At 39.1% G+C, this 144,179-nt stretch overlaps 1 protein-coding gene and 1 long non-coding RNA gene across 6 annotated transcripts; one reads left to right on the top strand and one right to left on the bottom strand.

Annotated features, from left to right (window-relative positions):
- The first annotated feature begins 98,000 nt into the window (after positions 1 to 98,000).
- Positions 98,001 to 143,888, top strand: RANBP3L (RAN binding protein 3 like). Of its 5 annotated transcripts, XM_047730660.1 has the most exons (15): positions 98,001 to 98,588; positions 120,879 to 120,937; positions 122,072 to 122,105; positions 122,612 to 122,689; positions 123,703 to 123,777; positions 126,360 to 126,431; positions 126,771 to 126,910; positions 129,623 to 129,726; positions 131,247 to 131,331; positions 133,739 to 133,841; positions 134,420 to 134,550; positions 135,932 to 136,052; positions 137,467 to 137,609; positions 141,208 to 141,397; positions 143,009 to 143,888. In XM_047730660.1, exons 1-15 carry the CDS (start codon positions 98,498 to 98,500, stop codon positions 143,050 to 143,052), a joined length of 1,470 nt encoding a protein of 489 aa, XP_047586616.1. In that variant the 5' UTR covers positions 98,001 to 98,497; the 3' UTR covers positions 143,053 to 143,888. The 5 variants fall into 5 exon arrangements, with proteins under 5 accessions (XP_047586616.1, XP_047586618.1, XP_047586617.1 ...); XM_047730662.1 differs by lacking the exon at positions 123,703 to 123,777; XM_047730661.1 differs by lacking the exon at positions 126,360 to 126,431.
- On the bottom strand, positions 127,381 to 132,920 carry LOC125100480 (uncharacterized). The gene is made up of 3 exons (XR_007127566.1): positions 132,463 to 132,920; positions 130,473 to 130,518; positions 127,381 to 127,674 (listed from the first exon to the last, which is right to left on the bottom strand). It is a non-coding gene; the product is annotated as an uncharacterized LOC125100480 (long non-coding RNA).
- Positions 143,889 to 144,179: the final 291 nt, after the last annotated feature.

Raw genomic sequence — 144,179 nt, 5'->3', positions numbered from 1 at the left:
TAGCAATGAAATGCTTTGAATGCTCACATGGAAAGAATACATGGGAGCATATAGCTGAAAATTACGCAGTCAATGGATAGATTGGGAATTAGCTAGGCATTGGGAAGAGGAAGAGTGCTTCAGCAGGAGGGACAGCCTGGGCAAAGAACCAAAGGTGATACAGGAGCAGAGAGTAGTACATACCAAGACCAGAGGCAGAGGCAGAGTCTGACCAAGATGGTTTCTGGAAGTCCTCTTGAGGAATGTGGATTTGATTAAAAAAAAAAAAATGGGCAGAAGACATGAACAGACACTTCTCCCATGAAGACATACAAATGGCTATCAGACACATGAAAAAATGTTCATCATCACTAACCATCAGGGAGATTCAAATTAAAACCACATTGAGATACCACCTTAAACCACTTAGAATGGCCAAAATTAGCAAGACAGGAAACAACATGTGTTGGAGAGGATGTGGAGAAAGGGGAACCCTCTTACACTGTTGGTGGGAATGCAAGTTGGTGCAGCCACTTTGGAAAACAGTGTGGAGATTCCTCAAGAAATTAAAAATAGAGCTTCCCTATGACCCTGCAATTGCACTTCTGGCTATTTACCCCAAAGATACAGATGTAGTGAAAAGAAGGGCCATCTGTACCCCAATGTTTATAGCAGCAATGGCCACTGTCGCCAAACTGTGGAAAGAGCCAAGATGCCCTTCAACGGACAAATGGATAAGGAAGATGTGGTCCATATACACTATGAAGTATTATGCCTCCATCAGAAAGGATGAATACCCAACTTTTGTAGCAACATGGACGGGACTGGAAGAGATTATGCTGAGTGAAATAAGTCAAGCAGAGAGAGTCAATTATCATATGGTTTCACTTATTTATATGGAGCATAAGAAATAACATAAAGGACATAGGGAGATGGAGAGGAGAAGGGAGTTGAGGGAAATTGGAAGGGGAGATGAACTGTGAGAGACTATGGACTGAAAAAAAATCTGAGGGTTTTGAAGGGACGGGAGTGGACGGGTGGGGGAGCAAGGTGGTGTGTATTACGGAGGGCGCGTATTGCATGGAGCACTGGGTGTGGTGCATAAACAATGAATTCTGTTACACTGAAAAGAAATTAAATAAAAACAATTTAATACAAAAAAAAGTGCATGGGAAACCACTGAAGAATTTAAAGTTGAGGAGCAAGAAGTACATATTAGAAAAAAGTGCCTTGTACCCTCTACTGCAATATAGAGATCAGACAAAGGCTTGTTGCAAACATTAAGCAATAGGAACCCTCCACAGTGACCCCTGATTTAGCTACATATTCAAATAGTCACCCGTTAGCATTATTTTTCATTTTGGGTAAGGACGAAATATGAGAAAGAAAGCCAAAAATTGTGCCAGCACATCAGATTCTCTAGGATTCAGAGGTTTTCATGAACGAGGATGATTCAGGATACGACTCATATTTCCAAAAAATGGAGGAAACGGTTTTCTTGGTGTCTGGATCAGAAAAGGTAAAAGGGAAAGAGGCAAAATGTTGACTGTGGTTATCTCTTTTATGGGTGATTTTATTTTATGACTTATATTTTCCAGCAGTCTCCAAATTTCTGTATATATTTTAAAATCTGAGGAAATATTCTTTTTAATTTAGAATATAATAATAAACTTTACAGAATTTTCTCTTCTATTCTTTAATCATTCTTGATCTTTGCATATCCTAAAGGTCATGGAGAGCATGTTTTGATTCATTATTCATTAGTCAGGATCCTGGGGCCCTGGAGAAGTCTTGGGAGGTCAGCCTTGCACAGAGGTGATAAATTCCATTTCACCATTGATTTTTACAGCTTCTTTGTTTCCTTTGGCCTCTTCTTGCCCCAAGCAGCATTAATAATGGATTTCACGTCTTCTTCCAAATTTAATGTTCAGCTCTAGTCTGCCTAGGCTGAGCTGATGCAGGCTCATGCAAGGAACACTGCTTTTCTTCTGAAATCCTGAATGTCCTTAAATAGCTCAGAAAATACATTAAGAGGTGGAGAGGTGGCTGGCTGTCATCAGATCGGCAGCCTGATGGATGGACTTGGATGATTTGGTAAAGGTAAAGGCCTTACCTGAGATTAGTGATGGGCTCTCTCATTTTAACAGAGAGGAAACTGAGGTCCAGAGAGGTTAACCAACTTGACCAAAGCCATGTAGCTAGGTTAGTGGCAGAACTGGGACAAGATTTACATTTTCCTGTTTTTAGAATGTTGTTCTCACTCATTGCCTCAATCACTGCCTGCCCTGCAATGGTGTTGGCTTGGGAGAAGACATTAGAGCAGGACAGATGAGTGCATAATGAGCTGTCCTAGCAGAGGCAAGAAGGATTGGGGAAGGGCAAGGATGGAAATCAACAGGATGGAAAAGCAGGGGGTATGCCAACCTCAGGGCAAGGCTCAAACAATCCAGTCCAATCCAAATCAGGCTGGCAAGCTGTCTTTGATTGGTCCATCCGGCTGAGTCCTCCAAGCTGTACTCCCTGAACTGTGCCCAGCTGGCAGGATGAAAATCATTTGAAAAATACCCGGAAATTGCTACTCACCAGGGAGCATCTGTGAAAAATACTGACCACAAATGAGCTGGCAGAGGCTCAGTGACTGCCCTGTCACCCTGCCACAGCAAGTTTGTCTGAAGGGGTTCCGGAGTTATTTCCCAGATGGGCCGCTCAGCTGCCGTAAGCACCTGGGCCTTGTGGACTTTTTTGGGTAGTGTTTCTCTTAATGCAGGAGATGTGTTCTTGGAGAACTGTGAGTAGATCAGAGTTTTGTACCTGGAATTATGTTTTTCAAATGCGTTCGTGAAAAATCCCGTGGTGACTCTCTGAAGGGAAATACTTTTTTCATAAATAATTTTTCATTTTGTAAACCTGGATTTCTTAGTAATGAATTTAGCCAGGGTCATCAGAATGAAGAAACTCTAGGGTACTGGGACATAATCTGTATTTTTGCACATTGTTGCTGTGAATGGTAAGCAAGAAGCCGAGTTAGACCCTCTTCCTAGTAGTCTGGGGACCTGGGAACTGGCCCACTCTGGTGGAAATTCGCCCAGACTCTGATACCAAAGCCTCCATAAGAAATCAAAGCTGGAAAAACCTAGCCCAGCATCTTAGCTCATCCTTTCTTATCCCAAGTTGTTTTCAACATAGTTCAGTGATTTTTCTTGTCTCTTACACCCTGAAGTCCTTCTCCAGAATGCTAATGTTCTCAGCAGGATATTAGGTAAATATTTTAGTTTGAGCTCAGAGTCCAGGCTCTTTGATCTCATTTGGGAATGAGACCACTTGCTGACACCTACTGATTGTTTGCTACTTCCTGTGGTCTTTTCACCTGCTGGGTAGGATCAGCAGTTCACCAAAAAAGGGTGCTCTGAGTTTCAATGAGGCAGTTGAAAGTAAGAAAATAAAATGTTTGCTTATCATGTGTATTAGTCTGTGTTCTCCTGAGAAAAAGAGCTAATAGGGTATATATATATATATGAGGAAATTTATTACAGGAATTGGTTCACACAATTGTGGAGGCTGAGAAGTCTCACAATCTGCCATCTGCAAACTCGAGAACCAGGAAAGACAGTGGTGTAATTCAGTCTGAGTCCAAAGACTAGAGAACCAGGTGTGCTTATGGTATAAGTCTGCGTCAGCGTCCAAAGAGCCAAGAAGCAGAAGTACTGATGTTCAAGGGCAGGAGAAAATGGATCTCCCAGACCAAGCAAAGATAGTGATTTTCTTTTCCTCTGCCTTTTTGTTCTATTCAGACCCTCAGTAAATCGAGAGATACTTACCTTCATTGTTGAGGACAATCTTCTTTACTTAGTGTATGGATTCAAATACTAATCTCTCTTAGAGACACCCTCACAGACATACCTGGAAATAATGTCTTACCAGCAATCAGGGCATCTCTTAACCCAGCCAAGATGACATATAAAATTAACCTTTACATACTACAAATTAAATACACAAACTGTTCTGTTTATGAACTTCTACCCTCTTGACCTGTGATGTGGCTTCTATGTATTGTAAACACATACAAAACCCTATATACTGAAAAGGAAGAAAACAGTGGTGGAAATGACCTCACTAAGAGTTTTTTAGAGAAGCTTTTAGAGAAGCTGAAAATATCTCAGACAGGTCACACAACAGCTCTCAGAGCTGAAATCCCAAGAATTCAGTATATGAGTTCTTCAAAGGCTTTTGTCTTTTGGGTTCCTTTCCCCGGCACTTGACCTTGCAGTCCCGGAAATACAGAGGCTCTCTGGAGAGAGGACTGAGAATAAGGGCGAGGAAAAAACAGACTTTGGACAGCTAAGAAGCATGAGGGAGAAAGAACAATGAGAAAAGGGATTTTAAATAGAATCCTATCTTCCATCTGGTCAACCTGCTAGTACAGATGCCCACCTATGTTGCCTAGGCCAGCCCTTTTAGCTATAGGATCCCACCTTTTTAATCATGATTTTATAAGTGATTGCTACTAAATCCCCTTGACAGATACCTTTTCTTTTTTCACATTCTATAAATATTGATAATCCCACTTAAAAATATTCCTTATCTTTCAACAAATGGTGTTGGGAAAATTGGACAGCCACATGCAGAAGAATGAAAATGGACCATTTTCTTACACTATACACAAAAATAGACTCAAAATGGATGAAAGACCTAAATGTGAAACAGGAATCCATCAAAATCCTAGAGGAGAACACAGGTAGCAACCTCTGTGACCTTGGCCACAGCAACTTCTTACTAGACACATCTCCAAAGGCAAAGGGAACAAAGGCAAAAATGAACTAATGGGATTTCATCAAGATAAAAAGCTTTGCACAGCAAAGGAAACAGTCAACAAAACCAAAAGACAACTGACAGAATGGGGGAAGATATTTGCAAATGGCCTATCAGATAAGGGCTAGTATCCAAAATCTATAAAGACTTATCAAACTCAACACCCAAAGAACAAATAATCCAGTCAAGAAATGGTCAGAAGACATGAACAGAACTTTGTGCAAAGAAGACAGCCAAATGACCAATAAGCACATGAAAAAATGCTCAACATCACTCAGCATCCGGGAAATACAAATCAAAACCACAGTGAGATACCACCTTACACCAGTCAGAATGGCTAAAATTAGCAAGTCCGGAAACAACAGATATTGGTAAAGATGCAGAGAAAGGAGAACCATCTTAAACTGTTGGTGGGAATGCTGGTGTAAATACTCTGGAACACAGTATGGAGTTTCAACTTTAGAAAGTTGAAAATAGAGCTACCCTATGACCCAGCAATTGCACTACTGGGTACTTACCCTAAAGATAGAAATGTGTGATCCAAAGGGGCACGTGCACCCGAATGTTTATAGCAGCAGTGTCCACAATAGCCAAACTATGGAAAGAGCCCAAATGTCCATCGACAGATGAATGGAAAAAGAAGATGTGGTATTTATGTACAATGGAATACTACTTAGCCATCAGAAAAATGAAATCTTGCCATTTGCAAAGACATGGATGGAACTAGAGTGTATTATGCTAAGCAAAATGAGTCAATCAGAGAAAGACAATCATCATACAATCTCACTCATATGTGGAATTTAAGAAACAAAACAGAAGATCATAGGGAAAGAGAGGAAAAAATAAAACAAGACAAAACAGAGAGGGAGACAAACTGTAAAAGACTCTTAATCATAGGAAACAATCTGAGGGTTGCTGGAAGGGAGAGGAGAGGGGGATGCAGTATCTGGGTTATGGACATTAAGAAGGGCCTGTGATATCATGAGAACTGGGTATTACACAAGACTGGTGAATCACTGACCTCTATCTCAGAAACTAATAATACATTTTATGTTAATTAACTGAATTTAATTGAAAAAAATTAAAAATAATTCCTTATTTATGTGGCTGCCATCTACTAACATGGACTGCAGTAAAAGGCAACTTGCATGTCATTTAGACATGGTGTTACTTTAGTCTGAGTCTTCAGGCTTGGGTATGTATCAGAATTATTGAGTGAGGGAAGACTCATTAAGCAATAAGGATTCTAGATCTTACCTTAGGAATTCTGCCCTGGAGTAGGCTGAGGAATCTGTATTTTTTTTTTTTTTTAAATAGGCTGATATCATTTTTTTAAAATTCTATTTTTTATAAACATATATTTTTATCCCCAGGGGTACAGGTCTGTGAATCGCCCGGTTTACATACTTCATAGCACTCACCATAGCACGTACTCTCCCCAATGTACATAACCCCACCCCCCCAACCCCCCTCCCCCCCCCATCAACCCTCAGTTTGTTTTGTGAGATTAAGAGTCACTTATGGTTTGTCTCCCTCCCAATCCCATCTTGTTTCATTTACTCTTCTCCTACCCCCTTAACCCCCCATGTTGCATCTCCTCTCCCTCATATCAGGGAGATCATATGATAGTTGTCTTTCTCCGATTGACTTATTTCGCTAAGCATGATACCCTCTAGTTCCATCCACGTCATCGCAAATGGCAAGATTTCATTTCTTTTGATGGCTGCATAGTATTCCATTGTGTATATATACCACATCTTCTTTATCCATTCGTCTGTAGATGGACATCTAGGTTCTTTCCATAGTTTGGCTATTGTAGACATTGCTGCTATAAACATTCAGGTGCACGTGCCCCTTCGGATCACTACGTTTGTATCTTTAGGGTAAATACCCAGCAGTGCAATTGCTGGGTCATAGGGTAGTTCTACTTTCAACATTTTGAGGAACCTCCATGCTGTTTTCCAGAGTGGTTGCACCAGCTTGCATTCCCACCAACAGTGTAGGAGGGTTCCCCTTTCTCCGCATCCTCGCCAGCATCTGTCCTTTCCTGACTTGTTCATTTTAGCCATTCTGACTGGTGTGAGGTGATATCTCATTGTGGTTTTGATTTGTATTTCCCTGATGCCAAGTGATATGGAGCACTTTTCCATATGTCTGTTGGCCATCTGGATGTCTTCTTTGCAGAAATGTCTGTTCATGTCCTCTGCCCATTTCTTGATTGGATTATTTGGGTGTTGAGTTTGCTAAGTTCTTTATAGATTTTGGACACTAGCCCTTTATCTGATATGTCATTTGCAAATATCTTCTCCCATTCTGTCAGTTGTCTTTTGGTTTTATTAACTGTTTCCTTTGCTGTGCAAAAGCTTTTGATCTTGATAAAATCCCAATAGTTCATTTTTGCCCTTGCTTCCCTTGCCTTTGGCGATGTTCCTAGGAAGATGTTGTTGTGGCTGAGGTCGAAGAGGTTGCTGCCTGTGTTCTCCTCAAGGATTTTGATGGATTCCTTTCTCACTTGAGGTCCTTCATCCATTTTGAGTCTATTTTCGTGTGTGGTGTAAGGAAATGATCCAATTTCATTTTTCTGCATGTGGCTGTCCAATTTTCCCAACACCATTTATTGAAGAGGCTGTCTTTTTTCCATTGGACATTCTTTCCTGCTTTGTCGAAGATTAGTTGACCATAGAGTTGAGGGTCTATTTCTGGGCTCTCTAGTCTGTTCCATTGATCTATGTGTCTGTTTTTGTGCCAGTACCATGCTGTCTTGATGATGACAGCTTTGTAATAGAGCTTGAAGTCCGGAATTGTGATGCCACCAACTTTGGCTTTCTTTTTCAATATTCCTTTGGCTATTTGAGGTCTTTTCTGGTTCCATATAAATTTTAGGATTATTTGTTCCATTTCTTTGAAAAAAAAATGGATCGTGCTTTGATAGGAATTGCATTAAATGTGTAGATTGCTTTAGGTACCATAGACATTTTCACAATATTTATTCTTCCAATCCAGGAGCATGAAACATTTTTCCATTTCTTTGTGTCTTCCTCAATTTCTTTCATGAGTACTTTATAGTTTTCTGTGTACAGATTCTTAGTCTCTTTGGTTAGGTTTATTCCTAGGTATCTTATAGTTTTGGGTGCAATTGTAAATGGGATGGACTCCTTAATTTCCCTTTCTTCTGTCTTGTTGTTTGTGTAGAGAAATGCAACTGATTTCTGTGCATTGATTTTATATCCTGACACTTTACTGAATTCCTGTACAAGTTCTAGCAGTTTTGGAGTGGAGTCTTTTGGGTTTTCCACATATAGTATCATATCATCTGCGAAGAGTGATAGTTTGACTTCTTCTTTGCTGATTTGGATGCCTTTAATTTCCTTTTGTTGTCTGATTGCTGAGGCTAGGACTTCTAGTACTATGTTGAATAGCAGTGGTGATAACAGACATCCCTGCCGTGTTCCTGACCTTAGCGGAAAAGCTTTCAGTTTTTCTCCATTGAGAATATTTGCGGTGGGTTTGTCATAGATGGCTTTGATAATATTGAGGTATGTGCCCTCTATCCCTACACTTTGAAGAGTTTTGATCAGGAAGGGATGCTGTATTTTGTCAAATGCTTTTTCAGCATCTATGGAGAGTATCATATGGTTCTTGTTCTTTCTTTTATTAATGTGTTGTATCACATTGATTGATTTGCGGATGTTGAACCAACCTTGCAGCCCTGGAATAAATCCCACTTGGTCGTGGTGAATAATCTTTTTAATGTACTGTTGAATCCTATTGGCTAGTATTTTGGTGAGAATTTTTGCATCTGTGTTCATCAAGGATATTGGTCTGTAGTTCTCTTTTTTGATGGGATCCTTGTCTGGTTTTGGGATCAAGGTGATGCTGGCCTCATAAAATGAGTTTGGAAGTTTTCCTTCCATTTCTATTTTTTGGAACAGTTTCAGGAGAATAGGAATTAGTTCTTCTTTAAATGTTTGGTAGAATTCCCCCGGGAAGCCGTCTGGCCCTGGGCTTTTGTTTGTTTGGAGATTTTTGATGACAGTTTCAATCTCCTTACTGGTTATGGGTCTGTTGAGGCTTTCTATTTCTTCCTGGTTCAGTTGTGGTAGTTTATATGTCTCTAGGAATGCATCCATTTCTTCCAGATTGTCAAATTTGTTGGCATAGAATTGCTCATAGTATGTTCTTATAATTGTCTGTATTTCTTTGGTGTTAGTTGTGATCTCTCCTCTTTCATTCATGATTTTATTTATTTGGGTCCTTTCTCTTTTCTTTTTGATAAGTCTGGCCAGGGGTTTATCAATCTTATTAATTCTTTCAAAGAACCAGCTCCTAGTTTCATTGATTTGTTCTATTGTTCTTTTGGTTTCTATTTCATTGATTTCTGCTCTGATCTTTATGATTTCTCTTCTCCTGCTGGGTTTAGGGTTTCTTTCTTGTTCTTTCTCCAGCTCCTTTAGGTGTAGGGTTAGGTTGTGTACCTGAGACCTTTCTTGTTTCTTGAGAAAGGCTTGTACGCTATATATTTTCCTCTCAGGACTGCCTTTGTTGTGTCCCACAGATTTTGAACCATTGTGTTTTCATTATCATTTGTTTCCATGAATTTTTTCAATTCTTCTTTAATTTCCTGGTTGACCCATTCATTCTTTAGAAGGATGCTGTTTAGTCTCCATGTATTTGGGTTCTTTCCAAATTTCCTCTTGTGATTGAGTTCTAGCTTCAGAGCATTGTGGTCTGAAAATATGCAGGGAATGATCCCAATCTTTTGATACCAGTTGAGACCTGATTTAGGATCTTTTGCTTGGATGATCTGTCCATTTCAGTGAGGGGAGTATTAAAGTCCCCTACTATTATTGTATTATTGTTGATGTGTTTCTTTGATTTTGTTATTAATTGGTTTATATAGTTGGCTGCTCCCACGTTAGGGGCAGAGATATTTAAAATTGTTAGATCTTCTTGTTGGACAGATCCTTTGAGTATGATATAGTGTCCTTCCTCATCTCTTATTATAGTCTTTGGCTTAAAATCTAATTGATCTGATATAAGGATTGCCACTCCTGCTTTCTTCTGATGTCCATTAGCATGGTAAATTCTTTTCCACCCCCTCACTTTAAATCTGGAGGTGTCTTTGGGTTTAAAATGAGTTTCTTGTAGGCAACATATAGATGGGTTTTGTTTTTTTATCCATTCTGATACCCTGTGTCTTTTGATTAGGGCATTCAGCCCATTAACATTCAGGGTAACTATTGAGAGATATGAATTTAGTGCCATTGTATTGCCTGTAAGGTGACTGTTATTGTATATTGTTTCTGTTCCTTTCTGATCTACTACTTTTAGGGTCTCTCTTTGCTTAGAGGACCCCTTTCAATATTTCCTGTAGAGCTGGTTTGGTGTTTGCAAATTCTTTCAGTTTTTGTTTGTCCTGGAAGCTTTTAATCTCTCCTTCTATTTTCAATGATAGCCTAGCTGGATATAGTATTCTTGGCTGCATGTTTTTCTCGTTTAGTGCTCTGAATATATCATGCCAGCTCTTTATGGCCTGCCAGGTCTCTGTGAATAAGTCTGCTGCCAATCTAATATTTTTACCATTGTATGTTACAGATTTCTTTTCCCGGGCTGCTTTCAGATTTTCTCTTTGTCACTAAGACTTGTAAATTTGACTATTAGGTGATGGGGTGTGGACCTATTCTTATTGATTTTGAGGGGGGTTCTCTGAACCTCCTGGATTTTGATGCTTGTTCCCTTTGCCATATTGGGGAAATTCTCTCCAATAATTCTCTCCAATATACCTTCTGCTCCCCTCTCTCTTTCTTCTTCTTCTGGAATCCCAATTATTCTAATGTTGTTTTGTCTTATGGTGTCACTTATCTCTCGAATTCTCCCCTCGTGGTCCAGTAGCTGTTTGTCCCTCTTTTGCTCAGCTTCTTCATTCTCTGTCATTTGGTCTTCTATATCACTAATTCTTTCTTCTGCCTCATTTATCCTAGCAGTGAGAGCCTCCATTTTTGATTGCACCTCATTAATAGCTTTTTTGATTTCAACTTGGTTAGATTTTAGTTCTTTTATTTCTCCAGAAAGGGCTTTTATATCTCCTGAGAGGGTTTCTCTAATATCTTCCATGCCTTTTTCGAGCCCGGCTAGAACCTTGAGAATCATCATTCTGAACTCTAGATCTGACATATTACCAATGTCTGTATTGATTAGGTCCCTAGCCTTTGGTACTGCCTCTTGTTCTTTTTTTTTTGTGGTGAATTTTTCCGCCTTGTCATTTTGTCCAGAGTAAGAGTATATGAAGGAGCAAGTAAAATACTAAAAGGGTGGCAACAACCCCAGGAAAATATGCTTTAGCCAAATCAGAAGACATCCCAAATCGTGAGGGGGGGGAGAAAGGTTCAGAAAGACGTTCAGAAAGAAAAAACAAAAAACAAAAACAATTAAAAAAAAGAAAATGAATAAAGAAAAAATATAAAAAAGAAAAAAAATATATATATTAGATAAACTAGTTAAAAAACGTTAAAAAAGAAAAGGGTAAAAGTTAAAAAAAATTGGCAGAAGAAGAGAAAAAAAATTGAAAAAGAAAAAAAATTAATTAAATTAACTGCAAGGCTAAAGAATCATGGGGAGAAAGCCATGAGTTCCGTGCTTTGCTTTCTCCTCCTCTGGAATTCCGCTGCTCTCCTTGGTATTGAAACTGCACTCCTTGGTAGGTGAACTTGGTCCTGGCTGGGTTTCTTGTTGCTCTTCTGGGGGAGGGGCCTGTTGTAGTGATTCCCAAGCGTCTTTGCCCCAGGCGGAGTTGCACCGCCCTTACCCTGGGTCGGTCTGAGTAATCCGCTCGGGTTTGCTTTCGGGAGCTTTTGTTCCCTGAGCGCTTTCCATAGAGTTCCGGAGGACGGGAATGAAGATGGCGGCCTCCCGGTCTCCGGCCCGGAGGAGCCGAGAGCCCGGGGCCCCACTCCTCAGTGCGCCCCCAGAGAACAGCGCCCAATGACTCCCGCCACCCTGGCCTCCGGCCGCGCTCCGAGCTGACCGAACCTGCGACCTGTTCAAGGTAACCCCGAGCTGAGAGTCACTCCTCGGCTCTGTCTCTGTAGCCAGCTTCCCCGTTCTAATACCTGTAAGCTCTGCGACACTCAGATACCCCCGATCCTTCTGTGACCCTGCGGGACCTGAGGCCACGCTGACCCCGCCTGGGCTTCACCCCGGTTAAGCCTCTGGAGCGATGTCCCTCAGCGGAACAGACTTTTAAAAGTCCCGATTTTGTGCTCCGTTGCTCCGCCGCTTGCCGGGAGCCGGCCCCTCCCCCCGCGGTCTATCTTCCCGTCGCTTTGGATTCACTTCTCCACCAGTCCTACCTTTCAGAAAGTGGTTGATTTTCTGTTTCTAGAATTGCTGTTCTTCTTCTCTTCAATCTCCCGTTGGATTTGTAGGTGTTTGCAATCTTTAGATAATCTATCTAGCTGATCTCCGCTACCTGAAGTAGTTTCAGCCTGCTACTTCTCCACCATCTTGACTCCTCTCCCAGGAATCTGTATTTTAACACAAACTTCCAATTTTTCTGATATAGGTGTTTCCTCTCTGCACTTTGAGAGAAGCTGATAAAAGTAATTTTTTTAAAAAAGATTTTATTAATTTATTTGACACAGAGAGAGAGAGAGAGAGAGTGCACAAGCAGGGGGAGCAGCAGAGGGGGAGGGAGAAGCTGGCAAGGAGCTGAGCAAGGAGCCCAGTGTGGGGCTCGATCTTGGGACCCTGGGGTCCTGACCTGAGCCAAAGGCAGACACTTAACCAACTGAGCCACCCAGGCACCATAAAGGTGCTTCTATACAGCCCATTCAGAGGCATCTAGTGGTCCCCAGCCTCCCCTAGGCCTGCACCCTGTGGTCACTGGCATAAATGAGCAGGAGTCAGGGAATTTCATGTTTTCATGCTCAAAAGAGTGCCAGAGTCTAGTTATCAGAAGCCCAAGAGCCTTTTGGCTAGATAAGGCTTATACACTTCCCAGCAAAGGACCCATGACTGAAAGATTAAAACTGGGCTTGCTTTCTGCTTCTTGCAGCATTTGATCTTGCACCATTAAAACACCTCATTGATGGGGGAGACACGGAGATTTTCTTTATAAACGATGGGCGGAGTTGGTGGAAAGAAATTACAATTTTCCCATGTGGCTCCAGAAAAGAACCAGGAGTATTAAGTGGAAGTGTGGGGAGGTAGAGTTTAGTTCAATAAAAGGAAGTTGATAATTAGGGATCTGGATGTTAAAGGGCTCTGTTGTGTGGTAGTGAGTGCTCTGTTATTTGAGAGTCATGATGAAGAGGCTAGGTTAATTCATCAACAAATATATGTGTTCTACATTTTTTAACATAACATAAAATAGCAGGAAGAGTCCTAGACTTGAATCAAGCCTTGATTCAAACCCTGAATTGTTCACTTGCTGTGTGAGCTTGGGAATATAATGTAACTTTCATAAGATTAATGTGATATACAAGTAAGATATGGCAAGTTCCTGGCACAGAGTAGGTGCTCCTATGGATTTGCTTCCTGACCCCTTCTTCTCTGTCTGCCATGGTTCTAGATATCAGGGAAACAGATGAGTAAGACCCCATGTCATCCCCTCAGGAGCCCCCTGATAGTGGGAGACATCTAGAAACATAAACATGCTGCCTGCTGTAATAGAGAGTGACATGTGAAGGCTAATGAAGGCCCAGATAGGGGTTGGACTTCCTGTTAACTCAAGCTCTTGATGCTTTCATTTGAATTCTACTGCACACAGAGAGTGGTCTTCCATCTTCGAATAAATACTCATCATTGGGAAATGCTAAGGGGCAATGAGAAATTATGCTATAAACCAAAGGTCAAATTACCCTTAGTATTTTGATTTTTTTCTTTAATCCATTAATCCAGAAAACAATTTTTTGAGCTCCTACCAATTCTAGGTAGGAGACGATCAGCTGGGGGATATAGAGCTAAAAGGCACAGTCCTTGCCCCCACAAGGTTCACGTCTATCTGTGGAGCTAGGCAGAGATAGATAAATACACCCCATAACACCCCAATATTCTTTTCAATCAACAATGTCTTTTCTTCATTTTTCTTTATTATAGGTATGTTTATTCTTGGCCCGTAAAACTCATTTTGGCCAACATGACACTCCCTTCTGTAGTAACTCTGAACTCACAACAGAATTTTTTTCAAATTGAATTCAAAAGCTTCATTTTTAGAACTTTAAAAGAGTGATATTCAAACTCTTTGATCACATTCTTTTATTAGTAAATAATTTTTGAGCTTACATGTATATAAATTATATATAGTTATCACTATTATTAACTAATTTCTCAAGGCACAATCTACCTTATAGGCAAGGTTATCTATCATTATTAACAATGTTTTCAACTCCACATATTAAGTCATCTTGGTAATTTCAGTTTTGGGGGGGATCCATTTCATTATCAGATATGATGAGAGAGTCATTTTTTCCCCTTATATTGTTCCTGAAGGGGTCATATTAGAAGTAACTAGACCTCTGCCATTGCATTTGGAGAGGTTTTTATGTTTGCATTATTGTAAATATTATCTTTAACACACAGCTCATGTGGAAGTCCATTTTGGAGGGCAAGGTTAGTTAAAATTACATAATGTCATTCATGAAGCCATCTAACTGGGCACGCAAAAACTGCAAATGCCTCTGCCAAAAACAGAGAAAGATCAGTCCCACTGCTTTGTGGAACTTCCTCACCCCTCTGAGGCCATCTCTTGTCCCTTCTGTGAACCCAACGACCTCTGACTCACAGACAGATGGTGAAGCCTGGGAAATATTGGTGAAGCTCATCTCTTCTCAACTTTCTGCTTTCCACTGGATCATCTTGGGTTCCCTTGAAGAGTATATCGCGCACATGGAGGCCACTCAGCCTTGACAGCCAATTCTCCAGTCCATTCTTTTTCAGTGAACAGACCCACACAGCTGGCTGTCCTGGACAGTAGCTCCTTTCCTTGATTAAGGAGTGTTCCTAAGGTTCCTGATGTAAAAGCATTTCAATGAACAATTGAAAATTTGCTACAGTCTGTTCTTCGTACCTTCTTTTTAGTTGCAATTTAGCATTAAGAAAACATCACCTGATATAAAAATAAAAAACAAATTTTATAGTTTTAGAAGATATTTTTAGAGAACTCTGTGTGTGTGTGTGTGTGTGTGTGTGTGTGTGTGTGTGTGTGGTTTGAGAGAGGACAGTAGAAGGAGAGAAAGGATATTTTTCATCTCAGTTTTGGGGTCCAGTCTCATGAGAGGAAAAAGACAAATTTTGTACACTGATGACTAATATATTGTGAAAACATTCTTTCATAAAAAAAGAAACTCTTGCTGTTTAATTTTATACATAAGACATTAAACATCATTATTTTAGTGAAAGATAGGAGTAGTTCTAAATTTTTATCCTTCTCTATCCTCTCTAGAATGCATCTAGAATGTTCTTTCTTTTTTAATTGAAGTATAATTGACATAAGTATTATATTAGGTTCAAGTACACAACATAGTGATTTAATGATTCTGTATATTACCAATGCTCACCACAGTAAGTATAGTCACCATTTGTCACCATACAGCATCACAATACAGTCAATATTATTGACTATATTCCCTGTGCTATACTTTTCCTAGTCATGACCTATTTATTTTATAACTGGAAGTTTGTTCCTCTTTATCTTTTTCTCCTAACACCCACTATCCCTGGAAACCACTAGTTCATTCTCTGTATTTATGAATCTGTTTCTTGTTTGTTTTGTTTTTAAGATGCCACATATAAGTGAAATCATATGACATTTCTCTTTCTCTGTCTGACTTATGTCACTTAACATAGTTTCTAGATCCATCCATGTTGTCACAAATGGCAAGATTTCATTCTTTTTTATGGCTAGTATGTCATGTATATACACCACATCTTTATTGATTAAGTTATTGTTGGACTCTTAGATTTCTTCCATATCTTGCCTGTTGTAAATAGTGCTGCAATAAACATAGGGGTGCATGTATCTTTTTTAATTAGGGTTTTTGTTTTGTTTGAGTAAATACCCGGCAATGGAATAACTGGATCATATGATATTTCTATTTTTTAATTTTTTGAGGAATTCATGCTATTTTCATAATGGCTGCATCAGTATACATTCCCACCAAAACGAGGGTCACTTTTCTCCATACCCTTGCCAAGACTTGTTATTAGAACAGCATTCTTAATATCTTTTATATCATAAACCATTAGCTGTTTGGTAAAAACTATAAACATCTTCTCAAAATAGCCTGTAAAGGTATAAAATAAAATACATGGAATTTTGTAGGAAACCAATTATATCGGAATATTCGAAAATGAAAATTTAAAAAGCAAGTGCACGAGATATTAACATATGTATTTATTTACTAACACACTGATAACAAGATCTTGTATCAGGTCTACTGTGATTTCAAAGTACTGATGAGTGTAAACAATACTTTGAGACATCTGCAATAAACAGAATATGATTAGAAAACTTCTCTAATTTCTCCTGTTGACTACTCACTATTAACACCAAAAGAATTAATTGCAGATATTCATATTGGAAGAGAGTTGCAAAATTTAAAATAGCAGTTAATGGAAATAGAGATGTCAGGTTTTCCCCATAAAGTTTCATGCAGCTCTGGGTCAAACACTCATCTTGAATGAGGTTCCTGGGACCCATCTTGTTGCCTCTGACAAGGGAAATCCTTGGGAGTGCAATGATTGCATGCTTTCCAGAAGGTGTCAGACTTGCATTTCTGAAGACTGAAATACAGCTTCTGCTATAATTTCCCCAAACAGGAAAGTCTCCTGATTCAGATTTTAAGGCAGATAATCCACTAAGCCAAGTCATTGAAAATTGGCAAAAAATGCTGACTTCAAAAGAAACAAAGAGCTTCAAGGAAACGAATTCTACAAGGACCAACAAAGTGCTGCCCGAATTAAGAAATTTTATGGCAAAAAAGAAAAATCTGAAGAAAGAATTGCTTTCCTGTCTTTTCAATATGAAGACAGGGTTTATGTTGGCAGCAAGGATCAGACGCTAAAATTTTTTGAAAATACATCACAGTCGACTTTTGGTTGAAGCTGGATAATTTATATCCTCACAGAGGAGTTCATAAAGAGGGGGATTATAGAACAGAAGACATACTGAAAATCCAGCCTCTAAACAGAGGCTTCTGGGTACAAAGCAGGGATTAGGTTATAGTTCTTCCTTTCATCTGAGTTGTACCCTTAGAATTCTTCAAACTCTCCAAGAAAACAAAGAATTTACCAGAAATTGAGGGCACTGAGTAAAAGATGTTTCCTAGAGAAGTCATTGTTCACATAGGGACCACAAGAGCTTCTAACGCATATAACATATATATGTTTAATTATTTAGTAGATTTTCTTACATGAATGATTAATGGCTAGATTCTGACTATGTTCACTGAATTTGAGGGAATTCTCTTACCCTCTGATATCTGAGAAGGATATAATTTCTCATTGACCATCATTAGCAAATAGCTCTTGTAATAGTCCACATTATTTCCCCTAATTAATTTGCCTTCCCTAGAAAGGACTAATGTTAAGTTTGGCCAATGACTTCTTTTTGTTAATGAAATATAGGCAGATATGATACATGTCAGGTCCAGGTAGAAGATTTAATAGCCACTAGGTGGTTCCACCATCTTTTTTTCTCTTTCTTCTGACTCAAGAATGGCTTGTCCTAGATGAGAACTGCTCCAAAGCTGGTATTGCAGAGGAAAAAGACATGTGGAAAGGAGTGTCAGACTACTCTGGCTGAAGTAATGTCAGTAAGGGAAAAGCTTTTATTACTTCCAGCCATTGATACTTGGAGGTTGTTTATTATATAGCAAAGCTCAATGAAAGCTGATTAACCCAAACTCTACTTCTTAAATTTTCTATCCCCCCCGACCTCCGCCCCACTGGTTCAAATAGTTAATTGATCTATAAGCAAACTAAAATAAGTTTTACTGTGGATGTTTCTATTTAATGACCACTCTTGAAATAATTGAGAAAGAAGACAAAACCTTATCTTTTTCTATCTTAATTCTCCTTCTCCTCTCCTTCTTCCTCCTCTTCTTCCTCCTGCTTCTGCTTCTTGTCATCAACTAAATTTCATTTGTCAGTACCTGCTGGCTATGGGAACTTTCTAGATTCTTGCCAACATAACTCGTATAATTGGGGTGAGTTGCTAGTTCCCAGAAAAAGCTTCTGGGTCTCTTGGACTGGTCAGTCATGGCTTTGTTCTTTCTTCTGACAGGAGAAGTATGGAATCTAAAGATAAACTTTGTCCATAAAGAGACAAAGTTAAATTGACCATGTGTCATGGGTTTCAAGGCAGCTCCTACTTCAAGTATCTCATCTCACTAACGCAGTGGGGTACATAAAGACCCACATTTTGCCTCTAAAAATAGTTATGTTAAGAGAAAGCATGATCTTACTTATAGGAAGTTCAAAATGAGCAAAACCAAACTACATCATTAGGTTAAGACAGTGTTTATCTTTTGGGGGAGAAATGGAATGGCAGTTAGGAATGGCAATTGGGAAGGTGCTTTGAGATCAACATGTTCTGTCTCTTGTTCTTGATGCACAAATCAGTGTTTGCTTTATGATCATTTACTTATGTTTTGTGTGTTTTTCTCTTTATATATGGCACTTCACAACAAAAAAGTTAAAAAATACAATTGCCGTAGCCAAAGCCTACTCAAAATACATAAGAAATTAAAAGGTTGAGAAGTAACAAACTCTGACTTAGAAGACCCACTTTGTTGTGTAACTCCGAAAAGCATGGTCTCCATTCATCATGCCTTTCCTGGGCTAGGAACCAAGGGCCATTCAACTTAGCCCTTTTTTTCCCCTCTATATAGAGTGTTCTTGTTTTTTTTTCTTTCAGGTTTTCGTTTTTTGTTTTGTTTTGTTGTTTTTGTTGTAGCTTCTCAGGAGGAAAAGACATTAATTAGATAATTCTACAAATAGGTAATTATATACTACAACAGGTAATTATATATTGTACAATTGAGTCATTGTATAAGTAATAAACTACACTGCATTAAGAACTGTGAAGACGTACAGAATGCTGGGAATGTGAAGCTTTATCTCTGCCATGCTGTTACCAGCCAACCGAGGAAACACCATACCAGATACAACTTTCTAATCCAGAAGAGAAAAGCAAGTAATACTAAATGAGCTCAGTAGGTAACAATTCCAGACAGGAAGCCAATGATTCCACAATAAGAAAATGCAGAAGTACAGATGCTTCACTTGCCTCTCGCTGCTCCTGCCTATTGCTATCAGAAGTCATCCAGTTGGGGCAGAATTGCTGACTCCACAGGGCTCACTTTGATCTCTGATCTTCTCACATCTCTCTTTTCACACAAGCCTCTTTAAACACAGCTTCAGACATATTCCCAGGGCCTTCAGCAGTGACATACTCCTCTCTACGACTAAGAACCTGAGAGTTGGTCCTCAGATTTGTTCCTTGGTATGAACTCAACCACCCGTGAGCTTTATGGCCAGATCTACAAGGCTTCCGGAATTCAATGAGCCAGAGACCTCGGCCTTGGGGGCCCTGAGGTCGGAGGAAAGGATGCAAATAGAGTATAGAGGGAGCTGGATTCTGCTTCTGACCTCCCCAAGACAGCTAAGGCCACATTTCAAACTCTTCTCCCCACCAATCAAAAGTTAAAAAAAAAAAAAAAAAGGAAAAGAATAGTCAGACCTTTATTTTAAATGAATTCCCCTGGGCCCATGACAGCCTGTAGGGGAAACTGTATTTGCCAGTCTCCCTTGCAGTTAGATAGATAGCCTTGGGACTAAATTCTGGCCAATTGGATGAGTGGTTACAGAGGCAACTTGTATTCCCTATCCTCTTCCTTCCGTCCTGCTGACTGGAATGTGGGTGCAGTGACAGTCCAATTGGGTTCAGACAGAGGAAACATCCTACAGACAGCTGGACAGCAAGACCGAAGGAGCCAGGTGTTTGATGACTTGGCAGAGCAGAGCTGCCTTACCAGCTCTGACTTTCCTCTGAGAAAAACACATTCTTGTCTTGGATCAACTCTTATTCTTTTCAGTTTCTGAAAGGACAAGCCAAGCCTCTATGGCAACTGTGGCAGAGACCTTCTAGCCCAGTGGTTCTCCAAAGAAGAGGTGTAACTTTGTTTCCCTTGGGAAACCCTTGGCAATGTTGGGAGACATTTTTGGCTGTGACATTTGTGGGTGTGGGGAGGAGGTTGCTGCTGACATGTAGTGACTAGAGGCCCAGGATATGGCTAACCAATAGTGCACAAGAAAGTATCGTGCAGCCAAAATATCAATGTGCTGAGGCTGATAGTCCACGAAGCACTTCAATTAGTAATGAAGGGACTCTGATAAGACACAGGTCGAATGACAAGCCTTGGTGCCACACGAGTTTATTATTGGGCTAGGGCAGCTGCCTAGTTCTCTTAATGCTCAACTCACTGCTTTTTTATTTTTAATCGTAAGTATACCATTTTCCCACCCAAAACCCAGATCCATTTTATTCTCTCTTCCCTATTTATTTAATGGGAGCGTAAAAAAGGAGACAGAGTGTAAAGCACCTGCAACGAAGTCACACCCTTTTCTACCTAGAGTCAACAATGTCTTATCACAAGCTTTTATTGAACAACTCTTTGGTGTAGATCCCTAGGCTGGATGCCAGGTTTAAACCTAGGTGGCAAATTAAGGTATATGTAAAATGAGAGGCCAGGCAATGCAATGGAGCACATGGCCATGAGCAAAGAGAGGCCTCTGCAATGTGTGGGTGGAGGTGGAGAGAGGGCACCATGGTGGGCTCTGGTGGGCGGTGTTGGTGACAGATCCAGGTCTCCCAGCCCTATAGACTTCGAACTGAGTGTGATAGGTTTGGGACATCAGAATCCTCACCATGTTGTGAAATTATCTCTGCCCAGCCCCTGGGCACAGACTCCTTCCCTAGGAGCTGATAAAAGACATCTGTTATGGTAGACGGCTCAGCACCCCTCTGCTCCCTTCTTATGGTGTAGCATTGTGCCTTTGCTTTGCAAAACTGCTCTGCCCCCATTCTATATGATTCTGGCAGGGATTCCAATTCTAGCACTCTATTGGGTATCTTCTAGTTGTCTGTCCAGATCCTCTCTCCACCCTTCTCTCTGTCCCAGAAGCCTACCAACTGTAGCTTAGGCTGAGATAATGATTCTAATGCCCCTATGACAAAAAAGTGTCCCTGCCCTGCTTATCCACAATCCCCCTCAGACACAAGAGCTGACCTGATAGATTTCCTCACTGAAGTGATGAGAACTGCCCTGGGAACAGAAAACAAACAAACAAAATAAAAAACAGAACACTAACACCCAGCTTGAAAACCTACAATCAAATTATACATTTTGTTTGTTTGTTTGTTTGTTTTTGTTTTTTTTTTTAACTGAGTCACTTAACCTCTCTGAGTTTCATTCCCCTCCCCCTCTGGAAAACTGAGATAATGTTAGCCCCAGGAAATGGGTCTAGAATGGGAGAGACTTTAGGACCTGGGTGCTGGTATTTTCTCCTCTGGTGGTGAAGGGAGATCTGAAATAGTCTTGGAAAGGTTGATATGCAGGTACCCTGACAATTCCAGACCACAGGCATTTCCTCTCGTCCAGCAGAGGCACCTGATGTGATTCTGAGGAGAACATGGAGCCTAGCAGTGACAGAATCTGGAGCACACACCTGGGGCTTTTCTTCAGAGGCAACCTTGTCCTGCCATATGCCTCTCACCCTGGATGTGCTCACATTCTGAATGTGCTTCTGGAGAGGCCTCCTTGTTGTGACCTTGCAAAGTTGGCCCTGGGAAAGCCCCCTTGCCATCCACCAGGAAGTCTCCCCACCTCCCCTTCAACTATAGGGAGTTGTGTTATAAGGGCACTGGTGCTTTGAGTGTGGAAGGAGCCCAGTGACGGCCTGACTTAATGATGTGTGGTGTTGTAAATGACCCCAGTGACCCAGTGCCTTCCTTTTAGGAAGTCATTGGTTGGTTTTCAAACTTGTTGTTTCGAGTCACTAAAGGCATATCTTTCTGTGAACAGCACTAATTCCTTGAACTGGTGCTAGACTGCCTTGTGGCCCTTCAAAATTCATATGTTGAGTGCCTAACCCCAATGTGATGGTATTTGGAGGTGGGGTCTTTGGAAGAAAACTAGGTCTAGGTGAGGTCATAAAGGTAGGGCCTTCATGGTGAGTTTGGTACCCTTATGAGAAGAGATACCAGAGAACTTGGGTGTTCCCTCTTCCCTCTCTCTCTCTCTCCCTCTTCCTCCTACCCTTCCTCCCTCCTTCCCTCTCCCTCTCTCTCTCTCTACACACACACACACACACACACACACAGGAAAAGCCATATGAGCACATAGCGAAATGGCAGACATCTGCAAGCCAACAGGAGGGCTCCCACCAGAACCCAATCATGCTGGCACCATAATTTCAGGCATCTAGCCTCTAGAACTATGAAAAAATAAATTTCTGTTGAGTGAAAGGGCCCAGAAGATGTTTCATGTAATACTTGCCCAGAGAGAAAAGGAGAAACTCTGTAAATACTATAAGAAATTCCTCCAAAGATCAAGATAGGGACAGCAGCAGGGCAAGCAGGCATCTTCCTGCCTCTTTGTCACTCTTTCTCCCTTTGGCCAAATTTCTCCACAGTTCTACTTCAGATTGATCCCGGGTTAGCCCCGACAGACCAGCCTCTCTGAGCTTCAGGATATTGTCATTTGTCCACTGTCAGCCAGTCCTCTACACCTGTGATTTAGCTGTAAATCCTCCCCTGGCTCCTAGAAGAAATGGAGACACTCAAGGAGACATATCAATTCTCTTCATCCACACTTACTGTGATATTTAAGTTCTGCAATGTTTGTTTTAGTGGTGCTGCTTCACAAATAGAATTTGAGTGTACCATATTGGTATTCCTATTTCCCAAACATGACTCCCCAAGGAAAGGGGTCATGTTATTTCTTAATTGCAGGCCATGATCACAGTGGGTAAACACTCTATTTCTATCCTTTATGAGGTTGACCATACATTGTTAGTCCCAAAGACGGACTTTGTAATTAGCTTTGAGACTTTGGGAACATTGCTTCTTTTCTCTGTGCCTCAATGTCATCATCTGCAATAAAGAAAAGGGGGGGCAGGGTTGACTCAAATGCTGGTTTTTTAAGTCCCTTTCTGCTCTCAGAGATTGAGCCTCTATCATTCTTCATAAAAATCTCAATTGTCCTGGATTCATATTTTCTTTGTTTCCACAAGTCAGTAAGTATTTTATGGTATTTTTCTAAATAACTATCTCATTAACAAGTACCACTAATAATGTCTTTGCAATGAGAATATTAATAGATCAGATGGGGGAGTAATGCCATGTACCACAGGATATTGGTTATACAATAAAACCAGAAGAGGGCCCTCTGGTGACTCCAGAATGTGCAAGGACAAAGAAAGCTGGAAGGAAAACAGAACAGGACACAGCACTGCAAAGGATTTATGAAGAAAAAGGCTTGCAAGTTGCGCGCACATGGGTGCGCGCCCATACACGTGGAAACAGCTATTCTCCGTGTAGAACCCTTTCCACAGCCAACAAAACAAGCAGTGGAAATTTCCAGCATGAAAGACAAGCAGGTCCCAGTCATTAACTCTTTGCTTCCTGAACTTTTGCAAGGCTTCATGGTATTTGTAGGCTACCTCTGAACTTTGCTTTAGAAATTGTAAATTTTCCATGTCCTTTTGTCAACTGAGTACTCTTTCTCTTTGTTAAATGATGGAAATCTTCCTAATGTTTAAGTTCAATTGTTCATTTCTTATTGAGACTATACTGAGCTAACAGGACAGATTTTTTTCAAAAATAACATTTTAAGAACACTAAAGCATAGTACCAGATAGCAAATAAAAGCATGTGCCCTGTGGCTTTCAGTATTGGTGTTGGTTCAGAAATGGGAATGTTTATTTTTGAACCAATGAATAGACTTGGATGAAACATGCACCGTTATTATTCAGCTGCTTCCCCAGTGGGAAATGAAGGCTCACTGAGATCTCACTGATGGCTTTTTTATTTCCTTCTTTCCAAGCAAATAGCTGCTTGGGAGTGGAAGTGGTCTGAGCGTTGGTTCAAAGAGCTTTTGACTTTAGCTGCTACTGTCAAAGCCTTATGACAAAAAATGGATGATACTGATGTTGCCCTGATACAAACTACCAAAAATTATAATGACTGAATACTTACTCTCTGCCAGATGCTGTGCTAAGTCCTTTATAAAGTAGGATATATTATTCTCATCCTTGTTTTACATTTGAGGAAACCAGTTTAGAGAAGTCAGGCAGCTACCTGAGGTCTTATAGCCAGTAAGTGCAGAATCTGGATTGATTTCAGGTCATGCTAAATCTGGATACTGAATTCTTTTTTTTTTTTTTTTAGATTTTTATTTATTTATTTGACAGAGAGAGATCACAAGTAGGCAGAGAGGCAGGCAGAGAGGGGGTGGGGGAGCAGGCTCCCTGCGGAGCAGAGAGCTTGATGCGGGACTCTGATCCCAGGACCCTGAGATCATGACCCGAGCCCGAGGCAGATGCTTAACACACTGAGCCACCCAGGCACCCTGGAGACTGAATTCTTAACATCCTGCTATACTAACTACTTGGAAAGCTCTTTTTTTTTTTTTTCTTGACCTATCAGGTATGAGAATTTCAGCACTACCCCTGTCCTCCCACACCCATAATACCATTCAGTTGGGCTATGAATGAGGGTTAAACCAAAAACAAAAAATGCAATCCTGTTTAAAAATATGTATTGAGATCCTACAGTATTTAAGGCACCATGCTAAGCTATGCCATGGGGACTACAGAGATAAATAACCAAAGTCACAATGATGGTGGGGGGAAAACATATTTATAATTATAGTTGGAATGACAGCTATAAGACAGTGTGATTGTGTGATAGGAATAGCAGTAAGGGGTCGAGGAGAGCAAGAAATACATTTAAATGGGAAGTCTGGGTTGCTTTTAGGGTATTCTTACACTGGGTTTTAAAAGATGGGTGGGACTTCAAACACAAGGATTGCGTAGAGAGAGTATTCCAAAGAGAAGAAATAGCGGTAGCAAATGCAGTGGGACACAGCTAGGTCCCCGAGCCTACAATTGGGTTATTCTTAGTAGGTCAGTGAGGCAGTAACCTACAAAACTATATGGTAGGCTGGCAGAACCCATCCATGAGAGAAAATGCAGTGATTACGCAGGAGAATGCCAGGCTGCTGTAGTCAGAAGGATGTATGAAACTCTCAAGTAAGGATACCCTCAGAAGTGTGGGGCTCGGGGCAGTGTTCCTTCTTCCCATCCAGAGCCACAGAAGTCCATGAATACCACCCCTGTGTGTGGTGGGTGAAACCCCAGAGCCAACCTAGGTGGTAAATCACCTTGGTCCCTGGCATTGCACAGACCAACCCAGGGGCAAACAGGCTGCTAGTGGGCAGGACACACCTATCCAGTCTATACTAGGTACACCCTGTTTGCTGTTCTGCTGGTAGCTTCTTTAATTGGCCCAGTCCTAGAGATATTGAGTTTTAAATACTTTTAAAAAGGAGAGGTCCCTTATAAGGGGATCACAATATCCTGAAACAAAGGAACATTATATAGTTAAATTTGTTTATTATCTGTAGTTTGTTGTATATATTTATTCTCAATTTACCATTAATGCATAGTTAGCTTTTGAAATAATTCTTCTCGTTGTCTTTATAGAGTCCCAAGTTAAAGAATCCCTTGAGTGGGAGAAATGGAATTGTATTTACTAGCATGTTCTTTTAAAATGTCTAGGATAATTCATAAGAATGTAACAAAAGCAGTTAGCTGATGGGGCTTGGGGAAGGGGTGGTACAGAGAGGGAAAACCATAGAGATGACAGACAACAAGGTTGGGTATGTGACTTTTTACTGATTATCTTTTATATTTTTATTGTTTGACTCATGTGAATGTGATATCTCTGACAAAAATAACCAAACAAACCAATAAAAGAACTTCAAACAACCCTATAGTTTTGTAGATGCATAGAATATCTCTAGAAGGAGGACACTAAAGAAACTGATCACAAAAGTCATCTCCAGGGAGGACAGAGTAGCCAGGAGCAGAAAAAGGAAAAGTATTCACCTGTGAATACTTTGAATTCTGTGCTGAATATACAGATGAGCTGCTCGTGAATAAATAGCCCTAAACTAGAATGACCCTTCTGATGACCTACGTGAAGGATTTAGAGCAAAAGGCCAAGCAAGGAGTGACCTGGACCTTCACAGAGCCTTGTCCTCATACTGGAAAGGCTTCTTGACTTAAAGAAATATTGTACACTCAGAATGGCTAATGTCTAAGCTCTCATTATTTGAGTTTCACTTATTTTAGAAATGTTTCCTTCCAGTTTTTCTAGGAAGAATCACAGTTTTGTGACCATTTCCAGCCTAGCAAACATGTCCATGTCATCGTGGAAAAATTCCAAGAAAAACAAAAATAACAACAAGAAATCCTTCCACCCTCCCCCTTAAAATAATTTTTTTTAGGGAGAAGAAAAAAAGAAAAAGTCTTAAAAAGGGGTTGTGTTGTATTCTTTTGTCTTTCAGTTTTCAAAGCTTCTCTTGACCCCCATATGAACATCTCCAAGCATTCATGTGAAATAGTTTATTAGATCCTTTTCAGGATTGAGTTTAAAGCGGTATGGAAGGAACAGAGTTCCCCAGACTCCAGGGAGGGAAAGGGGCCCTATTGAGACACAATGTGTGAAAAGGGGAGGGATTTACCTTGGATCAAATCAACTGCACTGTTCTGAGAACAGTGTTTAACAGAGAAGAAGTTCACTCTCTTCTTTGGGCAATAATGCAAGAGAAGACTGTATGTGTTTCAGGGTGGGGGCAGTTGGGTGAAGGGGGAGCTGTTCTTATAGGCAGGTGGAGAATGCTGTTGTAAACGAGACCCTGGCCCAGGAGGAATTGGCTCTCAGAGAGTTGGTAATGATCAAAGTTGCCCAGGAACATCCTTGTGCCTAAGAGGAAGTTCACATTATCTTGAATATCTAAGAATACACATTTTTCTCAAATACTGGATGGTCTTATTCTTTTGTCCAAGAACTAGAGAATGTAGCTAGGAAGAGTGAATTCCTCTAGAGGCTCAGACTTCCTATCTGGCAGAGGAATGAATGCCTTCAACAAAATATGCTGGGTTTCTCCTTAAGTGACTTAATTTTACACAAGGGAATGATAAGGGGAAATGTAAAAAACAAGTCTAGGTTGAGTGATCTGACTTTTTTTTGGATTGCAAAGTTTAATAGCTCAAAAAACAGTTTCTAACCTCAGTTTTGTGTGTATGCATGGTTTTGTGATTTCTCTCTCTATGGCTGAAGCAATCAGCAATATGAAAATGCAGCTTTCAGGGTGCCTGGGTGGCTCAGTGGGTTGAGCCGCTGCCTTCGGCTCAGGTAATGATCTCAGGGTTCTGGGATCGAGCCCCGCATGGGGCTCTCTGCTCGGCGGGGAGCCTGCTTCCCTCTCTCTCTCTCTGCCTGCCTTTCCATCTACTTGTGATCTCTCTCTGTCAAATAAATGAATAAAATCTTAAAAAAAAAAAGGAAAGAAAATGCAGCTTTCATCTGGTCACTCATCCTGATGAGGGAGCTCTAAAAGTTCTCTATCTCCTACTAATATGGCTTACTGCTTTTCCTTGCTTGCAGTGTTTTCTGCAATATGGTCCTGAATTTACTCAGCCTCACTGCCATGACATCACAGCAAGCCACCCATGCTCTATTTAGTCTTGGTCTCCTCACAGTCTCCAGAAAACATATTTTTTCCTACCTCCCACTCACATCCTTCTCTTGCCTGCTGACCTGTTCACTTCCTTCCTTCAAGAACCAAGCCAAATTCAAATTTTCATGAAGATGGTCTTAAGTGACACAGCCTTTGTTGTTCTTAAAGCACATAGCTTATGCAGCCATGGGTCTGAGCTGTGTCTACTCCTAGGCTTCGTCCCATGGCTAAGTCTAAGCCATGTGTACTTATGGGACTAAGCCATGTCGACTTCTAGGATTCTGACATGTCTTTTTAGACAGATGAATAGGTCTATTTGTATGAAATGAAAAGATGCTGCCCAAAACAACAGGGCTGGAACCTCCTGGTAAAGACACATCCAACTTAGGGTCAAGGTGGGCACACAAGGTTGGCCGAAACTTTGGCTTCAGAGAGAAGAAGTAATTCTGGATATATCATAGTATTTGCCATTCACTTTCTTCTGCTCCTGTGCCACCTTCATTGGAATTCCATTAATAGAGTGTAAAATGAATGATGAAGAAAGGCATTCAGGTTAAGTTTCTCATTTAACATCCCAGTGCTATGGCATTTTGAAGACTCAAGGCCATCCAATTGATTCCTGGGAGATGGTGGTACCTGGTGAAAGTTGTGTCTGTACCCATAAGGATTGCCAGATGAAATACTGTGTGTCCTATTAAATGTGAATTTCATGGTGAATTTCAGGTGACTGGGAGGTTCATTTGGTAAAGGGTCCAACTCTTGATTTCTGCTCAGGTCACAATCTCAGGGTCATGGGGTGGAGCCCCACATCGGGCTCCACACTCAGCAGGGAATCTGCTTGAGATTCTCTCTCTCTTCCTCTCCCCCTGACCCTCCTCCTCACTCATGCTCTCTCCCTAAATAAATAAATAAAATCTCTAAAAAATGTGACTGTCAGATAAACAAGAAGTAACTTTTTAGTATATCTCATGTAACATTTGGGGCATATTTATACTAAAAATTATTTGTTGTTTATTAATTTCAATTTTAACTGGGGTCCTGTATTTTCATTTGGCAATGTAGCAACCCTACTAAGAGGGACAATGGTGCCTGAAAGAGGATTAAATGTCCACTGGGTTTCAATAGAGCCTAGTGGAAGGAATCCAGATATGATAACTAGGCAATTGGTAGGCTTCTCTTTCTGAATAAAAAGACAAAATATTGAGAAGAAAAAGCCTTTTGACCCTTCCACTTGCTTCATGTTTTTGAATTGCTCATGATGCCTGGAGTGATGACAGCCATCTCAAGGTCATGGGCTATAAGTAGGAGGATGAAAAGCCAAGATACCATGGAGAGTGAAGCAAAAGTTTGCTAAGAGTATGGGTCTTTAAGACGTTGTTGAGCTTTATCCAAGGAGGTTCAATCTTCCCTGAGACAACTCTGGGTTGGATCAATACTTGAATAACATTCAAATTCTATTAGGAAGGAAGAAGGAGGAAATGGATGCATTGGTAGGTTGTCAACAATGTCACTAATAATGTAACTAGCACCCACTGGATAGTCCATCTGTAGACTTGTTTCTTTAGGCCTCAATTGCTGACCACAGAGGATTTTAAATATAGATAAAGAAATTAGAAGTCTGGGGAGAAAATAAGATAGAAAGTATAATGCAGTAAATGTGCTGGTATTCCCCTTTCCCCTTTTTTTGGTGTGTGTGTGTGTGTGTGTGTGTGTGTGTGTGTGTGTTCAATAGACTACCAGTGTGGTTGAATGTCAAGCATAGCTGACATGGTTAAAAAAAATTAAATGGTTAACTTATTCCCTATAAGACCCCTGCTCATATATTCTCCCTTCAGCCACATAGGGCCACTTGATCCCCCACTCGCATCTCCTCTTGTATGGGAAATATCTTTTTGGTAGTCAGGGAGAATTTAAGGACCCATTGCAGACTCAATAGCCCAAGTGTAGTCAACTCTGCCATTTATCAGTCATTCTTTGAACTCATACTAAGCTTCATGTCTGACCACCTACCTCTAGATTTCTCAGAGTTGTGAAATATTCTGTTTTTGTTGCTTAAGACACTGTCAGACGTTCTATTACGTGCAGACGGAAACACCTGCAGCTGATAGAGAAGATGCCATGTTCTTGTTCATGTGCATGAGTGAGACACCCTTTACCAACTTTCAGAAATATTTAGGGGGAGCTCTCCAGGAAAGTAGAGTCCTAAATGATCAGGTAATGAAGAGAGCCAACCAAATGTGGGTTATATTTGGCATCTCTATTGAATAGTTGATACTGGATATGAGTGAACATCATGCCTCCATGAGGAGTTCAGCTCCTGAGAACCCAGAGACTTTCCCTTTTATTCCCATCCCTCAACTGCATGACTCAATACACATTTATTAATTGATTAGTTAAAGAATTTAATTGACTTATGGAGAATTTCCAACTTAATCTAAACCTGGAAGGGGGATTTGGAAGCTGGTATGGAGAAAGAATGCTGTGGGTTAGGAGGTGTAAGAACAGAGATCCTGGAACTGATCATTAGCACAGCCTGTTTGGTGCCTAAGGATTAGATCCCCTAAAAAGGGTTAGTAGGAGTTTTATGACTAGGAGGACCAAATGCTACTGTTGCTAGGTATTTGGGGGCTGGTGCAGTAGATCACTAGGAACCTAGGAATAACTAGAACTAGTGGAGGAACACAAGGACAGAAATATCTTAGGGAAGTTCATTAGTCAGCAGCCCATAGAACCTATTAAAAGAAAGACATTGGTGATGTAGAAAGGCAGTTAGGGAGCTCTTAAAGTGATTAAGGGATGGATTATAGTGGTGATAAGGAAACAGGTGGGAAAAAAGTGAATCCTAGGAATAGTTGGGTGGAAGAACTGATTGAAGGCAAGAGAAAAAAAATGTTAACATTTGCTTCATGCCTACTGCATGCCAAGTACTTCATATACAATGCCCCACTTAACATGTAACAATTTTACAGAGGAACAATAGTTATAAAAGAAGTACATATAAGAAAGCTATTGCGGTATCTGGGAAAGAGGCATGGACCCAAGGAATGTCTTGAAAGATGTATGAAAATTTAACAGAAAAGTCAGAGGAGAACATTCCAGACAGATGGATGGTATGTGGATAGGCATATCTTTGGCAAAATCTTTGCATGTGGTGTCTTCTGGAGAATTTGTTAGTTCCAAGGAGTTTTTCTGAGATATTTGAGAGAGATGTTTGCCCGCCAAGGGAAGGGGGCATTTTGGGACCTTTAAATAATACCATGTAGTTAACTGCCAATTTGGCATCTTAGAAAAACTATAGCTATAGCCAGTGGTGGAAACATCTCCAGATATTTCTGCTGGAAGTAATGCTCCATGATGTGAAGCAAGAAGGTGGGAAAGTATTGAAGTTCTTCTATGTCCTTCATCTCTCCACTCTTCCCAGGATTCTCCAGGACCAGCTGCCTCTCCCTGTGACCCACACCCCTACCTGTTTTCCTGTCCATGCTAGGGGATACACATACTTTGATGCAGAGAGCTAGGCAACATCCTCTAGCTCCCTCATCTATTTGTTCTTACGGATGACTTGGCAGCCTCCTCCTCTTCCCCCTTCCTGAATTTTGCAGACCACATTTCTCATGATGTCCTGTGGCTGTGGCTTTCTGACATTTGGTCTAGAGTCCCTGGGCCATGATGGCAGTGTCCTCCTGCTCAAACCCTCCAGTGTTCAGGACATTGTTTGCTTTTTTTTTTTTTCCTTCTCTCTCTACTGTCCTTGGAGATAGGCAGGAGACCTCAGATAATCCTGGTATCAGGAGGGATAATCTCTGTCTCAGCAAACAAGTGCTTTAGTTCTGGGAGCGGTAGGTGGGCTGGCTAGAGAGGCACTCCCTGTCACGTCCTCTTACCTCACCAGTTGGAACCTTGCTCTGTGGCATTTGGGGGAAGATAAGGAGTCTTACACAATTTGTTCAAGAAGTTGGCAAAGGCTTCCATGTTTCTACTCTAATTCTGCTGCCACTTCAAACCTATTTTTTAAAACATCACGGATACTAATATTCTCTTCATGTTACTCTTCCTTTAAATAATTTCGAAACAATGTGCCCAAATGGCACAGAAGTAGAAGTCAGGAGAGTCAAGAGTCTGCAGGCCTCACTTTTGGGTTGAATTCAGCCTCTATTCTTCCATTCTATACACTTGAACAAGATATCGCTTTTTCAGACCTTATTTTCCCCAGTTGAAGAGATGCAACAGAGTTTGCTCCCACTCCTTAGCATTTCTATAAGGACTAGATCTGGTTACATACATTATAGTGATATAGGAAGCATAAAATATGATAGATGGGCATAACCACCAGGCAGCAGGACAAAATAACTCTGAAGGCAGACTTTCCTTAAAGCCAGGATTTTCCTCTGGAAAATGAAGATAATGATGCTATCTGAAAGCTCTGAAATCCTCAAAACTTGGGAACTAAAAGTTTTTTTATGAATGGGACACCCGCACTTATTTGATGGCAAGATTGATAGGAGGGTTTTTATGGTCTTTGTGTAGCCCATTTGCTGCAGAAATTTCAATGTGCTTGCTTACTGGGTGCTCTCTAGATCCCTTGGGAATTATTACTAGTATGCAATGCATGCACTGTACTATTTTTCCTAAAATATGAACAATTCTGGGTTGGAAACACATTTGCCTCAAGGAATTTGGATATGGGATTGTGGGCTTTGGTACCAAACTCACAGGGCTATTGTGATGGTTAAGTAAATAGATTCAGCATAGTGTCTGCCCCATGGTGGGTGCTTAGCAAATGTTAGCTGCCATTCCTATTCCCTCCATTATTGCAGCCCTCAACCTCTTTGAGCAATTTCTACCATTGCTCTAGACCTATTTCCCTACTTGTGCCTGTAATAACTTTTTTAAAGATTTTATTTATTTATTTGAGAGAGAGAGAGAAAGAGAGAGAGAATGAGTGAGGAGCAGTGGCAGAGGCAGAGGGAGAAGCAGACTCCACACTGAGCAAGGAGCCCTATGCGGGGCTCGATCCCAGGACCCTGGGATTGCAACTTGAGCCAAAGGCAGACGCTTAACCACTGGTTAAGTGGTTAACCTAGGTGGTCCTGTGCCGGTACTAGTAATGTCTAAAATTCTTTCCATTCAACCACTCAGCACTTGCCTTTCCTGAAACGCCTGTCTTCCCAGTTCTGCCAAAATGCTGTCCTTGTTTCGAACAGAAAGTTCTCCCTGTAGCTGCCTGAGGTCCCCTCTCTCTGCCTTCTCAGTAGTTAGTTGGATGATTTGCTTGTGGGTAAAGGAGGCTGGGAGATAGTTCTGGGAAGTTTCCCACTGGCTGGTCTCAGACTCCTAGCTCAACCTGCCATACTTCCCATGGGCTGTGTGGATGGGATCCTATAGATGTGGTGCAGCTCCTCCCCCTTTAGAAAAATTACTTCCACCTTTCTGGACCCCAGTTTCACATGGACAAAGCACAAAGGTCAGCCTAGATGATAGTTCATGCCTCTTAGCTTCCTTAAATCCTACCTCCTATGATGCTGCCCTAGAACTCTTACTTTTGTATGCTAGGGAAGCACATCCTCCATATCTTCAGTAGTCAGCTGATGTCAAAGAGAGAATGAAAGCTGCTTCCCTTCAGCTCTGTGTATATCCAACCTCAAGAGGGGCCAAATGCAAGGAATTTGCAAACCTTGTTATCAAGGAAACTAGATCCCCTTTCCCCAGCTTTGGGCACTGAAACTAACCTGACTGCAAGAACAGGCTCTGGGTCATCTCCTGGACAGGGTTAGAGATGAATTGGACAGTGTCAGGTTTAAGGAGATCCAACTTGGTAGCTAGGGGTCTGCAGGCAAGGTTGCCATCCACTGATTAAAGACAGAGGCCAAGCAGGACAGTGACCAGCATTGGAAATCTGGTCAACAGAGAGAAGGACCCTGCTAGTGGTGAGAGAAGCTGATGGAGAAGCAGGAGAGGGATGGAGAGGGATGCTCGAAGTGGTGAGGCTGACTCTAGTTCAGGAGGGAGACTGAAGTATGAGGGAGGGTGGTTGATAAGAGGGGAAACAGTGGAAGCCTGGTGCTGTGGACTGGGTCACCCAATGGTGGGAAAGAAACACGTAACCCTCAACTGCATGGGCCCCCAGGGCTCTTCCCTGGAGCACCAAATCCTGCCATGTTGCCCAAGACACTAGTAAATGCCAAACTAGTCTCCTCTTTATCATTACAAAGAGGACCCCAATTTTGTTTCAGAAACAATGCAATCAACTGGAAAGCCTAATATGTCCAGAGTCCCAGTTGTGTTTGGTAAGATATAAGCAGGGATCCCTTGGAGGAGCTGTGGGAAAACCTTTGGGAGGGGTGGATTCAGCTGAGACATGCTTTTGCCCTTCACCGTGGCCCCTTTTTTTTCTGCCAGAGATTCAGACAGGACACTGAAAGAGAAACAGCCATCTGGTGAGTAGGCTGTCCAAAGCCACAGGCTAATCTGGGTGGGGCTGGAAGCTGAAGGAAGCCAGAGATTTTGATGGTACTGGAAGCCCCAGGACTGCCCTGAAAATGGTACTGTAGCTTCTCATCATGTGAGAAAAATGAACCTTTGTTTGGCTAATCTACTGTGAGTGGGCTCTGTTTTATGCAGATGGACTCAGTCCTAACAGACACACATAACTGGCTTACTGGGTTGTTGGAAGGATTAGGTGAGATGTCTCAGCAGACTCTCAGGCTTGAGGTGAACCCAGCAGAAATTGCTGAGCACTCAGAATCCAGCACTGGGACCTTGCCCTATTCTTAAGCCCCTATAGGTGGTGGACACCTAAGCCACTGATACACTTCCTGTCCGCACCTTGATTAACTAGCTCTAGACTTAGAGGGGTGTGGTAAGACTGTGACCACAAGGGGGATGTGTCAATAAATCTAGCTGCAGGGAAACACTTTGGAAAAACCAGAGGAGGCAAGGCAGAGGATGATGTGCATGGTGGCTTCCATCTGCACTTCTAGAAAACAATTCTCTGCTTATGTGCTAGCCATGGTGGTTCAGTAGCCCCTTCTTCACTTCAGAGTAGCATTCATTCATTCATTCATTCACCAAATACTTCCTGGGTGCCTACATAATGTCAGCCACTGTATTCAGTGCTGGAGATACAGAAGTGAATAAGATACAATCCTTGGCCTCAAGTATCTTCTCTGGGTACCAATTTGTTGTTGTTGTTTTAGAAAATGGGGCCAAAGGGTAAAGGGTACATTTGGGTTAAATATGAGGGAAGAAAAAGAAAAAGCTCTGGCTGCTGACATTTTTGTCATTTTGTATCTTCTAACTAATGCTGTAAGAATAATGTACACTGGGTTTTGGGAGGTGGGGGATATTTCCAATCTAGGCTGAAGTGGAAAGTTACTGGTATGCTCCGAAGTAAGCTTTCATAATTATGGGCTGAGGTCAGACAAACTATAGAGAGTTCTCAATTTCTAGCATTTCCTTGGGCTGTGAGTAAACTACCACTTGACCCAGGTAAAACATGCTGTCTCCTTAAATGGAAAATACCCAGATGGTGGAAATTTTATGTTATTTACAAATGGGAAACTATTGGGTCTTCAGTGATCCCCACTGTGCCACATTCTGAACAGCTGACTAAAACGGTTATATCAGCCCACCATGTTTTATTTTTAGTTGCTCCTCACTGGAGAGATATTTGAGTATGTAGTATAAACCATATATCAGAATGCAGACTCTTGGGTAAGAACCTTTGAATCCTAGCTCTGCTCCTTACCAGCTGGTGAGCAGCCCGGTAGGTAATTGACATCACCAAGTCAATCATTCCTACCACTTGGGGTTGTCATGAAGATCAAAAGTAATGTACTATACAAAGGATGGACAGTACTTGGCAGAGTTAGGACTCAAAACATGTTGACTACGGGGGCAATGAGATGGGGATGGGGAGAGAGAGAATGGGAAATCTTTCCTCAGAGGGATGATCTTGCTAGAGCCAGGCTACCAACAGACCTTGTGCCATCTCTGTCCAGACACAGCCCATCCTCAGCACACCCCAGAGCCAGTTCAGCCTCTGCTGCTGAATTCTGCCTCAGTCACCTTCAAGCTGCTGAGGAATGTACATACTCTCCAATTATTTGAATGAAAACTGAATTTCAGTGGGCGGTTTTGGAGGGTCTATGAAATGAGCAGGTCTGATGACCCATTGGATGGATCCATTTCAAGAGACTAGTTGAGGGTTTTCATGAAAGGCTTCCTTATGTAAAGACATTAATTTCCCTATCTTTGCAATGGAGGTGATTGTCCTGACCTCCTCGATAGTGGGGGGTGGGGGGCAGTTGGGAATTAAACCAAATGATAAGCACCTAGCGTGGATGATGGGGAGGAAGTAGGAGCTTCAGAAAGACGCTCCATCCTTCCCCATCCTTCCCTGTCCTATTGTCATACTGCCCTAAACTGAGAGTGTAACTGAAAACATGTGGCAGGAGGAATATAGGAATCCACTCTGAGCATCTTACACTTTAGTTGCAACTCATTTATCAGGCCAGCCGGGGCACTCCCTGGCTCAGTTCCATTCAGCCCCAGTGCACACTAGAATTGCTGGGCGGCATTTAAAAAGATAATGATATTGAGCAAGAATTCCCTTCCCCAAGCGAATCTGTCTTAATGAATAGCTCCTTGAGAGAATGAGCACCTCTCTGGTTTCAGTTTGTTCCTCTTCAAATTGAGAGCAGAGAAGTAGAATAACTCACTGGGTGCTGCACAGCTAGAGAAGGTCCCAGGTCTGCTGAAGCTCAGCTAAGGGCGTTCATCCCAACAGATACTGTTCTTAGTTAAAATTATTACATAATCAGTCCATCATGGATTTCTTTGCATTAATTTTTAGTTTGAAAATAGTGTATTAAAGTATTGTATATCTTGTTCCAAGGTTTTTTGGCATCCCCTTAAATTTCGTATTCAAGGTCATAACCAATTATTGGGGAGTGCTCAAGAGAAAACCTCACATCATTTCCCCAGGTCCAGAAATTGCGTCTGGAAAGGGACGTGAACTGAGCATCCTGTCCTTTTTCTCGGAAGGTCATGCTCAGCTTCACTAGGGTTTGTGCTGTGTGTTCAGGAGTGGTGATAGCCAGTCATGAGGATAAGGATGAGCTGCTGGTCTGTGGCAGAGCTAGACATAGGTCCAGTGAATTTCTGAGGCTTTTCTATAAGAAATCAGTTGAAAGTCATTTTAAGACTGGTTAGATTTTGGCCATGTCTCTCTTGCAGCCTAAGAATCAGATGAAATTCCTCCAGAAGGTGCTCATTATTTAACTGCCACTAGTTTACAGTTAAGTTTTTGTTTGACATTGTCAGCCCATACTAATCTGAATTAGGTAATAAATGAGTGCCAAGACCTGAACCATGCCATCAGATGCCATTAGTCCAAAAGATCGTTGATTTGCCTGGAGGGAGCTCTGTGCTTCTCAGGTCAGGTACCATGTGAATGGTATGCAAAGGAAGCATTTGGACAAGGCAGAACCAGAGATCCAGGTGAAGTCTTTTCCTGAGCCAGTAGACAGATACCTGCATGGGGTTCACTGGTAGGGTCCTACCTGTCAAGCTGCATCTGCCTTGGGGGTGTCTCCAGTCATCTCAAAGGACATCGCTGAAATCTCAATAATTTCTCCAAACTCAACTTTACTTTTACTTCAATTTCCACTAGGACATAAGATCCAAAAGGACAAGACTTCTTGCTGGTTTTGTTCCAGGCTATATCTTCAGCAATTAGAATGGTGCTTGACCTAAAATAAGCACTGATGATCGTGTCACCCTCCTAATTACAGCTCTTCAGTATCTCTCTGTTTCCATTAGAATAAATGCTGAAACCCTTATGTGACCTACGTGATCTGCCCCCTGATGACGTCTTTAATTTCAGGTAAAGACACCTTTTCTTCATTCGCCATATTCCAAGCTCTGCCCTACCAGGCCTTTGCAAATGTCCTTCAGCATAGTGAACACATGCACACACGTGCGCATAGCACACACACTTCACAGAACCAGCTCCTTCTCAACTTTCCTATAGCTCAGTATAGAGGTCCTTTCTTCAACTAGTTTAAAGATTCTTCTCTGAGTATTCTTTTCCATGGAGGACTTCTTCTCCTGTATGTTCATCTCCATGTCATGTTTCCCTCATAGCATTTTTCTCAACTTGTAACTGAATGTTTTTTAAAAAATGTATTCTACTGCTTATTGTCTGTTTCTGTTGGACTTCATAATCCATGAGGAAATGGATATGAGTCTCTCTGTTCTAATATATCCACATTCTTCTGAAAGACCCTGACATAGATTAGGTACTTCCTTACAAATTACCTGTTAAATGAATGAATGAATGAAGAATGAATGAACGAACATCTTTAGTATATATGACCCCATCCTAGAATAAAATATAAAGATGGTGTTCTCAATCTCTCTTTTGTCCACCCTCTTCCCTTTAGGGCTCTCTTTTCTTGTCGCAGTGGCTAAATACTGCCTGTTAGCTATCCAGGCCACTTTATATACCCCAAGCCCAGGTCTGATAGTCTAGACAATGTCCCAGTAAAATGCTAACGACTGGAATGTCATGATGTGATGTGCACAGTATTTAGCTTTTAACAGACATGCATCCTTCTAAATACTGTGGGAATGTAGGACAGTATAGACAGCTTGTGGGGAAGAAATTTATGTGAGGACAGGAGGACCATTCACTCCACAGAGGCAGCCAGCTGGCCTGTTGTCTATGCAGAAGAGAGATCCTGGCATAGCTATCATAATCAGTTAAAACCAGGTTCATCTGGGATTTTCATACTATTCTCTTCACCTTTCGAACTGTGTATTGACTACCCTGCACTATTTTCCCTTCTTACATATAACTGAAGAGAAATAATAGAAATAATACCATAGGCCACAACGTTAACAATACTTACACTGAGATATTAAGTTATGAGAGTTTTTAGGGTTTCCCCCACATTTGTCCATTTAAAACTTTATTTATTGAGATTTTGTTGTTTTTTATCATTTTAGAATATGTATTTCACATACTGTCCTCTGTGTTTGTATGTAGTATCTCAGTCGTATAGAGCTATGCTGTCCAATATGGTAGCCATTATGTCGTGTGAATATCCAAATTTAATCAAAATTAAATTCAGTTTAAAAACTCAGTTCCTCACTAGCCATATTTCAACAGCTTAGTAGTTACATGTAGCTAGTAGCTATTTTGAAGAGCACAGACATAGAACGTTTCCATTACCACAGAACGTTTCATTGGAAAATACTGGTGTAGAGTGTGTAGATTTTAAATATTTGAATATAAAAAAAAAGTCTTACAGGCGTTGAAGAGTATTGTTGATGCAAACAAAAGTTGGGAAAGATCAACTGTCTGGGTTCCTTGTGATTCAAATGCAGTGATATTGGTTCCTCTCTGAGAAAAGGCCCTGGTTTGCTCATCAGGGTCCTTGAAATTTTATAGCTGTGGAAACTAACTGAGTTTGGCCATCTGAGAATTTTTACAGACTAGTTCGTGAAGGCTGGACAAGATTCCCACCATGATGTGTCAGTCTGAGGCCAGTCCTGAAACCCACTATTCTATGGGAAATTTTCATAAGTATACTTGAAATTAGATTCCTTATTTCCTTAATTCCTATTCCCATTAAAAGACCTTTAGGATCTGTTCTTGACTAACTCCTCTTTAACTTACCTTTAATGCTAAGTTAAATTTATTATGCAACCAGCCCAGGGGTTGTGCTTAGCAAGGGGTCAGGCTCTTCCTCGAAAGGGCAGGGACTAAGTGACCTTTGACAAAACAGCACAAGATCTGAGCAGCTAATCTTTCTCTGTAATTATCAAAATTTGTCTTGTGTCAAGATGCATTCCAAAACCCACACTCCTGGTGACCTGAGGAATGGGCCATGTCTGCCATGTCAGTCATCATAAGCAAGAGGAACCTAGTTTATTAACTGAGAGGTGTGAAGATATACTCATTCATAGATTTTTTTTTTTTAAACAAATCTTCAGGGAGCATCTACCATGTGCTACCTACTGGGGATAGAATAGTAATTAAGGCAGCCTTATAGAGTACCATCTCAAATTATTGTAACACCAAATGTGTCAAAGTCAAGGATAATCTTAAATGACAGAAATGAGCTGACACCCACACGTCAGGAGTGTCTCTAATGTGCAGTAAATGTAAAGCTCTAGCTACATGTCTAAATCAGAAAAGATACTGAACATATGAGTGTGTTTTATATCAGTTAGCATCTCGGGAGATCCCATAAATATCATTTAGGTCTGTGCAAGAGGAAAGAGACAAAATGTTTCTGTAATCGGGTCCTCTAGGAGACATTAATAACCATATGAAACAGTGCTAGGTAGAAACTGCCAAGACCTGTGATATACTTCACTGTCCTTTCTCTAAGCACCCAGGGTTAGCATGGAACAAGGAAGATCTACCAAAATGTTGATTAAAGTCCATGATGAAAGGTCATTTCATTAAATAAGTAGGATGTGGGGAATGTGTAACAATGTGAAAATAGAAGTACAGAATAAAAAGGGAAAATGTCTTCTTAAAGCATCTTTTTACAAGGAAAAAAAAAGGAAAGAAAGAAAAATTTGGATATAGTCTTAAGAAGAAGGCACTCAGATGATACCCCTTACAGAGCACATCTAATTTCCCAGAAAGTAGATTAGGAAATCTTATCTCTCTTCTAGAGATTTACATCTAGATCTCACACTAAGATGTTGTAAAGATGTCTGGTTGAAGTTCAGGGGCAGGAAAAGGAGGGAGGGGCATGGAAAGATCTCAATGCTTCTGAAATAAAATTATCCTAGGAAAGAAAGCATATAAAGTGATGGTCAGAAATCAACATAAGGAATTATGGTGGAGATGTTGCCTTTTCAGAGCAGTCCACATTGGTACTGTGTTTGTGCTTTGGAAAATATTTGTTGAGTACAAGAGTATGTAACATTTGAGCCCAAAGAGATTTTGGAATCAACAATAGTTGCTAATTGTTTAAGAGCATGAAAAAATTCCCTGGTCAATGTAATGTGAGAAGAATAGGGGCCAAACAGGAACATCTGAGTATCCCCAAAGTTTAAAGTCAGGACAGAAGATAAGGAATCTATTAAAAAGATAGAAAATGAATGGCCAAAGGGAAACAGCAGTGTGTTGCAAAAGAAGTCAAAGGAGTAAAGAATTTAGAGAAGAGATGCATGTTTAAACACAGCTGGGAAGTACAGCCAGCCAAGGATTGTAACCTGTACATTGATTTAGCAACATTTGCCAGAGAAATGTGAGGGGAATAGGGTGGGCATAACACGGCTTGAAAGAGACTAAGAAGTGACAGGGAGGAGAGGAAATGTGGATGGGACTGGCCATTACTTGGAAGGATTCTAAAATGAAGACCCATGTAGACATTGTTAATCAGTTTTTATTCCTAAAGAATCTGGCTTGCTAAATTGTGTAGGTTTATCTCTGGAACTGACCTGCCTGGCTAGAAGGATGGACAACAATCATACCTAACTTCTGATCTGAGGAAGTATCTAAATAACAGAGCATACTTAACCTGATTCTTATCTGATTTTTATAAACATTGTTTGGTCCTTAGAGAAATAATGCTTTTGAACATTTTCTCCATAGCAGTTTTTCTTGCTCTTATCTATAGTATAGAAATTGCCTATAAGAATTAAGTGTATAGATTTCAAGAAAAATGAATTGACATCTCCTCCTTTGAAAAGTGAGCTTTGGGGGTTAGCACAGTAAGCCCTGCAAAGCACCCATCATAGAGGCAAGGAAAGAGTCTCTTGATGTGTTATATATGGACACTAGTTCCTATGTAGCCTTTAGGTAAACAGAGAAGATGTTCAATGTGCCTCAGATCTGCCATGTGGTCAGAAGGCTTTGCACAGAGAAACACCCTGGAAGTGTTGGAAGGCAGACCCTGCCTTTTATTAACAATCACAGACCCTAAGTTGTTCATATAGATCAGCCATAATATGCCAAGAAAAATATTTCAATGATTATTTATTCCACTTCACAAAGCCAGGAGTCCTAGGTTATCACAATGTACTAGTGTTTCCAAGCTTTATCTTAGCATCAAATCCTTTTCATGGTAGACTACTATGGTTGAAGCTGAGTGAGATAGGTCAAAGTTATCTCCTTAGAATCTGACACAGTTTAAAAACATTAGCCCTGGAAAAGTGTCTCATGACACTGGCTGCATATGAGAATCACCTATGAACAAATCCTAATACATTTAGAAATTCTGATTTAATTAGCCTAGGGAGATGATCTCTGGCATGATATATTTTTTAAAACTCCCCAGATTCCATTATGCAGTAAGGGCTATGAACTGCTGCCCTTGTGGAAGACAATTTGTGGGGGCACCATCTACTAAAGAAGATGATATTTATAGTAAAACTGCTATCAAGCCAATAGTTAGGTAATACTCTGCTGTTGGTTAGCCAAATAACCAAATATATATAACCAAATATCCAGCCATTTGAACAAAGTGCTAGATATATCAACAAAGACATCTTGAAACACATTTGCCATATGGAGAAGCCATGTGGAGAACTAAGGCACCATGGCCAAAAGCTCCAGTTGTGGTTTCCAGATAGTCTCACTGTACAAGTGAGACTAGTGAAATAATCATTCCATTAACCCATAGAATCATGAGAAATGATGTAAAGTTCTTGTTTTAAGCCACTAAAATTTAGGATTGTTTGTTGCACAGCAATATATAACTGATACCAAAATTGGTGGCTGGAAATAAGGTGTAGCTATAGAAAACCTAAACCATGTGGCATTGGTTTTGGATCAGGTAGTAGGTAGAAGCTAGAAGGGTGGTAAGGAGACTAGTAGTGGAGGTCTGAAAAGTAGTGAAATACTTGCTATTGGAAACTGGAGAAAACAGCACTCATATTATATAAAGCTGAACTGTTTGTCAACACTGTTGCCTTTGATAACTGAGAAGTTAGAAAAATTTATCAATTAATTTATGGATCTTGCTGAGGAGATTTCCAGGCAAAATGTTGAAAGTGAAAGTTGACTTCTTTTAGCCACTTGTGATATAGTATGGAAAGACAGGAAATGAGCCAAAGAAGAAACTATTCCTTTTTACTACAGAATTTAGGGAGAAAGTTTTCAGCTCTGGACTTGCAAGTTTGGAAAATTTCTACCCTTTCCGTGTGTCACACTATTTTCAAAGTTAGAGATGGACTCAGGGTAAAGGTCAAATCCAGAATGCTGACAGTAAAACCTGGACCCATGTAAAGATCAAATCAAGGTTGTATGACCTTGATTTGTGCTTGTGTGACCCTTTGTTAAACCTCAGAAAGATATAAAAATCTTAAGAGCATTGCTCCACAGCATCCTGACTTTAAGTCAAAGGGGAAAAGGGGCCTATCCTGAAGACTTTTTATGGGTGTGAATTTTATTTAATGAGGTGAATTTGTAATATGATGCATAGAAAACATACAAAATTTAGAGGGAATTGTATTGGCAAAAGTATCACCAGATTAGACTAAAAGGGAGAGGGCAATACAAACTAAAATGAGATTCTAGATTCCAAAATTTATATAGACAGAACTAGGCAAAGAAAGCAACTCAGTTGTAAATTTGACCCTTATCTTATAGAAAAGAAAGTTCTCAGGTGAGAGAGCCAGATGCAGAGGATAGAAACAAGAAGCCATTAAGTACAGTGGGCTGGAAAAAGACTCTGAAAGAGCAGAGCTGGATCCTAATCAAGGAACAGTCCCTGAACTGTAGTAGGAGACCCTGACAACTTGTGCCCAGGTGGATTTCAAAATTACTAAGAAACAGGGAAGCTATGTGCTCCCCTTCCCTCCCTTTTTGAATGGGAATGTCCATTGTTGCTATTCTCTTTTGTATGTTGATTGTTTGGGGAGGTGGATAACTTGTCTTTTTAATTCAGAGAGCTCCCATAGATGGGAGCTACACTGATCATCTACATTGTGGGCATTGCATCTTAGTTGGCTCATTCATATCTGGACCTGATTTAGATGACAAAATCCTGGGTCTCAAGTCTGAGCCTAATGCCATAATGGAATGACAATATTATAGGTCTTGGAAGGGGCGAGTGTATTTTGTTTATGGGAAGAATATAAATAATATAGAGGCTGTTAAAGATAGCCACAAATTCTCTGCTTTCCTTCCATCAAGAGATGGAGTTGATTTTCCATTCCCATGAATCTGGCTTAGTATTGTGAGTTGCTTTGGTCAACATAATGTGGCAGAAGTGATGCTAGTCTAGTTTAGGCTAGGATACACTTTAAAAATTGACAGCCTTTGTTTCATTAGTGTCTTGAGACTTCAAGTCAGAAAGTCCAGTTACCTTTCTGAAGAGACAGTATGGCCAGCTGCCAGCTAGTCCAGTCATCTCAACCAAAGTGCCAGGCACTTTGATGATGAAGTCATCCTGGAATGCTGCCTTAAGATTACCATGCTGTGAGGAAGCCGAAGCTACCACATGAAGGAAACACATGGAGGAGAATGAATGCATGATGGTTCATAGCCCCAGCCTGGCTGCCCTCTGAATGCAGTTACAGGACTGACCCAACACAAGACTAGAAGAAAAATTGTTCTTCAACCCACAAATCATGAGAAATAATAAGTCATTGTTGTTTTAAGCCATTAAGTTCAGGAAGGTTTCTTTTATAGAAATCAATAACTGACACCATTGTGAGCTACAGTTGGAGCATTTAGATATGCCAAAGAATTTTCAAATACAGAGTCATATATGGAAGTTCAGTTAAACTAGCTATTTTATATTAGCACTTTTTAGAAACTGCATCTCAGCATGATACCAACAAAAGCAGTCCTAGTATGCTTGAGAATAAGTAAACCAGAGTGTCATGCAACCCAGAAAGAAGACCTTGATTCCACTTCTTCTGGAATTATGTCTAGATGGGCAAAATGTTGGGAAAATTCCTCAACTGATATTTGTCAAGAACCTCCTATGAATGTCAGACAACCTGAGGAGAAAAATCTCATTGCCAGTTTCTAACAAAAGACAGGATATGAACATCTAAATAATCCAAATATTAGCCAATTTCAGACCTTAGTTAACTCTGAACACTAAGAAACTGTTCCTTTTTCTTGTACTATTTTGTGGAAGAGATTATGTAGGATCATTGTTAATTCATTATTAAATATTTGGTAGAATTCTCCAGTGAAACTATCCAGACCTGGAGGTTTTTGTTGTTGGATTTTTGAAATTATGAATTTGATATCCTTAATAGTTATAGGACTATTCAAATTATACCTTCCATGTTGGACGAGTTATGGTAATTTGTGCTTTTCAAAAAATTGGTGCTTTTCTTCTAAATTGTCAAATTCATGTGTAGATTTGTTCACAGTATTCCCTTATTGTCCTCTTGATGTCTGCGGGGGTTGGGCTGTGTAAAACCTACTGCATTTGTATATTAGTAATTTGTCTTTGCTTTTTCTTTGTCAGTCTTGCCAGGGTTGGTCAATTTTATTGATCTTCTCAAAGCACCAACTTTTTGAAGTATTGATTTTCTGTATTGATTTTCTGTTTTCAATTTTAGTAATTCCTGCCCTTAACTTTACTAGTGCCTCTCTTCTGCTTTCTTTGGAATAGTTTCACCTTTATTTTTCTAGATTCTTGAGGCTTTTTATTCTATGGGAAAACACTACTTCAGTTTATGATGTATGTTTGCATTTCATTAAATACAGTATATTTATTAGATAGGATTACATCGCAGCTATTACTTTCATAGAGTGCATATAAAATGCTTCCCATATCTCATGTGGAGCCATCAAGTCACATCAGAAAACAATAGCAAATCTCACAAAATGTGTGTGGATTTGGAAAAAAAAAAAAAAAGCCATCAAACAATCAGTACTAGCTGATATATCCCCCGGTGTGCTTAGAGAGGCCAATCAAGGTAAATTATACCAGTAAAAGGAGCAGACCATCAATGTTTTTTCCTGCTGCTCTAAAATTTTCCCCTAAGCAGTAACTTAGCAGTGGAAAATCCCCAGCATGAAGGTTAGAGGAAGTGTGGTAAACATGTGCTGGTCACTAGATTTATCTTTCATGGTGTTTCCAATAATAAATTGTTCTCAGAACAAAGAACCTGAGTGTGAAAGGCTCAGGTTAGCAGCTGAGCTAAGCGAAGAACAAACTGTGGTTCAAAAGGGATAATTGACATATTTTCTTATATTTGTATTGGTGTTCCTTAGAAATTACTTAGTATATTCTTAAGAGGCAAACAACAAGCTACCCAATTGAATTTTAAAATCATACAATTATTCTTAGAGGTCTATAGACCCTCAGAGGAAACAAGGACCCAGATTGATTAGATGATTTTTCCAAAATTGCTCAGCCAGGTCCCACAAGAGCCTAAACTCAGACTGCCCACTCCTGTTCCACTATTTATTTAGCCAACAAATATTTATTGACTGCCTAAAACACGTCAGGAGCTGTTCTAGGTGCATGGATGCAAAAAAAGCAAGAATCCTTGACCCCAGAAAGCTGGTAGAGGGAGAGAGATAATAAACAAGTAATGAATTAACAAAGTGAATTACACAACACATTATGGGGTGATAAGTGCAATAAAAAAAAGAAAGTAGAGCAAAGGAAGTAGAGTTTGGAGTGCTAGCAGGGGTGACAGCAGGGTATAATTCTAAATAGTGTGGTCAGGGCAGACCTCATTGAAAACACTGGGAAAAGGCAAGGAAATTAGCCGTGGTGGTAATGGCTGGGAGACAGCATCTCTGCAGAGCCGAGCAAAGGCCTTAAGGCAAAAGTAGGCACAGAACAGTTTCTGAGATGCGCCTGCCATGTTTGAGGAATTAAAGTCATCTATTACACCATCTGCAGTGTGTCCTCTAAAACTCATGGAACCCATAAGACTTTGAGAGTTGGGAAAGCCTGAAAAATTGTGCGGTCTGACCTTGTAGCCATGCAGGAAAGTTCAGCACAGTGGCCCAGATCCAGAGTTGTCCAGGCTCCAAACGAATCTCTTTGGTCCAAGATCTCATTGGGTCACAAAGCAGCTTGTTCCATCTTTAAAACCACTTCTTATGGTTAGAAAGTTTTGTCTTTGTTGAGCTGGAATCTGTCTCCCTTTGGCTTTACCTGTGATTCCACTTTTAACCTTTGGAGCAACACAAACTCCCTCCCCTGCCTCTCATCCATGACATTTCTCTGTCTTCTTCCCTTCAAAATATCTTCTGTTCCTGGCCAGCTTGGATGTTTTTCTCTAGATCACCCTTTTCTAAATATTCTCATTACTCATCCTTATCAGTAAAAACAAAAACAAAAACAAAAAAAACCCAACAAAATAAAAGAAACAAAAAAAGGAAGATGGTCCTTTAGCCCCCATATATGTATATTAACTTCTTTATAAATCATGTGTATGTACTACTATACCAACATATCATAGACATTATAAAACAGACAAAAATAAACTAAACAAAGTTGTAAATTTAAAAATAGAATTTCAAATATTTTTCTCCCCACACCTCATGCATTGATCATCTTGCTCACTTTGGACATCTACTATAGGAAAATTTTAGTTTCTTTATCCCCCCTCCCAATTGTGACTAGAAAACTACAGTCTTAGGAGAATATTTACAAATAACGTAGTGACAAAGCTCAGAATGAGGAACAGAGAAAACTCAGCTCCATCTGGACCCTATCATTGTCAGTGGCATGATTTGACACAAGTTACTTAACCTATTTATGCCTTCGTTTCCTCATCTCTAAAAATGCAGTAAACAGTGCTGTTATTTGGGGGCTCTAATGCCTTGAGGTACTGTGAGATACAAATGGAATTTCTGATAATCAACAGAAAGTACTTAATATAGTCTCTAGCACAAAGTAGGCATGGGATAACTGTTAACTATTGTTATATAGTTTTCAGACATTACTCTAGAAATAACCTCTAAGTCATATATGTCATTCATTTAATCAAAACTTCACCTCCAGTAACCCAAATTACTGAATTCTTACCTTAGTAGTAACTTGAAAGTCCTTCATGTAACAAGTGAGTGGTATTGTCCAGTTGCTTTTTGCCCTTTCATTCCAATTATAGTGGCTTTCTTTTAGTCCTTTGGGTACTGGGTTTCTTTGCACTACCCCAGGGCCTTTTCACATGCAGTTTTCTCTGCCTGGGGTGATGTTCTGAACCATTCTTGACCTAGTTCACTCCTACTTTTCTCAAGGATCCCTTCTCTGTCATCCTCGACAAATCATACCCCTTTGTTTTTTGGTTTTTGTTATATTTTTTGTTTTTGTTTTGTTTTGTTTTTGATAACTGAAAGGTAGACTGCTTGAGTTAAAAGCTATCCATCTTTCAAAAAATGTGTGTTATTTCTTTGGCCAAGGACATGTCTGAGACAGTTTGGCACTGAGGGAAGAATGTGAGCTCTAAAGTCAGTAGGGACAGCTTTCATTTAATTTCACACTCTATCTCCATTGCTAAAAATGCTCAGCATATATAGCCCTGTGAGCGAAGTTTAAATCCTAAAAGCCCCAAACTCTTTCTACTTGGGTTTTTGATATAATAGCTCACCTTAAGGAAAGTCCAGTGATCATCCAAAGTAGTATCTGTGGCACATAAAGCCAGCCATTAACTAGCCAGGGTTTACTCATTACTTGTCACAGGAGTTCTGAAATAAGGAGCCAAAAACCAATGAAGCAGAATAAAAGCCTCATAGAGTGAAAATGCTGAAAGGTTAAACTGCTCTGTTACTAGTATAGACTAGCACGTAGTATATGATATATTTCCTTAGGGATTTCCTAGAGGAAAAATGCAGGCAGTGCTACTGGCCACCCCAAACACAGACAATGGGTCAGAAGCTTGAGGTATTTACCCAGATGCCAAGAGCAATGCTCTGCACACTGGAAGGTCTCCTGGCCACACTTGGTACCCAACTTCTTTTTTTTAAATTTTATTTATTTATTCATTTGATAGAGATCACAAGTAGGCAGAGAGGCAGGCAGAGAGAGAGGGAGAAGTAGACTCCTCACTGAACAGAGAGCCCGATGCGGGGCTCAATCCCAGGACCCTGTGACCATGACCTGAGCTGAAGGCAGTGGCTTAACCTACTGAGCCACCCAGGCGTCCCAGTACTCAACTTCTTGTAGAAACTCAGGTATGAAGTCCCCTGAGGCATTTTAAGAGTCTCTCAGTAGGAATGAGGCAACGAAAGATGATGCATCAGCAAAAAGCAAAGGTCATAACCATTTCCTAGGTACCACCTGTGTGTTAGTCACTGTGGATATAAATATTGATTCTCCTGAAAAATTAACATGCTCAATACATCCTTGGTCAAATTGTCCCTCTGAGAAGCAGAAGCCATGGGAAGCCTGCATGGCTCAGGCGTTAAGCGTCCAACTCTTAATTTCAGCTGAGGTTGTGATCTCAGGTCAAGATTGTGAGACTGAGCCCTGAATTGGGCTCTGCACTGGGCATAGAGCCTGCTTGAGATTCCTTCTGTTCCTCCCCTGTCCCCCCCAAAACTGAAGCCCATATGGTTAAGACAAAATTACTAGTGACCACTCCATCCTCTTCTTTCTTCCCTAACCTCCCTTCAAACATCTCAGCTCTTCTCTTCATTGGGAAGGTTGTCGAAATCAGCAGAGCAAGGCTGAATTCAGGAAGGATTTTTTTTTTAAGACTTTATTTTTGAGTAATCTCTACACTAAATGTGGAGCTCAAATTCATAACCCCAAGATCAAAAGTTGCATGCTCCACTGACTGAGCCAGCCCACCCCTAGTCAGGATTAAATCAACCCACGGGAAGCCACTGGCATAAATAGACATGGCAAACACTTGCCATGCTTACATATGATCTTTGAAAGATAACACTGAATTTAAATGAATACTCATCCTAAAACTTTCCATACAGCAGGTATAAATTGGAAAGTCACAAAACAGTGATGTGCAAATATGAATCTCATTCTGTTTTTGTACCTGTGTCCATATTCCTTTGACTAGCCCCCATATTTTCCTGGCAGCCGGACAATTTAGAGAAGTCAGACCAATCCTCTATGTTTTTAAGCTTCTTTTAACTGAAACATCATCTCTCTTCAGTATGTATTCAGTCAAATCCACTATTATCATTATCAGTTTCCATCTAGTTCAATACTCTCTCCAAGCTTCTGCTCATCCCTTCTCTTCCTGTCTGATCATTCCTAGCAGCTGCAGCCTCACAAAGGGAAAGAAGAAGCTTCAGGACACCTAGTAGCATCTCGGTGATGGAAGGTTCTGTATCTGGTTTGTGGTCACTCATTAGCTGGCTTCAGCCACTTGTGTCCTTGTCCGTTGAGAGCTCTCAGCTGTGGTGCATTTGATGTGACCTTCTGCACAGCTCTAGGTGTAGATATTCCCACAGGAATGTGCTTTCTTCCCTTCACCCAGAAGCCTGTCTCTAGTCTTCTATGAACTGATCTTTCATCTGTGTTTGCCAACCTCCAGAGCTCCTGCTGAGCCCATGGAATGCTCACACACCTTTGTCACACACCAGAGTGGGGACTTGAATTGTCTTCGGACACCCTTACCTTGTTTGTCACCTGTTCTGGCTGATATGGAGTACCTCTGTACATTACTGGCCCTCCAGAGGGCTCCAGATGAGAAATACACACCAGCCCTATCTTTCAGAGTCATTTCCTCCAGAGTCACAGGGTAGATTCTCTGACCACCTTCTTCCAGAGCACTGGAAGGTTCTACAAACTCTCACTTCTCTGAAAAGAGCTAGTCTCACTTCCTCCAGCCCTTTTAATATACCCTAGTGACAAAGGTCACAAATCAGGTCTGGTTTGCTCAAATCAATTTCATTCAACCAAGTTCCCCACTGAGCCTGGCTGCTGATAATCTGCTTTCTTTGTTCTTGGCAGTCATGATGGAATGGCGGGGCTGGGGCTGGGGAGTGATGACAATGAAAGAAAAAGAGCAGAACCCATACTTCAGTGTCTTGAGTCATTGCCATATGTGAATACTTGGTATGCTGCTCCATTTCAAGTACCTGCACTCTCCATTCCACAGGACAGATGGCTACGATACTCATTATGGCTATAGACTCATTATAGTCATGGACTGGATTTTAAGAACATTTTAGAGATAATTTAATCCAATTCCCTTAATTTGCAGATAAGGAAATTGAAATCTATATGCATGCAAATATGAAACTTTTATCTTCTCCCATCTCTTGTTCCTTTGTGCCAGAAATTCTGGGAATCTTAAGCAGAAAAAAAATAGGTGCCAACTATTTCGATACAACCTACAGATGCAAGATGATTAGAGTTACAGTCTGAAATATTTTAAGCTGTGGTTTTAAACTCATTATTTCCAAGTTCCTTAAAAAACTCTTAAATTCAAAGAATTTTTCCGACTGCTACATTTCCTTTTGAGGAAAATCTTAATTTCTCTGATCGAAGTAGCAAAAAAGTACTTGGAAAGCCAGACAGACACAGACACCTCTGTCTTCCTATTGGAGAAGACTGGGAAAGGGAGGGGTGGTTTATTATTAAGGGAGTGTGATGGTTAACTTCATGTGTCCACTTAGCTAGTCTATGGTCCCCAGATATTTGGTTAAACACTAGTCTAGATGTTTCTGTGAAGATATTTCTTTAGATGTGATTAACATTTAAATCAGTGGACTGAGTAAAGTAATGTGAGTGGACCTCATCAAATCAATTGAATATCTTGAGAAAAGGACTGAAATCTCCCTACGAAGAAGGAATTCTGCCTCATACTTGAATTCCAACATCAGTTGTCCCTGAGATCTCTAGTCTGTTGGCCTGCCCTGAAGAATCCTGACCTCCCCCTCCCCACAGTGGCATGAGCCAATTCCTTAAAATAAACCTCTTGCTGTCTCCCTCCCTTACTTTTTCTCTATTTCTCTCTATGTATTATATATTTAAAAATGTATATTTTATATTTAACATACTAAGTATATATATGTGTGTGTGTGTGCATATATATATATATATATATATATATATATATATCACGTGTTTATATTTACATGTAAATGTAAATATATATACCTTATTGGTTTTGCTTCTCTGGGGAATCTTGATTGATACAGATGGTGTCACAGCTGCTGATCAATTTACAGTGATTCAGACTGAGCCAGACAGTGGCCCAAAGAATGGTTCAGTCCTGACAATTATCTTCATCCAGAGAGATCTGATGTCCTCAGCAGGACCAGAGACAGGAGATACAAAAGACTAAGCCTGAGACTTACCACCTGGCCAGGTTACCCTGGGCAGCACAGGATTCCCTGGGGAACCCAAATACCATATCTCATCTGCCTCCCTTGGTGCCAGTGGGACCTTCAGGGCCACAGAAATTTTCCTGCGAAGGCACCAATCCTTAGGAGGGGAAAACCCAGGGAGTGATAATGACAGGACTGGAGTTAGGATCTTCTCTGTTCAGGGTGAATCTATCCTCTCAAAACTTGCAATAAACTAGCACACTAGTTGGGAGTCCCAATTCTTATGGAAACAAATGTGACTGCCACAGTCATCAGAGGCCTTTCAGCAACAAGAAATTCTTTGTGCTCCCTCCATTGCTCTCTCTGTTTTCTTTTAGGGGCAATGTTTGTGCTGGGTATTCTGTTTCACATGAGGTTGGTCTGTACCTGGCTGGGCCCTCCAGGTCTTATGAAGAAAAAGTGAATGTGTGAACTGAAGGGATAGGCATTGAGTTTTGGGGGGTTCTAGATATGAAGATCATTTTGTTCTGAAGTTTAGTGATACAGAAAGTGTCACAAGGTGGGGTTGTCATTGTTTCAGAGGTCCAGCAACATCATGATGAGTGTCCCTATGATTCTTTTGATCTTTCATCCATGACCATGATGTGGCTACTCCAATTCTAGGCATGACTTTCACATTCAAGGAGGGAAGAAGAGGTCCAGAGCCTCTTCTTTGTTGCAGGACAACAAATGCTTTCCAAATATCCCAGCAGGCAGTTGCTTATGTCTCATTGGCCAGAACTTGGCTGTCTGGCCACCACTAGCCACAAGTGAGACTGTAAGTGAGGCTGGGGAAATATTTAGCTCCACCAGTCTGCAGTAGAAGGGGGAAGAACTTTATAGCATAGCAGTGTTTGATATGAATCTGCATTCTGCATTTTTGAAGCTGTGTGATAAAATATGTTTACATATTGTGAGAAATTTTTTGAACTAAAGCAACTCTCCTCAAGATGAATGTTGCTTTGAGGGCCCTCTTATAGATCAGTGTTCTCCAGATTGTGGGTTATGGAATTTATTTAGTGGAACTCAACTGGGTATAGGAAGAGGAGGAGGAAGAGAAAAGGAGGGAGAAAGGAGATGGGGGAAGTGGAGAAGGATGAAAAATGGAAGATAACAGAAGAGAAAGTATCAGGGTAAAACTATTGTTTCACTTAGATGTGCTTTTATTATTCTTCATTGAAGTCAAAAAGTTTGAAAGTAACTGTTAGACAGCATGTGATTAACATGAGCTTTCAGAGTCTTTCATGTGCCTGGCTTTGTACAACTCTGACCACAGCAAGGTTATGAATAGTGCACTTGCACCCACTCTCATTAAGCGTCTTTATTCTCAGCCTCTTCCTGCCCTTCTTCCAGGCCTCCATGTGTGTCTCTCCTGCTAATAAACTCTTCCCGAGCCTGCTACTCCTTCTCCACTTCCCTTGCCTTAAGTTCCACCTGGACCCAAGTAGACTACGCTTACAACATCCATTTTTGCTTTAATTCCCCCTAAGAAATTTGCTTCTATTTTCCCCATCCTCCAATATGACTCTGAAAGGGTCAAAACTGGTATCTTTAATGGCAAATTCAGCCTTTCCTGCTGACCAGCCAAAACTTGTCATCACTTTGTGGAACTGTGTTTTTTGTTGGGGCTCCCCTTCCCTCTCTGAAACATTGGTTTCTATCATAGATGTGGTTAGTGTCACCTTTATGCCAAAGCTTCTACTACTGTATTTCCAGCCCCATCTTCTTACTCCTGTCCCATACTTTACTCTTGGATATCTTGAACTCAGCATATCTGAGATGAGATGAAGCATGTCTCAGTCAAAAGTGGATTTTCCTCCCAATTTCTGTATTTCTATAAATAGTACAATCTTCCAATGACCAGGAAGGCATTATAGAAGCCATCTTTTCATCTTTGATCCTTCCTGTCTTTCTAAAGAACAGTCACATGCTGTGGGGCATGGAGTAGCTTCTACTTGTGATTTGTCCCACTCACTGGTAGGGTGCAAGCCACTGAAAGGACAAGGACCTACCATTCCACTTAATTCCTGGGATTTACTTCTTTGAAAAGAATCATTATTTTTAAAGTTCCAGATGTAAAATCAATTGTTTTTTATTTTTTATTTTATTTATTTATTTTTTTAATGATTTTATTTATTTATTTGACAGGCAGAGATCACAAGGAGGGTGAGAGGCAGGCAGAGAGAGAGGAGGAAGCAGGCTCCCTGCTGAGCAGAGAGCCCGATAAATCAATTGTTTTTTAATGAGAAAAGCATCAATTTGTATTTTTTCAACATTTATTTTCAAAGTTTAAAACAATGCTGAGAGGTATTTAACATGTAAATGATTACTCTTCTTTTAAGAAATGATTTGGGGAGCACCTGGGTGGCTCAGTGGGTTAAAGCCTCTGCCTTTGGCTCAGGTCATGATCCCAGGGTTCTGGGATCAAGCCCCGCATCGCATCGGGCTCTCCTCTCAGCAGGGAGCCTGCTTCCTCCTCTCTCTCTGCCTGCCTCTCTGACTACTTGTGACCTCTCTCTCTGTCAAATAAATAAAAAATATCTTTAAAAAAAATGATTTGGCATAGCATCTAAAGAGTCATAAAAACATTTGTACCATGTGGTATAATAATCAAAATTCTAAGAAAAGGCTAGAATCCAAAGGTGTTCATTAGAAGTCTATGGAAAAAGAGAAAGTAACCTAATGGTTAAACAACAGGAGAATGGCTTGGTAAATTATACTTAAGAAATTATCAAGTTTATTAGATATGATGCAGCCATTAAAATGAGAATTATAAAAATTATGTAGCAACCTGGAAACATACAGGAAAAAATAGCTATGATTACAACTAACTTAAAATTAACCATGAATTTTGGCAAGAACTAGAAAGAAATGTGGAAAAATAATTCATTTTAAGATGGTAGAATCTGTACCATTTTTAAAAGTTTATTTTCCTTTCTTCATTTATCTCCAAAAGACATCATGGTATAGGTAGTGCCTTTAAAGTTTTTTGACTATGACTCATGGTAAAAATTACATTTTATATATCATCAACTAGTATGTGTGCCCACACGAAGACACACTTCCACACTCTTGTGTAAAAACTGTATTCTATTGTATTGTCATTGCAAGATACATAATTTTTCACTTTTTAACATCTCTAAATTGAGTTGTATGTTTTAAATGATGAGATCTTACATTTATAATTGTAAATTGTAAAGTATATCTATGTTTTTCTTAGGGGAACATACATTAAAGGTATATCTCATAATTAATGTTTTTAGGTTTGAAAACATATGGTAACAAAGAGAAGTTTCATGGTACAACTACCACTGATATATTGCAATATTTTCTCTTTTCTACTTTGTATCTTTTCCATTTTTTTTAGAAGATTTTATTTATCAGAGAGAGAGAGAGAAAGCACAAACATACGCAGGAGGGATAGAAGGAAAGAATCGCAAGCAGACTCCAGGCTCAGTGAGGAGCAGGACATAGGCCTCAATCCATGACCTGAGCTGAAATCAAGACTTGGTTGCTTAATCAACTGAGCCAACAGGCATCCCAGTCTTTTCAATTTTTTAATGTTGGAAGCAACCCACTAAATTGAGTTTTACAATTCATTAATGCAAAAGTTGGCAAACTGTGGTCATGTTTTTGTATGGCTCATGAGCTAAGAATGATTTCTACATTTTTAAATACTTGGACAAGAGAAAAAGAATATTTCATGATGCACAACAATGAAAAGAAATTCACATTTCAGTGTCATAAATTTTTCTTGGAACCCAGCCACCCATTTGTCTACATATTGTTTATGACTACTTTTACACTGCAAGGGCAGACTTATGATAAAGTTGTGATAGAGACCATATGGCCACAAAGCCTGAAATATTTACTGTGTGGCCCTTAGCAAAAAAATGTTTGCAAACCCTGTGCTAATGGATTGCAATTCACTGCTTAAAACACTTCTAATGTAATGAACACAGAGATGGAAGATCCGGGTCTAATTCTGGCTCTACCATTGCTACTACCTTTGCGTTTATAAAATGGATACAATGTCTAGGAGACAGTGCTACAGGGAGTTTTGTGTGATCTTTTGCCTAGAATGCTTGGTCTGTGGTGGGTGCGTGAACAAATGTTAGGGGTTTTTTTGTTTCGTTTTATATTTCGTTTAAGCTATGGCCCCCACTCTTCTCCAGTAAGATTACCAATGAGTACTACCATACCACCACCCCCTTTTCAGGGAAGTCTTTTTTTTTTTTTTTTTTTTTTACGATTTTATTTTTGTTTATCTTAGAGAGACAGAGTGAGCAGGAAAGAGTATGAGCAGAAGGGGACGGGCAGAGGGAGAGGAAGAAGCAGCCTCTCCACCTAGCAAGGAGCCCAACATGGAGCTCAATCCCAGGATCCTGGGGTCATGACCCTAGCTGAAGGCAGATGCCTAACCAACTGAGCCATCCAAGTGTCCCCCTCCCGCCCCCCAACAACCCCAGGGCAATCTTGAGGGCAGAGTCTAAATTGGCTCTCCACAAGTGTGACATTTTTGATGTTTCACATTTTATCCTGAAGATGTAGGGGGATTTAAAAAAATCTATTTCAAAGTATATCTATGTTTGTCTCAACATAAAAGCAATTTTTAGATTGAGCAAAATGACTCCTAAAAAATCATCTTGATCTTGTAGCAGCTGTGTTTTCTCAGTGTGAGAAGCACTGGCTTATGCAATGGCATTTGTTACTGTTGCTGGTGTTGCCATTGTAGTAAGAGTTTTCCTTTCCAGAACTTACCTTTGTCATTTGATTTTAGTTAAATAAGAGTGAGAAAAGTGATTTTCATTTATTTTTATTTTTTTATAATTTTTTAAAAATTTTATTTATTTGAGAGAGAGAAAGAGGACATGAGCAGGGGGAAGGGCAGAGAGATAGGGAGAAATGGACTCCCCATGGAGCAGGGAGCCCAATATGGGGCTCCAGGACCCCAGGATCATAACCTGAACCGAAGGCAGTTGCTTAACCAACTGAACAACCCAGGCGCCCCAAGAAAAGTTATTTTTAAAGGAGGACGTTTGGGTTTGGCCTTAGAATGGGAAGTATGAACATTTAGGAAGAACCATTAAAACCTAAGATCAGTCCCCAGCTTGTGGGTACAAAGCTGATTTTTTCTCAGAGTTCCCTGAAGTGGTTAGGATTAGTTAGACTTCCTTACCTGATGAAGCTCATAAGAGACTCATGCCAGAGGCTAATTTAATAGTTTTCAAAAAGAAATTGTCAAATGCACTGGAAGATTGTCATTGCTTTTTTCCCCTACAGATAAAGTACTATGAGATGCTGTTTTTTGTTTTTTTTTTAGATTTTTTTAAATTTATTTGACAGAGATCACAAGTAGGTGGAGAGGCAGGCAGAGAGAGAGAGGAGAAAGCAGGCTCCCCACTGAGCAGAGAGACTGATGTGGGGCTCCATCCCAGGGCCCTAGGATCATGACCTGAGCCGAAGGCAGAGGCTTTAACCCACTGAGCCACCCAGGCGCCCCTTTGAGATGCTGTTTGATAACATTTTACCTACAGTAGAACTTCTCTCAAAATTGAAATCAATGCTCTCAAACCCTACCATGCTTTACCAACTAATGTTATGTGAATCCTTTGTTGTCATATCAACCTTCTTCACAGCATCCCTACCAGGAGTAGATTCCATCTCAAGAAACCATTTCCTTTGCTAATCATTAAGAAGCAACTCCTAAGCCATTAGTTTTGTCGTGAGATTGCCACAACTCAGTCTTATCTTCAGTCTCCACTTCTAATTGTAGTTCTCTTGCTATCTCTACCATATCTGTTGTTACTTTCTTCACTGAAGTTCTGAACCCCTCAAATTCACAGATGAGTGTTAGAATCAACTTCTTCCAAACTCTTGTTTGTGTTGATATTTTGACTCTCTTCCCATGCATTGTAAAATTCTTAATGGCACATAGAATGGGGACCTTTCCAGAAGGTTTTCAATGGACTTTTCCCAGATCTATCAGAGGAATCACTATCTATGGGAGCTGTAGGTTTTCAAAATGTATTTCTTAAATAATAAAACTTGAAAGTTGAAATTACTACTTGATCCGTGGACTACAGAATGGATATTGTTTTGGTAGGCATGAAAACAGCATTGATCTCATTGTACATCTCCATCAGAGCTCTTGGGTGACCAGGTGCTTCTCCAATGAGCAGTAATATTTTGAAAGGAATCTTTTTTTTTTCCTCAGTGGTAGGTCTTAACAGTAAACTTAAAATATTCAGTAAACTATGCTATTAATAGATGTGCTCTCATCCAGACTTTGTTGTTCCACTGACAGCAGAGGCAGAGTAGATTTGACATAATTCTTAAGGACCCTAGAATTTTTGAAATGGTAAATGAACATTGGCTTCAATATAAAGTCACCAGCTGCACTAGCCCTTAACAAGAGAGTTAGCCTGTCTTTGAAGCTTTGAATTCAGGCATAAACTTCTCATCTGCACCTATGAGAGTCCTAGATGGCATCTTCTTCCAATGTAAGGCTGTTTCATCTACACTGAAAATCTATTGTTTAAAGTGATGCCTTCATTATTGATCTGACCTGGATCTTCTAGAGAACTTCCTGCAGCTTCTACACCAGCACTTGCTGCTTCATCTTGTAGTTTTGTGTTATGAGGATTGACCCTTTCCCTAAATCTCATGAACCAACCTTTGTTTTCTTCCTACTTTGCCTCAGCAGCTTTCTCACCTCTCCCAGCCCTCATAGAATTGAAGAGTCAAGGCCTTGATCTGGACTAGGCTTTGACTTAAAGGAATTTTGTGGCTTCTCTGATCCTTCCAGACCACTAAAACTTTCTCCATATCAGAAAAAAAAAAAGCCATTTCACTTTCTTATCATTTATGTGTTCACTGGACTAGCACTTTCAATTTCCTTCAAGAACTTTTCCTTTGTTTTCACAACATGACTAACTGTTTGGCACACCAGGTCTAGCTTTTGACCTGCTTCAGCTTTCAGCATGCCTTCCTCACTAAGCTTAACCATTTCTAGCTTTTGACTTAAAGTGAGAGAGATGCGTGACTCTTCCTTTCATTTGACCACTTAGAGGTCTTTATAGCGTTAGTAATTGGCCTAATTTAAAAATTGTTGTTTCTCAGGGAGTTAGGATGCCTGAGGAGAGGGAGAGAGACTGAGGCACAGCTGGAATACCAGAAAACACACATTTTTCAGTTTTCCATCTTATAGGCACAGTTCATCGTGCCCCAAACAATCACAATAATAACATCAAAGATCACTGATTACAATTGTCAAATCACTATGCTGTACACCAGAAACATATGTATGTTTGACATAACATTATATGTCAATTATATTTCAGTAAAAAGATCACAAAGTGCAGATCACCATAATAAATATAATAATGAAAAAATTATAAATATTGCAAGAATTACCAAAATGTGACAGAGACATAAAGTGAGAAAATGCTCTTGGAAAAGTGGCACTGATAGATTTGTTCAATGAAGTACTGCCACTTTCAATTTGTTTTAAAAAAAAAAAAAAAGGCAAAACCTGCAAAGTGCAGTAAAACAAGGTGTGCCTATATCTGTAAGATCTTAATGGCTATTGTATCAAACCAGAAAGTCTTGGCATCTCCATCTCCATCAGATGTGTGCCTACCAATCAAACCAAATACATTCAGCAATCAGAGTTACCCTCCCCACCACTGAAGGTAGCAAACATTCTAATCTTGGGGGCTTTCCCTTTTCTTGATTTCATGCCAGCCTCCCTCTTCCTTCTCTCCACACTTGTGTTTATTTGTTCTTCAGATGTTAAAACCACTCATTACCTTTTTTTCAAAGTATACACTATAAAATAATAAGTAAGCTTGGAAAATTTGGGGTTAAGTGAAGTTAGACTGTTTTTCCCTGTGGGGTTTCTCAGAATCTTTAAGTATTGATGTGAATCATAAAGCTCCAAGAAGGAAATCTACTATATGGCTTGTCTCAAACTTGTTTGAGCACTTTTTATATCTCACATCTTTCAGGACTAATCAAAGTGGAAAATACTGGGCTCCAGTTTTCTTGCCTTTACATTTATTCAATGTAATAAATGAATTTACATTCATTATCATTTATTCTTGATAACATTATAGGTCCTATTCCTACATTCAGCCTAAGGAAATGCTACCTTGTTACAGGGACTTCTGCAGACAGATAACCTTATCTGTTTCCTATTGACTCCATTTGCTAAAATTTCTGAATTGTGGTAAGGTGTATTACGGTCACCTAATGTATCCATGTACCAGCTTTATATTATATATAACTTATCTTATGTTTATTTTATGTATAAAATGTATTTTTTTACTAAGAAGATAATGACTTTTGAAAAGTAAATGAGCTAAAGAAAGGATGACCCTCTCATCCTAATTCAACTGTGTATAAAAAAAGCAAAGGATTTATTTTATATGCTCTTACCATTCTCCTGAATAAATAATTTAAAAAATACTTTACTTTAGGGTGCTTGGGTGGCTCAGTTGATTGGGCGACTGCCTTCAACTCATGGTCGTGATCCTGGAGTCCTGGGATCGAGTCTCACATTGGGCTCCCAGCTCCACGGGGAGTCTGCTTCTCCCTCTGACCTTCTCCTTTCTCATGCTCTCTCTCACTTTCTCTCTCTCTCTCAAATAAATAAATAAAATCTTTAAAAAATACCTTACTTTAATTATTTATTTAAAAAATTATGAAAATCAAAAGTACTTATTTATTACTGCTTTGGTGTTAAATTTGTAACTGAGCCAAAATGAGTTCACTCCTTGGTGAGTCAGAAACTGTACCAGGTTGAGTTGTCACAGAAAGGAAACTTTTATTTGCAGCAAATGAGATCACAGGGAATGGTTTCCAAAGCAGTGACTCCCCAAGAGAGGGTGAACAGGTCCCTTTTGTTTAGGGTTAAGATGAATATTTTGATAGGGAAGTCTTGTCATCGTATGTAGAGGCGATAGTAAGTTTACACATGTGCCCAAAGGAAATGTGCCTGTATAGGAGGCTGAGCCTCCTCCTTAGGCAATTATTTTAGTATGATAGTGAGGTAAAGGTGGTTGTTCCACAGTCCAGAGGTCATTCCATGGTCCATCTGTGCCGGTGTTAGTTGTGAGTCCAGTTTAGCACAAATGGTCTGGGTGGTCTGGGCACACTGGAGGTCTTGTCAGGGCAGTCACCATCACCTAAAGGGGCGGTTTTGGGTTTCATTTACCTGAGTTAAGAGGAAAGTCTGAAAGAAGAGCTTAAGGAAAAATGTAAGACAAAGGTTAGTGATTATAAGCAGGTGACCAGTAAGGGCTAGGTCTTGGGGTCTAGCTAGTGACAATGTCTTGCTTTAAAATCATCCATTTAAAAATTCTAAGAGGTTGTCTAGTCCTTACCCATTCATGCATAAAGTATAGTACCTAATCTATCTGAACTATGATCACCTGCACTATATTCAGAGACATTTATGTGAAAGAGAAAAACACAATTTACTCCCATCAGTTTTCTTCCTTGTGTCTGCCTATGTCCTCTCCCATGATGGTTACCTTCCTTCCTGTAGTATTTGGGGAAAAGAGGAGTATGTCTCAAGTCTACATTTAAGTAAGTCAGGGCGACTTCTCTATTGTTCTTTGGCTCCTACTCACAGCTCCTAGGGTGAACTTGTGCCTCTGTTCATTTCATTATTGGTCACTGTCTAGAATTCTGATATGTGGTGTCAACTGATTTCACCAGTGGGTCAGGTAGAGGAGGCTACAATTCCCTTTTTGTTATGCAATAGAATTTTACTAGATGTTTGTGGGTTTAAAAAAGAAAGAGATTTTGGTTCGACATAGAACAAGAAACAATTTGAAATTTACAATTTTATTAGACATTACTCTTCTTATAAAAACAATGACTTCCCTATCACTGGGAATTTCTCAAGCCAGATCTGCTGCTATATTTGCTGCTACATATGAAAGGAGCTGACTCTCCTTTTTACCTTTCACTGGATGCCAGCAACATCTCCAAATTGCTGTTAATTCCTACTGCAGAGCAGTTTATTCATCTAACTCAGTGGCTCTCAGCTGGGATCAATGTGACCTCCCCTCCCCCAGGAAACATTTGTCAATGTCTGTAGACATTTTTGATTATCATGACTAGGCATGGTGGTTCTCCTTGCATCTGGGGGTAGAGGCAAGAGGTGCTGCTAAATATCCTACAATGTACAGAACAGCTTCTCATAATAAAAAATTATCCAGTGTAAAGTGTCAGTACTGTAGATATTGAGAAACCCTGATCTGACTCCCACTCAACCAACCAAACTAAAGTAAGGGCATAGGTCAGCAAATCCAGACACTGATTAAAGTATTCTGCTGAACAATGGGCCATTTATTCTAAGACTCCACTACTAACTGTATAATCAATAAACCTTGCAAAACTACAGTGCTTTCTTGAGCATATCTTTGAGTTCTGAGCAGAGTTCTATCCCTACCAATATTTTGAAAGAAAGGGAAACAGTAGAAACATTTATTCTTGGGGTACCTGGGTGGTACAGTCCATCAAGTCCCTGACTCTTGGTTTCAGCTCAGGTTGTGATCTCAGTGTTGTAAGATGGAGCCCGCGTCTGGTCTGCACTCAACATGGAGTGTGCTTCAGACTCTTTCTCTCAAGGGGAATCCCCTTAAACTGTGGTGGGATGCAAACTGGTGTAGCCACTCCTGAAAACAATATGGAGGTTCCTCAAAAAGTTCAAAATGGAACTACCTTATGACCCAGAAATTGTACTATTAAGTATTTAGCCAAAGGATATAAACAAAATGATTTGAAGGGACACATGCACACCAATGTTTATAGCAGCAATGTCCATAATGGCCAAAATATGGAAAGAACCCAGGTATCCATTGAGAGATGAATGGATAAAGAAGATGTCGTGTGTGTGTGTGTATATACTACACATTCACATATACATATACCTATACATATACATATACCTATACATAAGAATATTACTCAGCTATCAAAAGGATGAAATCTTGCCATTTGCAATGACATGAATGGAACTAGAGAGTATTATGCTAAGTCAGAGAAACAAAAATACCATGATTTCATTCATATGTGGAACTTAAAAAACAAAACAGATGAACATAGGGGAAGGGAAGGAAAAATAAAACAAGATGAAAACAGAAAGGGAGGCAAACAATAAAAGACTTATGTATAGGGAACAAACTGAGGATTGTTGGAGGGGAGGTGGGCTAACTGGGTGATGGGCATTAAGGAGGGCACATGATGTGATGAGCACTGGTTGTTATATGCAACTGATAAATCACTAAATTCTACCCCTGAAACTAATAGTACTGTATATGTTAACTAAATTGAATTTAAATAAAAAATTTAGAAAAAAAATTTTTTAAGTCTCTTTTTCCTTCTCCCTCTGCCCCTTCTCACTGTGTTCTTCTCTCTCTCTCTTTCAAATCAGTCAATCAATTTTTTAAAAAATTTATGCTTCCCCTATTAGGAAAAGTCCCTTAAAGTTGGGGATATTTGACCTCATTACTGTTATATTTTAACTGCTTTTCTTTTGTGTAAGTGTGAACATTCCTCTTTCTGAAGCCTTACTAATAGAGATGGTGAATTGAGCTTTCTGCCAATGACCTTGCCCATGACTGTGGCTCTGCAGCTATAGGAGTTTGGAGATTAGTCCTGTGGTTAGGAAACGGCTTGCTTTTGTAAGTTTATTTTATTTGGGTATTGTACACGTCTTAACATGATGCTTGCTTTCTTGTACTGGAACTTCCTAGTTACCTCTGAGACTCCAAAGCTACCCCTACCCCACCTCTCTCAATTTGTAAGGTCCTAAAAATCATCTCCTATCCTGGTGCAGTGACTGGCCCATAGAAGACTCTTAACAGTTGGTTGCTGGATAGATACATGACTATTTGCTCAATAGAATTAGGTAGAAATGAAATAACATAGTCCAGATTGAGGGTGAGGAAAAGGACTTGCATTAATCATGCAGATGTGGACAAGATACATCATTAAAGTTCCTGTTGCAGGACCACAAAGTTCCACAATACTAATTCCTTTAGAGAGTAATTTTAATTAAAAAAAATTTTTTTAGTTTTAATTCTAGGTAGGCTCCATGCCCAATGTGGGGCTCAAACTCACAGTTCTGAGATAAAGAGTCACACGCTCACCGACTGAGCCCTGAGAGAGTAATTTTTTAAAAAGGACTTCCTCTTAACTAGCTTCTCTGGTCCCATTTACTCAGAGAAACAAAACAATAATTCTAAAAAAAATGTGTGTATACATGCAAATGTATTTTAACTGGAAAGGAGAACTGAAAGAGTCTCAGAATTTAGTGTCTATCAGAACTGCCTGGAGAGTCATCAAAACACAGAATTCCAGGCCTCATCCCCAGAGATTTTAAACATGATAACTGTGAGGCCCAGAACACTGGCAACTTTAAAGAAACCCGTTGTGTGAGGCTAGGGCAGTTCATTTGGAGTGTCATGTGGAGAAACACTCTTTGTGTCATAAACAAGGGTATGCTCTGAGGCCATTGGAAGGGTTTTTTGAAAGTAATAGCAGCAACCATAATCATAATGTACATTCCCAGACTTCAGCCTGGTTTATTCTCATTCACTAGTAAAACATGACTTTTAGGACAGTGTGGCTAGAATTCCATAAATCTTATCCACCCATCGTCTGAACTGGTCACGTTCTGGCCTGGAGAGGGGTAAGTGCATCCATGGGTTAATTTAAGTGGTCCAGCTACGGGCAATAGGAGAAGCCACAGAGAAGCAGAGTTGATTAAAATAGGATGAAAAGGCAGAGGGGGATTTCCTAGAGGAGAATTCTAAGTATCTGCAAGGGCCTTGGAGAGAGGTTGCTATCACCGTGTATTAATTTGAGCTCATTTCATTTCAAAATGTGGGGTTTTACTTGGGCTTGATGAAATGTTTTATTCAAAGCACAAAATTCTTGTGTACAAAAGTCTTGAATCGGTTTAATGAAAGGAAATGAAGAAGGAAGTGAAGAACAAGAGAAAGGAAAAGAAGGTTTCATCTACGAACAAGGCTGGGGCTGGTAGAAGGAGAGGAAGGTGAGACACAATGAAAGAGATTGTGCCTGGAGCAAGAGATCAGGAGCCCAGACTGTCCCTGGAGTGACTCCTACCCCATCAAGTGAAAACTCATGGGGGAAGGTGAGACACCACCTGGGCCCAACTCGCCAGCAGTTTACCCGCCAGTCCCCCAAGAGACCTGAGTCCTGTCCTTCACAAGGCTCCCCAACATTGGAGGGGGAGTGCCAAGAACCATTCCTAACCTACCATTCATTATTTTTTCTTTTACTTCTTATTCCAGGTGCCTCACCTGGCACAGGCTTCGAAGAACAGAGGCTGTTCTACTCACTGCTGTCTCCTCGTTTTGTTTAACTGCCCAGAGACCTAGTTCTTGATGTTTGGAATAAAAGAACATAAAAACAAACACCAAATCCAACATCTCAGGGTCTCACAGGCAGGAAGAAAAATGTTGTTCCAAGCTACAGGCAGTAAGTTGTAAGAGGGGCAGCTGGAAAAATAGTAAAAAGACCATAGTTTTCTGGTCAGCTTTATTTTTCTTATTTCTGGTATAAGCACATTTATTTTGGTAAAAATTGAATTCTGGTAACTATAGGTAGATAGTATGAATGCACATGCAAAGTTAAAGAGATGAAAGTTATGATATATATTAAGGGCAAAGGAAAATGGAATATCTCATGTTTTTGAATATGGAAAAGCTAAACATCAAAATCACAATATTTGAAAAGTGAACTTCATAAAATGAAAGTCAGAAAACAATGACTCATGCAAATACTTCATCTTCAGAGATTATTTATAACTGAGTATATAGACATTACCTCTCCTAGAATGGGTTTCAAAGCCATTTTTGAGAAGGTGTGTGGCAAAGTTTTTTAAATGAAATGAGAATTTGTTTGGTCAAAGATATTTGAGTAGGCCCCTTCCTTCAGCACTAGAAATCCATTTTTTTTCTTTTTTTCTTTTAAAATATTTTTTAGGGATTCTATTTATTTATTCATGAGAGACAGAGAAAGAGAGAGAGAGAGAGAGAGGCAGAGGGCAAAGCGGGTTCCCTGTGGAACAGGAAACCCAATGTGGCACTTGATCCCAGGACCATGGGATCATGACCTGAGTCAAAGGCAGATGCTTAACTGACTGTCACCCAGGCGCCCTTCTCTCTCCTCTCTCTCTTTTTAAGATTTTTATTTAAATTCAATTTAACTAACATATATTGTATTATTAGTTTCAGGGATAGAATTTAGTGATTCATCAGTTGCCAATAACACCCACTGCTCATTACATCAAGTGCTCTCCTTAATGCCCGTCACTCAATTACCCCATCCCCTTGTCCACCTCCCCTCCAGCAACCCTTAGTTTGTTTCCTAGAATTAAGAGTCTTTTATGGTTTATGTCCTTCTCTGTTTTTGTCTTAAGAAATCCATTAATTATTGATTTTTTTTTTCATGTATCTCCGTATTTCTTTGTTCTGGTTGGGAGTCAGAAAAAGATGGAGGAGGTATGGTCCTGTCCCAAGCCGAGGATGATGAGTGTTTCAAACTGTGTAAAATTCATGCTTTATCCTACAGTATTTCTTCATTTATTATTTAGAAACCATTTCATTGAATTTTGCTGGCAAAACCCAACACAGCAAAACTGGTGTATTATGCAGGCTTGCACTTACTCTTATTAAAATAGGACAAAGGCAAAAATTATGTTTGTTTTTCAAGGAAAAGAAAACACCTGGAGAAAGTATACTTAAAGATATTAAAGATGTAATGAAAAAGCCTTAGCTGAAACTGGACATAAAAATGTAGCAGGTGACATTAAGGCATGAACACATAAAATTTCGTATTTTTTAGAAGAGTAAAAAGAACTTAATATTCTAATACTTATTCTTTCTAGTAGAAACAATGATGTTGCACAAAGATTACTTCATAGATTGTTGGTTTTTTTTTTTTTTATACAAATTAGCTCAAAACTAAAAGTTGTCCTAACTTTTCTTCTGGAACTCTTTAAATTTCCATTTCTTCCTTTGGGAGAATTTGACTCTGGTTCAACCAGTAATGTTTTGAATCTGAGTCCGATAGCTTGCTACACCTGGGTAGGTCCTGCTGAGATTCACAAGCATGATCTTGTAGGAATCTCCAGAAGCCTCCTCAATAAAACATTTGATGGACGGCTTAAAAAGTTCTTGTGTCATCTAAGAGCATAGGAGAAACAAGACCCCCTAGACCACTTAGTCCATTAACTGAAGACTACACCTCATCACAGATGCCCTAAGCAGTCCGAAATTCTGGCTGGAGGATTCAATCTGGGCTTCTTAGTTCATAGCATATGAACACACATACCCACACACACACACTCTGTCTCTCTCTCCCTCCTTCTCTCTATGTGTGTGTGTGTGCGTGCACATGTCTGTGTATGATATACATGTTTGGATTGCCTTAGGGTTTTTATTCTCAATATATGTAGTCATCATAAAGTAATATAGAACTGCAAAGAATGAATCATTAGGCCCAAAATATTCTTAGTATAGATCTACCTTAAAGCTACTGATGCTGGCTTTTCCAACCCATTTCAGTGTCTTGAGGATTTCTTAGCTATGTTGAAGACATCCTCCCATTCCCTACCACAAAGAGCATGAGAGAATGAGGGTGAGTGAGAGAACACTACTTCAACAAAGACTTTTACATTTCTGGACTCAGGAGGCTTTGGAAAACCAAATTTAGATACTAAGAAAGTGCAATTTTAAGAAATTTCTCACTGGCTTAAGAAGGATGGGGTCAAAGTAGTTTTAATTCGGATTTTCTGGTAATTTCTGGATGTATTTTACATGACATACTATGCATATGATGACTCCAGCATTCTCAATATTCTCCACATTTCCATTGATGACTGACATCCTCCTCCCCAACTCTCGGGGAGTTTGACCTTGATGTTTTCATGAGTAGGTAATGAAAGTGTTCTGCACATGCTGTCCATCTGCCTAACTCTATTTCCCGCCCCCCCCCAATTTTTTTTTTTTTTTGCATCAGGTTATTAAGAATTCCTTCTCAGCCTTTGGCTAAGATCAAATGCTTCAGTAGCCAAAGGAGTAAGACATTGTTGAATATATCTTAATATTTGACTCACTCTATATTCTGCATATCTCTTTGCAATTTTTAGGTTATAAATTTTATTTTACTGATTAACTGTATATTCTTTATTTAACTTTAATCCCAATTCTAGTTGTTATATAGCTGTACCTTGTAGCCACAGTGGTTTGAAAATTGAAAAGTTTATTTGACAAAAATTCTGGTTCCACATTATGTCTTTTCCTAATGAGTTATTAAAAAAAAAACTTGTTTTGCAAACTTGAAATTAATCCTAAAAATATAAAAATTGGGTTGTTTTCTTGTTATTAAAATTTGAGAGTTCCTTGTTATGTTCTATATATAAGGCCTTTATCAGATGTTTTCTCCCAGTCTATAGTTTGTCTTTTTATTTTCTTAAGTGTTTTTTGAGCAGTTTTTAATTTTGACAAAGCTCAATATATCATATTTTCATTTCATGCCTATGAATATATCATATCATATCATATCATATCATATCATTCATTTATGGCTCATGCCTATGAGCCACTTGTATCCTATCTATGAAATCCTTGCCTAGTCCAAGGTCACAAAGATATTTTTCCTTGAAACTGTAAAACTTCTAGGGAAAGAGATAGGAAAAAAATGCTTTATATGGGTCTGTTGGGATGATCACCTGATTTTTCTTCTTTGTTTGATATGGTGAATTACATCAATTAATTTTCAAATGATAAACAAACCTTGTTTCTCTGGGATAAATCCAACTAGATCATGATGTATGACCCTTCTCACATATTTTTGGATTTGGTCTACAAATTTTTTAAATTTGTTTAGAATTTTGGCATTTATTTTCATGAGAAATATTAATCTATTATTTTATTTTCTTGTCATGTCTTTGGTTTTGGAGTCAAGGTACTGCTGGCTTCATAGAATGAGTTGGGAAGTAGTCCTTCCTATTTAACTTTACCAAAAAGTTTGTGTCTAATTACTATCACTTCTTGAATGTTTGGTAGAATTCACCAGCAAAACCATCTAAGATTTTTTAATATGTGTGGAATTTAAATCCAATTTCCAATTTCAACTTATTTAATAGATACAGAGCCATTCAAGTTATGTATTTCTTCTGAAATGAACTTAGTGGTTTGTGTTTTTCAATTACCTGTTTAAGTTGTCAAAATTCTTGGCATAAAGTTGTTCATAATATTTCCTTATTATCCTTTTAATATCTATATATTTGTGGTGATGTCACTTTTCTCAATACTGATATTGGCAATTTGTACTTTCTTTTTTGACTGATCAGTGTGCCAAAGGTTTATAAATATTATTATTTTTCTCAAAACCCAGCCTTTGGTTTTATTGGTTTTCCCTTTTGTTTTCTATTTTTATTGATTTCTGATTTTTATTATTCCTTTTTCTCTATTTACTTAAGGTTTCACTTTCTGTATTTAAAAATCATATCTTCAGGGGATGCCTGGGTGGCTCAGTGGTTGGACGACTGCCTTCGGCTCAGGTCATGATCCTGGAGTCCTGGGATCGAGTCCCGCATCGGGCTCCCAGCTCCACGGGGAGTCTGCTTCTCTCTCTGACCTTCTCCTAGCTCATGCTCTCTCTCACTGTCTCTCTCTCAAATAAATAATAAATAAAATCTTAAAAAAAAATCATATCTTCAGGAAGACTTCGAAGTCATTCATTTGAGACCTTTCTTCTTTTCTAATATAGACATTTACTGCTATAGTATTCCCTCACATATTGATTTAGTCGCATTCTACAAATTTTGATGTGTCATGTTTTCATCTGCATTTAGTTCAAAATACATTCTATTTCCTTTTGGTTTCTTTAGGGTCATAGATAATGTACAAGTGTGTTTTTTAGTTTCCAAATATTTGGGAATTTTCCAGATATCTTTATGTTATTGATTTGTAATTAATTTCCATTGAGGAATACTTTGTATAACTTGAATCATTTTAAATGCATGGAAGTTTATTTGATCCTCAGAATATGGTCTTTCTTGGTAAATGTTTTATATACTCTTGGAAGGAATGTATGTTCTGGGTTGTTGAGTGAAGTGTTCTATAAATGAGTTGGTGGAATTGTGTGATAGTGTTGTTAGGTCATCTATATCCTTACTGATTTCTGTTTACTATTTTATTAACTATTGAAAGAGAGGTATTGAATTTCTGACTATATTTGTCTCTTCTTCCTTGCAATTCTATCAGTTTTTGCTTCATGTATTTTGAAGATCGATAATTCTGTATGTAAACATTTATGATCATTAAGCTGTCTTTGTGAACTGACCCCTTTAACATTATGAAAGGCTCTTCTTTATTCCTAGTAATAGTCTTTGATCTGAAATGGACTTTGACAATAATATCACCACTCAAACTTTCTTTAGATTAGTGTTAGCATGGTTTATGTTTTATATTGTTTTACTTTTTTTTAAATCTGTTTGTATCAGTGGCTTTATTGGAAACAGCAGAGAGGTAGTATTACTTTTTAATTTAATCTGCAATCTCTGCCAGGGTATTAGACCGTTTATATTTAGTGTGATCATTGATATACTTAGGTTCAAATCTATCATCTTGCTATTTTTTCCTGTGTGCTCATCTGGTCTTTATTGTCTTCCATCTTTTTCTGCTATCTTTTGAACATTGTTTTTACTGTTTTTTTAATTTTTAAGTAGAGTATATATCTTAGAGAAGTTTTAGATTCACATCAAAATTGAGTGGAAGGTACAGAAATTTCTTATATACCCCTGCTCCCACGTATGCATTGACTCCCTAACTATCAACAGTTGACCAATCTGCATTGACACATCATTAGCACCTAAGATCAATAGTTTACATTAGGCTTTACTCTTGTAAATTCTATGGGATTCGACAAGTGTAAAATGACAGGTATCCACCATTATAGTATCATACAGAATAAATTCAGTACCTTAAAAATCCTTTGTGTTCCACCTCTTCATCCCTTTCCCCCCCTCTAACCCTGTGGCAACAAGTGATTCTTTTACTACTTGCAGGATTTTGCCTTTTCCAGAATGTCATCATTGTATGTAGCCTTTTCAAGTTGGCATCTTTCACTTAGTAATATGTGTCTAAATTTATCCCCTGTGTCTTTTCATAGCTTCATAGCTCATTTTAAAAACACTAAATAATATTCGATTGGTTAGATGTACCACAGTTTATTTATCCATTCACTGACTGAAAAACATCTTGGTTGCTTCCAAGTGTTGGCAATTATGAATAAAGCTTCTATAAACACCTGTGTGTAGGTTTTTGTGTGGGCATAATTTTCAACTCCTTTGGGTAAATACCTAGGAATGAAATTTCTGGAACATATGGTAAAAATATGTTTAGTTTTATAAAAACAAAACAAAACAAAAAAACCCACAAAAACCTGCCTAACTGTCTTCCAAAGTGACTACACCACTTTGCATTCCCACCAGTGGTGAAGGAGATTTCCTGGCACTCCATAGCTTCTTTAGCATTTGGTGTTGTCAGTGTTTTGGTGTGACCATTCAATAGGTGTGTAGTGGTATCTCATTATTCTAATTTACAATTCTCTAAGGCATTTGAAGTTGAAAATCTTTCTGTACACTTGCTTGTCCTCTGTACATCTTCTTTGATGAGGTGTCTGTTCTGGTCTTTTGACCATTTTTTAAATCATATTGTTCATTTTCTTATGGTTAAGTTTTTAAAAGTTCTTTGTATATTCTGGATAACTGTCTTTTATCAGGTATGTCTTTTGAAAATGTTTTCTCCCAGTCTTCAGCTTGTTTTCTTATTTTCTTGAAGTAGTTTTTGTTATTATAATTTACTTCCTTTGTTGGCTTATAACTGTAACTTTTTGTTTTGTTGTCTCAAGGGTTTATAAGTTACACTTTCACAGCTTTACCTTTAAGTACACTGTACTACTTTACTTGTAGTCTAAGAACCTTACAATAGTATACCTCTATTTCTTCCCTCTTGATCTTTGTGCGGTTGTTGTCATAGATTTTATTTTTGCAAATGTTATAAACCTCGCACAGCATTGTTAATACTTTTGTTTAAACAGTTAATTATCTTTTAAATGTAAATAATAAGAAAACATCTTATATATTTAACCCATGTAGTTACCATTTCCAATGGTATTCATTCTTTTGTACAGATTAACATTTCCAACTGACATAACTTTCCTTTTGCCTGAAGGACTTCCTTTAGCTTTTCTTCTAGTGAAGGAATGTTGATGATTAGTTTTTTCTAGCTTTTTGTGTGTATTACTTATTTTGCCTTCATGTTTGAAAGATATTTTTGCTTGGAGTAGAACTCTGGGTTTACGGTATTGTTCTTTCAATATTTTTAAGGATGTCACTCCACTGTCTTCTCACTTGCATTCTTCTGATGTGGAATCTGCTTGTATCTTTATCTTTTTGTGTGCTGTATATCACATGTGTTATACACATGTTTTCACTCTCTGCTTTTAGAATTTTTTGCCATTGATTTCTAACAAATCAATTATGACATGCCTTGGTGTAGTCTTTATCTTTCTTGTGCTTGAATTAATGGGTTTATAATTTTCATCAAACTTGGAAAAATTTTGGCTATTATCTAAAAAATTTTTTTTTCCTGCCTTCCCCTGACTCTCATCTTTTTTGGTGACCCAAATTACACATACATTAGTTTACTTGTGGTTGTCTAACAGCTCACTGATGATGCTCTGTTCATTTTTTAAAACTCTCCTTCTTCTATATACTACATTTTAGATAGTGTTTATTATTCTGTTCACAAGTTCATTTATTTTTCTCATCTCCAGTGTCCAATCTGCTGCTAATCCCACCCAGTGTATTTTTCATCTAATTTTACTTCTGTTTGGGTCTATTTTTTAAATATCTTTCATGTCTTTAAGTTTTTGAACACATGAAATATAGTTAATATTTCAACATTTTTGTCTACTAATTCTAACATTTATTTTGTTCTGAGTTTATTTTGATTGATTATTTGCCTTACCCTGTGTTGTTGTTTTCCTACTAGGGAGTAATAATTTACATACCTGGTAATTTTTTTTTTTTAAGATTTTATTTATTTATTTGACAGAGAGAGATCACAAGTAGGCAGAGAGGCAGGCAGAGAGAGAGGAAGGGAAGCAGGCTTCCTGCTGAGCAGCGAGGCCGATGCGGGACTCGATCCCAGGACTCTGGGATCATGACCTGAGCCGAAGGCAGCGGCTTAACCCACTGAGCCACCCAGGCGCCCCATACCTGGTAATTTTTTATTGGGTGCCAGTCATTGTGAATTTTACCTTGATACGTGCTTTACATTTCTATAAATATTCTTACTCTTTGTTCCAGGACACAGTTATGTTATGTGAAAATGGTGGTTTTTTTCTGATCTTGCTTTTATGATTTATTAAGTGGGACCTGAACAGTCTTCCATATAAGGCTAATTGTTCCCCACTACTAAGATGACATCCTTGTAAGTACTCGACATAATGCTCTATGAATCATGAGATTTTCCTTCATGATTTCTGGGTGCAGACACTACTCTGACTCTGTATGGGTACCAGGTACTCTGGTACTCTTTCTCTAGCTTTGCAGGTGATTCTGTTCCTGGCCTGTTTCCTCACATGCATTTGCTAGTCAGTACTCAGGTGAAAATTCAAGAGAAAATCTGCAGATCATCAAGTATCTGTCTGTAAAGTTCCTTTTCGTTCCCAGTACTTTTTCCTGTGAACTAGCTACTTTGTTCACTGCACACTTTCAGCTCCATCTCAAGCCAGGGAATCATCCAGTCTCCACCTGGGTCCCCCTTTTCCACACTACAGACTGGAATCTGTCTTAGGACAGCAAGCTGGGATAATCAGAGGACTCACATCATTTTTCTCCTTTCTTTCAGAAGTTGCTGTTCTTCATTGCATGATATCTAGTGTCTTGAAAACCATTGTTTTATATATTTTCTTCACTTATTGGTCATTTAAGGTGGAAATGTAAATGTGGCCCTGCTACTCCATCTTGGCCCGAAGTGTAATTCAGTTTCCAGCATATTTGTTTGTTTATTTTTAAAAATATTTTATTTATTTATTTGCCAGAGAGAGAGAGAGAGCACAAGTAGGTAGAGCAGCAGGCAGAGGCAGGGGGAGAAGCAGGCTCCCCGCTGAGCAGAGAGCCCAATGTGGGACTCAATCCCAGGACTCTAGGATCACGACCTGAACCCAAGGCAGATGTTTAACTGACTGAACACCCAGGTGTCCCAGTTTCCAGCATATTTATTTAGAGAAGGATAATGGGTACTATTCATTATCAGGAATGAAAGGGAAAAAATGGAAAGAAAGAGAGGAAGAAATCTGCTTTTAAATAAATCTTACAGAAAGAGGTTGTTGGGAAGTAGCAAAATGAGAAGAAAAGAATAATGTGGAGTTCTTCATTAAGCTAAATTTATTTCATTTAAATGTCAGTTTCTTATGCTAATATATATTTGCTACCTTTGTGTGTTAAAAGGACTTTCATCTGATTTTGTTTTTTACCTTGTAAAATAAAAAATTGATCATTCGTCCAACTGAAAAAAATACTGGTTTATCAAATTCTAATGTCTGGAAAAGAGTGGTAAATTTGGGTACTAAAAACAGATGGCTGGGAAATAATTGATTTCTAAGGTTACAAATAAAAAAGCTGTGGGCTCTTTGAAGTTTGAGATTGTATCTTTATTAAGCATTCTGTTTCCAGTGTCCAGCACATAGCTGATGCTCAGTATATATTTGTTGAATGAATGAATGAATTTGCCTAACCACATAATACTCAAGGACTGCTGGTCTGGCAGGTCCAGGAATTTTCCAGTGTAGCCCTCTTCTTAATTGATCTGCTTCATTAAAGTGGAAGCAGTGAGACTAATTGGCTTTGACACGGGCTAATTTCCCCAGGTCAATGATGTGGTTGTCACACACCTCTCAGTAAATAAGCTGATGTCCAAGGCACCTGAGGCACAAGACCTAATCAGTTGGCAGGATCTTGGACCATGACAGCATAGGGAGAGAAGAAACAGTATAGCATTAACTGGTGAGTCTGCCAGGATTCTGGAACACAGACACAAAGGACTGACCCGGAAGATACCTGCTCTGTGGGTTACAACCCTGGCTGCTCCTTAGAATCACTTGAGATGTTTTTATAATATATAGAACTAAACCCTATATCCAGCAATTCAGACTCAATTCTCTGAGGTGGGGAAGGAAATTGGAATATTTTTAAAGCTCTTATGCAAGTCTACTGTATATCTAGGCTTACAAATTACTGTGTCAAGCCAAGAAATTAATAATCCTTTTCTGTCTTTGTTAGTCTCTCCCATTCAAAAGATGTCCTATTCTCCAGTAAGACCCTACGAGTAAGAGATATGCATTAGAAAAATGCCAAGTCAGGGGTGCCTGGGTGGCTCAGTGGGTTAAGGCCTCTGCCTTCAGCTCAGTTCATTATCCCAGGGTCCTGGGATTGAACCCTGCATCAGGCTCTCTGCTCAGCGAGGAGCCTGCTTCCTCCTCGCTATCTCTGCCTACTTGTGATCTCTGTCTGCCAAATAAATAAATAAATAAAATCTTTAAAAAAAAGAAAGAAAAAGAAAAATGCCAAGACAGTTGTTGGCAGATATTCCCTTTATTTTGGTATCAGTGCCATTTTCCTGTTAAAAGCCCCCATTTCTGTTCTGCAGGAGGACATTACAATTTAATGCAATTAGGTAAGCATCCATCTAATTTAGTGTGTCTATAGTCAAATTCAAGTCAAACCATTTCAGTCGTGATCCAGTTCAAAATCCTTTCTCCAAATTGCCTTTATTCCCTACTCTTACTGAATTTCCAGGGAAGAAAGCTCATGCTTGACTTTTGTGAAAGCAGCAGGGAGATGAATCAGGAAGAATAAGCTGACTGATACAGGCCAGGGTGGGGGCAGGAAACTGGAGCTGGTTACAGTCACTTCTCTGCTGATTCCAGATGCCAGTGTCATCACCCAGTCTGGTTGTGGGTATCTTCCTGCTGGCTCCCCAGTCCCTGAATTTTCCTGGCATGCTGCGATTTGCCTCTGCTTTATTCCCAGAGTGCCGATCTACCCTGAGTCTCTGCTTGTGGAGTTCCTTCATGTCCACCCAACATTTATAAGGCCTGAGGCAAATGGAGACACACTATCTTAAGTCTATATATTTAAGAGTTATATATCAGGTTGATAAACTGCCAAATAAAATATGTTCTATCTTCCTAACTCAAAATATATACTTTGTAAGGACAAATCAAAAAAATATATATAATGCTGAGAGTTAGCAAAATATCAGTTGAATACAAGTGAATTTAATTTTTGTTCCACATGCCAGGCAGTCTCTTGATGGGATGTCAATGTTAGGATGAGTAATAGTCCAGAAATTAGTATTTATTTGTTTCCTGGAATCTAAATTTTTGAGACATCATTCCAAGTAAAGTCACTAATTAAGGTGATATAATCAAAACTTTCAGCTATAACTCATACTCTTGTGTTCACTAATGAACACATGGATTAAAAAATGAAATTTAATTATATTCAAACTATAAAATTTGGATGAATTTTTAGGAAAATTTAAAGTAAATATAAACAAATAAAATTTTCCCCTATGTTTCCTATGTTGTTAAGTAAGATTTCTTCTAAAATATTTTAGACTATTTATTAAAGTTAAAAGGCAAACTACAAATTATAATGAATATCAGTTCATTTTTCACAAAATTTTAAATCAAAGTGATTCCATTAAAACTGAAAATTTTAAAAAAATTTAATCCTTATTAAAACTTTTATAGAAACAGGACTATTTGTAATTCTAAAATTTAATGTCCATGAAATTGCCAGTATAAAGGAAAGTAATCGTGCTTCATGCCTGCTACACTAGACCTACAATATATATACATTTAAGGCTCATATGAGCAATACTATAATTATTTCTCAGCTCCCAGGTTAGCTGTTAAAAACAGCGGTCCAATTCATGAGCATCTGTGGAAGTACAAACAAAAAATGAAGAGAACAAAGAAAATGGACAGTTGTCACAATGAGGAAATTGATATTTCAGTATAGTAGAAACTTCTATATGCACACTATTTGAGAGGAAGGATTTACAAGTTAATTAACTTGGTGTTTTTTTTCTCCCCCAAGAGTTTTCACCAAATGCAATGCTATAATCCTTCCCATACCTGCAAGCAGCCTCTGCACGAGTGCAGATCACAAACCTTCCTGGCTGTGGACACAATTGCCTGTTTCAAGTATCTGAGGGAGTGGAGAAGCTCACTCTGAGGCCTGAATAGTGTCAGCCAGAGAGCAAACTTTTAGGGTTTTATGTTGGTCTGCACCACTTCTGACCTCAGATCCTGAGTGGCAGCAGCACCATGTAATTCTTCAGCAAATGCATTTGTGCGTGACTTGCAGAGCCCTGGAAAGATGGGGTCCAGGAAAGGGGTCCCTCTTGCCTGAGACTAAGGCTGGTATGGAAACATTTGCTTCTTTGGTCTCTGGAGAATGAGGGTTTTCTTAGCAGGCCGATCTGTGCTTCTGACCTTCTTATTGGACCTCTGAGGCCCTGGGAAGCTTGGACTCCCTGTTAGAACCACCTTGGCTCCATGGAACACTGGGAGATAATTTGTGGCTGTTCCTGACTTGTCCTGCCCCCTCTCTATTCCCTCTGCATGAGCACTGGCATCCTCTGACGTGCGTATGTGTTCTGCTGCTCAACACATTCCAGATGAGAAACTGGTGCCAACTTCTATGTTCAGATTTATCCCTCAAATTCACAGGCTGTTCCCTGGGGATCCTCTTTATAGGAAACCATGGTGAGTGCTCCCCCTTCTTAAGAGTGGGAGAATGTGGAAAGAGAAAAGCTTCCAACTCTAACGCTCCAAGATGTCTTCAAGAAGTCTCTCTGGTGTTTCTCTATAATCTCTCTATAGAACCCCCCTCTAGTGGTGGACCGAGGATCAAATGCACTTCTGATCTGCTCCATTGTCTTTGTTTCTCACCAGACTGGTCCTCACATCAGTATTTATGTCTGTTCTCCCAGGAAGAGGCTTTTTGCGAGGGAGAAGAAAGTAACATTGTAGATTGCCATTTTGAAGCCATCCAAAGACTGATCACCACCTGGCTGTGGCGGACCAGGCTTGATACCACATTGTAGGATGGAGGACATCATTTTTTTCATGACGTTCATGACTTTTTTTTGTCCTAGAGTTTAACACCAGGTTGACTCCACAGTCTGTGAACCAGCTTCCCAAACCACACAAAGACTTTTTCAGAAATCTCTGCCCTCTTCTGCTAAACAGTTCAGGTATCATCATTTTCTGTCAGTCTTTGTCTCTTTTAAACTACAAAATGTTTGCCTACCTTTAAACTCAAAAAGATTCAGAGTGCCTGGGTGGCTCGGTGGGTTGAGGCCTCTGCCTTCAGCTCAGGTCATGATCCCAGCGTCCTGGGATTGAGCCCCGCATCGGGCTCTCTGCTTAGCGGGGAGCCTGCTTCCTCTGCTCTCTCTCTCTCTGCCTGCCTCTGCCTACTTGTGATCTCTGTCTGTCAAATAAATAATAATAATAAAAAAATCAAAATCCTTTAAAAAAAAAACTCAAAAAGATGCTTATAAAGTTTGTTTCGAATGAGCTGCAAAGAGGGGAAAACCGTATTTTTCTTGTAATAGTTTTTAGACAGAATACTTGACTCTATTTCATAACACAAATTCCCCTGGATGAAATATTATTTCTTATCCCAGGCATGGGTGGCTCTCTGAAAGGCACTGTAGATAATTCCACTTGGTATCTGCTATGTCTGTAATTTACTGGGTCTGCCAAATGCTGACTAAACAAATCATGTTAGTTGACTCCCAATGGGGTTTTCCTCTTTGGTTCACAATGGGCAGCTATCTCCATCTTTCCATCATATCTAGTTAATAATCTTTCATGCTTTGTGCGATTGTAAATAGTATTTAATTTAGAACTTTGTAAATCATAAAAATGGCATAATTTTTAAAATGCATTTCACAACCCATAATTATAGAGTTGGGAAAAGAGAAAGCAAAAATATCTGTTTGCTTGTTTTTTGTTTTTGTTTTTTTGGTTGTTTTTGTGTTTGTTTGTTTTTGTTTTGTTTTGTTTTTTCTTTTTTGAGGGCAAGAGTGGAGATGGTTTCTAATGAAGCTTTCTCATGCAACTGGAAAATTCCCACAGCTGAAACGCTGGCTGTCTGTCAACCATCTAGTTGAAAAAGACTTCCTCGCCCTGAGAGAAAATGGGAATGTGAGAAAGTCAAGAAAGAATGAAGCCCTACTGCTTTTCTGCTTGGTTTTATGCAGGTTTTAAAAAGATGTCATTGGAGAAGAATCCTGCCAGGAGTTTTGGGCTGTGCTGTTGATATAAATTTGACTTAGAAGAAACCTTGAGTGTGATTTCATGAATTCATTCTGCCAGTGAAACTCATTGCTACCTGAGGTGTGCCTGTATCTGTGCTCACTTGGGACCCAAAGTTGAATTAGACATGGTCCCTGTCCACAGAAAATCTTGACGTCCTGTTGTTGAGACCCTTGCAATCCACAGGGCTTAAATTCGGTAACTCAAATTTATCAGTTTGCCCAAGAATGTTCATTCTACAGAGAGTTCACTCATCCTAAACAAACCAGAACAGTGGTTTGTTCTTACCATATACATATATGGTAAGAAATATACGTATTCTAAGTCAGTATTTTCTATGCAAAGCAAGATGTTAACATCTAAACAGCTTGAGCCCAGCAATGAGCCAGGTATAGTTATCTCATCTAATGTAGACTGCAAATTAATCTTATGTAGGTATTACTGAACTCATTTTGTATGACTCAGAAATGGAAGCTGGAAGATAAAAAGTTGCTCAAGACCATACAGTTAGCAAAGGGTGAAACCTTAATTCCAGCAGGCCTGCCTGATCTTAGAGCCCCTCCAATTTAATGATCCTGAGTTCATTTAATCGTATTAAATTCTGCCTTTGGTTCTTAGGTCAGTAGCACTTTATTCTTTCCATTTATTGTAGATGTCAACCACTTAATGAATCTACCTTCCCTGACTATTTAAAAAAAAAAAATCTACTGCAATTTTCTCCATTTGGTTTTTTAACCATGGATGGAGCAGAAACTTTCCCCATTTGGGGAACAATCTGCTAAGGTCTAAACATGCCACAATTTGGTTATTTCATCATGGTCTCAATGAGAAAAAAGAAAGAAATCATAACATTTTTCTTTCTTCCCTTCTTCCATCCTTCCCTCCCTTCTTTCTTATTGTCCCCTTTTCTTTCTGTCCTTTATTTCTAATTTAAAAGCACCATATATTAGGCCCAATGCACTCCTATCTTCATGGGAAGAAGCATATGTATGCAGGTAATTATCAGGAAATATGTATATTCAATAATAGAAAGATATCCAAAATACAGTTCCAGCCTGGAAGACAGTTCCTGGAGAAGGTGGGGCCAAGGAATCTTTCCCCCAAGAAGATTCTTGATCTTGATGCTTGAAAATGAATAGGCAAGAGGAAGGGTGATTTGGAGAGAAAGCGCCGAGTACAAAACGCCCAGGTGTGTCTTTGTTGGCTACAGATTCCTATACCAGCGACTACTAAATGCAATATTAAGAAAAGGACTGGAGATGCAGAACAGTCAGAGCCAAACAAGTATTGTATTCCAGATGTGTGTGTGGTTTCCAAAGACAAGTGTTCTGCTGCTCTCAGTGGTGTTAATGTGGAAGGTGAGGCAGCTGCTGGAATGGCACCATGCCAGTTGGTGTGGATGGAATGACTTCTGTCTCATGGAAAGTATGATGCTAAATTCTTCATCTCTTCTCAGGATTTTTTCTGTTTGTTATAAAAGCCATTTGACATGGTACAAATTAGAGCAAGGCTGTGATGCAAAGCATTTATTTTCTAAGAATTTTTTAATGCAAGGAGCGTGGGGTCTTCATGATCATTTAGACCAATCCTTGGTGATGGGGATGAGACACACCTTTCCCGGAGCACGTGGCTAGATTAGAGTTCTGTCAATAAAAAGAGGGAGGAAATGGCTGCCAGGCAGGCACTGAGCAATGTCTGCTACAAAGCAAATAAGAAAATTGAGGGACTAGGTGATTGACATTTGCAATGACATACAGATGACACATTTGTGTACCAATGAAGAAGGAGCATTGCGTATTTTCTCTCTTTTTTAGTACCATGCACATCACTATAGGTCACATATAGTGGTCTGCAGAGGACTTTTCATTAGTCTTTGTTTTGTTTTATTATATCTTTATTGTCTTCAAAATAGTCTTTATAAAAGTGCTTTGAATTTATATTCATCATCTGCAAGGTGCCGGAGATTTAACTTCCCTTCATTCATTCCATATCTGAATACCTATGTAAAGGCAAGGAATTTGCTTTCTGGCAAATCAAAGATGGCAAATAAGATCAAAGATGGTAAATAAAAGTGTTTCTTTGGGAAAAAAAAGTTTCTTTGGAAACAACAAAATAGAAGCCATCAAAGATCCTAGATCCTCAGATAAAGCCATCTACCTAGACTGGACTACCTGCTCATCTTTGGACTATTACATAGTAAAGAAATTTCTATCTTCTTTGAGGCACTCTATTTTAGAGCCTATTTATTACAACAGCCTATCCTAACTAACATACTTGTTGATCTTTTTTGAAGACAAAATCAGAAGATTTTGACATAAAAAACTGAAATTTAGAATTTTATATAAAATCTACAGGTCTCTCTCTCTTTTTAAAGAGGTTCTTAATTCAGTATTATTTGAAGCTCTGCTTAGGGCAAAACCACATGTCCATGCATTTTCACTGTCCCTTTGGCATTGCTTCTTGCCTCCAACACTTCTTGGCTGTGTGACTGGTTGCTTCTGTGTTTTCTCTCCACCATGGACACAATGATATGTGCAAGGAGGCAGAGAGGGGCTCCCTGGCCAACATTTGAAAGGAGAGGATGAAATGAATGTTGTGGACTCTCTACGTCTCTTACTTGGTATTTTATAAAAAACATTAATTTATCAGGTGGAAATACTACAAAGCACGCAGCTCCTCCAGTGAAGGATGATTAAGGATGTAGTAGATCATGGGAAATGGAAAGATAGCCTAGGGAGGACTGCTGAGTGGATTAGATGGGTTAACATGGGTAAGGACTTAGAACAGTGTCAGCAAACAATAAACACATACTTAAGGCTGGATGTTAGCATTATGCAACTTGCCCAAGGTCACAACTAGCAAGTTGAGGAGTGCATGGACCTCCTGGATGGACTTTAAATGTTTCAGCTTGTTCACAGTTTTTGTTTGCTTTTTGGTTCTGCATACTGAAATTTCCTTAACTTTACCTTCTATATGACTAATTCTACCTTTAATCATGTTCATTATTTAGTTCACTTACTAAATAAGATGTGGGGGGATTTTTTGGCACACATATTTTTTTATTTCCAAGAATTTTTCTAGTGCCCCGGTAGCTCATTTTTGTATAGCAACTGTTCTTAAATTGTAGATGTAATATCCTTTCTGTTCTGAGGACCCTCATTTAAATTATTTTTTTTTCAAGTTCTCTTTGATTCCCTGCATTATTCTATTCCCCCCTCCCCCCACCCAGGGTCATCTGTTCTGTTTAAGCATCTGGTGCATTTCCTTTCTTTTATTGGTTTTCCTGAAACATCTAATGATCTTGCATTGACCATTCACATTTAGGAGTGAAGATTTAGCTTGATTTATATTGACAGTTAGCAGGATTTTCTCTGCAGCCATGTGGGTCTTGTTCCCAGCAGGCTTCTCCTAGGGGCTGGTTTCATGCTTTGTGTAAGTGCACTGGTTGTATTGATAGACTTTTAGGTTCATGGATATAAAGCAGACAGACATCCTTCAATTACCATGAACTAGGACTTTGGCTGTGGAAGGCTTTAGCACATTTCTTTCCTGAGACTATCTACTTTTCTCTCCAGTCTCTTTCCATGTGGAAAGTGGAAGGGGGGCAGTCATAAGGCACTTTCAGCTCTACTTCTCTTTCTGCTCCCTGTTTCAAAGACTTTTCTAGGTAAATACCTAGTAATGCAATTGCTGGGTTGTAGGGTAGCTCTATTTTCAGCTTTTTGAGGAAACTCCATACTGTTTTCCAGAATGGTTACAACAGCTTTCATTCTCACCAACAGTGTCAAAAGGTTCCCTTTTCTCTACATCCTCGCCAACATCTGTCATTTCCTGACTTGTTAATTTTAACCATTCTGACCGGTGTAAGGTGGTATCTCATTGTGGTTTTGATTCGTATTTCCGTGATGCTGAATGATGTTGAGCACTTTTTTCATTTGTCTGATGGCCATTTGGATGTCTTCTTTGCACTAATGTCTGTTCTCTTCTGCCCATTACTTGATTGGATTATTTACACTTTGGGTGTTGAGTTTGATATGTTTTTTACAGATTTTGGATACTAGCCCTTTAACTGTCATTTGCAAATATCTTCCCCCATTCTATCAGCTGTCTTTTGGTTTCATTGACTGTTTCCTTTGCTGTACAAAGCTTTTTATCTTGATGAAGTCCCAGTACTTCATTTTTGTCTTTGGTTCCATTGCCTTTGGAGACGTGTCTAGCAAGAAGTTGCCGCAGCCAAGGTCAAAGAGGTTGCTGCCTATGTTCTCCTCAAGGATTTTGATGGATTCTTGTCTCACATTTAGGTCTTTCATCAATTTTGAGTCTATTTTTGTGTGTGGTGTAAGGAAATGGCCCAGTTTCCTTCTTCTGTATGGGGTTGTCGAATTTTCCCAACACAATTCATTGAAGATACTGTCTTTTTTCAATTGGATATTCTTTCCTGCTTTGTCGAAGATTAGTTGACCATAAAGCTGAGGGTCCATTTCTGGATTCTGTTACATTGAACAGACCATACTGTCATGATGATTAAAGCTTTGTAAGAGAGCTTGAGGTCTGGAATTGTGATGCCACCAGCTTCTGTTTTCTTTTTCAAGATGCTTTTGGCTATTCAGGGTCTTTTCTTATTCCATACAAATATTAGGATTATTTGTTCCAGCTCTGTGAAAAAAGTTGATGGTATTTTGATAAGGATTGCATTGAATACATAGGTTGCTCTAGGTAGCATAGACATCTTAACAATATTTAATCTTCCAATCCATGAGCATGGGACATTTTTCCATTTCTTTGTGTCTTCCTCAGTTTCTTTCATGAGTGTTCTATAGTTTTCTGAGTATAGATCTTTTGCCTCTTTGGTTAGGTTTATTCCTCGGTATCTTATGATTTTGGATGCAATTGTAAATGGGATTGACTCCTTAATCTCTCTTTCTTCTGTCTCATTGTTAGTATATAGAAATGCAACTGATTCCTGTGCATTGATTTTATATCCTGTCACTTTGTTGAATTCCTGTATGAGTTCTCACAATTTGGGGGTGAGGTCTTTTCAGTTTTCCACATAGAGCATCATGTCACCTAAGAAGAATGAGAGTTTGACTTTTTTACCAATTTGAATGCCTTTTATTTCTTTTTGTTGTCTGGCTGCTGAGCCTAGGATTTCTAGTACTATGTTGAACAACAGTGGTGATAGCAAACATCCCTGCCATGTCATGACTTTAGAGGAAAAGCTCTCGAATTTTCCCCATTGAGAATGATATTTGCTGTGGGTTTTCCATAGATGGCTTTTATGATATTAAGGTATGTTCACTCTATCCTTATAATGTGAAGAGTTTTAATCAAGAAAGGATGCTGTACTTTGTCAAATGCTTTTTCTGCATCTATTGAGAGGATCATATGGTTCTTGTCCTTTCTTTTATTAATGTCTATTCTTTTATTTATCACACTGGTTTGTGGATGTTGAACCACTCTTGCAGCGCAGGAATAAATCCCACTTGGTCGTGGTGAACAATCATTTTAATGTACTGTTGGATCCTATTGGCTAGTATATGGGTGAGAATTTTTGCATCCATGTTCGTCAGGGATACCAGTCTCTAATTTTCTTTTTTGATGGGGTCTTTGTTTGGTTTTGGGATCAAGGTAAATGCTGACCTCATAGAAAGAGTTTGAAAGTTTTCCTTCCATTTTTATTTTTTGAACAGCTTCAGAAGAAAAGGTATTAATTCTTCTTTAAATGTTTAGGAGAATTCTCCTGCCAAGCCATCTGGCCCTGGACTCTTGTTGGGGGATTTTTGATTACTGCTTCAATTCCCTTGCTGGTTATGGGTCTGTTCAGATTTTCTATTTTTTCCTGTTTCAGTTTTGGTAAGTTATACTTCTCTAGAATGCATCCATTTCTTCCAGATTGCCTAATTCATTGCCATACAGTTGTTCATAATATGTTCTTATACTTGTTTGTATTTCTTCAGTGTTGGTTGTGATTGCTCCACTTTAATTCATGATATTATTTATTTGGGTCCTTTCTCTTTCCTTTTTGACAAATCTTGCCAGGGGTTTATCAATCTTATTAATTCTTTCAAAGAACCAGTTCCTAGTTTTGTTGATTTGTTCTACTGTTCTTTTGGTTTCTATTTCATTGATTTCTGTTCTAATCTTTATTAGTTCTCTTCTCTTGCTGGGTTTATGCTTTATTTGCTGTTCTTTCTCCAGCTCCTAAGGTTAGGTTGTGTATTTGAGACCTTTCTTGTTTCTTAAGAAAGACTTGTACTGTTATATACTTATATACTTCCCTCTTAGGACTGCCTTTGCTGCATCCCAAAAGTTTTGAATAGTTATGACTTTGTTTTTATTTGTTTCCATGAATTTTTAAAATTCTTCTTTAATTTCCCAATTGACCATTCATTCTTTAGTAGGATGTTCTTTAGCCACCATGTATTTGAATTCTTTCCAAATTTCCTCTTCACTTGATCTTAGCCAAAAGGCTGAGAAGTGATCCAAATTTCCTCTTGTGATTGAGTTTAAGTGTCAAAGCACTGTGGTCTGGAAATATGCAGGGAATGATCCCAGTCTTTTGGTATTGGTTGAGACCTGATTTGTGACTCAATATGTGATCTATTCTGGAGAATGTCCCATGTGCACTCAGAAGAATGTGTATTCCTTTGCTTTAGGACAGAATGCTCTGAATATGTCTGTGAAGTCCTTCTGGTCTGGTGGGTCACTCAAAGTCTTTGTTTCCTTGTTGATCTTCTGCTCAGATGATCTGTCCATTGCACTGAGTGGGGTATTAAAGTCCCCTACTATTATTTTTTATGTGTTTCTTTGATTTTGTTATTAATTGGTTTATATAATTATCTGCTCTCATGTTAGGGGCATAAATATTTACAATTGTTAGATCTGCTTGTTGGATAGGCCCTTTAATTATGATATAGTTTCCTTCCTTATCTTTTCTTAGAGTCTTTGGTTCAAAAATCTAGTTTGCCTCATATAAGGATTGCTATCCAAGCTTCCTTTTGATGTCCATAAGCATGATAAGTCATTTCCTCACACACACACTTTAAATCTGGAGGTATCATTGGATCTAAAGTGAGTCTCTTACAGACAGCATATCAATAGGTCTTGCTTTTCTTATCCAGTCTGATAACCTGTGTCTTTTGATTGGGGGCATTTAGCCCATTTAAATCCAGAGTAACTATTGAAAGATATGAATTTAGTGCCATTGTATTACCTGTAAAGTCACTGTTTCTGTACATTGTCTCTATTCCTTTCTGATGTATGTTAATTTTGGGTTCTCTTGTCCCTTAAAAGATCCCCTTTAATATTTCTGGTTTAGTTCTGGTCTGGTTTAGTGATCACAAATTGTTTTAGTTTCTGTTTGTCCTGGAAGCTTTTTATCTCTCCTATTTTTAATGTCATCCTTGCTGGATAGTCTTGGCTGCATATTTTTCTCATTTATCACACTGAATATATCATGCCAGTACTTTCTGGTCTGTCAGGTCTCTGTGGACAGGTCTTTTCTTCCAATCTGATGTTTCTACCCTTGTAGGTTATGGACCTATTGTCCAGATTTTCAGGGTTTTCAACTTGTCTCTGAAATTTGCAAGTTTCACTATTATATGTCGAGGTGTTGACCTATTTTTATTGATTTTCAGTGGGGATTCTCTGTGCCTGCTAGACTTGAATGCCTGTTCCTTCCCCAGAAGTTCTCTTAGGGAGTTCTCCACTATAATTTGCTCCAGTATACCTTCTGCCCTTCTCTCTCTTTCCCATTCTTCTGGGATCTCTATTCTAATATTGTTTCATTTTATGGTTTCACTTATCTCTCACATTCTCTCCTCATGCTCCAGTACTTGTTTATCTCTCTTTTTCTCAACTTCTTTATTCTCCATCATTTTGTCTTCTATATCACTAATTCTCTCCTCTGCCTCATTTATCCCAGTGATTAGTCTCCATTTTTTGCTGCATCTTATTCATAGCCTTTTTGTTTTCGACTTGATTAGATTTTAGTTCTTTCACTTCTCCAGGTATCTTCTACGCTTTTTTTTTTTTGTTTTCCAAGCCCAACTCCCATCTTTATATCATTATTCTGGACTCTATTTCCAACATCTTACTTTTGTCCATACTGATTAGGTCCCTGGCAGTCAGTACTGCCTCTTGTTCTCTTTTTTGAAGTGAGTTTTTCTGTTTTGTCATTCTGTCCAGAGAAGAATAGATGAACAAGAGAACAAAATAATAAAATGACAACAATGACCTCAGAGAAATATACACTAAACAAATCAGAAGAGACCTGAAACAAACAAAAAACAAAAAAACAAAACAGAGAGAGAGAGAGAGAATGAATATAATCAGACAGGTGAACAGACCAGAATAAATAAAATAAGAAATTGGTTGAAAAGAAAAGAGGAAAAAATTAAAATAGGATGACTAAAGAATTGTGGGGGGGGGGATATGAATTCTGTATATTATTGTCCCCTAGTGCTGGAGTTCTGCAGTTCTGTGTGATCAGTAAACTTGGTCTTGACTGAATGTTCTTACTGATCTTCTGGGCTGGGCAGGGGGTGAGGGGTGGGGGTGTTATTGCACTGATTCTCAGGTGTCTTTGCCTGGGATGGAATTGTACCATCCTTGCCAGGAGCCAGGCTAAGTAAGCTGTTCTGAATTGGTCTATGTGGCTTTTGTTCCCTGAAGGCTTTCCATGCCACTTTAGAGGATGATGATGAAAATGGTGGCCTCCCAATCTCTGGCCCTGGAGCCAAAATACCAGGGCTCTACTCCTCAATGTACCCTCAGAGAAAAGCAGTCAATCACCCCTGTCTCCCTGGTCTCCATCCACACTTTGCACTCACCTGGCATGTGACCAAACATTTCTATCTCAAACACACAACCTCATTTTGAGACTCCAAACCCGAAAAACTCCTGTAGCTTGTGTCTTGCTGTGGTTTGACCACTTGGTGGGCCCTTGCTAGGAGACCAGTTGCCTGACCCTGCTGGGGTTCATGGTTTATGGCAGCCCCAGAGCTGAGAGCCCACTCCTGGGCTCTCTGATTGCAGCCCAATTCCCTGCTCCAATGCCTGGGAACTCTGCCACACTCAGGCACCCCTGGTCTTTCTGTGATCCCAAGGATCCTGAGACCACAAGGTCCCACCTAGGATTCTGCCCCACTTTGCCACCTTAGCATCTTTCAGGCAGGGACATCCCACACAGGAGCAGACTTCTATATGTTCTGGTTTTGTGTTCCACTGCTATATCACTTTCCAGTAACCAGGCCACAGAGGCTCCTTACCCCCATGGTTTATCTTCCCATATATTGCCTTGGATTTGCTTCCATACCTCCTACCTTGCAGAAAGTGGTTTTGTTTCTATTTGTAGGGTTGCAGCTGTTCTTTTCTTAGACCTTGGGTTGAGTTCATAGATGTACAGAATGATCTGATAGCTATCAAGCTGAATTCCTGGGACCAGATGAAACTAAGGTCTCCTACTCCTCCACCATCTTGGACTATCTCTGCCCCTCTCCTTTTAATCATCTTGTAAGTCCTCATAATTTCTCATCCAATGATGGCACACAGATAAAGATGATTTTCTAATCAGCATCACCTATATTTTTATATACCCTGTTGTATAATTTTCCATATAATATGAAATGACTTTTTAAAAGATTTTTGTTTATTTATTTGAAAGAGAGTGAGAGAGGGAGAGAGAGAGAGCATGTCACAAGCATGGGGAGCAGCAGAGGGAGAGGCATATTCCCTGCTGAGCAGGGAGCCCAACCTGGGGCTCAATCCCAGGACCCCAGGATCATGACTTGAGCCGAAGGCAGATGCTTAAACAACTGAGCCACCCAGGTGCTCCTGAATGCATTTTGAAGTGTGTGCTCAGTTTCTCATTTTAATTAGTCTTTTCTGTAGTAAGTTTAAATAATCTCTTTTCTATTGTCTTCTTTAAATGTTTATGTAGGGTTGATTATCTACACAGCTTTGCTTAATAAAGCTGACAATGAAGTATATGTTTGTTGATTCAGGTGGAATGTGTAATATCCATGAAAACATACCAGAAGTTTTATCTAATCATACCAATAACACTTAAATCTAAGCTTCAGAGCTCCTGGGGGAGCTTCAAGCTGCTCTGAATCGAAAGGCATTCTAAAGAATCAAAAGTAGAAGGCTGGGGTACCTGGGTAGCTCAGTTGGTTAGGCGACTGCCTTTGGCTTGGGTCATGATCCTGGAGTCCCAGGATCCAGTCCCACATCTGGCTCCCTGCTCAGCAGGCAGTCTGCTTCTCCCGCTGACTTCTCTCCTCTCATGCTCTCTCTCTCTCATTCTCTCTTTCTCTCTCAAATAGATAAAATTTTTAAAAAATCTTAAAAAAAAAAAAGAAATAGAAGGCTAATTCTTTCTTGATTCACCCCTTTCTTGATTTACCCCACTGGACCCTTGAGACAATGAGTAGGATCTTGTATTCTGACCCTTCCATCCTTTTCATGGATATATGAACACATCCTTTCCAACCTTTTCAAGTTCAGTTGCTCTCTGTCCTCACTGCACAACAAAGGAGTGGCTTCAGTGGCCCTGGTACTGTTTAAATTGTTCAGGGAACCCCCATGCTGCAGCACACTGGACCCTGTTGTTATTTGATGTTGAAAATCAATATCTGAGCTACAACACCTGATCCTCACATGCCAGTCGTGAATGCCAGGGAGATAAGGGGTGCGTGCATGGGGGGGTGGTTGGGAGGCAAGAAGTGGTTGTAGTCCTACAGTATAATGTTAGTTGATATGTATTAACTATTGTGAATAGACCTCTGAAGTCATATGTGTGGGAATATAAAAACCTCCTAGATTTTTTTTCTTTAGTGCCCCACCAAGGAGATGAAGTTAGATTAAAAACCTTTTCCATCCTTGAAAATGCAACCGGTTGTGGACTGAATGTTCATGGTCTTCCCAGCCCCCACCATATGAATTTGGAAATCTTACCCTCCAAATGGGAGGGTATTAGGTGGGGCTTTTAGGAGGTGAGGCAGTCATGGGAAAGGAGCCCTCCTGAATGGGATTAGTGCCCTCCTAAAAGGGACCCCAGAGAGCTCCCTCCCCCTCTTCCCACCATGTGAGAACACAGTGAAAGTCAGCAGCCTGCATCCTAGAAGAGGGTCCTTACCAAAACCCAACCATGCTGGTGCCCTGATCTTGGACTTCCAGCTTCCAGAACCTGGAGAAATAAATTTCTGTTGTATATAAGCCATCAGTCTGTGGAACTTTCTTACACCAGCCCAAACTAAGATACAACCTAATTACATTTGTAATAGAAATAATAAGATAGTAATAAAATTAGAAGAATGGTATAGAAGGGAACATCTGTACAGTCGAGCAGTAATGAGTAAAATGACTCTGGTTTTCTTTAAATGTGAGTTTTCCATCTTCATGTAAAGTCTAGCCTTCATCCCCTGCCACAGAGGCCTCTGAGTCAATGGTCATGCCCTCTGGACAACGGCAGGTGTTTCCCTGTGTACTGCAATGTGCATGTCTTTGCTTGTTTATAAATTATATTCATGTGCTGTCTCACAAATACATTATGAATGTTAAAATTTCCTATCTTTCATTATATTTTATAATATATAGAGTGAAAAGTTAAATAGGAAAAGAAATTTGGAGAGTTTCTCTCCATATCCTAATAAAACACATTGCCCATTCCTTGTATCCTTTCAGTCAGGCTCATTAAAAGTAATCATATTTTAATTTCATATCATCAAAATTAAAAATATGTCTATAAAAGTAGTCATGAAGGAATAATAAGTCCCATGTATTTATCACTTAGTTTTAATAATGATCCATTTAGGGTGAAGCTTTTTTTTTTTTTTTTTAGTCCCAGTGGGCTTTTATTGAGATAAACTAACAAAAAGCAAGATTTTATCAGCAGCACCTGGGTGGCTCAGTTGGTTGAGTGTCTGACTCTTGGTTTCCACTCAGTTCATGCTATTTCAGTGGTGGGATCGAGCCCTGCATAGGGCTCCATGCTCAGTGTGGAATCTCCTTCAGATTCTCTCTCCCTCTCCCTCCTGCTCTCTTTTTCTCTCTCTCTCTCAAATAAACAAATAGTCTCAAAAACAAACAAACAAACATAAAAACCCCCAAGATTTCATTAGTCATCTTTTCTGAATCTTATAAACTCAGCAGAGATTCTGGTGCATATGTGTGTACTTACAACATAACGCATCCCAAGAAAAACAGAGTCCCACTAGAACACTCGCCGATTAACAGAAGGCCGATTTTTCCTATCCCCAATATTTTCAAAATTTTGAGTCATCAGTCTTCACAACTGGTCCCTTGTGGCTAGGGACATTGAGATTCTTTCCCATTTTTACTGAACAAAAAATACATTTCTTCAAGTTTTAGTTTTGTTTCAAAAAAGGGAACTGACTTTGTTTCCTCCGGGGACCCCTCCCCTATGACCACTGGTTAAAATACAGTAGAATTTATGGTATGTCTTATGTCATCTATACCTTCCATATTTTCCTCATTCAAATTATTTTGAAGCAAATTCCAGACATATAATTTCATTTTCAATATATCAAAATTATATTTTATGCCACTTAATTAACATAAAAGGAAAATGAGTGAGAGAAGAAATAGAGAAAAAGAGTGAAAAAGAAGAAAGGAAGAAAGGATCCAATGTGCTAACTAATGAAGGAAAGAAGGTATGAGGGAGGGAGGGAGGAAGGAACATAGTTTGGTTATTATTTTATTCCTGTGAATATAAATTCCTATCAAGTGACAAAAGTTTGGTCTAATGCAAGTTAATTTGCTTTATTTTGGAAATGATCCCAGCTAATGAATGTTTACCTTCAAAGAGTTCAGTTCTGCTGCAAACCCACTGACCCCGTGCCTGTGTACTTTAAACACTTTTAGGTAGAATTCAGACTCTGTAGGATCATTTGATCCTACCCAGATGGTGGACATTATGGAATCAGAACCACCATATTCTGGGTTTCCTTGCCACTTAAAACAAACAAAATAAAACTCTCCATTTTTCTGCCCTTTGGTTTTATTTTATCTTGCTTTCACTTCGGCTGAAAGGCTTCGATAAAGCAAGAAAAAATGTAAAGCTATAAAGATTAAATACCAGTTCACAGCAACAATCAAATTTCACCCATAGGAGAATAATTAGGTAACTTTCCTACAACCTTAGACACAGATTATCATTTCCTGAGCTCACAAATACGAGACCCCATTCTGTAAGCACTAGATGAAGACATGGGCTTATTTTGCTCTGGGGCCAATGTTATTTTACTAACTGAACTTGGACTCTGCTGACCTCCAGAGGGAGCCCTGTAGCAGCCAAAACTGAGGCTCATCTGTGAAAGGGCCAAAAGAAATTTTGTTTCAAATGCCAAGGCAATGTTTATGGAGTGAGGCAGTATTTCTGATAACGGAGAGCCAAGTGTTGGTGTTCAATGGATTAGAGATCAATGGTAGCAATTTCAGAATAGTGTGCACCTTTAATAAGTAAGCAGTTTGGGGCTATGCCAATGTAGCCTCCTGAATTCATGGGGAGGAACAAGTATTCAAGCAGAACAATCTCTAATACCACCATTTGCATTGCTTATGTTTTGATAGATAGAAATTACGTGAATCCAGCCAACTGTGCTACCTGAGAAAATCTTTGAGCTAAAAACATACATTGACTTAGAGTAACACAACTCTAGACAACCACAAAAACCTGCCTTGCTGGTATTTTATGATACACACATTGCATAAGCCATAGTGAGATGCTGAAACTCAAGTCTCCTCCACCATGTCTTTGGTGGAAGGAAGAGTGATTTAGGAAAAAAAAAATCTACCATGCAATGATATAAAGAAGCAGAAGATCTGTTATTTAAAATCAATAGATATTCTAAAGTCTTAACATTAGTTCCTCAGTGTTGAACTAAAATGACCATGTGATAACCCTTCAGTGCTTGGGGGGTCATGGGAGGCTCTAGCCAGGAGCTCATGATTTCATGTTTGCATTATGTTGAGGGTCTTTTATCCTATTATTTGAGGATAAGAGTGATAAATGCAGTACTCCTGCTTTTTATTTGTTATAGTTGTCATTCAAAGCAGCCCAAAGACTATCAAAGAGTAGATATACTTGTACACTAAATATCACAGATACTTTTGAAACAAGGCAGGTTATTAATTAAATAAGTAACTCACTTGAATACTAACGCACAATGCATGTCCTCCTACTTTTTAAACAAGATTCAGCTGAAAGACAAAAACTCCTATAAACCTAGGACCATTTATATTATTCAACCCAGTACTATGCATTCTGAGCTAAGTTCTCATCCTAAAATACCAATTTTTCCAGTATCTACCCCAAACACACCAGCCGATAAGATTATTTACCTGTGACGAGCCATTCCACTCTGCCCCTCTGGGAGTACAAAGACACAGGTGAAGCAAGGAGAATATGGGAGAGAAGGAGGAATCCAGGCCAAGAAAAATAGTGGCATCTTTTTTTTAAAGTTTGAATTCAATTAACCAAAATATAGTAAGTACATCATTAGTTTTTGATGTAATGTTCAATGATTCATTAGTTGTGTATAATACTCGATGCTCATCACATCACATACCCTCCTTAATGCCCATCACTCAGTTACCCCATTCCCCCATCCACCTCCTTACTGCAACCCTCAATTTGTTTCCCAGATCAAGAGTCTCTCATGGTGTGTCTCTCTCTCTGATTTCTTCCCATTCAGTTTTCCTTCCCTTCGCCTCCAATCCTCTGCACTATTCCTTATATTCCACATATGAGTGAAATCATATGATAACTGTCTTTCTCTGATTGACTTATTTCACTCAGCATAATCCCCTCCAGTTCTACCCATGTCAATGTAAATGGGAGGTAGTCATCCTTTCTGATGGTTGAGTAATATTTCATTGTATATATGAATCACATCTTCTTTATTTGTTCATCTGTTGAAAGGTATCTTGGTGCATCAGGCGCAATCATGACCGTCCTTGCTGCTGTCTGCATGAAGATTCCAGAAGGGAGGCTTGCCATTATCTTCAGATAATGAGGCAGATCCTTCAACACTTTGGCTATTGTGGACATTGCTGCTATGAACATTGGGGTCCATGTGCCCTTTCTTTTCACTACATCTGTATCTTTGGGGTAAATACCCAGCAGTGCTATTACTGGGTTGTAGTGTAGCTCTATTTTTAGCTTCTGTGGAATCTCCCTACTGTTTTCCAGAGTTGCTGTACCAACTTGCATTCAATAGTGGCATCTTTCTGACATCACAGAGAGTTGACAAGGGATGAAGCTTGAATTTCATAGAAATTCTTTTTTTTTTTTTTTAAAGATTTTATTTATTTATTTGACAGAGAGATCACAAGCAGGCAGAGAGGCAGGCAGAGAGAGAGGAGGAAGCAGGCTCCCTGCTGAGCAGAGAGCCCGATGCGGGGCTCGATCCCAGGACCCTGAGATCATGACCTGAGCCGAAGGCAGCGGCTTAACCCACTGAGCCACCCAGGCGCCCCTTGAATTTCATAGAAATTCTGATTCATTTTTACTCAAATTGCAAGTTTAAAAAATGCCAAATTATTCACCTGTTTTTTGTTTTTGTTTTTACCCAACTGGACTTCACTTTCCTAAGTCTGACTCCTTGCTTTTATTTACAACCAAAAAACAAAGTATATATGTCCATTATGAACCACGAACTCGGTAGTGTTTCTGAAAAATAACAGTATGGCTTACTATAGCAGATTCTTACTATGGCTGATGCAGTTGATGTTATTTTATATATTCCTATAAAACTCTGGTTTCAGCTTCACTGGCTTATTTTCAGTGGAAACTAGTGAGTCAAACAGAGACTCCTCCCAGAGCAGGCATGTGACCCAACATGCAATGTAGGAGCCCAGGAATCCCCTTAACACCATCAAACACAGGGTCGCTGCCCAGGGCTGACTCAATGATGCACAACTGTGGGACACAGAGGAACCAGGCAGCAAGTCTCCCCTGGTATTGTCCCTAGTCCTTTATGTTGTGGCACTGGAAACTACATTTAGGGAGTTCTTGTTTGGTTTCATCAGCCCTCAGGAAAGACAAAATGAAAGAAATAAAGGAATATACCAGATCTATTTAAGCAGATTATGCTTTTTTACCTTGATAAGAGGACTTTTAAAATACTCCATCTAAAAATAGTCAAACTCAGAGAAACAGAGAATGGAGTGGTGGTAACCAGGATTGGTGGTGGGGGAAATGGGAAGTATATTGGTCAAGAGTAAAAATTTATAATCATAAGATTGACAAATTTGGGGAGCTAACCTGCAGGATTGGGATGATAGCTAATACTACTGTACCATGTACTTGAATGTTGCTAAGAGAGTGGATCTTAAGCATTCCCACCACAAAAAACAAATGGTAATTATGTGACAGGTTGAGGTGTAGCTAATGTTATAGTGGTAATCATCTTTCAAGATATAAATGTATCAAATCACCATGTTGTACACCTTAAATTTACAGGATGTTCTGTGTCCATTATATATCAGTGAAGCTTGGGGGTGGGGAAGTTAGGTTAAAAAGAATATATATATATTTCAGATACCATCCCATATCTCTGACTCTGCATTTCGGGCCTAGGCCCTTTATGACATTCCCAGAGTAATTATTGAGCCAGGTTTGAAAACTGAGGGCTTAGGTTTTCAAATATACTCCCTGATCCTACTCATATTTTTAGGTTTTAACCTATTTCTTTTTCCTTTCTCAGGTCTTTATATTCCAGAATGAATGTTGAATAATTTCTTGCATTGGTTACCAAAAGTTTGTTTCATTTGACAAATGAAGACACAAACTCAGAGATGTTAAGTACTTGGTTCAAGGTTACACAGTACACTAATTAGGAGTGCCAGGACTAGAAAGCTGTTTGTTTTAGCCTCTGTGGTTAGTTCACTATTCCTTTTCCCTTCTTTTCCCTTAGCTTTATATCCATGCATAAGAAAAATGGAGGCATCTAGAGGCTTCCTTGAAAAATCAGGCATAAATCAGGGCAAATGTAGATATTAATCCCTAAGCAATATTTTCTCTCAGAGAGAAACCTACAGGATGTAAAAGACTTATATCACATATCAACTAAAGACAGCGTGTGGACCTTGGGGGTCCCAATTTGAACAGAATGTAAATTTTTTTTTAAATTATGGGACACCAGGAAAATAACTATACCACCTGAATATTCAATTACGTTAAGGAATTGTGTTTAAATATTAAAAGGGTGACGATTTTATTATGGCTCACTTTTTCAAAGTCCTTGCATTTTAGAAATACATATTGAAATACTTATGAAAGCAACAATCTCTGGGAAGCTTCAAATCCAGTGGTGGGGTGGGGGACAAGAGTGGCTTTGATGAAACAGATTTGAAATAAGATTGACCGTGAGTTGATAATGATTAATCCAAGTGATGGTGCATAGGACTTACTATGCTACTCTTTCTACCTATTCATATGCATGTTTTAAATTTCTCATTATAACACTTTTTTTAAAAGAATCCATTTCTCTCAAGGGCTGGCTTACAATTTTGTGGGTTATTCAACTTACCTATGTAATAATAGGCTTATTAGTGAGGTTCACAACTTGGTAGAATATTGATAGCTTTATGCTTCCACCAGCCTTCTATCATGACTATAGGAGACAAATGCCAACCATTAAAGCAGAAACTATGGTTCTCTAGTAACAACAATCTGTTTCCAAGTAGCTACGTACTTCTATAACCTGTTGCGCTGTGAGGGACCTCAAACTACAATAAGTAAGCTATTGAAATAATAAAAGCAGTTTAATAAATAACAGTAACCGTGAAAGAGCCAGCACACAGATCCGAAGACTTTTCATAACTCCAAAGATGCTTGGGGACTTGTTAACTGTGTCAAAGTCGGAGAAGGGCTTACCCAGATCTGGCTAGCGGGTAATCTAGTTAAGGTGTCAGGTTTAGCACCAATTTCCAAATATCCCCAGGAAGCTGCGCTACCCAGAATTTGAGGTGGACCACTCTGCCTTTCTCCTTTGCCCCAGCCCACCACCTGGGTTCAGAATCTACGAGCTGTGAATCTTAAAGGGCAGGATCTGCTAACATTCATTACAACTTCAGAGGTAGCAGGGTTCCCAGTCAGATGAAAGGTGCTCGGGGTTTGTTTTTTAAACAATAATCCAATATCCTATTATTTCAATGAATATTTCAATGAAATATGCTTTGGCGGCACAAGAAACCGCTGGAGAAAGCTGTGTTTTATGACCTAGAAGTGGAAATAGAGAGTGCAAGGGGAAAGAGAAGTAGATTGCTGGAAAGATAATGTTTTATGTGTTTATTTGTCTTCCAGAACTCCAAATAGTTGTGTTGGCAGGCAGGCTGCTCCGTAGCTGCCCCCTTCTGAAGACTCAGAGGTGTTTACAGAAACTGAAAGTTCCAGCAGTATATTTCCATGAGCTCATTACCGGTACCAGTTATACCCTTTAGCTGTTGCATGTGCAAATGAATATCCACGCAGTATAAACCTCTGCTCTGAGCTTTTGTTTAAATTACAAAGTAGCAGAAGTCCGGTATGTGATTACTGTAACATCAGGGCATCTTTTTAGAATCCCTGCTTTGGTCACTATCATTCAAAGCAACTCCAATGCCATTTCTTGCCTGCCTCTTTATGCTAATCAGCCTCGCTCCCTCGGCTCCTCCTCCCTCAGCTTCCCTTAAGAACTGTTCACTTTCAGCTGTCACGAAGGGTAACTCAGACCAGGCTTTGAAATCATCTGATTTAACTCAGCAGGACTTTTTAAATTTTGCGTCTATTACTCTAGCAGTCCTCTCTAAATGCCAGAGGCATTCGATTTCATGTCAGCCGATGAGGCAAAATTGCCAAAACTGTAACTGGTTAGAAATAGTTATTTTGTAGGATTTTGCACCGGAAGGGGGAAAGCTTCAAAGCGCTTTGAGATGAAAGAAGAATCAAGTTGTGTTTTTATCCAAATGAATTGTCATCTTTCTATGTAGGGGAAATTAAACTGGTAAATATTTATTTCAAGAATCATGACTCGGAAGCACTTGGAAGTTTATTAGAGAAGTAAATGTTTTACACTCAAGGACAGGACCTGCATGTTTCTCTGTGGCTCTGGGTGTCTGATGAAAACCATTTTAGGTGACTGACCCTTAAGGGAAGGAAATGCCCTAGTGAGACTGCAGCCACAGCCCTATCGCCAGCACCATGTCTACTGTACAAAGAAAAGGCAGCAGCCACCTGTTTAACAGTTCGTACACCTGTAAACTGAAGCTTCCAGAAGACCAGCGACCGCAAGGTGAGTCAGCTAGGCTAATGGGCTATGGGTTCAGTGATCTCTGGGCCATTTGCATTTCAGGAAGAATGGTAGGCTGGGGAAGCACCTGGGGAATCTCTGGTTGTAAAATGCTTTACCATCTTTTTTTTTTTTTTAACTCTGAGACCAGACATACTCGTGATGCATCAGGGTGAGTTAACTTGGATCTACTATTGATTTTTAAAGGACCGTGGGAGATGATCAAGAAAGCATATCCCTTGGACTTGCAACTCGGAGGCTTATGTGCTTAAACTTCTGGCCACTGTCATTTTTCTGGAGTGTGATAGACTTGTGTAATTCAAAACGCCCATCCAGGCAAAGCAGAATCAGCTACAAGGGGAACTTGCTGAGAGTAGCTTTAAATTAGCCTGGAACTATCTTCCCTGCCCTGCCACTAATGGCACATTTTTGGATTTAGAGTTTAAACCTAATTTTTGCCTGGGTCTCTGACTCATTCATCTGTGGGAAAAATAAATATATTCTTAACTCTCTTCCTGTTATGATGTAGGAACAGCTGGAGACAGACAGGGAGAAGTGTCACATTTCACGTGATGGGTCCTCATTCAGACTAAACTATCTACCTGGCAGCCAGTTTCACCATCAGTCTTTTTAAAATTTTACATCTACTACACAGCTGCATCGATTAGTGGCAGATGGTGGACATGAATAGCCAAGAGGATCCCTCCAATCCATTCTGTCACGGACAGCAAAGGACACTTGGGGAAAAGGCAGGGTGCTGTCATAGATGACATCATCACTCCCCAGAGGCTGAGTATTTTCCCCAGGCGTTTCTAACTTGCCCTATAATGGCTGGTGGATGTCTCTGTGTATGGATCTAGGCTACCAGATCTTGATTTACTTTTCCACAGACAGTTTTAGATTTTAGTGGCATGGAAAGTGTTGGCTCATGCACTGAAAACTCCCATTTCCAAGGTGGCATCTATGCGCTGACATTTGCAAGACAGTGTCAGGCCACCTCCCTGCATTCGTTCCTGGACTTATGCTGTACAAGGCTTGGCATAGTGTGGGTAGAAAATACTTTACAAGAAATGGAAATAGCAGAAAATTTTAAAACCATTCTGTATCATCAGGGCTCCTGTAAGCTATTTTAAACTAATTGCCTTAGCATGTCAAGTTCCGGAATGTGCAGGGGTTTAATCATAACCTTGTAAAATTCTTACCCTTCTGTTAGTAAACTCTAAATCATCATAGGTTTTTGTTGGCTTTTCATTTTGTTTTAAATGCTTAAAGTAACCTCCCCACTCCGTTGCTAATATAATATTTATTCTATAAAATTTGCCAGGGAGAGCATTAAGGAGATGGTAAAAATCATCACCCAAAGATAGTTGCTATTAACATTTTAATGTATATTCTTCTAGCCTTTTCTTCTGTGCACATGTACAGCTTATTCCTTGGCTTGTCTTTTAAATAGAGTTATTTCACATATAGTTGTCTTGTAAACTGCTTTTTAATTTAATAATCGATTACGAACAGATCTCCATGTCATATATTCTTCTACAACCTTATCTTTTTTAAAGATTTCATTTATTTATTTGACAGACAGAGATCACAAGTAGGCAGAGCAGCAAGCAGAGAGAAGGGGGAAGTAGGCTCCCCACTGAGCAGAGAGCCCAATGTGGGGCTCAATCCCAGGACCCTGAGATCATGACCTGAGCCAAAGGCAGAGGCTTAACCCACTGAGCCACCCAGGCGCCCCTACAACCTTATTTTTAACAGTTGTATACTATTCCTTTAAATAGCTGTAATGAAATTCCTTAGGCAGCTCTCTATGGGACATTTTATTTCTATTTTTTCACTATTACAAACAACACTGTGTTTCACATAAGCTAATGCATAAATCATTGCAGAGAAAGATTACTTTCTTGGGATAGATCCTTAGTGGTGAAACTGTGAAGTCAAAGAATATGTATGTTTTTAATATTTTGTGGGCTTTTTTTGTGTTTGCTTTTGTTTGTTTGTTTTGCCAATTGGTCCTCCAGCCAGAAGTTTACATTTTCAGTAATACTGGGGTAATATTTTTAGAAGTTTTTCCCAATTTTATAAGTGGAAATACTATCCCACTGTTTTTTTCACTGAAGGCAGTCTGTCTTAATATTCCCTCCTCATACTGGCCATATTCAGAGGACACTGGAAATATCATTATGATGACATACTTCCCAAAATACCAACGAGACAAGAAGTCTGGTCTCTTTTCTCAGACTGAAGCTTTTGCCTAGAATGTTTTGAAAGCAACCATATTCTTCCACAACCGAGTTGCAAAATATCAGCCCACATAAGCCACAATCCATAAAGTTATAAAGCATGCTAATGCGATTCACACAGGCCATTGACAGCTACAAGAACTGTCATCTAGAGGTCTGAACTGACAAGTGACACTGGGCAGTGTTTGCTATGCTGCTAAATAGCGTTCTAGTTACTGTGCCGGAGTTGAAAAGTGTTCTTCGAGTGTAGCAGCCTTGATTTTTCCTCCATGTTCTATTTGCACCTTGCTATTATGCAAAGTTCAGTAAAGGTCCAAGAAAGCAAAAGCCCTTAGTTTCAGAGAGTGAGGTCCGCTGCGGATTTATTCACTGAGGTATTCTGAGTTTGTGGCTTTGGCCTACCCCGGGCCACACCAAAATTCCAGCTTTTTAAACTTCATGTACGGGCCATGATTCGTTGGCATTTAACTCTTCCAAGGGCACAACCAGATTCAACACATACATACTTTCTAGCCCTCCACGCTCTATGTTGAGGTGCTTGATGTCATAAAGCTGTGCTTTTTGGGTGATTACTGAGATAAAAGTCACTTGTTTTTTAGCAACTCTCTGAACAATGACTATGCAAAGCACTGGGCTGGTCACTGAGTACATGAGTTGAATCAAGCCAACTAAGCCGTGGCGTTCAGTCCAGCCAGTATTTACCTGCTATAGCAACAGCTGGTACAGAGTCCGGAACAGAAGTCCAGGAAGGTCCTCTCTCTACTTGTTGATGTCTGATAGCTTCTTCTGGGAGAGTTCAAATCCACTGATATCTAACTCTAATTTGAGACCACATTTGTCAACATTAACCTATGTATGCAAAACCTTAACACTGTTCAGTGCACAATACATGTAGGTACTAGGCAAAATTCACCATATGTTTTATAATGCTGTATACTTTAAAATTTACAAAGTAAATTTCTAAAAGGCTTTAAAAATTATAAAATTTTCAATACGTTACCTTATTTAATTCTCACAATAGTCACATAAGGTCACGTATTAATTAAGATTCTCCAAAGAAACAGAATCTGTACGGTGTGTGTGTGTGTGTGTGTGTGTGTGTGTGTGTGTGTGTAGATAGAGATAAAGAAAGAGATGGAGATAAAGATAGAAATTTATTTTAAATAAATAAAACCTGGGTCGCTAAGTTAGTTGAGCATCTGACTCTGGATTTCAGTTCAGGTCATTGCCTCAGGGTCCTGGGATCAAGTCCCGTGTAGGGCTCTGTGCTTGGTGTGGAGTTTGCTTGAGATTCCCTCCCTCTCCCCTGCCCCTACCTTCACTTGCATGCTTGATCTCTCTCTCTCTCTTTCAAATAAATAGCCTTTAAAAATTAAATATAGTCTTTAAAATTTTAGATTAAAAATTTTAAATGTTTAATTTTTTTAGAAATTTTTTAAAAATTATCTTAAGATATTGCCTCACACAATCAGGGAAGCTGGCAAGTCCAAAATCCTCTGTGTTGGCCCTCAGGCTGGAGTCCCAGGCAAAGAGCTGACCAATGTTGCTGCTGAAATCTGAAATTTCCTCTTGCTCAGGGCAGGTTAGTCTTTTGTTATATCAAACCTTCAGCTGATTGGTTGAGGCCCACAACATTCTAGAGGGTAATCTGTTTTACTCACAGTCCACCAGTTTAAATGTAAATCTTACCCCAAATCACCCTCGCCAAAACATCCAGAATAATGTTTGACCAAATATCTGGCACTGTGGTGCAGCCAAGTTGATACATAAAATTAACTATTATAAGTGGGCATCATTATCCTCAATTTCAAAGATGTGGAAACTGGGAATCCTTAAAGTCAAGTGATTTTTCTAAGGTTATGTAGTTATTAAGGCCTATTTTCAGTGCACTTTCTGCTCTATAGAGCTGAATCATAGAATCCATGATTCCTAACATTACAATGTTTTATTTTTTTTCATTGGTCCATATCAAAGAACTTTCTCTGCAAACCCTCAAGCTGCATTAGGATTCCTTCTGCTTTTGTTCATTCTGACACCACCTGAGTGTGCTACAATTTAACTCAATTCTGGTATTATCCAAACTTAGTGAAGACTCCCAAAGTTAAGTGCTCAGTCTCATGGGACGGACCATTTCAAACACCAGCTACAAAATTTCAGGCACCTCCATTTCTGCCTGAGTGATTGCAAATGCAAAGCTTTCCACAACTCTCCCAGGTTTAAAACTTTGGTAAAAGACTCAGAATCCAAGAAAGCCTTGTACCATTTTATTATAAAGAATGCCCATGAACAGCCAATTGAAGAGATACATAAGGCAAGGTTTGGGAGGGTTCTGAGCTCAGGAGTTCTGACGCCATGGAATCTGGGTCTACCGCTCTCCCAGGACATCAGTGAGATCACCAACGAAGAAGCTCCAGTGAGCATGGGTGTCCAGAGTTTTCATATGGGACTTCATTACATAGGTGTGATTGGTTAAGTCATTGACTATGATTGAACTCAATTTCCAGTCTCTCTTCCCTCTCTTCAGGTTGGGGGTAGGACGTAGGGCTAGAAATTCCAACTGTATAGTTGCTTGGTCTTTTTGGTGTGGCTAGCCCCTCCCTGGAGACACTTCATTAGTAAAACAGACATCTGACACTTAGTCGGGAAATTCTAAGTGCTTTGAAGCTCTGTGCAAGGAATAGAGAACAAAAACCAGATCTATTCTTTACTACATCACACTTTGGCTGAGATTTTCTGGATGACTTCTGTTCTTAGTGTCAGGTCAGTTTCCTGCAAGTCAAGAAAAATAGATTAATGCCTTCAGTCACTTACTTATTCAGTGCAGTTTTTGCCAACTGCTGGATTCTGTGTTAGACACCAGAAATGCAAAGATGTTTATCTCCCAGGTTTGTTTTCTATCATGTGTTTTTTTAGAGGAATTCAGTAATGAGAACTCAGCTAATGATACCTATTCAACTTTTTGGGTGAAAGAAAAAGTGGTTTGATTCCATAATATTCTGACTTTGCTGTATGCACCCTCATTCTTTGTATTTTAGCCACACTCCTCTTGAGGGTTTCAGAAGGCACTTAATTTAGCTTTGAACTTAGTAAATACAAATATAAAGGCTAAGTGGGGCCTATTTACTGTGCAATCAAATTTGCTCCGAAGTCTAAACTATTGGGTGTTGCAAACGCGCTCTCTCCCCTCAATATATTCTGTGAGCATTTATGAACTTACTTAACTTAGAACACCTAAAAAATTTAAATGCTTAGAACTGAAGACACAACCATGAGAAAGGGAGCCCAGTAGTGGCAAACAATGAAATAATGCCTTTTATATGAAAACATTAGGTGAAATATATATATTATGCTTCTCAAAATAGATTTGTATTAGTCTTCCTTTTTTGTGATTCTAAAACTATGATACGGCCTAGACAGTGTGATGTCTTTTGGATGATGCATGCCTATATAAACAAGGATCAAAGAAGAAGGCGTACACATATTTCTGTTTTTCTTTCACCAAAGGGAGCCTCAAGGAGGCTAGAATGAGTTTTGTCCTATCTGCAAAACCATTTTACTCTCTTTTAAAGGCACAGATTGGTGGAAACAAATATAGATCACTTTAAAATAATTCGAAAGGAGAGAGTTCATATTCTGTTAGATTTGATCATGTTCAAGCTCTCACCTAGGACAGGAATCCTTTCCATTAAAACGTCCTTAATAGATGGCTCATATATAAGGATTTGTAAAATATATGTAACGGCTTAAACTTCATTTTCCCACCTCACACTCATTAGGATGGCTACCGTCAAAGAAAAAAAAACAACAACAGAAAATAACAAGTGTTGGCAAGAATGTGAAGAAATTAGAACCTGTATGCACTGTTGGTGGGAATGCAAAATGGTGCGTCTGCTGTGGCAAACAGTATGGCGGTTCCTTGAAAACTAAAAATAGAATTATCATGTGATCCAGCCATTCTACTTCTGGGTATCTCCCCAAAAGGAGACAGCAGGGACTCAAACAGATACTTGCACACATGTGCATAGCAGCATTATTCACAAAAACCAAAAGGTGGAAGCAAACCCATCTGTCCATTGACAAAAAAGGAGACAAACAAAATGTGGTCTACACATACAATAAAATATCATTCAGCCTGAAAAAGAAAGGATATTCTAACACATGCTACAGCATGGATAAATCTTGAGGACATCATGCCAAATAAAACAAGCAAGTCACAAAAAGATAAATAGTATATGATTCCACTAATATGAGATGGCTAGAGTAGTCATTCACAGATACAGAATGCAGAATGACAGTTGCCGGGGGCTGGAAGGGGGACTAGGGGGTTATTATTTAATGGTGCAGACTTTCAGTATTGCAAGATGAATAGGTTCTAGAGATGGATTACACAAACATGTGAATGCAGTTAGCACTATTGGACGGTACACTTAAAAATGATTAAGATGCTAAATTTTATGGTGTGTGTATTTTACCAAAAATATTTTAAAGCCGTGGCTGCCCAAAGCCATCCCTAATTACATTTCTGAATTTAGACTTAAAAAACAAAAACAAAAACAAAACAAAATAAACCTTCATTTTTCCTATTCCCAAAACCAAAACTAGAAAGAAATATTGTGCTCATCTTTGATTCTCAAAAGTTATTTTTGAAATCATTAATAAAATTAATAAACTCTTAATTTCCATTAAAAAGAAACAAAATATTACCAAATATCAGAAATGATAGAAGGTGTTATTACAGATCCTACAGCTAGCTATTAGAAGGATAATAAAGGAATATTATGATTAACACTGTGCCAAAAAGATACCAAAAAAAAAAAGTTCAACAGCCACTCATGTAAAAACTCTAGAAGGATTTAGAAAAGAAGGGAACTTCCTCAACCTGATAAAGGACGTTTTCAAAAAACTGACAGCTAATGTAGTACTTTCACTATCAATGAAAGACTTAACACTTTCCTACTAAGATTGGGAAGAAAACAAGGATGTCCATTATAATCACTTATATTCAACATTATGGAATAGAACTGAAGGTCCTAGCCAGTGTACTAGGTTAAGAAAAAGAAATAAAAGTCTTACATATCAGAAAAAAAGAGGTAAAACTATATTCACAGGTGGATGATAGTTGGTATAGAAAAACGTCTAGGAATCCATTAAAAGAAAAAATACTAGAATAAATGAATTTACCAAGGTCACAGGATAACAGCATATAAAGTCAATATACAAAAAAATTTGTATTTCTATATATTAGCAAAGAATAATTGGAAATTGAAAATATTTAAGTATTCTTTTAGTAGTACTTTTTTTAAATAAATATCTATATATAGATAGATATAGATACATATATTTGAGGATTGGGACACCTGGATGTCTCAGTCATTAATCATCTGTTTTTGGCTTAGGTCATGATCCCAGGATCCTGGGATCAAACCCTGCATAAGCGGGGGGCTCAGCAGGAAGCCTACTTCTCCCTCTCCCTCTCCAACTCTCCCTGCTTGTGTTCTCTCTCTCGCTGGCTCTCTCTGCCTGTCAAATAAGTAAATAAAAATCTAAAAAACAAAAACAAAAACAAAAACTTAAAGATTAATTTAACAAAATATGTGCAAGACCTGTATGTACACTTAAATAAATGCAGAGAAAAGTGAAAGAATATTGCACTAAATACACAAATTGGAAGGTTCAATATTATTGAGATATCAATCCTCCTCTAACTGATCTAGAGAGTGAGGGCCATCTCAATCAAAATTCCAGTAGACTCTTTTCTTTTTCATTGGCAAGCTAATTTAAACTTTATAAGGAAATGCAAAGAACCTAAAAGAGCGAAATGAATCTTGAAGAACAAAGTTGACAATTTGTGCTTTGGATTTCAAGATACAATAATCGAGATGGTGTAATATTGGTATAAAGATAGAAAGTTGATTATTAAAATAGAAGAAGGAGCCCAAAAATTGATTCACTCATTTTTGGCCAATTGATATATTTTTTTAAAGATTTCATTTATTTATTTGATAGAGAGTACAAGTAGTCAGAGAGGCAGGCAGGGAGAGAGGAGGAAGCAGGCTCCCCACTGAGCAGAGAGCCCAATGCGGGGCTCGATCCCAGGACCCTGAGACCATGACCTGAGCCGAAGGCAGAGGCTTTAACCCACTGAGCCACCCAGGCGCCCCTGGCCAATTGATATTTGATAAAGATACCACGATAACTCAAAGAAGGAAAGGTAATATTTTTTGTAATAGCTCTGGAACAAATGGCTAAACATGTTACTAAAAATGGACCTCATTACCTTTCTCACACAAAAATTAATTTGGGATGAAATATGAAAATACAAAAGCTTAGTCCCTAAAGCATCTAGAGGGAAACACAGGAAAATATTTTCACAAAATTGGAATAGGCAATTTTTAGACATGCAAAAAAAATAGATAAACTAGACTATGAACATTAAAAAATATTTGTTTAAAAAATATATTTGTTGTTTAAAAGATAGCATTAATACAAAAAAAGAGAAGACTGAGGGTGACTCAGTCTATTAAGCATCTGCCTTTGGCTTGGCTCATGATCCCAGGGTCCTGGGATGGAGACCCCCGTCGGGCTCCCCAATACTGGGGAGCCTGCTTCTCCCTCTCCTCCTCACTCATGCTCTCTCTTGCTTTCTCTGTCTCTCTCTCTCAAATAAATAAATGAATAAAATAAATTTTTTTAAAAAGGAAAAAAGACTAAGAGAAAACACTTGCGATATATAGATCTGAAAAAAAGCTTATAATCAGAATATGTAAAGAACTCAATATCAACAATTTGATTTAAAAATAGGCAAATGACCTGGAAGACACTTTAGAAAAAGGATATACAAATGTCCAATAACCACCTCAAAAAATGCTCAACATAATTAGTCATCAGGGAAATGCAAATTAAAAACACTGTGAGATACCACTTTACATCCACCAGAACGGCTAAAATTGAATAGAGCAGTGCAAAAAAATAAGTAAATAAACAAATAATAAATAAATAAATAAATAAATACACCATGCTACTGTGTTTCAGAGAATGTGGAGCAACCAGAACTCCCCTTCACTGTTGTGAAGTAGTGTGACCACTTTGGAAAACAGTCTGGCAGTTTCTTTTAGAGTTAAATCTATGCCTACCGTGTGGTACTCAATTCCATTCTTAAGTATTTTCCCAAGAGAAATGAACATGGTATGTCCACAGAAAGCCTGCAGAGGAATGTTGATAGCGAATGTTATACCTATGCGCTCCGACATTTGAACAACCCGAATGTACCTAAGCAGGTAAATGGATAAGCAAACTAGTATGTCCATAGACTGGCATACTGCCAGGAGTAGAAAGGATTGAATTACTGATCCATGGAACCACACAGATGAATCTGAAACTGCACGACATTTTGGCGATGAAGACAGGAGGCTGAGCCTATGGAATGAAGGACTCTGAGATTGGCACCCAGGTAGCTCATACGGTGGGGTATGCTGGTAAGCTCTGCCCACAGCACGCATTCTAATCCTGATGCTGTGTTATGGGAGGCCATCTGTTGAGGATGCTGTAGACACCTCAGACGGTAAATTCTCCTAGGAGAACAATCAGATCCCTTTCAAAACTAAGATTCTGTGATTTGGCCCTAATTCTTTCATTCATTTGGATGTTGCCTCCTCAACTGTGTTGTACAAGTTCTTTGGGACCAGTTACCTGGGTTTATACCGGGGACCAAGCACAGTGCTACCATGTCATCTATAAACAAATCACATTTTGTCACGTGACAGGCCCCGTTTGAAGCACTTTGCGTGTGTAGGCTCATTTCTTTATTAAAGTCCCGTGAGGTAGGTAACATCAAGACCTCACAGCTGGGGTCTTGAGACAAGATCCTAATCCAAGAAACTCCAGAGCCTGTTTAACCCATGTTTGCTTCCTCTTTGGGGGGCACAAGATAGATGCTCAGCGAAATACATGCAAACTACCTGAGTGATGGCTGGCCCATGAACTCTGTTTGTGGTTCAGTTTAAAATGTGTCGTCATTGAAGTCACCAATTAATTCCTATGTGAACTGCTTACCACATCCAGCTGTCTCCCAAAAGGGTGTATTTGACCCTAAAATAAACAGGTAAGAAAATGCAGCAGTGTCAGTGCAGACCTACCAGCCCAGGGCAGGTGGTCTGCTTCCTGGGCAAGCAATTGTCCCTTAAATCTCAGTGACTGCATGGTCTCCATCTCTCCCCACGTGAAGCATGAAATGTCGCTTTGTACCACTTTTGGAACTGGACTGATATGGCCTTGGAGAGATGATTTGGGTTTTAACCAAATACTCAAGAAGTATCCAAAACTCCAAATGAAAAGGGGGCTAAATAATTGTCATTATTTGGATGCCTGGGTGGCTCAGTTGGTTAAGTGGCTGCCTTCGGCTCAGGTCATGAGCCCAGCGTCCTGGGATCGAGTCCCACATCGGGCTTCTTGCTCAGCGGGGAGCCTGCTTCTCTCTCTGCCTCTGCCTGTGCTCACTCTCTCTGACAGATAAATAAATAAAATCTTAAAAAAAATAATTGTCATTATTATCATTCACTCTTTTATTTAAACTGAGGGCTCCGTTCAAAGAGCTGGCTCAACTTTTACCTTAAATCATTAACTTGACTTGACGTCTTAACATTCAGGCAAGATAAGTTTCACACCTGAGTTGCTTTTTAATGAAACCCGTTGGAAAAACCAGCATAATATCCAAAAGTCAGGATTCAAGATGCAGCGAATACCCGTATTCAGTTAAAAGGTGCATTCTTTCTACCCAGTGATCAGAAGACTCACCCTGCGTGGATGGCCAATAAGTAAGCACGAGGTCATAGGAGAAAGATCTAGACTACCGGCAAGAGATGATAGTCTGAAGGGGCTTTCGGGGTTAACTAAAGCCACAACAAAAGAGCATGAAACCTGCGGCTGTGTGCTGGGCCAGGAGACAGGGGTTAAACTCTAACTGAGGAAATGAAAATGGACCTACAGATTCAACCGGAGAGAGAGGAAAGGGATTTTTTGTAAGTGGGCTGTATCAGTGAAGGATGGGCTTCAGGTCCAAAAAGAACCCAAGGCTAACAGGACACAAATTCCTTTCCCTCGGCAGATGCAGAGAAACGACCAGACTTCCAGACACTATAGCTCGGTAACTTGACTGTCCCTCTCGGGTAGGCATCTGTAATGACTGATTTAAATAATGAGCACCAGCCTTTCTTGTTCTGATGACAGGAGGTAATTCATGAAGAAAGTGTGTTGACCATCTAGAGAGGAAGGAGTTGAGCAGGGAGAACACCTTCTTTCTGGAAATGGACTTTTTTGGGCTAGGGTTGTCTGTGTTAAACTTTAGTTGTCTTGCAGAGAAATGGAGTCACAGATAAAGACTCGTGTGCATGTGTGTTTTTATAAACTGAGCGTGGGTAAGACTTAGGCCAGCGCTACTGATTAGGAGAAGCCGTTTGACCAGCAAGACCAACTTTGTCACAAGGAACTTCATTCTCAAGTATGGATTAATGTTTTGGTATTATTTGCCATTTTTCTTTCTGAAAATTGAAAAAGCTAAAGTGAATTAGTAGACGGGATTATTTTGATAGTAGGACAAAGCAAAGTAGATTTCGAGGGACTTCTAGAAAAGAACTCCAGCTACAAATATACAGAGAAAAAAAAAATAAAGATTTAGAAAACAAATCTTCAAAAACTACCGTAATAGAGGTATCAAATGTCTTTCTGTCTTTGTAGACATTTCTCACATTTTAATTCTTTGTAGACATTTCTCACATTTATTGATTTAAAATTAATTTAAATTCAAAATATTGTTATTGCCTATTACCTTGATCATAGCAAGCAATTAATGTTTATTAAAGGAATCAATACATTGTCCCCCCAAAACTTCATCCAAGTGATTAATATTCCTCAATCACTGAATGTTAGAGCTTCAAACTCCACTTTGTCCAACCGACCTTCACTAGAAAAACTGAAACCAGAGGAGAGAAGTGCCTCAAAGTTAATAAGGCAAAGAACTCATACTGTGTTCCTTCTACATCTATCTGAGAATTTTATGATAAAAGAGCCACATAAGAAAAGTATCTAAAATGGATAAAAAATCAAGATGAGATAAATTTGCATTTTATCTCATTTGAAAATACCATAGAAAAGAGTATTTACTTGTGTAATAATCCTAATATTAAGCATGTTGAGGAAATGATGAATATGTGGGGGAAGGGGGAGAACAGGAAATGTGGAGGGAGGGAAACACGTGGGGAGGTGCTAGAGAGAAATATGCGGCCAAATGAGAACAAGGAAAGGGGAAGGCAAATTAAGAAAAGCTGATTTTTTTAAAAAAAGTCCCAAAATGTGCTACATACATACGCTGAGATATTAATCAGCCTTGTAAAGGAGTGAAATTCTTCATACATGTTCCAGCATAGATGAACCTTGAAGACCCTATCTATGCTCAGTAAAATAAGTCAGATACAAAACAACAAATATTGTATGATTCCACTTACACGAAGTGTCCTAGAGCAGTTGGATTCACAGAGTGACAGAGCTGTGTGTGGTTACAGGGTGCGGGTGGGAGAAGTGGAAAGAGGGGTTAGTGCTTTGTGCACAGAGTTTCAGTTTGGGATTATGCAAAAGTTCTCGAGATGGATGGTGGTGATAGTTACACCTTGATGTGGATATACCTAATGTCGCTGAACTGTACATTTTAAATGGTTAAAATGGTAAATTTTATGTTATGTATCTTTTCCCACAGTTTTAAAAAAAAACTTGCAGGTAAAAAAATGAATGAATTTAAAGGATCGTTCTCTGTTTTCTTGAGAATTTTTCAAGTCATATAAATTTGAAAAGTGTTTTTCTCTTGTAGCATGGTAAGCAAAATATTTCTGTTTGCAAATTGCTACCTGGCCTTTACTTCTGCCAGATTAGTTCTAACATCAATGCAGTAAGGTATCTGCAGTAGGCATCACTCTATTCCTGTCCAGTTCTGTGCTCGAGGAGGGCCCGCAGGGCATTTCAGTGACGATGAATGCCCGTCTTACGGCTTCTGTGAGTTCCCAAGAAGAGAATGAGGTCCGGGGCTTCTGGGCTTATGAGCGCCTTGGGTGGGCAGCTCTGCTCCTTTCTTCTGGCCTAGGCCTCCAAGGTCTTGTTCTCAGGGGAATAACATCCATTTATTCCTGTGGAAACAAGAAAACAAGGAGCCTTTTCTCCTGCTTGCTCAAAGGCTCAAAGAGGAATAAGTTTAAGGAAAAGAGATTGGGAATTAGTAGAGGTTGCAATCAAACTTCTCCATCCGGCCTGTGTCCTTGGAATCATGGAGGAATTTAAAAATAGTGTGCTTCTTTACTGAAGAGGAAGAACTTAAATTTATCTGAATTTGACGTATGAAGCTATGCTTCAGCCATATTGACTTATTAATAGTCTATGTGACGAGTGACTTAATTCTTACTAATATGATACTTCGTGTCAAAATCACCTCTTTAATTTTAGCAGCCCAGAAACACCAGAGAATTACTTAAAATAAAAAGATACCATTTTAAACCTGTGCATGTGCCTGTTCAATATTAATCTTCAACATGTCATAAAACTTAGATGATATTTCTCTTTCCCCTCTCTCAGCAAAATGGAGAGACCCGTTCCTAACATATGGAAGCAGTTTCACACTGCAAGTTATTCTGAGGGGAAAATATGTGATTTATAAACGCTGTCAAATGAAATATGTATTTCCAAATGGTACCAAGTTGACCAAGCACATCCCAGGACACGTTCCCCATCTTTATTACCCCATGGGCATAAAGGAGCAGTGTCAAGAGAAACAAACAGACCCTTTTGGCAATCTCAATCCAGAAGTCTCACGTTTGTTGCTGGTAAACATATTCAAGTCATCAAAGATCGCAAGTAACCTTATCACAAAATTGTTTCATTTATCAATAAAATAGCTCCTTCAAATTATGGAGAAGTAGGTATGCTCTGTCGAAAGTAATACATTGGTCTGTTATTTTGGTCAGTGATTGGATGTATATATTGACATGGAGATTTTGGATGGCAAGGCTCACCAGGCCACTGGTCTGCCAACATTCTCGAATACCTTCTTTTGTCAGAATGGGAACAGAAATGGTGAGATTATGTGAAACCTCTTACAGTGTTTACAGAGGGTGAAACAGAAGTGCGGGGAGACTGACACAGTCTGAGACGGTCTCTTGGCGAGGCTTATACAGAGCACGGAAGGAGGGGAGCTGTGACAGTGCAGGCATCTCACAGTGTCAGGAAGCTGGCCAGTAGTCATTTCACTCACAGTGGAAGCTGGGGCAAGGGGGTCAGGGGAGTCTTGCTTACAGGACAAAGCTCCAGATTTGGAATTTGCTCTCACGTGCTTTACCCATAAGTGTGAGCTGTATGATCTTGGGCACATCTGGTAATTTTAGAGCCGTTCTTTTCTCATGATAAACACATGGTTTCATGATGTTTCTTCTGAGAATCCTGTAATGCAGGAAGAGCAGAGCTTACTGAGCATTTTGTGTCTGCCACCATGCTCAGCCTTTTGCCCACATCAACTCGCTTAGTCCTTACAACTCTGTGAAGAATGTTTTATGCTCTCCATCTTACAGATGAGGAAACCTGCCCAACCTCACAGTTAGTATGTTCAGGAGATGGAATTTGAGTCCAGGTCTGTTTTCTGCCAAAGATTAGATGTTTAAAACTATGCATTCTGGCCCCGAGTAGCCACCAAAATCTGATGTATTTAAACCTGTTTTTATAATAGGTGAAGTATGATGCAAATGTAAGGTTTTCTAGTACACCAGTCTGTAAAAGAAGCATCTTGGGAGATCACCAAGGTCTAATTTTTCATGCCACTTCTTTTTTCTTTTTCTTTCTGACAGAGAAAGAGACAGCAAGAGGGAACACAAGCAGGGGGAGTGGAAGAGGGAGAAAGAAGCAGGCTTCCCACTGAGCAGGGATCCCAATGGGGGCCTTGTGGGGCTTGATGTGGGACTCTGTCCCAGGACCCTGGGATCATGACCTGAGCCAAAGGCAGATACTTAATGACTGAGCCACCCAGGTGCCCCTTTAGGTTACTTCTCAAAAGTCACATTGAGTTAAACACTTCAAAAGGCAAAAGGAAGGGAAAAAAAAAGGAAAAACAAACAAACAAACAAACAAAAAAAGGCAAAAGGATAAAGATTAATCATGACATGCACAAGCATATCACATGGTAGCTACTGTCTTTAAGAATGAAAAAAGAAATAATTCAAAGAATTATGTTTTGACCCTGGAATAATAGTAAAATTGAAAGGCGTGTGCTATGATATCTATTTTAAAAGTTACTGATCACCCCCAAATATAAAGCACAGTGCACATGATGACCATATATTTTGGGGGGGGTAATTGCAGAACACACTTAGAAATATAAAGCCTGTTTTTTCCCTTCACCGTTGTGTTTTGATTGACAGAATGATTTTGCCAGATCTTCTATACCAAATGATTTAATTAAAATTACCTGTTTTTTAATCAGTGCACTTCTCCACTTATACAGACATTGTGAACTCAGTGACTTTTTTTTTTTTAAAGATTTTATTTATTTATTTGACAGAGAGAGATCACAAGTAGACAGAGAGGCAGGCAGAGAGAGAGAGGGAAGCAGGCTTCTTGCTGAGCAGAGAGCCCGATGCGGGACTTGATCCCAGAACCCTGAGATCATGACCTGAGCCGAAGGCAGCGGCATAACCCACTGAGTCACCCAGGCGCCCCTGAACTCAGTGACTTTAAAAAATATGAATTTTTCTTCAGCTGAATTACTGCTACTATAAATCTCTAGATTCTAAAATGCGAATGAAATTAATTCACTGGCTATCTCCCACTATCACGTAAAACTGGATAATAAATTAAGCAGCACAGTTTGGAGGTGAGGTTGGATGGGTGTATTCAGCGCAGAATTCTCAGGGCTTGGTCCTACCACCAGAAGGGTAGCAAGGTCTGTATTTGACACAACCTCTAAGTCTTCTTGCTTCTTGCTCACACTGGAGACTTTCATTATCTCTAATCCTTGGTTTTGCAAAATTGGCCTGTGTGTATCAAGTTCTAGACCAAGGTACACACCAGTGCAGGAAAAACCCTAGACCCTTTAGAATTTGCAATGAACAGATTCCTTGAAGATTATCAGCATGAGAAGCAGATGAGTTCAGAAAATCGGATGGATTACATAAACTCTGGGTGATGATGGCTATGTTCAGTGAATTGAGAGAGACTTTTCTCATCTTCTCTAATTTCTTAATCTGATATGATTCCCATTTTGAAGATGAGTGATTTCTTTATCAACATGGTATTGACAAGAAGAGGAATAACTTTCCTGTGCAATTCTCTTGCTGGTTCTTTTTGTCCCTAGCGTGCGCTTCTCATAGTGAATCAAAACTAGAAATGCTAGATTTCTTAGAATGAGCAGTTAATAACTTCGTTTTCAACAAGAACTTAAAGCAGCTCAGAAAAATGTAGAAGTTGACTGACAGGGTGAGTGTTTTTCCCTTCTACTTCATACACTGTATTTATTACAACAATTTTGTATTTATAGGACACAGAATTGGTTATGACTTCAGTAGCAATGACCAGGTCTGGAAACAGTCCAGCAGGGTCCATTCATCCTGTGTCTCAAGTTGAGTTAGTGTTTTGTAATCAGCCTGGAAACTTCCTGTGTAAACTGCCTCTGTTTTCCTCCAGGGTCCTGGTTATTTTATCTTCAAGGCAGTACAAAGCATCTCATAACATAGAACCAAGAGTGTCCCATCACAGTTCATAATGTCAGTCTGTGACCCTGCTACCTGCTCTGCAAAGACTTACTTTTTATATGTCGGTGGCTGGGTGATTTGTTGTTTATTTCATTCCTTTTGCATTTTTATAGAACTCTTCCATGTATGGCTAGAAATAATTACTGAATTTCTCATGCTTGTGCTTCCAATCTAAAGTTCACTTGCTATGATTTGTCTATTTTTTCTACAAAAGAGATCATTTTTAGAGTTGAAACTTTAGGCGTTTCTGATTTTTGTCAAAGAATCTCAGTACCATGGCAAGATTTTTTATGTAGTTTATGCTTTTTGCCTTATTTTTTGCCTTGCAGAAATGAATATTTTAATCAACATTTAATAATCTCAAGCAGAGTGGTGCCTGGGTGGCACAGTCGTTAAGCATCTGCCCTTGGCTCAGGTCATGATCTCAGGGTCCTGGGATTGAGACCCACATCGGGCTCCCTGCTTGGCGGGAAGCCTGCTTCTCCCTCTCCCGCTCCCCCTGCTTGCGTTCCCTCTCTTGCTGTCTCTCTCTGTCAAATAAACAAAATCTTTAAAACAATAATAATAATCTCAAGCAGAGACATTTTCTGAAAACAGTTTTCAAGGAAAAAAAATCAGATTTTAGGCACATCAAAGCAGCAAACCAACTTTTGCACAGAGAGGAAATCATTAATTGCTTTAAGCAAAATAGCTGAATGACTGATTTCAATATCAATGTCAATATTTTAATATCCTTACTACAGGGATTTCTAGTTAAGTTTTCAGAGTAGCCCTTGACTTCACCCAACATTGAGTCATAACAATCGTAGTATGTGGTTTGAGTAATAATCATTTTCTCATTAATTGTCAGGTTACTCAGAACATCTGGAGGTTTAATCATTGACTCCATGAGTCTCTACTGCCATCTTCCTAAATTTGGTCTCGGATGAAAGAAACCGGGAATAGTCTAGAGGACTGCTTCTTAAATATATATATATATATATATATATATATATATATATATACACATCACCTGGGGATAGTGTCAAATCCAAATGCTTATTCTGTAGGTCTGGGGTGGGGCCTGAGAGTCTGCATTTCTAATAAGCACCCTGTAATGCTACTGGTCAATCTGGACCACTCATCGAGGACCAACAATCTCAAAAACTATGTATGGGCCACAGCCTGAATTCAGGAACTTCCTGAGAGTAAAAGAAGAAATATAGGAGCTCAATGAGGAGAAGGGACAAGAAATAAGGTAAGGTAAGGATAAGGACAAGGATATAAGGTAAGGAAATAAGGTAAGGATAAGGTAACGAGTGAAAGGAAAGAGAAAGACCCTTGAGGAACAATGAGATGTTTCCCTGAGACTAACAAGAGTCATAGGGTTCTTGCATGTAACATTGGATGGCAGAGGAGGAGGAGGGCAGGGAATCTGACTTTTAGTGAATGTCTTATGTGCAAACTGTAGTCTGATATATTGCTATATGTTATGGATGGGTGGATAAATCGATGGGTAGATATGGAAGATACTGCAAATATCTGGATATATGGAGAGATGTGTGCGTATATGGAGAATGGATGGATAGACAGATAGATGGATGGATGATAGATGAGGTTCTGCTTTGTTCTAAACAGGTTTGAAGAGGAAGCTGTACCAGGTCCTCCATATGCATGCATTGCTTCAGTCCTCATGACAACCTTTTCAAAATACATACGGAGAGAGGTGATAAAGCTGAGGCTTAGAGTAATTAAAAAAACCCCAAAAAACAAAAAACAACAGAACAGCTCTAGGACCATTACACTTCACAGCTCCAAAATCCATGCTTTGACCAGTCCCAGAGCTGGACACAAGTAAAAAAGGCAGGGGCATAAAGAACAGTATTGGAGCCTGGGATAAGAGTGCACAAGAAGAAATTAGAGAAGAGGATGTGTCAGACATGTGGATAGGTCCAGGAAGAAGGGGAGAAGAAAATGCAGGACTTGCCAGGGCCTTGGTCCAAGTGGATAATTCCAGTCCTGGTAGCAATTAAGAAGTGACCCATTTGGCAGAGCCGGCCCCTCTGCAGGGGGACTGTTGCCACTCTCTTTCCTGCCAACACTGTTTCCATAACCTTTCTGGCCCCGGCTAGAGTAGCCTGGTTCTATCCAGTGTGGACGACTCAGTTTTCACTTTTCCTGAACTACCAAGGCAGCAGAGAGGCAGTCTGCAGGACTCTACGTGGGAGAAACTGTGTAGCAGAAACTTGGGGCCCTTAGCAGAGCCCACCCCACTCCCGCTGCTCTGAGTCAATGGTACTCCCTGTTCAGGGTCTTCCTCCTCTTCTGCATCTGCTTTTGGCTACACAGATCCTTTTGAACCTCCTTCTCTGGGATGATTCATTGAGAAAATCCTCCAGTTGCTTTCCTAGATGAAGCAGGTTTGTCAGAGACCGTCCATTAAACATACAGAAGTAAGGGCAGGGACAAGGCCTTGCAACCCACCTAAAATTGGGGGAGGGGGAAACTGTGATACTTATTAGAAGAGGAGAAAAAGAAGTTTATGTTCACTCGCTTTCAGCCTCATCTTGTACCACTTGTCCTTGCTCTCTTGCCTTGCACACAGTCAACCCTCAAAACACATTTTTTGAATAAATGGGTTGATCAATGACTACATCAGAAAGAAAAGAGGATAAATTTAAAAATACAAAATCAGGGGCACCTGGGTGGCTAAGTGGGTTACAGCCTCTGCCTTTGGCTCAGGTCATGATCCCGGGATCCTGGGATTGAGCCCCATCTCTGCTCTCTGCTCGGCGGGGAGCCTGCTTCCTCCTCTCTCTCTGCCTGCCTCTCTGCCTACTTGTGATGTCTGTCTGTCAAATAAATAAATAAAATCTTTAAAAATATATATATATAAAATCATAAGAACCTTGCTTATGTTTTGAAATTTTCCTACTGGGTCAAGTAAGAAAACTGTTATGGATCTGATGGCTTGATAAATGCTTAATTTTGGCGTTGTCTTTGAAGCCAAAAGAGTTGTTTGGGAGAATCCAGATGAAGGAAGAGATGTGGAGAGTCTCTACTTTCCAACCACGTGCCACGCAGTGTCAAGGGGAGAAGGTGGTTAGTCTGAGGCTACTGTACCTTCAATCAGATGGTCTATACCCCTGTCCCAGCACAGGGGTATACACAAAAAAGATGCTCAAAAAGATGGCTGGCACAAAATATTATAAATAAACGTTTATTGAATTAATGAACAACAGTGATGTACTTACTCTATCATAGGTCCTCCAAGCTGCAAGGAACACTTAATGCTGTCCAGAAGATTGCTTTTGCCTGTGTTTAGCTGCATGTTTTGATCAAGGGAAAGTCAGCATGTCCATTGTCTAGGGTTAGAGTTCCTCATGCTATTTTAGGCAGAACTACCCTAAGGCCAGTTTAGAAGAGGCTAATTTATAATTCTAATTCATAAGTATTCCCCGGAACATTCACAAAGACTATTTTCTTTCAAAGTCACTGGAGTTCTCATTTCTTAAATCTAATGTAATTGCTGGAAGAGGAGTCTGTTCAAGAAGGAACAGAGCACTGAGCTATAGTTTAATATGGATGGGAATGCCAGTACATTCTTGTGCGCTTTCTGCTGGAGCTCGCTTGGCTCCAAGGGCAGCCAGTGTGGTAAACGCTTGCATGAAAAAGTGAACGGTTTACCTCACTAGACTGAAAGAAGGTACCCAAGATCACAGGGCCCAGGAGCTTGGCAAGGGTGGTCTGGCAGAGTTTTGACACTCTTATGGGATTAGATTATGGGGAACTGGAAGACCCCTTCCTAGCATATAAAGAAAAAAAGTAGTTGTCTGATAGTTCCTTGAAACTCTTCAGTGAGAGTTTTATTTATTCAGCCCAGGGAGGGCAAATTACCTTGGCTTGTATTCCAGGACAATATATTGGTAATGGCTGCTGGAAGCCTGTAATGGGAAAATTCTAAGATCATATTTGGGCTCATTAAGAAAGTGTTGTCACTTATACTTCAATTTAAGAAAGAAGGAAAGAGGAAGAAAGAAAGAAAGAGGGAAAGAAAGAGAGAAAGAAAAGAGGGAAAGAAAGACGGAAAGGAGGAAAAATGGGAAAGTAAGAAAGAGAGTTGTCATAAACTGGCAATGTCAGCTAAGAGTTTTGGAATGGGGATTAGTGGCATGCCACATATTTCATATCCTTTCTTTAAAGATATTTTCTTTTTTATTTTTGTCTTGTAAAAATCTGAGTACTTCCATCCAAAAATCCATTTAATTGTCCCATAAACTCTGTGAGGTAACTATTGTTTTAATCTTCATTTTGTTTTCAGATGAAGAAACTAAAGGTACAAACATATTATTTCCCCAAGTATTAGTGCTACATGTGCCTAACTTCAGGGCCTAGGCTTTTAACAAGCATGTCATTTTCCCTTAGAATTCTGGATTCCTGATATTTAAAGTTGTTATCACTCATTTACACCCTATAGTAAATGAGTTTCTCTCTGTTGTCTTACCTAAGCTAAGAAAACATAAAAGATTAATAAGGTCAGCTGGGCTGAGGACAAAAGACTAAGACTGATTCTTAGTCTAAATATTGAAAACACGGCTTAGTATATGACTACTCCAATCAAGGAAGTATAGATTATTTCTGGATCATTCTAAGGATGGAATGCAATATATCTATACCATTTTTACCTTGAGATCCAACCCAAGTAGAAGAACTATTTTTTTTTAAGATTTTATTTATTTATTTAACAGACAGATCACAATTAGGCAGAGAGGCAGGCAGAGAGAGTCGGGGAAGCAGGCTCCCTACTGGGCAGAGAGCCCGATGCGGGGCTCGATCCCAGGACCCTGAGATCATGACCTGAGCTGAAGGCAGAGGCTTTAACCCACTGAGCCACCCAGGTGGCCCTAGAAGAACTATTTTTAGATGAGATTTTTCACTCCTTGCATTTTTTCATTCTAAAAGCAAAGATGTTAATCACGATGTCCTAATGATATTCTGAATGCAGGTAATTATACTTTGTTTTCTTTAAACATTTAAAGTGTGTTCTTTTAATGGGATGATCTCACTCTTTATGGAAACACATTATTATCGCTTTCCCCGAGTATTTATTTCTATAATTAACCGTTAAAATCATTTGTAAATACGCAAGTTACAGTGTCCATGTAAAAACAGTTTGGATTCTACCCAAAGGCAGGAAAAATACAAAACGAAACAACAAAAATCTTCAAACATCCTTAGGCGGTGTTACATTTGTCCAAATATAATTTGACTTTTTGTCTGTTCTTTTTCTTTTACAGAAAAATCTGTCATTGCTCAACCAGTATTCGTTTTTGCAAAGAGAGAACACACTTTTAAGGTAAGATCAAGCTAATTTTCTTTGTTTGACTTTGACAAAATGATGTTTCAAGAAGCCAGTGGCACTGAATGGTATCATGGTTGCCTTAGTTTATCCTCTTGCTCCTCACTTAGCAGAGCCCAGCCTCTAGAATATTTCTACAGTAGGTTCTTACTGGAAGCAATTAGGCCTAAATGGGAGGCCAGAGGCCTGCCTTGTCTTGAAGCTATGAATAACATACCATCTTTACCAAAATTATAGGGTTTTTTTGGAGTGACTTGGAAAGGGGCCGGACTGAGAGAGGTTAGCAGGGTCGAAATTCCTCATGGGTCTCCACTGACCTCGCCTAAAACTGGGTACAAAATAAGTTCTAAACTGTGATGCTTGATTTAAAAGGGATCTTAAGGTCCCTTAAGGTCTATATCATACTGAAACCACCTGCTTTGAGAGACCAACGATAAGATTAGTAGCTTTCCCACTTTAGCTCAATTAATATTTTCCTGTTATTCATTCCTGCTTATCCAAGTCACTTACCCTACTACCCACAAACTCACTAAAGAGACGCTCAGGGGTGCCTGGGTGGCTCAGTGGGTTAAAGCCTCTGCCTTCAGCTCAGGTCATGATCTCAGGGTCCTGGGATCAGGCCCCGCATCGGGCTCTCTGCTCAGCAGGGAGCCTGCTTCCCCCTCTCTTTCTGCCTGCCTCTCTGCCTACTTGTGATTTCTGTCTGTCAAATAAATAAATAAATAAATAAATAAAATATTTAAAGATGATCTTGGGAAAAAAAAGAAAAGAAAAGAAGAAGAGACGCTCAACCCCCTAGCCCTGGTCGAAAAGTCAGTTGCCCTGGTCAAAAAGTCAGTTTCCTGGGTCCCACCCCAGGCCTACAGCTCAGATCTTGAGAGCTGGTGTTTCAAATCTTCCTTTTAAACAAGTTCTGACAAGGGATTCTGCAGTCACTGAAATACAAAACCGCTCCACTAAGACTTTGTTTTGTTTTGAAAATATGCCTAGCGAGTAAAGGAGCAAAGGTGAGTGGGTTTGCCCTGACCTAGCTGAATAGACGGGCTTTTGAGAATTCTCTTCTAAAGTGACAGGGTCGAATTCTGATGCAACAAACACTCAGCTCTCATTGGCAACTTTGTTTCTTTCCAGAGACCAGCAGAAGACGCTGAAGCAGCCGAGCATGGTAATGACTTACATCCTGTATTTAAACCTGTCTTGGGACAAAGAAAAGAAGCAGGCACAAGTGTTTTGGCGTGTGACAAGAACTGGGGAAAACTTCATGGTTCTGCTGGTGTTTAAACACCAAATAAACTGGCTTTTGTTTTGAAAGATGACATGTAGGAACACTGATGTTAGTGTTAACTGATGTTAATGCCTAAGATCCCTTGTTTCTCTAGCGCCTGGGTCTCTCCACCAACCAAAGACACTCCCTACACAATCTCCAAAGTCACATGCAGTTTCTTGCCGAAGCCACTTGTTTCTAAGGGTTTCTTAGGAGGATGAGATGCCTATCATTTTAAAATCACCAAGCTATTAACCCCAGTGTTTAAACTTGGGCTTCAGGACTTAACATGTTAGCAGGTGATGATCTATGTAGGCAAAAGTTCATTCTATTTATCCTTTCCCATCTTGGTTGAGGATAATTTGTTATTGCTGGCAATTTTACCTGTCCTGTTGAATTTCTTTCAGAATCCAACGGTTTTCTAAGAAAGCGTGCACGGTCTTCATCTTTTACTTTGCATACGACAGATCCTCAGTTCCAAGGAGGTAGGTATAGACCTGACTGTTGGCTGGTCACTGTTAAGTTTTCTCTGTGTGAAATTAGTGAGAAACTTTTCAAAGGGAAATGTTTAAAAGTCTACCCATTGGAGAGCGTTTATAATAAATTACTGGATAAAAATAGCAGTCTATAAGATGGATTGTACAGTCAGTCACTATGTAAAAATTCAATTTGTCAACATGGGATGGAAGATGGAAAGGACATCAGCCATAATGCCAGCAATGGTTATCTTAGGTAGGGGGGTTACACAGGCAATTTGGGGTTTCCCACCCACTCTGCACTCTGTCATGTTTCCAGAGTGTCTGCATTGAGTATGCATTAACTTTGTAATTAGGGGAAACTGACATTACTAAGTTACCATCTACTTAAACAGATGTCTGCCTTAAAAAGAACACTTTAAGAACTTCATCACATACTCTATTCTGAATAAACCAGTAACTCAGTTTGCCTCTCTTCTATACTCTAAGCACTCCGTGATTCCTTTTATACATGACCGCATTGCCCTCCTGCCTTGTAAGACAGCTATCTCTGTGTATGTCTGTCTCCTCCACTGCGCCTTCCTTGAGGTTGTCTTCATGCCTGGTAGAGTGTCTTATACATGGGGAGTACTCCAATATTTATTGAATTGAATAGAAATTAATTTATAATTCTCATGACAGGCATATTTTATTTCTATTGATTAAAAATACAAAACTGGGGCGCCTGGGTGGCTCAGTGGGTTAAAGCCTCTGCCTTCGGCTCAGGTCATGATCTCAGGGTCCTGGGATCCGAGCCCCGCGTCAGGCTCTCTGCTTAGCAGGGAGCCTGCTTCCTTCTCTCTGCCTGCCTCTCTGCCTACCTATGATCTCTGTCTGTCAAATGAATAAATAAAATCTTAAAAAAAAAAAAAAAACCTTTTCTAAATTAGTGATATAGAAATTTTAGAAACAGCAAAAGTCCAAATCAAAAGAAACACAAAAACCTACTTCCTCACTGACTTCAGTTTGCAATTTGCTTCTAGCATCCACCTTGTCCCAGAATCGAATGAGATCATCATCCTTCACCAACCTCCTGACCTTCCCTCCTTCTGGGCCAGGTAATAAACAGCTTCTAGAACCTTGAGCCTGACACTCTGACTTTTCAAAATCCATTCTCTGGGCGCCTGGGTGGCTCAGTGGGTTAAAGCCTCTGCCTTCGGTTCAGGTCATGGTCTCACATTGAGCCTCACATTGGGCTGTCTGCTCAGCAGGGAGCCTGCTTCCCCCTCTCTCTCTCTGCCTGCCTCTCTGCCTACTTGTGATCTCTGTCTGTCAAATAAATAAATAAAATCTTTAAAAAAAAAATCCATTCTCACTGATGGTACTAATGGTGAGCTTTCTTACTCAGCTACTATAAAATGCTGGCATTTTAGTGGCAAATAAAATGCAGGCCTTAGCAAATTATTATTAGTAGAATGCCTTATGAATTCAAATTCCACGAATCCAGACAGTGTATCTAATTTTGGCAGAAATTTTGAGTTTGATGATGCTTTTAAGGAATTTATGTTTATGATAGCAAAATGTGATATAAGGCAGCTCCATAAGATAACTTTATTTTATTCATTAATATTCATCTGTTTATAATATATACAGAGTTCAAAATATACAGCTATACTTTAAATTCTTATTCCAAAATTTATGCTTTAGGTGACTATTCTAAGGTTGAGAATATGATTCCTTTTATTTTCATTTATATTTTTAACTCCTGTGGGAGATTTTTTTTTCAAAGATTTTATTTATTTATTTGACAGACAGAGATCACAAATAGGCAGAGAGAAGAGGAAGGCAGGCTCCCTGATGAGCAGAGAACCCGATGCAGGGCTCGATCCCAGGACCCTGAGATCACGACCTGAGCCGAAGGCAGAGGCTTTAACCCACTGAGCCACCCAGGCACCCTGATTTATATTTTTAGAATATGATTACTTAAACTTTTCACTAAAACATTACTTCTTTTAATTTGACATTTAGAGTGCTTTGCTAACGAAATCGATCTTGTCATAAAATATTTGAAATGGTTGGAACATTACATTGAAATTACAATTTTATATTCTTTTTGTTTTTGTTTCTACTGAACATCCGGCTGCCTTTTCCAGGTTAAGCTTGCCACTAAGAAATAAAAAATACAAACTATTCACTTCCTTCTAAATGATCCCTTCCTACATGGGATCCATGGGGTTTTCAAACTAATGAATTTATATTCTTATTAATAATTCCAAACATGACTGAGCAACATACATGTCAGATACCTTTCAGATACAGAAGAAATACTTTCAAGCTCAGTAGACCCCCTTTAAACCTGAATGACAAGTTACAGACGTTAAAAGAAAAAGGGGTCCTGATCCTAGAGAATTTGTTTTATTGTATTTGTGCATAAAGTGAAGGGATGGATATAAGTTATCTGAGTAATTGTTTTGATTCATTATTATTTTAAATAAGACATACACATACAAAAAGATTAAAGGAACATTGATATCAGTAAGTACCATTCCATTTTATGTTGTGCAGAATGTTGGTGGTATTGGAATGGAGAAAAATAGTACAATTTGATATGGCCCATTTGTTGCTAGTTTTTAATAATAAAGATCATAAAGCATTTAATTGAACTTTGAATTAGAGAAGTGATTCTACCCCAACCTTTGTAGGTTTTTTTTTTAAATAAAGACATTATTTATTTATTTGACATAGATAGAGAGATCACAAGTAGGCAGAGAGGCAGGCAGAGAGAGGAGGGGAAGCGGGCTCCAAGCTGAACAGAGAGCCCGATGCAGGGCTCGATCCCAGGACCCTGAGACCATGACCTGAGCTGAAGGCAGAGGCTTACCCCACTGAGCCACCCAGGTGCCCCTGTAGTATTTTTAATACTTAGATGAAGCAGTTCTTATTCTTTTCTCATTTTCACTAATCAAATCCTCAAAGGTTGCTGTTTCTGCAATTTGCAACCAAGAGGGAGGTGATCACTTTTAGATGTATAATAGTCCTTTATTGCAACCACCATCCTTAGTCTTATGCCACCAACACACTTCATAGAAAAATCCCCTAGCATAACAGTCATCTCTCTCTAGGTATCACTAGAGTGGGGAAAGTGGAAGAATTTGCTATTAGTTTCATAACATTTTATAAGAAATACATATTAAGGGACACCTGGGTGGCTCAGTGGGTTGGGCCTCTGCCTTTGGCTCTGGTCATGGCCCCGGGTCCTGGGATCGAGCCCTGCGTCGGACTCTCTGCTCAGCGGGGAGCCTGCTTACCCCCACTCTCTGTGCCTGCCTCTCTGCCTACTTGTGATCTCTCTCTCTGTCAAATAAATAAAATCTTAAAAAATATATGTATGTTAATACAGAGGGCTCACTATCAGATTTTATAATATGTACTCATTTCAGTAATCATTTTCATGGTTCTAAAGAAGAGTGCCTGTTCCATTAGTGGACCAATTTTCATTTATATTTCCGAAAGTCAGCAGACATATGTGGCAGAACTCCCTGCCATCACCCATTTCTAGCGGACTGCCTTCTCAGCTCACTACCTACAGTTATTAGTGCCAACAGCGACATCTACTGGTGAATGTAGTACAGGACTGTTAAAACCCGAATTCCTGGAAACTGACTCAGATTTAAAATGCACTAAATATTTTTTCTCACAGTGAAGAAAAACAATGTTTTTATGACATCAACTCTTGTGCAAAGGAATGTGGATATGAACAGTACAGAACAAGGTATGTAGTTTATTATAAGAACCTCTGAAATTTTACATTTTACCATTTATAGTTTAATTTGTTGTGTGTGTGTTGGGATCTGGAGGTAGGGTCAAGTGACAAAATGTGAAAAAACAAATTTGGTAAGCAAAGTCCCAGGGTCAAGATGAATAGGTAATGGGTAAAAGCTAGGTCTGAAGTAAGCACTAAGCAATTCACTGGCTATTTTGACGTTGATCAGTCAACATTAATCCCTCACTTAATGATGACTTTAGAAAATAAACGTTAAATTAGTCAAAAATCTGGAGGAAGAAGTATGTCACTGAAGATATAGTGACTCCTTAATTCTGGTCTTTTAAGTTCCTGTGAAACATTCCGATCATGTCCTAAGACCTGCTGTTTTGCAACCACCTCAAGCTCAAAGGTGTGAAAAACTAAGAAAAACATTTGGACACAATACCTTGGAATCCTGCAAGACTAAGGAAAAAACAAAAAGTAAGGTAAGAAAATCTCCTATAGTGGGATTGACATCAAGTCTCCATCTTTCATTTAGTAGATTGTTCTGGGCCCTACGTTCAGCGTTAGGGGCTGCCTGACTTTAGTTCTGTTGCTGAAGCAGCTGCCAGGCTGGAGAAGCACCCAGACGAAACACAGAGGAAGCAGCCCTCGGTGACCTTATTAAAGTTGTCCTCTTGAAATGGAAAGTATTCCTAGAAACTAGTTTTGTGGTCTCTCCTAGCTGTAAAGTTGAGTCCCTTATGGTAGAAACTCCTGGGGCCTTGTTCCAGGGCACTGACTCCTCATGAGAACAGGGGGAGCAATGAGGTGGCCAGGACCAGGAGCCACAAATCAAAGAAGGAACAGGCGTTTTCTGCATCCGCAGCTGGTTGACATCCCAGTGCGGCCTTGCCAGTTTAGCTCACACCAGGAATCCATCCAGATCCATCTTCATGGATAACGGCAGCAGGGAATTACCCACACAGAGTTGGGAATTGGGAGGACTGGGGAAGCTTCTGAAGACAGATAAATAGTCTCCCTTCCAGTGGTTGTGGATGGCTGAGTCCCTCACTGTGGGCCTTTTTAGGAAGATTGTCATTTTGCTCAAGCCATGCAGATACGGGTTTGGGGATATTCTGTTGCTGTGTCTTCCAGAAGCCAATACTTGAGAGGAACGGCACCCAGGATTTCAGAGTCATTCCATTCTTCATTTGTTTCTAGCTGAACTGTTGAGGCTTGGTCTCCTGTTTTGTTTTGTTTTTCAATACTGAACACAAAGACAGGGACACATGGAAATTAAGATGCCAGTCATTTCATCAGTGCAATGAAAAAAGAATCAGATAAGTACTAATCCTACCTCTGCCCCTAACTAACTTATGTTTACATTCTTGGTCAAATCACCCAATCTTCTCTTTTCATCAGTGAAGTGAGAGTTTAACTTGGTCAGCATTTGACAACATTTTTGTAATTCCAAGCCTTTTTCTTTGTGAGATATGATCTCATGAGACTCACTGTGAATTTTAAAAATCATTTCATTATTTCTGCATGGAATATGGCATGAGTTTTAAGTAAAACATGTTTTAAATTTCAAATCAGTAGATTATTAAAAGTTTTCATTTAAATACAACCTAATAATCATCATTACATTACATAAATTCTTACTTTTATCCATTTAAGAAGAGATGCATGTTGTTTGTGTGAAGTATGTAAGAAAAAGTATGATATGTTGACTAATTTCTAAAATGTTACCATTTTGCATATAACTTTGGAACAGGATGTACTATAAATTATAGATTAAATTTTTTATTACATATTATGATATAAAAAGTAAATCAATATTTCTTCTTTGGTATGGTTTATTGAAACCTTGCATTATATATTTTAAAAATAAAATTTATTCTTGCATTTTCTTTCTAAATGATAAACAATGAGAGAAATTTTCAGGTAATTGTTTGCAAGCATTTCTTCTTGAATAAATTAAACATATGAATGGCACTTTATTAGTGAACAGCTTAATTGGATATGCCCATTATTGAATTTTCTCTGTCTAATAATGACCTCTGAAGATTTAAAGACATGCTATATAAAATGCAATGTAAGAACTCTGACAAAATAATGTAATTTACAGATCTAGTGAAAATTATCTATAGGTGAATTTCATAGAACTGCTATTTTCATGTTCCTTAATGACTTGTATATAAAATCAGAGCAATTTTCATTCACTGTCATCAATCAGTGGTCACTTATTAAGTACAATTTAAACAAGATATGCCAAATAAAAACCATTTTAAGTACATAAGAGTAAAAACTACCATTTGTACTGAGAGATAAGTCATCTGAGTGACTGACTCATGAACATGCACTTTGATCTTTGCAACCAACAACATATATTCTCTTCATACATATTTCTCAGCTCTCAAATTCTATTATAAAGGGGAAAATGCTCCAAATTATTTTTATTGATTGATATAAAATTGAAGTGGAAACAGACCCCATCTACCTTTAAAGATACGAACTCCTTGAAACATCTTTGCAAACCCCTGCTGGGGGAAGGGAGATGTTCCTAAAACATTGGAGATACTAGATCCGATCATTTCTAGGGCTCCTTCCAGTTCTAAAATTGCTCACGCCTTCATTTATATATTAATCAGGTAATAAGCATTTCATATACAGCAGACAGAGTAACTAGTTGATTAAGTCACCAGTCAAAAATTTTTAGATGAAGAGATGAATGGGATTTCCTCTAACATTTGGTGGCCATGCTGGTGAAGCTCTTAGGGTATTTTCAGGATTAAATAGTCCTGAAGGATATATTTGTGAAGCTAGAAATGAGAATTAATTCCAAAAACATAAAAGTACCAAAAGGAAGTGGGATTTCTGAATATAATAGCAAATGCTACAGTCCCTAGTCCCTGATGTCAGACAGACCCTAGCTCTAAGGTCAGCCCCAATTCTGGTTGCCCAAGCCTGGCCAAGTTATTTAAATTCATTACGTCAGTTTACTCATTTGTAAACTATAAAATGTGGATAAAAGACATACAACCTATACAGAGATGTTGTGAGGAGTAAATGAGATAATGTTCTCAAAATGCTTAGGGTAGTATTTGAACATAGTAACTTTGCAATACATTTAACTGTAACTAATATTTCCTTATCTGATGCTCCTTCAGTAAGGCAATTGAAAGGAACCTTCTGATGAATTGCCTTTCTTTCAGATTTCTGAGGGGAACTCCTCTTTGCTAAGTGAAAATTTACCAAGTGCCAGAATTTCAGTCCAGCTGACTACCAACCAGAATTGTTTAGGTGCTACATCATTAGGGTAAGTTAATGATGAGGCCACAGAAAGGATACCCTTTTATTCTTGCTTTATCATTATCATCATTTATGGAAAATAGGTTTCTGATACTAGACAGATAAATTGCTAAGATTTCTCTTTTTTTAAGATTTTATTTATTTATTTGAGAGAGAGAGCATGAGCTGGGGGAGAGGCAAACAGAGAGGGAGAAGCAGACTCCCCACTGAGCAGTAGGGAGCCTGATGTGGACTTGATCCCAGGACCCTGGGATCATGACCTGAGCCGAAAGCAGACGCTTAACTGACTGATCCATCCAGGTGCCCCAAATTGCTAAGATTTCTGTTTGAGATTTTCTAAAAGACACAAATTTAAAATGCTTTTCAAAATGTCTCTAATATTTAAAGATTATCGTATTAATATCAGGTTCTCTATTGTTTTGTTGACTTAGGTGAGAATATTTCAAGAACATACAGCTAAATTTTTATTTAGTTAGGAATTAATTATCTGGCTGCTAGATCAGCCTCCCCATTCTCTGGTGCACCCCGCCCCCCGCACCCCACCATCTCTCATTATTTTTAGTGTTATTCCTTATTTATTGACATACATTGGATAGACAACAAAGAAAGCAGTATAAGTGTGCAAAATGGAAGTTAGTATTTACCGGTGTCATCAGCAATGAAGCCATGTTTGATCTTAGAGATGATTAAAATTAGCCATAGAGATAACCAGACTCACATGATTAGGGCCCATGTAGATTCCATAGCACTTACCTATGTTGCACACTGGGGTGCAGTGGGGATCCCAGACCACATCAGCCTACAGATAGCCGCATATCTTTGAGTTTCTCATCATGCAAAACACTTTTTTTTTAAAAGATTTTATTTATTTATTTGACAGACAGAGATCACAAGTAGGCAGAGAGGCAGGCGGAGGGAGAGGTGGAGGCAGGCTCCCTTTAGGGCAGAGAGCCTGATGCGGGGCTTGATCCCAGGACCCCGGGATCATGACCTGAGCTGAAGGCAGAGGCTTAACCCACTGAGCCACCCACGCGCCCCCATGCAAAACACTTTTAACAACAAGAACAAAAAAGTTCCAGGAGGTAAAAACCCAAATTAAACAAAAGCACACTTAAGTATAACAAGATAGATTGGCTGTGCTTTTGTTCTGGAGACCTCTGGTGGCTGAAAGCATCAGTCACTTGGGGAGGAGTGAGAAGAAATGAGAGATCAGAGAGGCTGTGCTGGAAAAGCAAGAAGATAAGGTCTGGGCCAGCCCCTGGTTGATCACACAGCCTGAACAGTGATGGGCATGACATGTGTTTGGAATGGTCTTAGCTAGTGCTGTCACAGCTGTCAAATAATTTAAATATCATCCCTGGGAGGACCTCAGTTTTTCCTTCATTTCTCAGATGCAGATGAACAAGAGTTAGCAGATGTTTTTATGCTTAACATAAATCTGTTAAATCATAGGATTACTTCATGTGCTAAGGTCTAATGTGCCTTTATCCCTATATTAAAGAACAAATGTTCATTTCTTTTCCTTAGATGTCAAGCAAAGGAAGATAAGTATTCTTTTAAAAGTTGCAGTTCTGATTTCGTGTTTGGAGAAAACATGGTGGAAAGAGTTTTGGTAAGAATTTGGCATATGTTTCTATTATAAAAGCTGTCACTTCGAGTTTCTGGAGGCAAATTAATTAAAACAATGTTAAATTGGAGCATACTTTAACTCCTGAGTCCAAAAGCACGTTTTCTTTCTTTAACTGCAAAGATTCTCCTGGGAAGCAAGTTCTGGTTGTTAGAATAATAGGCAGAAACCCACAGAGGAAGGGAATTGTGTAATTATAACATTATTAGTGATGAGAAATATTAAATAGCTCTTCAACGAGTTACACCCAAGGTACCCAAGGAAATCCCAGAATTATCTGCAGTAGATGAGTTAACTGGTAATGATATTTTAATATCAGGTTTTTGATAGCATCTTTCGTAACAAGATGCACTTAAAACCATTTGCCTATTTTTTCTTGTTAACCACAACCCTCCCCTTCAAGCTTTTATGGTGAAAAACATTATCACAACTTTTTTTTTTTCAGGTTTTAAGAGGAAAATCACAGTACTTAACTTGCCTAGGGAAACATACTTGCCAAGTGGAAACCGTTAAGGAGTATTAACCAGCATCCCTATTTAGAAGTGGGCGTCCTCCTCCATGAAGCGGTTGCCACTGTGCCCTCCACAGTGAGGGTGCATGAGGACTACTAATTACATCAAGGATCCACAGGAGGCCACACAGATTTAAAAACCTGTATAGAGGCTCAGAATAACAAAGAACCAACTATGAGGCCTATGTATTCCAAGTTTTTTAGGGCTTTCACAAATCAATCCCTTTTAAGACTTGGTTGATTCTACACCTGCCTCATGTTAAACCTAAATTCTGAGAGTAGTGTCATAGCTTTCTAGCTTAGGAGCACCCTCTGTCACTCTCAAGGTGAAGGGCAAATCCACACTTCTAGGGCTGTTGACCTACATTTTTTAATCTGAACCAGAATGGACCAATTTCCAGAGGGAAATTCTAGGCGATACATTTAGGCACATTTCTTCCATATCGTTTAGTCCTAAATTTGGTACTAGATTAGCCACAGCTTCTGTAAGATGTCACACACATACACACACACACACACACACACACACACACACACACACACACACACACACACAAAACTTTCCAAGCCCCACAGGATCAACTTTAACATCCAATTCAACTTACCAAACATATTTTGTGTTCTCATCATATCCAAAGCTCTGGTGTTGGACTCAAGTTTGGCTGCATATTAACAATCATCTCGTTTTCGTGAGTCTCTAAAGGGTTGCGTATGCCCGGGTATCTCCCCAAACCAATTAGATCAAAGTCTCTGGGTGAGGCTAAGTGTCACGTGATTTGAATGTACAGCCAGGATTGAAAAACACCTGGTGAGTGGCTATGCAAAGATATAGGGAGACACTGTATTCTAGAGGTGCTTACAGTTGAAGAAGAGACAGAGACATGCCTGAGCAAATGAACTACTGTTGGGATTAGAAATTTGGTTGGAGGAGGTACCCGTGTACATTTCCTGTGAGCACTTCCAGTCTGGCTTGCAAAGGAAACAGAGCTTCCTGTCTCTCTAAATTGATAACATCCTAGGATGGCAGGAGCTACAGTGATCACTTGTGTGTGTCCTCTGGTTAATCCTATAATCCTGTGACCTTGTGATTTGGGGGTCAGAATGCCCTCATGACTTGTTTGCTGACCATGTGCTGTCCCAGTGAGTCATGAGACTTTCTGTGCCTTCCTGTTTATTTTCTTAAAATGGATATAATCAAACTCATCTCTACTAGTTTTAACAGAATATCTTAAAAGTTCCAATTAAATGATGTGGAAGAATTTTGAGTTCATAAAGAAAAAGACAGAAACCCAAGTTCTGAAGTGCTGTTCTAATTCCCCCTGTTCTGTAGGGGGCTCTCTGGGATCATAAGTGGCCGGGCAATTGCTCAGTTTTTCTTCCCTGGCCTTGGTTAGAGCACCTGTGCAGGGCCCCAGGTGTGCAGCCTTAAAAGCGATTGTTGGCAGAAGTTATCTCAGAGGAAAAATTAAGATGAGCTCTGAGACAGCGAGTGGGTTCTCTGGGTAACTTGTATGATTATTTTGGATCGAAAGTGAAGTGTTGGGAATACTGAAATACCTTGCAACAGAGATGAGAGTTTCATCTCCTTTATTCAGGTTAGTCTGGTCGTAGCCAGGAACAGCTGCTACCTCCTCTCAGGTCTCTAACCCTCCTCCCCTTGTTCCTGGAATGAGATCCCACCTGACGTAGGCTGGTGGTAACTCCATTACGCTTCCTAAGGATCGGGACCAAGGTCCTATGATGTGACAGGAAGGATTTCCCTGCTGAGCACACAGGGAGCCCAAAACAGAAACATCGCAGTGGGGTTTGTTTGCGTGTTGAAGTAGAAGAAAGAAAGCTGTAGAGATACAATACAGTAATGTATTTTTTTCCCTCATCTAGGATACTCAACATCTCACCCATCCTCAACTTGAAAATGACTCATACACTAAGGAAAAACCCTTCACATCCACTCTAGAATTTCCTGCCAACTCTCCAAATTCAAGTAAGAATTATTTCATTTGTTAAAAAATTTTTTTTGATTCAATTAGTGTGTTTCCTGTTTTCCTATGTCATTTGTTTAATATCTATAAAATAAAAAAACAATAATGCAGTGCTTTAAAACTTTTGGGTAAAAAATTAAAGCATACAGATATGGTTGTATGATACATAAGCTTAGATTTTTTTTTTTACTTGAGGCTATGAGAAATTAAAGAGATGTATCTAAACTCGGGTAGTTTCACTTTTGGGAAACGCTCAATTTTTTTTTTTTTTTAAGATTTCGTTTATTTATTTGAGATAGAGATAGAGAGCACACACAAGCATGGGGGGGTGGCAGAGAAAGAGGGAGAAGCAGGCTCCCCCTGATCAAGGGGGCTCATCTGGAGTTCGATCCCAGGACCCTGAGATCATGATCTGAGCTGAAGGCAGATGTTCAACAGACTAAGCCACCCAGGCGCCCTGGGAAACACTCATTGTTATAAAAAGCTAAGGGGACATGTATATTCATGGGGACAATGAAGAGCTTGTACAGTAGAGAAAATGAGGTCTTTTATGTGTCTTTTCTCCCTCTTTTTTTCTTAGGCACAGACTCTGTTAAAAATATATCCTTAATTGAATCAGCTGCTGCTTTCTTTTCTACACCGTCTCCCAAATGCTTGCTAGAGAAAATTGATGTTGTAACAGGGGAAGAAGCAGAGCATAATGTATTAAAGGTCTGTATATCACCCGGTGCTCTTTCTGACAGCACGTGTATACATGAAGCCAATTTCTATACGCAGGAACACCTTTACAAATAAAGGCAGAAATATAATTTTCTTGAAGACAAAGCTGCTTCAATAAAAACGTGAGAGGCTTCCAAAGACGAAGCCAACATTTTGTTGTATTCATATGTTAGTATATATAATTTTCAGAAATTTGGATGGTTGGGTTTAAAAGCGTTCACGTTCGTCTGTTAGAAGACAGCCAGGCACCCTGTCTTAAAACAACTTCAGACCCATGTTTTACACTTCTCATGCCTACTTTTATAATCAGTGCTATCATCCTATGATTTAAAAGTTCTACTTACCCTGGACATTTTTAAATGATAAGATGAATAAATTTCAGTTCAAGGTAATTAAAAAAATTCTGCTCGTCCTTGAAAAGTTCTTCTATATAAGTTTTGGACTTCATATAAAGCAAGACTTTCATAGTGGTATCCAGTATTATATACATAGGATTTGAATGTTAATTGCCCTAGGGATCAGCCAAGGCAGAGGAAATGTAATTACTATGACATAATCGTTTTTCAACAAGGTGCAGGTTTCCCTTTCTCTTTCTCCATCTGCATTTACCCCCCAAATCTTTCCATTTCTCTCCTCCAATGATTTACTGATACATTTGACGGTACAAGTGTGCTTCAAGCCTAACTCTCAGATCAGATTAAACTGAGATTAAGTGAAGTAATTGCTAGCTGTTGAGGCCCTGGCAGGCTGTATTTTTAACAAGTCATCTCGGTGATTCTTATACACTGTAATACTTAATTTTGGTAAGCATTAAATTATAGTATGGTACTCTGGGGTATCACATCTAGTTTTGATGCTGTGTTCTTCAAAAATTTTTAAACATGCAAATAGTTTCACTAATCCTTTACTTTCACGTAAGTTACATAGCTCAAATAACATTAATTTCATTTAAAAGTTGGTACACATTAATATATTGTTAAGTGATGCAGAAAATAGGTATGGTATTCTGCCATTTACAGAAAAATTAAGGGACATACGTATTGGCATGTATGTACATGCAAATATCTCTAGAAAGAGAAACAAAATACCAGCAACAGCGATCACCTGTTGCAGGGGGTGGAAACTGACAGATGGAGAAGTAGGGCTGGGAAGGACTTTCCACTTTGTACATCTTTTTGCTTTTTGATGTTTGAACTATTCAAAAATTGCATGTTTTAAAAGTTAAACAAATTTTTAAAGCTGGTTTACAAATCATTAACAGAGGTTATTCTGGTAAAATCAGACAAGAAAAAGTGTTACAGCATAGGAAAGAAATCACTTTGAAAAAAAATTTTTTTTAATATATTTGACATTTTAAAAAATTGTCCTTTAGATCAACTGCAAGCTTTTTATATTCAACAAAACAACACAGTCCTGGACTGAAAGGGGCAGAGGAACTTTGAGGCTGAATGACACAGCAAGCAGTGACTGTGGAACATTCCAGTCAAGACTAAGTAAGGAATTGTTTTGTACAGCCACCCACTCTTTCTCAGAGTAAAAATTGCCAATAGATACACATCATCTTCTGGAGATGTGTTATCAGAGTCAATAAATCAGACTGTTGAAAGCAATGTTGTTTCTAATGTGCTATAGCAGCTTCGTGTTTGGAGCAGGCTCTGGTTCTGCCTCTATCACTGACTAACTAGTGACCTTGGACTAGGTACTTAATCTCTCCCGCCCTAGTTACATCAGTTTCCAATGGGGAGACTAGTACTCCGTGACTAATTGAGCAACTGGGAGAATTCCATGAGATAATGCACTTCAGCAGCTCTGAGCAAGCCCAGCACACACCTCAACCGTAATCTCCGTGTGACTTAAAGGTGTGTGATGACATTAGTTTTGAAGGAAAAATAGTTTTTCAAAAGAGAGTATTTGCCCTGGCATTTCTTCTTGGCATTCTACATAGGGCGTGTAGCTTGAGATGAAGGGCCAGTTTCCCAGGAAATAAAAGTGTATGGTTACTGATATCCAGAGCGATGGTGAGAATCTGGTCGGTCAAACTGAAAGACTCAGAAAGTTTTTGGCATCCGAAAAGACACACTGGGCTTTGTTCAGAGGCCCAAACTGAAAGTGGGCACCCTGGGCAGGGTGGGTAGGTTTCCTGGTCAACACTGGGAAGTCAAAGCTGTGGAGGGGACCCTTGGTAGAAGTTGGATTCACATATATGGATGTTTACTGAGCTTCAGATATCGAGCTCGAGAACCCAGTAAGGAACAGAATTCAGACTAAAAGAATAGGAACTGGGTCTTCAGTTCTATAACTGGCAAATAGGTTTCCAAATAACCCAACCAAGCATTATTCCCAAGGCAGGATGCTAGTTGTTTTCTACTCTTGTTCCACGCCACTCTTTCTACTGCCTGCCAAAATTTGTGATGCATGGTGTTTACATTGCTGGGTACCTTGATTTTCTTTTATATGGTATATCATGATCACCTTTCCACATCAGTAATTCTCTTTCTTCCCAATTCTTAATGGGTTCATAATATTATCTTGAATAGCCATGTCATCATTTATTTCGCTACTTCCATTTTTTGAATGTCTAAAGCCCAGTTTTCACCACTGTAAGCAATTCTTGGATAAATATTCTTCAGACCACTAGGTCCTCAAAGGAGTTCTAAAATTTTCATCATTTTTTAATACTATAGTAAAAAAATAAATTCCAGCTTTTAAGCTAAAAATAGTCCTCCAACATAATACAGCTTGGTTGGAAAACCAACTTATAATCAAGCCAAATTACAACTTCATAGTGAAAATACAGTCTGAAAAACAACTGTAATGATTGACTTTGCTTTCAAAAATAGCACATTCCCCAGGAAGGTCAAGGAATCCACTGTTCTGTATTCTTATATATTTACCTTCCCATTTTAGTTATGCGCAATCAAGGCAGCCTGAGGCTGATTCTCAATAGCAAACTCTGGGCTCAAATGGAGATCCAAAGAGCGAACCACAAAAATTTGCGAATAACAGCTACTGATTTAGAAGACTATAGCATCAAAGTGTTTTTAATTCAGGTAAGTAACAAAGTTCAGTGATAGAGAATTACTCTACTACATTTCTAGGTCTCTGCAATTGCAAATTTAATTTCATTGTAACCTGTACCACTAGCAAAAAACAAACAAACGTCATCCATTGATTTTGGTTGTTTGCAGTTTAATATAAGTTTTAAATTTTATATGAAATTTATAGCTTGACACCAAAATCTATGATAATCAGTTGGTATATGTCCTGAGACACTGGTATTGATATATGCTTCAAACCTTCACATTTTTCTTTACCATTGAAATTATATCAACAATCTTACTAAGTTACCAAAGGGACTGTTGTCAAGATGGGCTCCTAGGAGTCCAGGGGAATACACAGCCCAGCACTTATACCGAATGCTGAAACTAAGAAGGCTTTGCAATCACTAGAAAGGAACCAGTGAGAAATGGAAAAACACAGGGCTAGTAAATTAGGAAAAAAAAAAAAAAAAAACAGTCCAAGAGCAAATTCCCATTCTGGACATGAGTCAGTCTCCAAGGTAACAGGATGGGAGCACAGCCTTCGTTTTTCCTGGCAGCAAGAATGCTTGACCTCAAATACAAGATCCAGGCACAAAAGAGAGAGAGCTGGCAGGAATCAGACCAGAAAAAAGGCTAGGTTTCTACATAGGCTGAGACCCAGAAGACTGAGTACTCATGTGACCCAGGCAGAGGGTAACAGTACAAGTAAATTAGCTCCCATATAGTACTGGGGGGGAAAAAAGTTGCCAAGTGCCCAATGATGAAAAACCAAAGGTTTTATTAACTCCCAGTAAGAGTACTCTTAGGTGTAAGTGATGCTGACTATTAAGATGTTAGAGTAAGAGCAAGCCCAGACGCTGTTCATCATTTAGGGAGCCAATCCCTATTACTCTGCCCGGCTGGGTCCCCCAACCTTGAGCAAGGAAAGCAGCCTCCTTGTTGCTAATACTGCGGCCGAGACCAATAGCCAAGATGGGATTGTGCTGTTCGATATCTGGCACACGCTGACTCTGTAAATTGTAGGATACCTGCTACAGAGAAGCAAACTATATGAAAATAAAAATCACCGCAATTTCCTATCCAACAGATGGTCACTACTAACATTTTTGTCATATATTTTAGCATATACGTGTGTGCGTACCTATGTATGTATTGTACAAACTGTATGATCTGCAGGTAGCTCATTTAGATCTCTGAACTTGATTTTACTCATCTGCCAGATAAAGATAATAGTAATATACTTTATAAAGTGGTTGAATAGATAAGAATGCTAATATTTGATTATGAAGTACATGTATGTAACCTTTTCACTCATGAATGAAAATGAGTGTTTTCATGTCATTAAATAGTTCGGTCTTTAAGAAATCTTTTAACAGGTGAAAAGAATTCTATTATGCACCCTAATTTATTTCCACTAATTCTACTTTATTAAGTACTTAGGTAATTTACTGTCTTTTGTTACTATAAATTCTGCAAGGAAGTTGTAAGGAATTCTCTGTGTACATACATGTTAATTTTCTTGGGATAAGGTTTTGACTTGTCTTGACAAATTTCTCTTCAGAAAAACTGAATCCATTTTCATTCTCACCAGCATTTTCTTATGGTACTTCTTGGGAATTATAATTCTTTTAAGCACTGAAAATTTGTTATTCAAAAAATATATCATTGTGATTTTATTTTTAATTTCTTGTTCTGAATTTCTTGAATGGATATTTCTGAATGAATTTGGCAAAAGGCAATATGTTAACTAGTGGAAAACATATTTAAATTTTAATGTTAGAAAGTCAAGGTGACAGAGTAGTATTTATATTTCAATTGCAAATACTCTTTCAGTATTTATTAACTTACTAAGAAAAAAATTACACCTTTGCATATATTGTAAAAAATGAAATCAGTCAAGTCAATAATTATTTTCTCAACATTTACTATATAACATTTAGCACAATATGAGGAACAAAAAATATTCTATTTAACTTTTAGTTATTTTCTCCCAAAGTAATTAAGGAAACTTAAGAACATTCAAATGAAAAAATATAATTTTAACCCTTCTCCCAAAAAGTTGGCATGTAGTTTGTTCAACCCTCAATTTCTTGGCTTTGAAAAGTAAGACAGCTTTCTGGAAGATTAGCAAAGAGAAAAATTTACCTAGATTCTCTTTGAAATTGTGAAAACGTAAAAAAAAAAAAGTAAACCGCTGCCATGTCACCTAAAAAGAACATTGACTTTGATGGCAAAGATCTGGCATTCAAGCCCAGTCATTTGCGGACTAGCTATATTCACTCACACAAGTCATTGTACCTTTCTGAGCCATAATCTCCTCCTCTGTAGAGGGAAGTGGGAAATGAGTATATACTGAATACTTGTGCTGGGTGCTTTTGCTAATAGAGGTGAAATAAATAATTCACTCATGGTTTTATTGTAAGGATTGAAAAAAAAAAAAGAATGGAGTAACCATAACTGTTATACCAATGTTATTGTTACCATCATTTTTTATATTAATCGCATCCATAAAAACAGCATAGAAAATACTGAGAGGAAGGACTTCTGATGTATTTCTGATACAATATTGTAAGGGTGGCTCTGTGGCCCAATGGATGGCACACTGAATTTCTGTGATGCAATATTACAGACTGCTCTAATGAGCTCTGTTTTCCCACTGAGCTGGGAGGCTTGCACAGAATGTTTAAACACAGTCATGTAAAGGAAAGGCAGTCTTTTTTCATCCACCCTACACTTTTCTACAGTGTAAAACAGTGGAGAAAGGATAGTCTTAAATTCAAATGGAAATTTTAAATCACAGGGTGCCTGGGTGGCTCAGTTATTAAGTGTCTGCCTTTGGCTAGGGGCATGATCCCAGGGTTCTGGGATAGAGCCCTGCATCAGGCTTCCTGCTCAGGTGGAACCCTACTTCTCTCTCCCATTCCCCTGCTTGTGTTCCCTCTCTTGCTGTCTCTGACAAATAAATAAATAAATAAATAAATAAATAAATAAAATCTTAAAAAAAGAAATTTTAAATCATAGAATTTCATTTCTCAGTTTAAAATGCACAAATTGGGACCTGTTATAAGATTATCACTTTCAGATTCAATTTGTTTCAAGATGAGTGGCTTTTTGCTCTTTAAGTTTTAGGGTTATTTATAGTCTAGATTTATGCCATTTGATCCCTTCCTTGTTAATAGTGAAAGATTAAAAAATCTCTAAAATGTGGCTATTGCTAAGTTATTTATACTTTTTTTTTTTTTTAAAGTGGGGGGGTGGGGTGGGGAAGCAGACTCTCCACTGTAGAGAGAGCCCAATGCGGGACTCGATCCTAGGACCCTGAGATCACGACCTGAGCCAAAGGCAGAGACTTAACCCACTGAGACACCCAGGTGCCCCAGTTATTTATACTCTTAAAATTTTAGTTTCTTTATTTGGGGGAGGCAGGAAGAGGGCAGAGGGAGAAGGGGAGAGAGACTCTCAAGCAGACTCACACTGAGTTGTGTGAAGCCTGACATGGGGCTCGATCTCCAGACCCTGAGATCATGGCCCGAGCTGAAATCAAGAATTGGCTGAACCACCCAGGTGCCCTATTTATATTCTTAACAACTTAATTTTCTTCATGCAGGCCAGCGCCAAAGACATAGGATGTCTGTACGCAGCAATACATCACCGGCTCCTTGCCCTTCGGAGCTTCAATAAACAGAAAGATGTAAATCAAGCTGAAAGCCAGTCAGAATCAATCCTGCAACAATTAAACTGCGAGAGCTGTGATGAGGATGAGGATGATTTCCTCCAAGTCACTAAAAATAGATCAGGTAAATAACTTTTCTTTTCTTAGGTCAGTGGTTTAAGAAAGAAATTTTCTGCACAATCCTAATACATGAACTAGATTTTTGTAAAGTGGAACTTATCTATTTAAAGCGGATGGGAATTAGAGTCCTAGCTCTTTGGATCAGAGGAATGGGTTTGGAAGTCATTGTCTTCTGTGTATGGCCTTCATTAGGATTTTGCCAAAATTCCTCTTCACTGTGATGCCCATATGTCATTTGCATATAGAGTTAATAAAAATGCCATAAAGTCTTACACTGAAGACTTACACTGAAACTAACCCATTTATTCATATTTCTCACTTGTTCTCATTTTCCTATTATTGGCTATAATAGAAGAAATCATAAATACATCATAAAGGTAAAAGCACATTACGATGAAGCCCACCAGACAGATCTGACTTGAAATACTGAGACTCCTATTTGTCTCCTTTTTGGAATTTGACTGCTTTATTCTCAATGACTTTTTTTTTGCCTATGGCAAGCAGTACTATTTTTTTTATTGGGTCAAGATTCATGAATTGAGCAAGGTTCAATTGGAACCAGTTGTTAGTAGATTTTTAGGTTTCAGTGCTTGTCCTGATGATAGATTTAAAACAAAAATTTATCATTATTTTTGGAGAGAAATATGGTCAAGGAAATAATAAGACCAGCTTTGCTATATAAATGGTGCCAAGTATGTTCAGTAATAGTTTCATTTGGGCCTGAATTCTGCTCTACAAAGAACTGAGTAACATCCTTACAAAGACAGTGTATTAACATTTTTCCAACCTTTAATCATTTTAAATCTTAAAAGTAACTTAATCATACATAGTTTAAGAATCTACCACAGGACATGTGCAAAACTTGATGAAATATCTTCCTTTGCCTAATCCTAAGAATGTAATCAAGAAGAAAAATGCACAGAATATGCAGCCCAGGAATATAAACTGCTTGACTAAAGTGAGCCAGACAACTACGTGAATATGATTTTTCTTGTCACTATTAAACAAATGGTTTCTTTAAAGTGTTCTTTAAAGTGTGTGAGATCTATATATAAAATTATCTTTTATAATGCATATATTGTCAATAAAATGGGGTCTATTGGAAAATGAATTGGTATCCATCAAAAATGTTAATTTGAAATAGGATTAAATGGCAAAATTTTCTCATCAACAAAAGTCACACTTAGGAAATCTGTATTTTATTATATTCCATTTTAGGAAAGAGGATTATTCAACTCTCTTCATACAAAATGAGAAACAATGGAAATAATGCAAAGTACATGTCAATCATAGGAACCCATCCTTCCCCTGCCATTTTCTTTTTTCACCTGGTATTTTCTCCAGGAGGTGTTACATACAAATGCTAAACTGTTAGGAAAGCAATAAAAAGTCTATTTTTTTAAACTTTGTTGCCCATGAATTAAGGAAAGGTTTAATTATCTGAAATGTCACGTTTAAAATTAGTAACATTTCCAAATGTTACATATAAAATGTATATTCTATATATCGCATTTCCTCATAGTAAGCATAGTCATGCATATTCATGTTCAGTTGTGTTCAATATTAAATGTAATCCGAATATAACATTTTATAATATTTTGAATTTATATCACAGATCCTTCTAGGTGGACTCACAGACAGTCTGTTGCCTGTTCATGAGCACCATCTACCATAAACCTGACAACATCTACAAAAGGATTGGTCACCTTACTGAAAATACTAAGCCATCCTAACGAAATGAGAAGATCCTATTAATTCCTTGAAGAATTTTTATAGCAAAGTTCATGAAAGATAATTTGTTGCAATTAAGATTTTTCTCTTATATAGTTTAGTAATTGCAGGATTTTACATTTTGTTTATTGTGGAGAAAATGACAGAATTGAAGAAATACACGGACTTTGGAAGTTCAAAATTTATCATTTTTGAAGAAGCTAATTTAGAATAGGATTTGATAACTAATTTGGACTATTCATCACATTGGTGGATATAATAGTTAAAATAAATTGCTGTATTTGATAAATGTTTAAGTAAAATGTTTTTCAGTCATACATTGTCTGGTCATAAAACAAATATTTTACAAGATTTCTAGTCATTTCTTCCAAAACAGTATAACTGCATACTAACATTTCATTAAGTCATGTTTCTCTTCTGGGAAATGTGTATTTTCATGTAACCTTTAGATTTACTAATATGTTAAGATTATATATTCATGGTATCAATTCCTTTAAAGATAGTATTGTTCTTGGACTTGTATCCATTGCACCTTGTATATGCTTGACAACAGTCCAGCATCCAATAGTTGTAGAAGGGATGAACAAAATATTAACTATGTAAAACACAGTAAGTATATAAGAAGTAAACTATGTTAACTTGTTCTTTGCTTTATGTAATTAAATTGTCATTAATAGTCTAATGGGTATAGTCGTATAGAGACCTTTAAAAAAAAAAAACAAATATATTCATATATACCCAAATGAAATTTGTTCTTAAATGCTGTTACTGTGGTGGACTATAGTAACTTCAACAGTTGTGCAACAAAGTTCTGATGCTCCTCTTTTGAGATTTGTCTCAGAGACACTTTATGAGTTACACACAAAAATTAGGGCTTCTAGCCATATTTCATTTTTCAATCCAGTTTGATCACCCTATGACTTCAAAATGACTTTTGATCATGATTTCTAAATATTCCCTTATTAGAAGCATCTTAGTTTTCTCAGGGTGCCATAACGAAATGCCACACTGTGCAGCTTCAACAATATAAATTTATTTCTCACAGTTCTAGAAGC

The sequence above is a fragment of the Lutra lutra genome, chromosome 5 (assembly GCF_902655055.1).
Source record: "Lutra lutra chromosome 5, mLutLut1.2, whole genome shotgun sequence".
Taxonomy (NCBI): Eukaryota; Metazoa; Chordata; class Mammalia; order Carnivora; family Mustelidae; genus Lutra; species Lutra lutra.
This window is presented reverse-complemented; position numbering and strand designations above follow the sequence as displayed.

Bases quoted from the DNA above. Each gene is read 5' to 3' on its own strand.
- RANBP3L (XM_047730660.1), top strand. From the start codon at position 98,498: ATGTCTACTGTACAAAGAAAAGGCAGCAGCCACCTGTTTAACAGTTCG. The intron at 126,432-126,770 runs GTATGTAGTTTA...TGGTCTTTTAAG, and splicing joins TATGAACAGTACAGAACAAG to TTCCTGTGAAACATTCCGAT. The intron at 136,053-137,466 runs GTAAGGAATTGT...TTCCCATTTTAG, and splicing joins AACATTCCAGTCAAGACTAA to TTATGCGCAATCAAGGCAGC.